The sequence below is a fragment of the Protopterus annectens genome, chromosome 1.part2, assembly GCF_019279795.1.
Source record: "Protopterus annectens isolate FY-2018-M chromosome 1.part2, PAN1.0, whole genome shotgun sequence".
Lineage (NCBI taxonomy): Eukaryota > Metazoa > Chordata > Ceratodontiformes > Protopteridae > Protopterus > Protopterus annectens.
Window position 1 is genome coordinate 401,563,474 of NC_056727.1, and position 144,179 is coordinate 401,707,652.

Genomic DNA, 144,179 nt, shown 5'->3' on the forward strand with positions numbered 1-144,179 from the left:
TATTCAGGTTGTTTATGATGGAGATAGTATTTCCAAGATTTATCTTTTTGTTGCATAATTTTCTTGGTTTCTTTAGTAAGCCAAGGGGCAATCTTGGCTTTGACTCTTTTAGTATGGATTGGAGCTAAGGAGTTTAGGACAGAAAGGAATTCAGAGTTGAAGAAATGAATGGCTTTGTCTAGGGGTAGGGTTTTTAGTGGGTTCCAGTTAGTGATTTTGAGGGAGTCAGAGAAGGTGGAGGGGTTAAAGTTGGTTAAATTGCGAGTGTGTAAGAGTTTGTGGGAGAAGGAGGAAGAGGGTGTTGTTCTATGGGTGAAGGCAGGGAGGTGGTCTCCTATAGGGTCTGGAATGACACCAGATGTTGTGGTTCTGTTTGGATGAGACACCAGGATCCAGTCTAGGATGGAGCCTGTGAGGTTGGTTTTGTTGGGCCTAGTGGTAGAGTTAATAAGTTGTGTGAAATTGAAAAGATTGATAGATAAGGATGGGATTTTGGTCACTGATTTTTTGCCAGTTAATATTTACATCTCACATAATGTAAGTTTCAGGTTTAATATTTGAGGAGGACCATGACAGGATGTATTCCAAGGTATTGGTGTTATTGCCAGGAGGAATGTAAAGGGAGATGATGCAGATACTTTTATGGTCATTTAATTTTAGAATTCCGGTTACTAGTTCAGCATTATGAAAGGAAGGGATAGGATTTGGGAATGGAGTGATGGATAAGTGATTAGCGTAGATTAGTGCTACACCACCACCTCTTCTGTTTATGCGGTCAGATCAGAGGGATTGAAAACCGGGGGGGAAGGAATTCAGTGTCGGTTATGTGTGGTTTTAACCAAGTTTCAGAGATGGCTACAATATCAGGTGAATTATGGTTTAGCCAAGCATGAAAGAGGGTGATTTTATTAGTTAAGCTTTGAGCATTGACGGTGAGAAATTTGAGGTCTTTACAATATGGTTTGTTGTTGAAATTATGGTTATTTGTTTGAGATATGTTTGGTCCAGGGTTGGGATGAATGTTGCCTGCTAAGCTGAGGAAAGAGAGGAGGTGAGTAAGTTTGTTGGGCTTTAGTTTGTTAGGGAAAGGATGGTAGGGGGTGGGTTTAGGTTTGTAGTATTTATTAGGGATTTGGAAGAGTTTTAATTTTAATAGAAAGGAGGAGTGAAATGGAATTAAGGAGGCAGAGATATTGTGGTAATGATTTGTAGGGTGTGGTGGTGGAGGTGGATATGGAGGGTTTAGGTGAAAGTTGGTATAAGAGGTGGAATGGTATAGAGGAAGAAGAGTGATTAGTAGGAGTAGTGCAGGGGCAGGGATTGTAGTAGGAATGGAAGGCATCATAGAATGAGAGTTTGATTAGAGGTGAAAAAGAAATTGTAGGTTAGATAGGAGTTAGGTATGGCAAGTGGGTGGAAAGGAGGGTAGTTTAAAAGATAAGGTTGGTGGAGGGGGAGGTAGTTTTGGGGAAAGTGGGCGGAGTAATCTTATGAGGGGATTGGGTGATGTAAGTGGGAGGGAGTATGGGATCACAAATAAATGTAGGACCACTGGGGACAGGTGGGAATTGGGGGCAGGGTAGGGGAGCGGAGTGAGCCCACAGGGTGAACGGAGCAGGATAGAGCAACAGGCCAGAAGAGTCCAGCTGAAAAAGTATCAGCCACTGCAGGTTGGAGCTGAGGTAAGTTGGTAGAAGTACAGAAAGAATGGGTGGAGGAAAGTGGGGTTTGAGCAACTCGGGGAAAGAGAAAAGTATAAAGGTGGGGAAAGTGGAGTAAAATAAGGGGAGGTTTGGCTTTTGAAGGGTTTAGAGAAGAAATTGGAGTAAAAGATTAGAATGGAGTAGGAGCAGGCAAATGTGGAATAGTGCTGCCACCTAGTGGAGAAAGGAGAAACAGGCAGGCAGAGAGTGATAGGGAGTAAAGAATAGAGCAAATGGACAAAGGCTTAAAGGTAGAGAGAAAACAAAAAGGGGCTAAAAGGTAAGTCTTCAGAGGGGTACAGAAGAGGGCTAGGGCACCGGAGGTCAGTAAGTACCACTGAGAGGGGAGTTTTTTGCGGTCTGCGGTAGGCTGCTGTGTCACACTCACAGAGGAACTGGCTAACTAATAAGAAAGCTTAGATAGGTATAAGGCTACATACATTTACTGAAAGATTCTTTAGGGATTCCACTCTGATGTTCCTTTTCAAAGGAGAGCCCAGTTTTGTAAGCAGAATAAGTCCAGATTGAGCTGACTGAGCTTTTGCAGGAGGTAGTCTGTTTATTCAGGAGGTAGAGCAGGACCTTCAGGGGTGGAGTACAAGGGGTGAGTGGAGCAGCAGCACTACCGCGCAGGCGACCCAGTTGAGGGAGGCAAGGTGGTGTATCCTAACCAGGGGATCAGGAAGAAAGAGAAGAAGGAACTTGTGCACACATACTCATTGCAATGTAGGCACACATACTCATTGCAATGTAGGCACACATACTCATTGCAATGTAGGCAATATTACAGTATCTACTGTACAAGCTGATATACACACATATTATCCTGTAACAATGCAACATTTGGTATTGCTGAAAATACCTCTCCCTCACATTTCCATAGGTATGTCAGGTGTGACCGGAGTTCAACATCCTGCACCCGTTGAGTGTGATATTGTTTTTTTATGGATCATATATACCCTAAGAATGTTAAGGGCTGCCATTTTGCTGTAGACACAACTGATATGCTTAGCCAGAGTGCAATACTTGTATGCTCGGTTTCGGAGGGGTTAACTGAAGTGCATTGAACCAGTAATCACAGTAGTGTATTTGCAGGAGCAGTAACATATTTGCACTTATTTTTGTGAATGCCTATGCAGTCTGCTATACAGGGGCAATAGTCTGCTCAAGATGCGTGCACTGTGTTTTAGGTGTAGGTCTATCACATACACTAACATATCGCTTATCTCACAGGTGTATAGTACTGGCAGCATTAACCGGACATAGCTGCAGTGCATGCTATAAAGCGTCTGTCGTATCTGTGTATGTTGCAGTTTGCTTGTGTGCTGTACATGGGGATCAGAAATAAGATGTGGTATGTATAATGCAGTTGTGGCTCCTCACCTCTATGTGTGTGTGTGGATTACCATACATAGTAGTGCAGGTAGTAATGTACTTTTTTGTCTTCCTCCTCACAGGAGACTGTGGGGGTTGGGGTATGTCCCCCTCACAACCTGATGTCAGTGTCTCATCAGACTCTGATGATGATGGTGGCCATAGTGAGGCACAGGTGGGGTTGTTAGTGGCTGAATCTGTCCCATGGGTTGACATCCCACTTCTTCCCCCATAGTTCCTACACACAGTCAGTATGCCCACACATACCCAGTCCCTTGCAGCCACAGATATCAGACAGAGTGTGGCAGCATCAAACAGGAGAGTGTGGCATCAATGGCATCAGTGAGTGTAGACACTAGCCATTGTCAGAGAGCTGGCAAGGTCCCACACAGGCAGATTGATAGGGGTGCTTGAAGGAGGACTGCTACCCATCCACCACTTGTTACAGGTGTCACATCACAGGTCAATCGACACATGTTTTGGTCCATCATGAAGGCACAGGCATGTTCCAAGTGCAACACCAGGTGGATGCTCAGGATCATGGATGCATCACTGTCTGACATCAATGACTCCCTCCACAACATTGGTGACACCATGCATCATTTCACTGATGTAGTGGACAGACTGTGGGGTGAGACATTGTTAGTCCTTGACCACACATTGTATGTGGTAGAACATGTGGTGGGAGTACGGCATTGAACATGTGGCCATAGATCAGCAACATCTGCTGAGAGTCCATGTGGCCATGCACACTCACGCTTCCGTAGTGGCAGTGCCACCAGCAGTATAGAAGGGAGGGTGCTGTCCACACCACCATGTGGCAGGTCATGGGCACATGGTTCTCGGTGGTCCTGTGAGGGACTCTGGCCCAGCAGACACCAGTCACCATCAACAACAATACTGCATCTGACCCTGGGCATGGTGGTACCAGTGCCACTAGTGGCAGAGCCAGTTCTCCATGTTCGTGGCCAGAGATGGTGATCTGTACATTCTGTCATGTATCGTCCACAACTGTTCAACATGCCCACATGCAGGGCTAGTACATGGCTTGACTGCGTCCGTACACACACTCAAACATCACTGTCACATGCAGGTCACCAACAGACACACACAGCAACTCTCCATGGCCCAACTGACCAGCACCCCTTCCTGACTCACAGACACAATGTCAACTGTTTGGCACAGCCTAGGCCTCTGGCACCCTCTACACCACAGCATGTGCATGTGATAATACCTGTGCCACATCCCTGCCATCCATACCATCGATGCAGGGACATGCAAATATGTGTCTGATGCACAGGGTGACTATATTACATTACATTACATGGCATTTTGTGGTGAGGTAGTGTTATGCAATGACAGGTGATGTATGCTGGCATGTGTCATGAGTACACATCAAAGTGTTTGTACCTTTCTTGCATGATGTTAGACTGGCGGTAGTGTTGCAGACTGACAGGTGTCTTTTAGAACTTTGTATGTTTCTGTTCAAGGGGTTTGAGTGGCTATGCTGTGGAGACTTGGCGGCAATAAAGAAGCTCAGGATGGCATGGCAGCAAAGCAGAAGTATGACATCAGCAATGTACGGCTGTATATGTGCATGGTTACCTAGGTGCATATGTGTAGAACAGTGTGTCAGGGAGAATAGGGGTGGACAGTGCAATCCTGCATATGTACCCTGTGACACTGCATGCTACCCTTGGTATGTGTCACCTGGGTGTTCTATATGGATAGCATTTATGCCTAGGTTGATGTGGGCTATTTAGGGCCAGCAGCTACTCACAGGACCTTAAAATGTATGTATTTCAGACCCTAAACAGAGGGCTACAAAGCCAAAGGAGGTGGAGTTTCAAGATTTAGCAAAGATATACACATCTCCAGGCTGGTCAAATGGCATGATGCTCAGAAGACACTCCAAGTGCAGTTAACTGTTGACAAAACACCTCTTCAAATCATAGCTAGCTACAGACCCCCAACCATGACTTAGGATGAACACTCCACCTATCTGGATTTGAATCCATCAAGAGTCCATCCTTTACCCTGATCCTGGGTGACTTTAACTACCCAACCATAGAGTGGAAGACCTATTCTAGCCCAAACATGAATGCCCAGAGATTCCTCAACTTCATCAATGCCAAAGCATTAGATCAGCTGGTTGACACCCCTACGAGAGGTGAGAATATCCTGGACCTTATCCAAGCCAACATATAATGTCATCCTCCTTGGTAAGATCCGACCATAAAGTGATCACTTTTGAAGTCACCATCTTCCCTGACCCCCACCCCTTGTCAGGTTCAAACAAAAAAACTTTTCCAAAGCTGACTACAATCTCCTCAGAGCAGGTATAAGCAGCTTCACAAACACCATCCCTTCAGTTGGAACTAGCACTAATGTCCAAGCCTACACCAAAAAGCTATATGAGCACCTACATAGCTGTATGGACTCAGCAATGTATGGACTCAGCAATATTTGACAGGACCAAATCATCTTCCTCAAGGAAGAGTAAACCTGTCTGGTGGACAGCAGTAATAAACAAAATAAGCAAACTCTATAATAAAAGGAAAAAAATTGCTGTCCAGGACCAAGAAGGAACAGGTGCCAAAATGGAAGCAATCACGCCTTTGTCTGAACAAACAAATAATGTCAATGATGAAATCCTCTAAGGCTAACTTCGAGTCCACATTGGCCACATCCACTAAGGACAATCACAAGACCTTCTTCACGTGTCCATGATCTCAAAGGTAACACTTAAATCAGCTCTGGAATGGTGGTCAATAACACCACATACACAAATACCATAGTTATAGCTAACCTGCTGGCAGACAGGTTCAGTTAAAACCTCACCCCCTTGTCTCTCCTATTAATAAACCAGGGCATCCCCACTACCTGTCCCCCTCCCCTCATCACCAGAGAGCAGGTCCTTAATGCCCTCTCAAAGGCAAAAACTACAGTCTCCATGGGACCCGATAACATCCCTGGCTGTATCCTACATGAACTCAGCCATGAGCTGTCAGCTCCATTAGACACCCTATTCAGCCAAAGCCTGAGCATCGGCTTCATCCCAGCTGAATGGTGGACAGCCACTGTCATTCCTCTACACAAAGGTGGAGTGTCCACTGACCCAGGCAATTATAGGCCCATCAGCCTAACTATCCTGATCTGCAAGGCCATAGAATGCATTATCATGGACCGTATAAACAAGGACATTGGCAACTGCCAAATGCTTGACCCCACACAGTTTGGTTTTGTGAAAGAGAGCTCATGCCTGTTAAACTTGGTTGACTTCTTCAAAACAGTCACCAAAGCCATGGATGAAGGGAAGATGAAGTACACCACCTTCGTTGACCTAGCCAAAGCCTTTGACACTATTCCCCACTCGGGCATAATAGATAAACTCTCCCAGCTAGGTTTCAATACATATGTTACCAGATGGATAGCTAACTGGCTCACTGATAGAACCCACTCAGTCAAAGTATGGGAAGCCATCTCTAGTAGTAGACCTGTAATGCGTGGTATACCCCAAGGATTGGCTTTGGGGCCTCTACTGTTTGGGATATACTTTTCTGAGGTGCACACAAAAAACAGTGGTCTTTGACTGACCAAGTTTGCAGATGACTGCAAGCTGGACACTGTCTTAAATTTCCCTAGTGATGTAAACATCCTCCAATAGGGCCTTACTCAAACTAATGACTTGTGTCAGATGCATGCCCTCAAACCGAATGCCAAGAAATGCATCATTATTCCCTTTGGGGAAAATGGCATCCCCACTAATTATCACATTAATAACAATGTGCTAAGCATGCAATCAGTTGTGAGAGAATTGAGCACCCAGGTTGACAGCAACCTCACTCTTTACCACCACTTTGCCTCCATTGTATGGACAGCTTTCTATATGGCCCACCTCATAAATAAGGGTATTTCATCCAGGAACAAGGAGGTCATAACATCTTTGTATGCCTCCCTTATCAGACCCATTATTGAGTACAATGCCTCCTTTGGTATGTACCTTGCCAAGCACATGCAGCAGTTGGAGAGACCACAGAGGTTCCTGATCAGGAAAATCCAGGGTCTCAAACATCTATCCTAAACAGATAGGTTAAAAGCCCTGTCCCTCTACTCAGTGTCATGCAGACTGCTCTGAGGTGACCTGTGTCTGGCATACAAGGCCATGATGGAGTTGTTGAATATCCGTAAGACAAACTCCACTTGACCAACCCACATGCAAGGCCTTAACCTGGTCTGTGACATTCTACTCAGAAACAAAAAAAAAGAAGGCAGGCAATGGTAGTTTTAATTGTTTATATAGAAAAAATAAGCACTTTCATCAAGTAACATATACTCAACTTCATTAAATAAAGGTTAAAATTATACAAACCATTTTATACAAAATTAAAACAATGTCACATGTTTAGTTCCCTCCCTTCTCCACCTATCAACTAATTACATCCAATTAATTATTTAAAGCTATATTTTCCATTAGGTTATGGAAGATAGGTTATGTTGATTACATTCATGACACAAAGTAACTTTGCATAAGCATTTGATATCTTTCAGCCAAAATTGATTATATTGTATATATTTTTATAAACTCATTAAAAACAGAAAATGGAAAGTAGGTAATGGTTTTGAAATTGAGAGGCCTTAAATGTTAACAACAAGTAGGGAATATGGTAACCATTACCTACTTTTCATTTTCTGGTTTTTATGAGTTTATAAAAACTTGCACACAGATAAGCAAAACAGGTACACTGCTGCCGAGGGATATATTTACGCAGACACACACACAGAATTGCCCTTTTTGAGATTAGAACCACTACCTGTCTAGTAGTACACACTACAGCACTATGTCCTTATTGCATGTGGCATGGAGCATATCTGTTTTGAGAGTTTCTGCCAGTGGTGTTAAGGTGAATGACATGAGATATATTTACATACACACACACACACACACACACACACACACACACACACACACACACACACACACACACACACACACACACACACAAAGAAAAAATTCTGCCTTATGTAGAAATATGAATACTGTAATCTTTAGGCAGAAATTGTTTTTATTTTTGGCTCTTCACTTGAAGAGCTGAGGGGATAGGGTGCTATATCAAGGACTGACACCAGGCATTAGATGAGCCTGATATGGATCTGTGCTCAAGGGATCTCACTCTCTTCTGCAAGATAAATAAAACATGTTGGAAGGACAGGTATGTTTCATGGCAAATTCTGTTTTTCTGGAACTGTCTTACCATACTGCACATAAAACAAAGCAGTTCTCTTATTCTATTCAACTGTAATTTGGATGAACAAATGGGTAACCAGAAATTCACTCCTTGCTTTGCACCCTTGTCCCTCATGGATGGGGCAACCTGTAAATGTCCCAACATTTCCTTGTTCTGCCCATCTCTGGGTTATTAATATACAAAATATAAGGCCTAAAAACTACCATGGGAATATAAGACTAGTCTTCCTTAGATCCTCACAGATCAATAGCTTAGTAAGTATCTCCAAACCTATGAACTATGTTTTCATGATGGGTGGGAGGTTGGCATAATGGTTTAGGTGTTTATCTTAAAGACACAAGGTACAGGGTTTGATTCTTTCATGGTGTAATTGACTAGGCTTAAAATAGCCCACAGACATCTATGCTGTCAGGGTTTAGGAGGCATCAATGACAGGAATCTTGTTTAGGTTTATAGAATTGAGCAGTGTCATATGTTTTAAATGGTACTCCTCTTTAGACAAATAAGGTCATGACAGATCTGGGAAATTATGTGAACATCTCTCTCCTTTTCTTATTTAATCATCTTGTTTCCACCAGTCAGAAAATCCTTCTGTCTCTCCCAGTTAATTTTCATAAGGATACCTGCAAGAGACAAAGACGTCATCCTACAACTTAGATGGCAGGACTCGTATCATTGAATACACTGCTCACTTTGGCATGTACAAATCAAAGCATATTACTCAGCACAAAAGACCCCAAAGATTTATAACCAACAACATTCAATTTTTTAATAAGAAACATATTTATTAAATTATCACTTATGACATAGACAATCATACATTTTTATAAATAGAAACAAACCATATTGACATAATCTCAGCTGTAAGCATTTTACATCACAAACCATATTGATATAATTTTAGCTGCAAACAATATACATCACTTATAATCTACCCAATCATTGTCAGTCAAACATTACATAACTCATTCAAATCCTGTGTTCTTTTAAACCTCATTCCTCCCTGTATGTGTTGTTCCCACAATTTTCATTTTTTCTATGTAGTTTGCTCCTACCCTTTTCTAAAGATCCCAGTTCCAGTTTTTATCTCTGTTACTACATTCACTACATCTAGTACAATTGGTTTAGATTTTGATTTCCATTTTTTAGTAATTGCTTTTTTGACAGCCACCATAATTATACTCAGCAAAGCCTTGCTATGCTATATCTAGGGAATTCTGATTCTGTATCATAGCTCAGAAAGAATAATTTCCCTAGTTAACATCAATTTGCTCACCCAGTATCTCTGACAGAGCAGTCTGCAAGGAATCTTTAAAGTCTGCCAAATCATTACACTCCCAGAAAATATGTTCCCAATTACTTCTTTCTTCCCCATCACACATCCAACATTTGCTGTCTACCTGAGGAAAAATTCTTTGGACTCTTCTTGGGGTATAAAAATATCTATGTAAACAGTACCAAGCAAAAATCCTAAATCTTCTAGATTTTGTACCATATTTGGGAGACATACATATATCCCCACTGTTTCTTTGTGAATTGTTTATCCAATTTCTCTTTCCAATCCTTTTTAACCTCCTGTGATTGATTCTTATAGTTATGTAATATTTTATATGCTTTACTAATTGCTCCTTTTTTACCGTCAGCTTCTGTTCTAGATTGTACTTAAAACTCTACCAGTGATTGTCTTTTGTTTAGGATCCCCATATTTCTTTCTTTTGGCCTATACTCCAATGTCAATCCTTGATAAATTGATAAATTCTTGGCATCTTCCCATTTTATTACATTCCTCTCTCTAGTTATTTGCTCCCAATACCTTGGTTTCTTTGCTAGTTTTCTCCAATAAATGACAGCTCCCTCTTGCATATTGTCTGTATCCCTAATTGTAGTCATCCCTATTAGAAGAATCTCCGTTCTTTATTCCCATGTTGGCTTAGTTCTTAGAGTATTTTCTGCTACTTTATGAATATAATATTCTGTATGATTATTATTATTCTCCTTAAAGGTCTGCATCCAAAATCCTAATCTTTCCTTGTTTCTTGAGCTTCCTCCCTATTTTATCATCATCAATTTCCACATTGAAGTATAGGTTTCTGCTTGTGCGATGTATAGGAGTCTTAACTGTGTAGCTCTGAAATGCCCCTTCAAATCGAGTAATCCAAATCCACCTTATTTTGGAAGAATCAGCTTATCCCACTTGACTCTTGCCATCTTCCCCTCCCAAATAAGATCCTTCAGCTCTTTATTAATTGCTGTCCACAACTTTTCCTCTGGTTGATAAAATATGCCTGACCTGTGTATAAGACTAAAGGGACTAAAACAGTTCAACTGCTTGCATGTTACTATACATATTCATATAACAAAGCTTCCAATTTCTCAGTTTTTGTATTACCTTTTGTTTAGTCTTTTCCCACATATCCCGAGCTACCACACTGGAATCATTTTTAATCCGTACTCCTAAATACTTCATTTTATCATGTCCCCATAAATATGGATATTACTGCATCAATTCTTGTGTGGGCACATCATTTATTGCTATTGTTTTTGTTTTAGCTTCATTAATTTTGTATCCCAAAAATATATGAAACTGTCTCAAAATGTTACACAGCACTGTATCGTCCTTTTCTGGTTTTATCAGGCATAAAATAATATTAACTGCAAATAGATCCAACTTTTCTTAACTACCATATCAATTATATCCTTGAATTTCTGTGTTCCTTATTTTCTTTGCCAATAGTTCTAAATATAATGCAAATAAGAAATGGAAAAGAGGACACACCTGCCTGGTTCCTCTGCTCATAGGTTCAGAGGTTGGTACTGAGCTATCTGTTCGAAGGCATATATTAGCCCAGCCACGTTGTGCAGTATTCACCACCCCTTTAGTTGTTCACTAGACCCTTGTACTAGCAGCTAGTATCCCTGGTCCCTATCTAGTAGTGCTGTTGGTGTGATCCCTGGTGTGAACTTTCTGTTAAATATAGAATGAAGTAACAGTCAAAAGTATTTATGTGTTTTTGACTGTGAACTTTCTGTTACCCATCCACTCATCAAGGTTCCTCTTGAAGAGTGATAGTGAGGGGCTCTGTCTTATGTATTTCTGCTCAAGCAGAAATTATCAGAGAGTAACCCAACCACTTTAATTTTCATGGCTCCCTCATATATCCTCCTAATCAACCTTATACCTTTTATCAGGGAAATGCAAATGATTCCATTGCCCTGCTCATAAAGTCCCAGCTTACTCTGTCAAATTTTTTCTGTGCATCAAGATCCACAAACAGCGGTATTTTCTTATATTCTGCTTCCCTCTGGGTCATCAATGCTGTATTAATGTTGGCAGATATTTGCCTCCCCTCCACAAAAGCACATTGATCCATAACTATCTATTTTGGCATCACTTTTGTTCTTTTAGCCATTATAGACATAAGCACTTTATAATCATGGTTTAATATTGATGTGGGCCTTTATGAAGCTGGATCTGATGGATCAAGAACATTCAAAATATTAAATCCTTTGACAATCCTAATAAATTAACACAGCTTTTCTTATGCTCTGGAGCTTACTCTCAGATGAGGTGACAAATGTGTATTTCAAGCCATAAAAAAATCCAGTCCTATCTGACCTTCTATTTCTTCCCAAAACAAGTGGCTCTACAAGTACCTGCATGACAGACATAAATATATACCAACAAATAAATAAGACACACTTGAGGGACAGGTTACTAGTTTAATTCATTTCCAGTCTATGGATTAAGTTACCATAACATGTCAAATGAAATGCCACTCTATCTTTAAATGTAGTCTCGATGACTGGATTGGTAGATACAAATTTACACCAAGGTTATCACATACACTCCTGCTTTCTTTGGGAAATAAGGACTAAAAAATGATTTGAAAAGGGTGGCAAGAACTTTTAACTGAGTCTACTTAAAGGTATGTAGGGCAAGGCATCTTATGGTCCCTGTGACCACCTGCTAAGTATTATTCTTATATTCCTTTTTTCATGTTGACATAAGAATGGTTTGGATTTGTCAGGTTGGCAGATGTAAGAGACTGACTTGCATAAAACATTTTCGCCAATATGTGGAAGCCCTGTGGGGAGTGGTGCAGACCATACCTAGAGAAGGAGGTCAGACTATCAACTATCTTACACCCAGCTGACATATGTTGGATCTCCTTGGAGTGACCTCAGCAAATGAGTCATTTGTTAAAGTCAGTTATCTTTTGTTTGTATTGTGGCATCATTCTTAATCATTGCAATACATTGCTTAAAACTAGTTTTCAGCCAGCATCAGTAGAATATTTAAAAGTGTTCAACCATCTCCCTCTTCATAGCACAGATAACTGCAATACAGATGTTTCACATCCAATGCCCATGGCATTTCCATATATTAGGAGATGGGAATTGAGTACTCCAGTGATATTGCAAGTTTTGACACCCAAGAAGCTGCTATCAACTTATACTTGATCAGCCTGGAAAGTGCTGTGCAGTATGCCTCATTATATAGTCACCTGTACTTAAGACATTGTTATTTGGAGTGTCAGCATCTGGTGGCTTAAAAAGGTTGGGCATACCAACTGAGTGACCCATATTTGTTGGGGCATTGTCATATGAAGTCTCTATTAGTTCAGCAAAAAATCAGTTAAGTGAACAGCATTTTCAGTGCACTTACTTCGAACATACCATTCATCGAACTGTTCATACTGACATCGCAATACAGTGAAGATCAGGAAATTTGCCCTTTCCCCACTGTAGTGTTTTCTCAAAGTTGGTATATATAATTAGCGGGGTGTGTGGGGAATTTGATGACTGGCATTTCCGATTAAATGCCATTCACTGAAATGATAGTTCGATGTAGTGATTTAGACCCTTCATATGTACTGTAGCTGCAGTATTTGTATGAGGTTGAATGTAGTAATACAGTGCTAAGGCGGTCCTTGAGGTTTTAGTAGGGAATATTTTTAGTACCTTAACATATGCAAGTATAATGCTAGTGCCGTGTTGCTGAGGTGCTGTGGGTGTGTGATGTCTGATACTTGTATGGTTGGAGAAGTTTTCCTCCACTTTAAGGAAGTATTTGTTCCTCTCACATACAGAATCAGTGCTTAACAACAATAGTGGGTTGTGACTGTGTATAACGCATTTCCTGCATTGCCTCAAGGAACCTAATGCTAATAGGCTGGTAGTTGATGAGGTGAGGGCTAACAGACACATGCAACTAGAATAGAATGGAGCAATAAGACTGATGGCTACTGGGTCAAAAGTATTTTGCACAATAATCAAGGACCGGTTTTGTTGAGCTGACTACTATCTTGCTCATTTTGGAAGGAAGAAACTATGAAAGTGCGGATCTAGAGTTTATTCACCTTTACTTGCAGGAAATCTTTACATGATGTTATGACAGTGAGGTTCTACAGTTCTGTCAGTTTCAGCTGTGGATTATTTACAGCTAAGCACACAGCAGTAATATCTGAGAAAGACTATTTGTAAAGCTTCAAAGGGCAAAATTTAACTAAGATGATCCTGGCTATTATCTAGTATGGGTTACAGAGGTTCTTTGTATATCCCAGAATGGTGTAGCTGAGCTCAGACAAGGGAAAAACCACACAATGCTGCAAAAAATATAGTCAAACATAAAAGAGCCACAATCAGTTGGAACACTCTTTGTTAGGAAACTGTAGCAAATGCATGAACAGGATCTCTCACAAGTTAAAAATGAAGATGTTCAGGAGGTCTATAAAATACAAATAAAATACTTTAGCAAGCAACACGTGCAACATTCAGTGCAAAAATAATGCCTTCCCTGCTGGAAGTGGGTTTAGTAGAAAAACAGCTGAGGCATGAAACAAGGAGCAGGTCCAGTCAGAAAAGGGCAAAGAAATACAATGTTACCAGCAATAAACTAAACAGAAAAGCAGCATAACTCTTCATACCACTCAGTGCTAGCAAGCTACAGCAAATAAATGGGCTTTTCCTGTGGTGCTTGTGGTTAGTACTGTGTTCTCTAGATTGTGAAACAAGATAGGTAGGAGGTTCAGATCTCACAGTTGTGAACTTGTGTGTGTGGCTTCAATGTCGGTTATGTATGACTTCCTGAACAGATGTGCTGTATCTACTCCATTCAGGGGAAGAATTTAACCTGGGAGAGGATTCTCACATCCCCTTATGGTGTCGGGGGTTGGTGTAATGGTTAAGGTGTTTACTTCATAGACAAGATATATAGGATTTGATTTTTGTTAAGAAAAATTGGCTAGGTTTAGAAATGGTTCACAAGGGTCACTTGCCTAGTACTTATCTACGAACAGAATACTGCATATTTCCCCTTTCAAAAGTTAAAATGCAGACTACTCAAGAGATAGTCAAAGCACAAACAAAATGCTTCAGTCAGCAACGCAGGTACCACAGTCAGTTCAAAAGTGCTCAGATATAACTAAGTCACTTCCCTAGTGGTAGCAAGTTCAGGGGTAGTCCAAATCAGCAATAAACATTTCAGTTATGCAACAAGGCAGAACTCTACCTGAAAAAGGGTAAAGGTATGTAACACTGCCAAAAATAAATCAAACACAAAATTGCCACAACAAAAAGGGACACAGTGTAAGCATCTAAATTAACTGAGCACATAATTTATCTTGTACCTCAGCACTTTAACTGGCTGGTGCTACCTAATATTTTAACCTACAATCATATTAGAACTGCTAACAACATCCTCTATTGCCCAGATAGATGCCCTGTCACCAGCCCGTTATTAATAAAGCAGTTCTGCCTTTGTACTAATCCCATCCTTATGCAATAAACTCAAACAAATGTTATGACTTTCTTGTTCTTAATATCCTTTGTGTAGGTCTTAAGTTAATATCTGTTTGGATAAAATACTCATATGGCCATGTGCTGTCTTTGTACTAAAATTACAATATGACTATATACATGCACTGTAAAATGATATTGAGTGTTTTCTAGATGTGTGTGACCTTAACATGCTGTAAGTACTACAAAGTATACTTAGCATGGTGATCACCTGTTAAAATATGTATGTACTATAGTGTTATGCAATATATTGTATTGGCAGGCATGCTAACTGACTGCAAATGTATGTAATGTGCAGCCTATCTCACCAGTCATTCACTGAAAAGGGACTTTGCTCAGTTGGACTTTCCTGGTAATCAAAGCCAAATAAATACAATTTAAGAAATGCACAAAGAGAACTCTGCAGATTCCATTTCTGCAATACGTTAAAATATAGACTATTTCACTGGATTGCCAACTGACTAACAGATACAATGTAGATAATTAAAACAGGGCAAGTTAACTCCACAAAGAGACCAGTCATCAGTGGAGTCCTCCAGGGTTCTGTGCTGGGACATCTGTCTGGCATCTACTTTTCTGAAACAAAAGCCTCTATTTCTATCTGAAAGTGTAAGCATGCCTATGCCAGGCCAGCATTCAACAAACATTTTGTCCTGTCAAAGATGCAGATAGAGGGTACTTCACAATCTTTGGCACTAGTTTAATGCTGACTTACAAATCCCTGCTAATAGCATCTCTTGCTTTTCTTTTAATAAATATCAGTACTATGGCTGTAGCCCATTCTCTCTGCATTACTTTACTTTAGACATCATCCCAACATTTTCCAGGTTCTATAATTCCATTTATGGCTTTGATCAAAGAGCAGAACCTGCCACACTGGCTACGTGAAATTGTGGGCTAGTAGTAGGGTCTAATACAGTTGTCTTTATTCCTTCAATGTTCTTGTTTCCTTACAAAATACTTGATTGGCAACTGTTAATAATATGACAACATTGTACCTAGTGCATGTATGTTATTGCCCTTGGCTGCCATCTATATTTTCTCGATATTGTCCTGATTCAATAATACTAATAATAATAAAATAATGACACTGATTCAAAACATATCACCCTTGTACTTTAGCATAAAACACTGTAAGGGAGTAAAAACTATAACTGTTAAAAATAAGTTTAAATAAAAAATAGCTCCCCAACATGTACAGGCACTTTGCCCTGAACATACACCTTTCAGATATTTTCACCAAAGAAACTTTAAGTTCATTAAGATTTAAAATCTGAAACTTTAAAATATACAAATTTACTTTTCACTCTTGGTTTAACATTCTTGCCCAGAATAATTAAATTATTTATCGGTCATTTTTTTAAATGATTCAGTGCTGAACAGATATTTATGTCATAAACCTACATTATTTCATTCACAAGGGATGAGAATATGGATTAAGAATAACCAATGTGTTATATAATTTGATCAGCCTGATATGTATAATAATAAAGGTATTTTCCCAAGTGGTGGCTGTTCCAGTTCCTGGTTTACATGTTTAATGCCTCAACCCTTGGATTCTGAACCATCAATTATGTGGCTGCACAGTATCCATCTCTTGCAGAGGTTGCACAACATGACACAAAGATAATTAACAATGTAGTAAGAGGTAATGAGTGTGACCGTGAGTACTAAGTTAAGGAAGAAACTGAAAAAAAATGACCTGACTGCCAAACTGCAGCATGCCACAATGATGTTCATGTGGCACATAAGTCTCAGTAGCATGCATGTAACATACTTGTGCCTAAATATGTCTGCACATATACAGGTGTGCTACTATGAGGACTGCTGAAAGCCATACTAAAAGCCTCAAAGCAAAGTGCCTACCAATCTTTTTCCTTATAAATGGTGAAGAAATAGGTGTATATGACTGTCAGAAAAGAGGAAAAACAACAGGATTACATAGGACACAGTGAAAGAAAGACTGAGTTGGTTGTGGGTGTGAAAATGTATTTATTTATTTATTTTTTGTGGAACAAGTGCCCATTTTTTAAGAAAGTTAGAGACTGAAAGGAAGAAAGGGAAGGGTGTGAGCAGGAAAGATGGCATAGGGATGGTAGCAAGCAGGCAAATACAGAACATGGACAATAACTAACAATGAGGTTCTGACACAAAGGGGGAAGCACAATGGAGAGACATGACAGAGGGAGGACATTAGGTGATTGGGAGGGAACTGAAACACTTGGAAAGGGAACACCATGGTGAGCGATAGGGTGCAGCTCTTCTTCACACTGCCCAGTGCTCACCCAGACAGAGGTCATTCCCCATCATGACTGCTGTCTCCACTGGGTCCTGCCTCTGTTGACATGCTAGGAAGGATCAGGCAGCAGTGTGACTCAGGCAGTTGCACAAGGGTGTTCTCAAGGTGGCCATTGTGGATGCCAGGCCAACGATCCACCATCACCATCACCACTTCCTGAAAATTCCATTTGGTAACATAGTGGGATCTGCTGGCAGTGTCCTCAGAAGGTGCGAAAACACTGTCCCATTACAGACCACCGGAGGCCACTATGGAACCCCCTGGGTCACCACCCATGGAATGACATATAGATGCAGCCCTAGAAATGGCTGAAAATCCATTAATTAAAAAAAAAAAGCAGTGCAAGTCAGTTTTGTGCTGACTGCTGACACACTACAGACATAGATGTGGCTGACACTGTGTAAAATAGTAACATAAATAGAGAAAAATAAAACAACAATTGTCAAATAAATATATAAAGGAAGGACAGCAAGAAAGAGAAACACAACAGAAAAAGACAGTAGTTATCAGGTCCTTTTATGAATTTCAAAGCTAAAAGTAGCTACAGAAATACAAAACTTTTGTTAGGTATACAGTTGTAAGTTGGAGGATATGTCTGACCAAGTGGACTGCCTAAGGTGCAGTTACAGGAAATGAGTCTTAAGGGCACTAGAGCCATGGATATTACTCATGCCTCCCTGTTTGTATGTGGGAATACAAGGTAGCTGACATGCTGGTGGACAGCATAAGCTTTGCTCTTGAAGTGAATTTCTTGACATCCATCTCTCGAGCACATGATAAGCTGGTTATGATCAGGGGACCAATCATAATCCTCTGTGTGGTATAGGGAGTGCCATGATTATGCTCCAAAACTGGGAAGAATGTAACTTTTCATGAAAGGTGATTAACAAAGTTTTGTTATGCATCTTTCAGTGCTGTTAAACTCTAGTTTTACACTAGACTGTAACAGCAGCCCCATAGAACATTAGCCAAAACTCTTATTCAATTTGCTGTCAAAATAAGTAAATAAAGGAATGACTGAATGAATTCATGTATAAAATTATGGCAGGGTAAAATATGCCTGCAGTGGATGAAGGCATGGAATGTAAGCGGTCCTGGGTTCAGTTCTCAGATAAGAGTTTTCCTTTCCTCTAGAGTTGTTAATACACTGCTTTGTACTGCACTGGATGCTTGTAGGTTTAAAGTCACCTTCATGGCGGTTTCCTAGTTGAAAGGAAAAAATGCTGTTGTACTACACCAGGTGCCTAACTGTCCAGAGACTCCCTGTTTGTCTTTTGTCATTGACAACCCCATGGAGTATGGGGTTTCATCCCCTGATAAGGGCTAGAGTTTTCCTTTGCTGTTCAGTTGTTAGTGCAATAGTAAGGTAATGGTTTATACTTCACTGTACTCTTAGTTCTTTCTTTTGTTATTCCTTACTGTTTTGTATTCAATTTCATCTATGTATAGAAGTTATAGATTTTATTCATACATGCTGGATGTCACAGACATCCGTAGTTAAGTGTCAGGCAACTGCTATTTTTCATGGATGTTCTATATAGCCAGGGTATGTGATGCACTTTAAACAGTACTGTTTTCACTTGTAACTATATCTCCTATGAGTCTGAAAATGAGTTACATTCTGGCCGGTACCCAGATTCATGTATCATCGACTTGTTTCAGAATCCTTTCTTTTCCTTATTTCATTCCTGATTGTAATCCGTGTTAAAACATCGTGTTAAACACAGCACTAAATAAAACATTCTCAAGATCTCCATTCTGTAGATCATTAAGCCTCCTACCACAAGCATCTTTATGTTGTTTATTTGCGGTACTTTAGCCTGTCAACCAAATCTGTATCACACCAGAATTTCAAGATAGGCATACATACTACTTATTATATTTTCCTTTCTTCAGTGTTTACAGCTTAAGTAGCCTTGTCTACCACCAAAACTGTTGGTGAGTTTCATACCTCTCACCTGTACAGATTTTCACAGAATGTCCAGATTTTCCCTCATGTTTTTGGTCTGTTTTTCATAAAATTGTGGTTTTCAGACAAATCACTGGCACATCATCAAGGAATGAAGTCCTACAATAATGACAGACATCTGAGTTTCAGACTTCATTCCTTTCAGAAAATTCATGTTAATGCAAAACATGTTACTCTGTCAACTTTCTAGGTTTGTAAGAGGATTATTTAAAAAGTATCCCTATTTTGGGCCTTTGTCCCCCCATTATTTATGGCTTTGTCCAAATTTCTTGCTCTAAGAAATTGAAAGGTATAGTGAGTTAACATTTTGGGTAAGGGTGCAGTGTGCGAAAAGCTTTTATGATTTTTGCTGATTACCACATCTTGGTAAGCACTGTAGTTCTCTTGATCTTCATGTGTCATTAATATATAAGGAAATGGACACCAAGATGCTGGAAGGAATACAAAAGAAAGTTATTAGAAAGATCCATGGGATATAGGGGAAGGTATATGAAGATAGGTTGGAGGAACTAGATCTTTTCTCACATAAGACCAGATAATTGTTGGAAGGTGGTGTTGCACAAGCTCATCTAAGTGAGATGTATGTTGGCCAAGCCGAACAGGAAGGACAGAGAGAGAGGAAGGATATAGGCAACTGATTTTAGGGATTAACTACTCCTTAGGTTTCAAAAAATATTTTTCTGCACAGAGAGTTGTATACCCATGGAATGGGCATGGGTGTTAGAGATGGAATCCATAGAGGCCATTATCGGTTGGGGGGGGTAAGGGGGCAGGGGAAGGTAGGGGTTGAGGGGTGGTAGAATGCTAAATGTACTTAAAAGGTCAGATTAACTAAGTTTATTGTCTCCTGCCTGCAATACAATGTTGTATAACATCTTTGGTGCCATGTCTCTGTTACCTTGTCATAATTCACTTTGAGATGATCTGGCTACAGTTCTTGGAAGTTTGGATGATCTAGTTTATAGTTCTAAAATCCTCTATTAATTCATACTATGTTTATCATATATTTCTGCAAATATGGCCTATTTGTTTTCTCCTTCTTTTAGAAAATAGATCAAGCAGTAAATATCCGATTCATAAGATGCTGTAGAAATGTTATATGATACTTCTGCTTGACCTGATGACTGTAGTCTATTGTACCTTATATTTCATTAAAGAATTAAACAGTAAATGGCTTCATTAAAGAATGAAACAGTAAATGGCTTTGTTATAAGTAAAGGTTTCATGATATTTGTTAGTGTTTCTTAAATGATTTAATAGCAAATTTTCTGGAGTGATGTATCATGTATGTTTTAACGACGTGATGCCATCAAACACAGCTATACCAGAAATGAGCAGTGTTGTATCAGAAATTCAGAACCTGACAGTATGAGTCCTAAAGTTATGAAACTTTAAATGTGATGCAAGGGATATAACAACAAATTTCAAATATCACTGTTACTTGTTAAAAGTGCTTTTCAGGATACAACTCCTCCAGCAACCCTATCTCTGCTGCTTTTATACAGTAACTACAGAATTGCCATACCTTGTAGAAAACTATATTCTCCAAGACTTAGCATGTATTTCTCTGTTATACCTCTCAACCTGTCAACACAAGAAATCTTGACATAGTCAAAAAAAATGGGGGGACAAAAGTACAAAAACAGGGACAGATTTTAAATATTGGGCTCGTATAAACTTAGAAAGCTGTTAGAATGACAACTTTTACATTATTGTATATTTTCTGAAGGATATGAAGTCTGAAACTCAAATGCCTGGTATTATTTAGTGACTTCAATCCTCAGTAATTTGCCAGAATGACACAAATTTTATGAGGCACAGACCAAAAATAAGCTGCAAAAATATACAAATTCTACAAAATCTGTACAGTTGAGAGGTATGTTCTCTATAATTTCACTAAAATTTTCTCAGTTCTGAGGACTGTACTTACGTTCTCAAACTTATGATGGGAACCTGAGGTTAGCTAGTATAATAAATTAAATCGCTGGGAATAATAATCGACCAACAGTTAATAGTCGGGAATGACATCCAATAGATAGTTCAAAACAGCTGTAAACTAGGACTTGTTTACAAGGCCAAACCTTTCCAAACAGACCAAGCATGTAACATCATAACTTTCCTTTCTTCTCCCAAATCTGTCTTGTACTTTATCAGTCTTCACTAACCTATAGTCTTGTAAGCTAGCTAAACTGGAGCAAAGTTCTAATAGAATTATAAAGTTTGCAAGTAACTATATCAGTGAAACACATTACTGTCTTGCACTAACCATGGGATTCATGACCATCATATCGTACAGAGATGTCAAAGTCTTCCACAAACTATATTATTCTGTGCTAACATTTAATACTGTGATTTACAGATGCCAGTCAAGGTCATGAATGCAGTACAAAAGACCATGTCAGTGAATTGCATACTGTGTTCTGCCATCCCTCCTCCACTTAATTGTCATTATCATTAAATACAAATTAACTAAAGCTTGAACACATTCCTATGTGGGGCAGACACTGATAGCGTGAAAGAGTTTTGTGAACATTTACCTCTGTTTTTTGCATACTCTTTGTTTCTGATATGCATTGTAACTTTTCACTATTTATGGACCAACTTACTGGGACTCCATACTGACTTACATTCTTAACAATTCCTCCCTTATTCACCTGTGCTGTTACCTTAGATCAGGTGACGTAGACATAAACATAATGAATGTGGAATAGAATCCAAAGTTGATATTTAGCAAACATGGACTATCAATGAGACTGCCAAAGACTTGGTGGGGATGGTACAAATGGACAGTCAAGAATGATTAATAAAAATGTTAGAATCATTGGCCATTCATGCATACCATGCCTCATTTGCATACCACTCATCATGATAGGATGTGGTATTTGCATTGCACCTAACAGCAGAAACACTGCCATTTCACAGTGTGAGAGGGTTAAGATGGGTAGTAGCAGGTTACAATGCACCACAAGAGGTTTAAGTAAACAATTTCTTTCAGTAAAATAAAATGTTTTCTTTGGTGGTTTCTTTACCCGTCACTGATGTTGTTGCCCACAAATGCAGTGCTAAGAAACATGAATGTCACTTGATGTATTATTACAGCAGCCAGGCATACTTGGTTCTTTCCATGCAAGTGATGTAGTTACAGCAATCTGGTACTCAGCTGCAGTAGGTTATTGGAATTGTAGACAATGTTTTGGGGGTTATTTGTGTTGGTATGCTATGCACGGCAATGTAATAAGATAACCCTATGTACAGGGACTCAACCCCTTGTGTTGCAGTACTCATGAACCACAAATAGCTTTAGTATGTTTTTTTTCTGTATTCTAGCCCTACTTCATGGCATGCAGTGTTTATAAATAGTGCTTTTAGCCCCTTAACTGGTTGGTGCTACCCGATCTATTGACCTAGTATCAAATTAAATCTGCCCACAGTACCCTCTGCAGTCTAGAAAAAGGCTTTACCAGCAGACAGTTGCTAAACAGGAACATGCCCCAAAGAGAAGTGTGTTTGTTATACTAACATATAACATTTATATTTAAAACTGAAAATTATAATGGCAAATGTCTACACACTGCATGCAGTGACAAACTTTGGAATTTTTAAGCAAATGTCAAAAAAAAAAAAAAAACTTTCTGCAACTTATTTTACTTAGTATTTGTTAACCAGGTTAATTCCACTGGGCTAGTAGCTTCTTTTCAGGGGGACCTGAGGTGGTATTCATACTTCTTGGAGAAATTTGGTTGTGGGATACCAGAGATGGTATTCATAATGTTGTGCCTTTCGACTTTTCATGGTTAGGGGTCGCCACAGCAGAAATCTGGTCCGCTAATGATTGGCAGTAGATTTTTATGTGCTGAGTTGCCGGCTCTGATGCACAACCTTCAATGAAGGTACACCCATTCACGCATGTCTCCACACAGAAGACGCTCTAGCTGAGAATCGAACAGGACAACGTCTTACTGTGAGGTGACAATGCTACCGCAGCACCACCACTGCAGTTAGAGATGGTATTCATAATAATAGGGGAAATTTAGTCTGGGTAGATTTAAGGTGGTGCTCATAATACCAAGAAATAATAGTCAGTGGAACTTTAATGAAAACTTGGCTAGGGCATTGGGGAGCTTCCCTTACTCATTACAGAATGGTATTCGCGGGTCTACTAGCCATGAACACGTGTGCACATCCTGTTCCTGGTGCAGTGGGGCTGTGAAGATGGTGCATAGCATGGAGAGAGAAAGATAGAAGGAGCACAGGTAAATGCCAGCTCGCAGGGAGATGCTTGCAGAGATTCACAGTTCTCTTTGAAGAGAATCTGTTTGCCAAATTGGAGAAGATAGCAAGGGAAGAGTGTGTTGTTAGAATCCTCCATTGGGGAGGGTTGTGGGATGATATATTACAAGATATGTTGAACTAGAGTGAACCAGAGAATGGAGGAGACATTTCCTATGGAGAACAGAAAAAAAAATGTAATATGAGACAGTTGGAAGCAGCACTGGGCAAAAAGAAAAAAAGATGATAGCATGTAAAAGAAGTTTGTGGTAAGCATATAAATTAAAATTACTAATGAATTGGACAGATATGAGGTTTGAGACACTATAATTCTACCTTTGAGCATGAACATCCAAGAGGTAAGAGCTTTCACTTTAATAAATAAAAAAACATTTTGTAGCATAAGTTTTAGACTGTTCATGGAATGGAAAAAAAATTATATGAGTATGGAAAGAGACAGAATGATAATTCTTGGAACAGTTGTCATAAAACCTTTTTTTTCCAAGAAACAATAACAAAAAAATACATATATAGTTTTGAACAGAAACAGAAAGAGAGACTTTGCAAAGACATTTAAAAGGTATTTGCAAAGAAGTGATGGACATTTCAAAGGATTATGGCAATATTGGCTTATGGACAGGGAGATGGGATTGCAATGTTGTTTTGAAAATGGAAATGGAAAAAAAATTGTGCACATTTCAAGTATTAAAGATCAGTTGACATAATGATTCAGGTCTTTGCCTCCAATGCACAAGGTACAAGGTTTCATCCTCACCTCTGGTCAATGCCTGTTTCAAGTTTGCATGTTCTCCCTCTGCCTCTGTGGGGTTATTCCCACTTCTGAAAAACATGCTGAGTGCTCTCATCTCAAGGTCATCAATGAATGGAGCTGTGGGCGCATCACAGACTATACATGTTGCCCTATAGGGAAGAGTTGTTCAGAACAGGATATGTGGACTGCCTGGATGACAAATGGCTTGACAGTAGCCAACACATGGTTCAGAAGGAGAGACAGTCACATGATCACATACAAAAACGGCCAACATGCAACTCAGATAGGCTTTTTCCTAATAAAGAAAAGGCACTGGCATAGAATCAGTGATTGCAAAGTCAACCCCATGAAATAGTTGGCCTGCAGCATAAACCACTGGTTGCCACAATCAGCTGCAAGTAATAGTCAGAGAAGGCTCTAAAGTCAAAAGAAATCAGGCTGAAGACCTGGAAGTTGAGTAGAGATAAAAATGTTCAAGGAATTAGTCAGGGCTCTATCACCACAAGAAGAGGATGAAATAGGTGGAGATGAGGAAGAATAGCAGCACCTCAAAACAGCATGTGCGAGGACTACAGAACAGATATCTGGCTGAACCAGATATGGAAATAAGGTATGTAAATGGTGGTGGAATGCAGAAGTCCAGGAAGTCATCAAAAGAAAGAAAGAGTACAGGAAAAAGTGTGAGATAGAAAACACAGACCAGGCTAGGAAGGAATGCTGGTTGTCTAACAAAGAAGCTAAGAAAGAAGTTGCAATAGCAATGAATAAGACACCAGAGGCACTCTACCAGCTTATGGAAAGGAATTTGGCAGATGGCACAAAGAAACTATGTCAGGTTATAAGGCAAAAACAGAAAGATAAACAAGATAGTTAGAAATCCTTCAAAAGGGATGCCAGCAACAACCTGCTCACTAGTCCACAAGACATTAAAGGCAGATGGAAGGGATATTTCCAGTGGCTCCTGAATGATGATAACCCCACAGAAGCTGTACTGCTCCAGAAAAAACCTACAATGAGAGAAGAAGAGGAGCTCACCATAGAAGAAGTAGGAATAGCACTTAAGAAAATGAAGTCAGGGAAAGCAGCAAGCTCAGATGAGGTCACAGCAGATATGATAAAGATGCTGGGTGAGATATGGGAGAAGTGGTTCCTGAGGATACTTATGGCAGTTTGGAGGGAAAGGCATATTCCAGAAGACTGGAGAATAAGCATTCTCATGCCAGTATACAAGAAGAAAGGAGAAATCCACAACTGTGGGCAGTACAGAGGTATCAAACTCCTGTCACCTTGCATGAAAGTTCTAGAGAGTGTGATTCATAAATGGATATGCAGAGTAGTAGAAAGTAAGATGGGGAAAGAGCAGTTCAGATTCAGATCAGGATGCAGCACAACTGACCCAATATTTGCAGTGAGACAGATAGTTAAGAAGAAGATACAGGTGAGGAAAGAGTCCAACTGGCATTCCTAGACTTGGAGAAAGCATAAGAGAAGGTCCTAAGAAAGCTGTTTTGGGAGATGGTTGAAAGTCCCAGAAACATTGGTAGAATTAGTGCAGGCTATGTACAAGGACCCAATGACTCAAGTAGGATCAGTGTTCAGTCTCACAGATGGGCTCCCAGGGGGAGTGGGTGTGCACCAGGCTGTGGCTTTGAGCCTACTGCTGTTTCATACTAGTGGTGGATTACATTAGTAAATAGGTCAGAAGGGACAGGTCAATATTGCTGCTGTATGCAGACAAAGTGTGATTATAGGCAGACTCTGAGCAAAAACTTCAGCAAGGGGTAGGGGAATGAAATGCAAAACTGAAAGCACATGGGATGAAACTAAGTACAGATAAGACAGTGGTAATGGCAGCCATTTGGGGAATATAGAAGAAGCTGAGAATTGAGGTAATAGGAAAGATAGTAAAACAGGTTAATAGCTTCAAGTATCTGGTAGGGGTGGTTGATGAGTAGGGAAGTCTGAATAAAGGGGTCAATGCTAGAATCAGAGGGGCTGCAGCCAACTGGCATGTAGTATCAGGTATAGTGTATGACAAAAGAATGCCAAAGAAGCTGAAACTTATGGTGTACAAAACAGTGGTGTGACCAGTACTACTGCATGGTACAGAAACCTGGGCAGTAAAGGCAGAGCAGATGAGAAAGCTAGAGGTGATGGAAATAAAGTGCCTGAGAAGGGTGGTAGGATGCACACTGTGGGACAGATGAAGAAATGAGGACATAAGAGCAGAAGCCAAAGTAGCTCCAATTGCAGAAAAAAATCAAAGAAAACAAATTACAGTGGTTTGGGAACATGTGCAGAAAAGCAGAAGACAATCTGGTGAAGATGATTTGGGGCAGACAGGAAGAAGGTAAGAGGAAATGAAGGCATCCAGCAAAGAGGTGGATGGATTGTGTGAGAGAAGACCTGCAACAGTCAGGCATGAGTGTTGAAGAAGGCAGGGTTGTAGCATTGAATTTAGAAAGATGGCGACAGTTAACTCAACACCCCAACCCCACGTAGAAAAATGGAAAAAAAGGAGTTGATGATGATGATGATGATGCTAAGTGTTATAAATATGGATGGCAATAGAAGTGTTGCAAAATACTGGGGACAGCCAAAAACATTCTTTTTTTTTTTTGCAGGAAAAAAGGCCATCTTCTGTACAATTGTGATAAAAAGAAATGCTATATATATGGGAAAACAGGATATGATGCAAAGAATTGTGAACTATATTGTTATAAATAACAAACTGGGCATTTATGGATGGACTATAAAAAAGAGCTTAATGATAGTGAAAAAAGGGGAGGATATAGAACAAAATGAAAAAGAACTAGAAACTGAAATTGAAGATAATTTAGAAAAAGAAAAGGATAAAAATAAATAAACAGATGCAGAGGAGATAGAGAAAGATTCAGAAACCAGTGATGAAAATATAAACTGGAATGTAGTGAAAGGAAAAAAGAATTCTATTGCAAAAGGAGTGAAAGGTAAGTAAAGGATGTTTAAAGGAATAAATTTAAAACAAAGAAGAAAGGACAAGGGTAATAGGTAATGTAACTTAGGAAGGGTGAATGATTTCCTTTAAATTAAGGAAAAGAGAAAGTAATAATTTAAGAATTATTTTGGTAAATGTAAAGAGTATAAAAATATTGTAAGAGGGACAGGAATTCTAGAATGGTGTAATAAATGTGATGTAGAAATAATTGTAGTAGAAGACATAAGATGCTAAACAAATGAAGAAAGATTGCAAATATAAAAAAATATGGGATGAAAATATAACATGGAACCAAAAAAAAAAAAAAAAAAAAAAAAAGCAGCAGGTCTGCAGAGACTCCAACCAGTCACAAACTCAGAAATGTGCATTCCAGATCAGAAAAGTAGCAATAGAAACTTGTAAAGATTAGTGTTTTCATTTATTCCATAACAAACTTCAACAGATAATGGAGAAACAAACTGACCCTGTTTAAGTGTCCTGGTTAAGATCACATCAACATTGTGATGTAACAGATGGTGCATTCAAAGTACATTTAAAGGGAATAGAAAAAATTGTTGTGTACCCCATTCTAAACACATATAAAACTTCAATACATTTGCGTAATGAATATACAGCTAAAAATCTGAATAAAATGCACAAAAGTATAAAAACATGAATTATATTTCTAAAATAATATTGTTTGTATGCATTTATATGTAAAATTTATGTACATTTTTTAAATCATTGTACAGAAAAAAATGTATGTCATACTACAAATATTTCTTGTAATTTTATAGTTATCTCTCTAATGCTTTTAAATCACAATGATCATGTGATCTTAACCAGGAAATTTAAATTGTGTCAGTTTGTTTCTCCATTATTTGATAAAGTTTGTGATGGAATAAAGAAAAGCTCTAATATTTACAAGTTTCTGTTGCTAATTTTCTGAATTGGAATACACATTTGTGAGTTTGTGACTAGTCAGAGTCTCTGCAGACCCGCTATTTTTTTTTTTTTTTTGGTTGTTTTTGTGAGAACTGTGTTTTTTTCCCAATATAATATGGAATTTGGTAAATGAGCATTGTTCAGGAATAGTGGTATTATATAGAAGAGCAGTGAAGATCTTGGATGTAACGCTAGTAAGGATGGGAAGATCAACTATTATTGATGTGAGATGGTAAGAAATATATAGAATTATAGCTTTATATGCTTATGTTATTTGTTAAAAAGGGAGAACTTATTTTGGCAACTGGATTATATAGCAGTAAATATGAATACTGTAATAACAAGGGATTTTTAACTGTGATTTAAGAAACAAAAAGAAAAAGAAAGGAAAAGAGATAAGAAAAATGGCAGAAGTTATGAAATGAGTTAAATTGGTTATATGGAATATAACATTTTGGATGTCTAAAAGAGGCATTCTTAAATTGGAAACAGATTATTTTATAATATCTGAAAGAATATGTATAGAAGAAGGAGAAGTAGTTGCAGTAGGATTTACAGATCATTTAGCAATATGGATGGAGATAAATAAAAATAAAGAACATATAAAATAGGAAAGGGAATAAAAAGATTAAATGAAAAATAATGGAATGAAAAAGGAAAAAAGGAAATCATAATTATGGAGAGATCATGTTACTTTACTATGGAGATATTTTGTTAATTGGTCGAAATGGTGGAATACATTTAAAAGTAAAAATAAAAACTTTTTTTTCTTAAAATGGCAGAAAGAAAACAGTAAGGTAGAAAAAGAAAGATATGTAGAAATGTAAAAAATGCTTTTGAAAACCCAGAAAAGAAAGAAAGAATATTATGACAATAAGAAAAAGAATGATATAAAAGAAATTATGAAAAGGATCAATAATTTGCTATATAAACAAAGATACTTATTACAAGGGAAAAAGGAAAAGTGTTAGCATATTTGAGTATGATTGTGAAAGAATATAGTAGTGTAATGACAGAAATGAAAAATAAGACAGGAAAGGTAGACAGAAAGCAAACACAGGTTATGGAAACTATAATTCGTTATATGGAAGATATTTTTAAAGAAAGAAAGAAAGGTTGTAAAAAATATGGAAAGTGAAAAAATTCCAGATCAAATAAATAAGGAAACTGAGAAAAAGATTACTTTGCACAAATTAAAGTGCATAGATAGGTAAATGTTGATTCAGTAGCAGTCCCAGATGGAATAGGATATGAAATGAATAAAAGTTTAATGGAATGGCAAAAAGCATACTTGTTACAAGTTTTCAATAAATTGTTAAATGAAGGTTTTTCTTATAAGAAATTGTGTAATAGAATATAAAAATTCATAGGGAAAACAGGTGAAAAAGAAGATATACAAAATTAGAAACCAATAGTACTAAATAAAAGAGTTTATAAGATTTTTATGAAGATAATTGAAAAAGATTGCAAAATAAGATGGAAAATATAATGGAAGAATATGTATATGGTATAAAAGCAAAAGGGATGTCAAACATTGCTAATGATAGTAACAGAAATTGTGAATGATACTTTAAATAAAAGAAATGATGTAAAAGTTATGGTTAGTGATATTAATAAAGCTTTTGATTCAAGACAGCATAAGATATTACAGAAATTAATGGAGACATAATTTTAGTGGTAAAATTTTAAAAAAGTGTGTGTGATAACATATAGCGATAATAAAATAAGATTTCTAATAGATATTTAGTTAAGTAAAGAAATAGGGATGAGTAATGGGATGAAACAAGTTTAGCCTATGAGTTGAGCCAATTCCATTACTAGATCCAATGAAAACAACTCCCAGGCTTCACTCTTGACTGGATCCTAGTCACCCACCCAAATAAAGTCTCAAAAACAGGCATCTTACCATACTGCATTAGTGACCACCTGCCAGCTTTCATCCATCGAGCTACCCCCTCTATTCCACACCTACAGCAATATAGTCACACACGAAACCTTACAAACTTTAACCCCACATCTTTCTCTAATTCTCTCAAACAAACTGGAACAATCTAAAAACTCTTCCTCTAGACAATGCAGTAGAATTCTTCAACTCAGCCTTCTAAAATACCCTGAACTCCCAAGCCCCACCAAGAACAAAAACAAAAAAAAAACAACTCCGCCCCATGGCTAATTAAAGATACTAAAAAATGTATGCAACAAAGAGACAAGACCTGGAAAAATTACCATCACAATAAGCAACCTGACACTCTTCTTAAATATAAACAACTCCGCAACCTAGCCAAAAAACAAATTATAAAAGGCAAAAAAATCATACTATATTAAACTCCAGTCTAACCACTCCAAAAATCCCAGACAGTTCTGGAACTCCACCAGTTCTCTTCTCAACTCAGGTACCAGAAACAATCCTTGCCCTGACACTAGTAAATCCAACCCAGAAATAGCCACTCTATTCAACTCCTTCTTTACCAGCTCTATAGCAGAACTCACCAAGACCTTCCCAAACTACATCCCCTCCCCTCAACTCAACCCCTCTTCCTTAGCTACTACCCAACCTTCCATCCCTAACCCTTCTCCCATATTTCATCTCAAACCCATCTCTACCTCATACATAAAAAACTTCTCCCTAAACTAAAGCCATGCTTCAATGCCCCTGACACTATCCCCTCACTCTTTCTAAAAATTGCAGCAGAAGGAATCACCATCCCCATTAGCATTCTCATCAATAGATCCATACAGGAATCTTACATCCCCAAACTGTGGTGTGCAGCCTTTATCCTACCCCTACATAAAGGAGGTAAAAATAATAACATCTCAAACTTCCGACCCATAGCCATTCTCTCCCCAATTTCAAAAATTCTTGAAAAATGCATCCACCTCCAGCTCATGCCTTTCCTTACCAATAACCAACTCATCACCCCAACACAACACGGTTTCCTTCCTGGCCATAGCACAATAGCTACTCTTCTCTCTTTCATAGCAAACCGCACCCGTGATTCGGGCGAAATTGTATCCGCAGTCCTTCTAGACCTCTCCAAGGTTTTTGACACAGTCTCCCATACCTATCTCCTGATCCACCTTTCTAAGCTTAATCTCTCTCAGAACACCCTATACTGGTTCAAAAGCTATCTGTCTGACAGATCTCAGGCTGTGAAATGGAGAAATGGCACCTCAACTTTCCTACCTACCCCCATTGGGGTACCCCAGGGATCCATACTTGGTCCAATGCTGTTTGATATATTTATCAATGACTTCCATGCAGCCATTCCTAACACTAAGATCATACAATATGCAGACCACTCAACTTTAGTCTGCCCCACCTTTAACCTCCCCGAGCTCCAAACAAAATCTCAAACTGCCTTCTCAACCACTGAGAACTGGATGCTTCAAAGCCACCTCTCTCTAAATGCCAACAAATCCAAAATTCTACTATGCTCTCCCTCAAAATCCCTCCCTCTCGACAAAAACTCTTTCCAAATTATCAGCCATGCCAACTCCACCATAGAAGTCATTCCTTTTGCTAAACTTCTAGGGGTCACTATAGATGAACGCCTAAAATTCGATACCCATATTCAGCAAAATATTAAGAAAACACATCAAAAACTTGGTATGCTGTACAGAAACTTCCACTTTCTCTCTTTCTATAAGACAAACCCCCGCTACTACCTACTTACTACAGTCACTATTGTATGGTGCTCCCCTACTAACCAACTTATCTTCCTCTATCTCTTCTAAACTGGAAATCTGTTATAACAAAATTTTTAAATTTGTCACCAAATCCAAATACTCCTCCCACCACAGTATTGCTCTCTGCCTGCTAAATTGGCTAGAACTCCCCAACTACCTTGACTACCTCCAGCTCACTACAGCCCACAAGCTAATATTTAAACCAGCTAAATGCCCAGCACTAACTAATATCTTACACCTCACACAGAACTCTAAGATGTGCCCACCAAAATCTAATCACTGTACACAAACCGAACCGTCCCACTGGTCAGCTTCTCCTATCCCTTGCCTTAGCCATAAAATGGAATTATCTCCCTCCTTCTCTAAGAACTTCTGAAAACTTTGAACACTTTAAAACTCAGCTCCATTCCTACCTCTCCTCTAATTGGAAATACAATTGCATTCTCCCTACATAATCTACTAGTAACTCTACTTCATATTGAATCCCTACCTAAATTATTAGTAACTCTACTCCATACTGATATCCTGAATAACTGCCTCATTCTGAATACAATGTAATCTAACATCAATATCATGAATGTTGTTGTTGTGTCTTTCGGCTTTTTCCAGTTAGGGGTCGCCACAGTGGAACTCCGGTCCCCTAATGATTGGCAGTAGATTTTTACGTGCCGGGTTGCCGGCCCTGACGCACAACCTTCAACGAAGGTACGCCCATTCATGCATCAATATCATGAATGTGTATATTGTAAATAGGTTACTTTCTGCCTTTTATTCTCCCCTTTCTGGGAATGATTCTCATTACTGCCATCAAACAGTTTTACATGCTATGTAACCAAAGAACAACTTGTCTCTAATTTGAAATGTAATGTATGTTCTCCAACTTTTTCTATTATACAACTGCATCTCTCTGAATACGGCAATATCATGAATGTATACATTGTAAATAATGTACTTTCCACCTTTTATTCTCCCCTTTCTGGGAAGAATTGTCTTTACTGCCATCATATAATTTTTAGATGCTATATATAACCAATGTACAACTTGTCTCTAATCTGATATGTAATGTATGTTCTTCAATTTTACTATTATATTTTGCTTAGTTTTACTATGTAATATGGAGCTTTTCTCCCCAGACCTCCACTGAAAACGGGCTTCTTGAGCCCAGTGGACCACCTCGGTCATCAAACTGAAAATAAACAAATAAATAAATTAAGCCGAGGTACATAATGTATCCTAAAGGTAATTATCAGTTAACTAGCAGGAATGTTGTCTCATCACCTAAGCTACAAATGCTTAAGAAATCTATCTGAGAAAATGACATACTCTGCCATGAGAGAGTGGTTCATGCAATTATGGCATGGAATGTCATGAAGACAAATAACAAAAAAGAAATATGCATGCACTTAAACACATGCGTGTGCTCAGTACTAAAACAGTAAATGAATAGCTGCAAGCCACAGTAAGTGGCTCCCATCAGTGTTTATACATAGTTTTATTGTTCTAAATGGGAAGGAAATAGAATGCGTTTATTGGGAAGTAGGAAAAGAAGGAATGACAAGCAGAGGAAGGGAAGGTAACAGTGTAGCGTGGAGGAAGGTTATATTTTTTTGAGAGACAAGCACCTATTTTCTTTTCTTTTAAGAAGGGTAGATATGGAAGGATATAAGGAAAGGCAGGGATGGAAAGAGAGTAGAGGTATGGAAACAGGGGCAAACAAACATAAAACCTAGACAAAGACCAAGAGGGAGATGCTAACACAAACAAAGTGGGTGTCATAATGAAATTATTGACATCCAGACAGGGGAGGACAATTGGTGATGGGGAGGACTGGACAACAAACAAGGTAGGTAGGTGACACACACGGAAGGGACCATCATGATGGGGAATAGCATGGGTATCCTACTCCTGTTACTACACTGCCTGGGCTAGACCCAGGAAGTGGTTAGTCACCACTGTGACTGCCTTCCTCACTGGGTTCTCTCTGGGCTGATGATGAAGGAGGTGTTAGGCAGCACTGCAACTCCTGAAGCTGAATGAACATCCTCTCCAGGCAGTTAATGTAGACATCAAGCTGCCAATCCACCAACTGCACCACCACCTTGCTAACTTCTGCAAAGTAATGAATTGGACTTCATGGCAGTGCCACTGGAGGAAACAATAGCGCTTACCTTTGGTAAGCAATTACCAGAGACTACTGGTGATGACCCCAAGTCATCCTGTAGTATAGGGCAGGTAATGTTGTTATTGTGCTGTAGGGGCGCTGTGGGGGATTAACAACATGTAGTGTTGGTTCTGTATTCTCTGGTCACTTGTTGGTTCCGGTGTACGTATGGCTATGGGGAAGATGTGAACATGTAACATGGGTGCGTACCTGGAGGTTCTTATTAAAGAAAGGCCTTACAACTCCAGAACCGTGTGGTCTCCTTATTTACCAGGATATAACATATTGGCGACGAGAGTGGGATGCCTCAGAGTCCGCTGAGAGTGAAAACGGCGGGGTGCAGTTAATGTCGGACGACGAAGAGACTGGGGCTGCCGGAGTTATGTCTGTTTCCATGTTAGGGTCGCTGGTTGCATACGACTGTCGGACACAGACCTGGGAGGAGTATTGTGAAGTGTTGGAACATTTTTTTGAAGCAAACCAGATAATGGACGTGGGCCGGAAGCGAGCCATATTGCTGAGCTCGGTGGGCAGCAAGACGTACAGTCTGATGAGGAACTTATTGAGTCCTGATAAACCGGGGGATAAATCGTTCACGGAGTTGACGAGCTTGCTTCAGTCACATTATAACCCGAAGCCGAGTGAGATAGTCCAAAGGTTCAAGTTAAATTCAAGGACTAGAATGGCCAATGAAACGGTAACGGAGTATGTTGCAGTGCTGAGGGAGCTGGCGCAACACTGTAATTATGGTGACAGACTGACAGAAATGCTACGTGATAGGCTCGTATGTGGCATTGCAGATGACCGCATACAACGCAGATTGTTAGCGGAGCCTGAGTTGTCATTTGAAAAGGCCTTGAAGCTGGCACAGGCCATCGAGACAGCAAATAAAGACATTCGTGATTTACAACCAAGAACAATCGAGGGGGTTGGGAGCAGGAGTGCTACCCCACTGCCAGTGCATAAAGTGGTAATGGAGCATAAACCACAAGGGAAGTCTGGTCAGTATGCCTGTTACAGGTGTGGCGGTGAACATCTGTCACGGAACTGTCGTTTCTTAAATGAAAATGTCATGCTTGCGGAAAAAAGGGCCATGTGAAGAAAATGTGCAGGTCAACGCCCTCTAGGGACCAGCAGAGAAAGGGGGAGGAAAAGAGCAGCATAACGGACAGAAAGGGAAACCGAAAATAAAACAGCAGTATGCACACCACATGCGTGAAGGTACAGATCAACAAACCAGGGAAGAAGAGGAAGTGTTTACTATGTTTAACATGAAAGAGGCAAGGATGGAAAGAGTCGATCCCATTACAACCCAGTTGGACTTAAATGGTAAAATGGTGCAGTTTGAAGTGGATACTGGATGTAGTGTGACAGTTCTGTCAAAGGCTGAGTATGGGAAGTTATGGCTAAAAGAAGCTCAGGAGCTGCAGGACTGTTCAGTGACTTTGAAAACATATACAGGTGAAACAGTTCCCACACTAGGGATGGCAAAAGTAACTGTAACACATAAAGACAAAGTCAAACAGTTGCCAGTCATGGTGGTGGCAGGTAATGGACCAAACCTGTTAGGCCAGGCGTGGCTAAAGGAGCTGGAAATGGGCTGTCTACAGCTCCATAAAGTAGAACAGCATGTGCTGACCTTGCAAGATGTGCTGGAGAACAACGAAGAAGTGTTCAAAGAGGAACTGGGTACCTGGAGGGATCCACCAGCAAAGATACACGTCAAAGAAAACGCAACGCCAAGATTTTACAAACCAAGACCCGTACCATACGCAATGAAGAAGAAAGTGGAGACTGAGTTGGAGCGACTCACCAAGCAAGGTATAATTGAACCAGTAAAGTTTTGAATGGGCGGCACCCATTGTTCCAGTATTAAAGCCAGATGATACTGTACGCATATGTGGTGACTACAAGCTAACAGTGAACCAAGTTTCGAAGCTGGAGCAGTATCCAATACCAAAGGTGGAGGATGTATTTGAAAAGCTGTCGGGAGGTGAAAAGTTTAGCAAACTGGACCTCAGTCATGCATATCAACAAGTCGTTCTGGAGGAAGGGTCAAAGTCATATGTCACCCTTAACACACACAAAGGTTTGTTCCAAGTAAATCGTTTACCCTTTGGTGTTTCCTCTAGTCCAGCTATTTTCCAGAGAATAATGGAAGGACTGGTGGCAGGAATTCCGAAGGTGGCTGTTTATTTGGACGACATCCTGTTGACGGGTAGGAACAACCGCGAGCATCTGGAGACTCTGAACGAGGTGCTGAGGCGACTGCGAGAGGCTGGTCTGCGGGTGAAGCGGAGTAAATGTGCTTTCATGGAAAAGGAAGCAGAGTTCCTGGGTTACAAGGTGGATGCATCGGGCCTACACCCCCTGCCAAACAAGGTAAAAGCCATCCAACAGGCACCTGCACCCACAAATGTTACAGAGCTGAAGGCCTACTTAGGCTTACTCAACTATTATAACAGGTTCCTACCAAATCTGTCAACGCTGTTAGCTCCTTTACATAAACTATTAAGGAAGGAGACCCTGTGGACGTGGCAGGAGGAACAGGACAGAGCGTTTGAGCAGTCCAAGGAACTAATGCAGTCCTCAGAGGTTTTGGTGCACTACGATAGTCACAAGGACTTAATTCTGTCATGTGATGCCTCACCTTATGGGTTAAGGGCCGTGTTGGCACACCGTATGCCAGATGGACAAGAAAGACCCATCGGGTTCATGTCACGAACCTTAACACCAGCGGAGTCAAACTATTCCCAGCTAGACAAAGAGGGTTTGGCTGTAATTTTTGGAATTAAGCGGTTCCACAAATACCTCTATGGCAGGAAGTTTACTGTTTGCACCGATCATAAGCCCTTGTTGTCACTGTTCGGCGAGATGAAAGCCATGCCTCAGATGGTTTCTTCCCGCATTCAGAGATGGGCTGTAACATTGAGAGCTTATGAATATGAGATTGTTTATAAGCCCGGGAAGCACCATAGCAATGCAGACGCGCTGAGCTGTCTGCCGCTACCGGGGTATCTCAAGGAAGAGGAACGGAGGACCGAGTTTTGATGATGGAGGACATCACGTTGGTGTCAGCGAGGGAACTGAGCGAATGGACACGAAAAGACCCGGTGCTGGCTCGAGTGTTTCAGTGGGTCCAGCAAGGCTGGACAACACAACAAACTGATCCAGTTTTTCGGCCCTATGAGGTGAGGAAAACAGAGCTGAGTGTGCAAGATGGATGCGTGTTGTGGGGGGCACGAGTGATAATTCCGCCCCCAGGAAGACGTGCACTTTTACAACAGCTGCACCAGGGTCATGTGGGCATCACCCGAATGAAGGCCTTAGCACGAAGTTATTTCTGGTGGCCCAAGTTGGACCACGACATTGAAGTCGCTGTGAAAGAGTGTAACACCTGTCAACAACATCGCAACTCACCTGTGGCGGCACCACTACACCCATGGGAGTGGCCGAGTAGACCTTGGCAGAGACTTCATATAGACTATGCAGGGCCTTTTATGGGGGCAATGTTTTTGATAATAATGGATGCTCATTCTAAATGGATGGATGCCTACCCAGTCAAAACAACCACTTCCACCACTACCATTGAATGCCTGAGGAAGAGTTTCAGTAGCCAAGGACTACCAGAGACTATTGTATCAGATAATGCTTCATGTTTCATGAGTGGAGAGTTCAAGGGTTTTCTGGAAAAAAATGGCATCGTACACGTCACATCAGCACCATACCATGCGGCTTCAAATGGCTGTGCTGAAAGGGCTGTCCAGACCTTTAAAGCAATGATGACAAAGGCCGGAGACGGAAGTATGGCAGCAAAAGTGTCAAGGGTGTTATTCAACTACCGCATTACACCCCAGTCTACGACCGGATTGTCACCTGCCGAGATGTTGCAAGGACGGAGATTAAGGTCAACATTGGATCTGGTGCATCCAAACATCCGAGCTAAGGTGGAGAGGACACAGTGGAGGCAAAAAGAACATCATGATCGACGACGGAGAGAGAGAAGTTTCCTTGCGGGAGATGCAGTGATGACTCGAAACTTCAGCTATGGACCTAAATGGATTCCAGGGTTCATTGTCAAGAGCACAGGTCCACTGTCGTACCAGGTGAGGTTGAATGGAGGTTTCTTGGTGAGGAGACATGTGGACCAGATTCTGCGGAGCGAACAGAAGAAGGACTTCATGGAACTGCAAGCCCCGGAAATACCATTAGTTTCGGGAGTAGGGCTCGCAGCGGCAGGAGGATCTCCGATCCTGGGGCCCGAGGAAGACCGCCGGGACTCGGAAGGAGAGGTTCCCAAGGACCCAACCTTTCCAGGGATGGACACACCTGTACCAGAGGTGGTAACTGTGACACCGGAGTCACCTAGTGTGGTACCATTGCACCATTCTAAGCGTGCACTGGTTAAACCTAGTTACTTGAAGGACTATCAGTGTTAAAAGTGCATGTATAGGTTAGAAGGACAACATAACTTGATTGCATGGTAACCGTTTAATAACTAGCCAGTTATTTAGAAATTAAGTGACTGGATGGATTGTTTTTTTTTACTTGCTCCCTCGTTTCTCTTATGTAAGGAGGCATATGTCACAGCTTAAGAGGGGAGGAATGTAGTATAGGGCAGGTAATGTTGTTATTGTGCTGTAGGGGCGCTGTGGGGGATTAACAACATGTAGTGTTGGTTCTGTATTCTCTGGTCACTTGTTGGTTCTGGTGTACGTATGGCTATGGGGAAGATGTGAACATGTAACATGGGTGCATACCTGGAGGTTCTTATTAAAGAAAGGCCTTACAACTCCAGAACCGTGTGGTCTCCTTATTTACCAGGATATAACAATCCTCAACAATATCCAGTAGAGAGGCAGGCCTGAGGCCAGATGGAGCACTTGCAGGACAAGGCCAGGACTGATGATGTGATGGGAACCTGTGCTTCACCAATGGCATAGACATAGCAGATTCTGCAGAAAAATGGTAACATAAATGGATAGAAATAAAAGAACAAACATAAAATAAAATCTAAAAATGGATAATGACAAATAGAGGGAGAGACAAAGCACCAACAATAACAGAATGACATTTTAGTGTTTCAGATAACCCATTAGGCTGCTACATACTGTTGTATTACACAGCCACTTGATATTCCACAAGATAAGCTCAGATAGTTCTGCCTAGGTATATAAACTTAATTGTCACTATTGTAGAATGTGTAGGCAAGTTTGCAGTACTCCTGTCCTCGTAGCTAGGGTTGATTTGGGTGGGTGGATGCTACAGTGGTAGAATGGTGAAGTTAGGTATAATATGCCCTGGGGAGGTTGGGGTAATGGCCCTGTGAACATGCTGTAATGGACATGTTCAATGACAAGCCATGTGTACTTGCAAAGTGGTAACACCTTTGCAATCTAACACCTTTAAGAGGGCATTGTGTTGTACCACTGGCAGAGAAGCAATCATGTCCAAAAAGACACAGCCATCAGCTGCTGCTTTGGAAGGACCGCAAGGTAATTTTCTATGCACCAGAGCATTCTGCGTGGCTGTAGCACAAGAGCTAGGGGTATTCCAGGCAAAGGTGTCATCAGCTTGGGCATTTGGTGGAGTGATGCATGGGTAATAGTCCATCAAGGGCCCCACTCTAACCCCCCACCACAGACACCAAACTAGCCCCTCCAAGGCCCCCATGGCCATCTAACATAGCCTGAACCCCAATGGACCCAAATCCAATAGCCTTCTATGAACCCTCAATTCAATATCGCCCACCATAGACCCCCACCCAAACAACTTCCAGCACAGATGCTTGACTCAATATCCCTCCTTCCACAGCTGCCCACGTCAGCACCACCCACAATGAACCTCCACACTGATAGCCCTTATGGTCCACTTATATCTGAACTGGGCCAATGTCCACAGTGGAGAGATGTGGCAACCATCCTGCATCTCAGATAGAGTGAGGCAGTGGGTATACAGTTCAGGGTGACAGAACTTCTCATCTGCCTACAAAGAACTACTGTGGGCATCTCATGAACATGTGGATTTTGTATGTGGGCGTGCAAAGCAGTTCATATTTATAGAGGCTATCCTACTGTGCAAATAACTGTGAAAGAGCTGTTTCAGGGATACCTATGCAAACTACAGCAGTGATACAGCTAAACTGAAGTAACATACCTAAATACTAAATAACAGCACATTAAGTCTCACTCACCCCTGTGCCTGTAGAATAGCTCCAATCTCCCCTGCTATAGGACATCATTCTCTAAGATCTCTTTCTGAGCCAAAAAATAATATCAACAAATACACTACAAAAGGGTCCATTTACCTATAAGGGAAGTAAAAGAGCAGTAATCATCCCTGCATACTTACAATACCTCTTAAGGTTGTCTCTGATCTCTTCTTCCCATTGTTCCAGAAGGTCAGGATGGTGTAAGGGAAGTAAAAGAGCAGTAATCATCCCTGCATACTTACAAAACCTCTTAAGGTTGTCTCTGATCTCTTCTTCCCATTGTTCCAGAAGGTCAGGATGGTGTCTTCTCAGATTACTCAAGTAGGGCTGGCACCGCTCACCAGAGTGAGTTGTGCCAGTAGCAGCAGTCATTCCCTGGCAAGACTGTTCTAGGGATCCAGTTTATACTGGGAACCGTCATAAGATTTCCCAGTCAGGAGCTTCATGACGTCCCTGTATAGTAAGTGAAGAAAGATCTTGCTTTCTTTAGGGCACTACTTGGGAACTTTTCTGCTATGAATACCACTGGAAGCCATGGCCATTCACCAGGTTACAATCCAGAGAAATATGGTAACTCTCTTGTGGTCATGTACATTGATGTTGATATTGTGACATGCATCTTCCAGCAGTTATGTAGAAGAATCAGTCGTGGTGCCCCTATTTCACTACATGAAATTACATGACATGGCATTATGGTGTTAAGGTGTGAACAATGGTATGAAAACATTGCACAAAGATCATAGTGCCACAGTGTCTATGATTGTTAATACTTTTTCTCTGTAGCACCTCTATAGGCCACACAACTGCAATATAATTCCCCTTGTCCCCGCCATGGTCAATGACCCACCCAGGCATGCTCACTATATTCTTCAGGTATTCATGCAAGTTAATGAAGCTAACAGAGCCTCTTAGCAAGCCATATATTAATTGCACAATGAGTTAAATGTGGCATTCAGGAAGTTTTATTTCAATGACACTCATTAGCATAAAGCTGCATTACAACCTTTGAAACTGGGTGAATAAAGCAGTTGTACTAACTGTGGACCTCGCTATATTACAGAAGATAGTAAACGGTAGAGCATTGATTTTACCTGGAGTACAGTGATTACTACAAACAAATAATTCTCAAAAAGATGTAAGTGAAAGAGGAGTGGTACTTATTTAATTTTTGTATGGTTACTACTGTTTTATTTGTGTGCTGTTTGATGACATCCATAACAGTACGATACTGCCATGGACATTCCTTCAGGGTGGTATTATTTCCATGCTATATCCATATACCCTTAACAACCCCACTCCCCACCATGTACTGCAGATGTAGAGGAGCATCTGCATTAGTATTAAGTGGTTGGAGGTGGAGATCTTACAGTACTAATGAGTCATTTCACTTGTAGGCTATGGATCCAATGGGTTTTTCAATGACCACGTTTGACTTGCCTTAGTCAGGAATTAGTGTGAGTTGTGTACTTCATTACCTGTGTAGCAGTTTGGGTTATTTCCATCCTACATCTGTGACAGGTTGTTCAAGATCTACTCTGTGCCACTTCTTTTGGTGTATTTGTGTGTGTGTGTGTGTGTGTGTGTGTGTGTGTGTGTGTGTGTGTGTGTGTGTGTGTGTGTGCAGGGGGACATTTCTGTACAGGCTGAGGTGATTGCATTCATTATCTTTTAGGTTGTCTTTTTGTAGGCTTATTTCCACCTGTGGGATGCACACACATGCTTTCCTGTCCTGTAAGTGGTGATTGTCTTGTGAGCCTGGATACAATGAACCTCAGACAAGTGATATACGTTAGTGACTGGAAAACTGCTAAACACTGGCACTCATGCCCTTTGCTGGGCCTGTCCAACATCCACAGTCAGAGAGTGTGGCAGGATGCAAGTGAAACATGTTGCAGTCTTCCAAATTAAAACTGGATCATTATGTTTGTATATGTAGCCTATGCACGCACAGATGTCCTGAGTTGTCTGATGTACACCATGTGCGCACCTGGTATCCTCCTCACAGCATAAGTATAGCAAGGGTGGCAACAAAAGGGGTGATTGTACTGAGTGCAAGGTGTTAGAGGGCATGATCATGATGGTGGGGTGGTTTTATAGTACCCACATTCAAAAATGTATGACAATTGCTGTAGGGGCTGAAATGCTTTGTGGGTGGTATTATAACCATAGCAGGTTGGTTGTTACATTTGTAGCAAGCAGTTTGCTACAGTTTTTACAGTTTGCAGCAAAAGACACTTTTTTATTATTTTTGGTCCTCAACTCTTAGAAGGAACCTTTTTTTAGGCCCTCAGCTTGAGGATCACAAAATTGCAACAGGCGCTAGATGAGTTAGATATAGCTCTGCCTCCTGGCACTTTGACATCTCTGCCACATGTTAATAAAATACAGAGAGAAACAACACACATAACACTTTCACATACATTCTGCACATTTATGTGGGTAGTCCCCCATACCTGTTGCAACAGAACATGGGTCTTGCCACCTGTGGCCTATTGCATGTGTAGCTATGTAACAGTATATCATGTCTGACCTTCCATCATTTCAGCAGCATATTTCTTTACAATTGCAGGTTACCATGTCCAAAGGTGAGAAATATTGCAAAAATACATTTTTATATACAGAGAATGGTATCCGGCTACAGGATCTCCATGAGCACGATTGGTGGATATTAAGTCATGAAAGATCTGAACAGTCTTCCATGCATGTGCCTGGTGGGATATTATAGATGACAACTATGCTGTCAGTACCAAAACTGAAACTGTAATCACACCCAAAGAAGAGCCACTGACATGATTGCTGCAGCACACAGTAAGGCAGCCTGCTAGGTACAGCAGCAAAGGACCATGGTGGTGGTGGTGGTGGGTTCTTCAACAGATTCACCTATGACAAACTGGCATCTCTATATTGGGATCCTGATGGTTATGATGCTAAGTGCCTCCATGGCTGCTAGTCAGTGTTTGTTCAGGGGTATAACACAAGGGCACGCAAAGATCAGAACAGTGGTAGCTTATAAGCTAGCTAATACTTGGTCTGCATGAAGATCTGTGGGAGTGCACAGGCCAGATGTGCAACATTATTGATATGTAGGAGTGGAAGGTTGCATGCAGCAAGTCCCCCTGTACAGCTGTACATCCCATTTGGTGCAACTCTGCCTCTAATGGGCAGGTCCACCTTAGGAAGGGGAGGACATGGTCTAAGACCCATAGTGCTACCAGATCCACACCCTCATCCAGTGTTGAGGCATTACAACATGTCATAGGCATATGTGTGTGTGGTGTGTTCATGCAGGGACTACCAGTAGCATGAGTACTTTGCCCTCTGTATGTACTGTGGATCATGCCTGTGACCTTTCCAAAACAGGGTGCCCCCATGGATGGGGATATGCATACATGGTAAGCACATAGGTTTCTTGTGGGTGGCCTGGACCCAGACCTCTCAACTTTCAGATGAGTAACTCAGGGGCCAAGGTCATTAAATTCAGGGACAATCAAGGGCAACTAATTAGCATAAACATGCATGTTCAAATTTGCATATTACTACTTCAAACAATTAACCCAAAACAGGAACAAAATCCGGAAGGGGATATATTTTTAATGCTGGTCTTATAAACTTAGAACACACACAGTATAGCCAGCCCATGCATGGTATAGCACAGCCTGGGTGTAGGTTTGCATGCATCATGTTTTATATTCCATGTATTGCTTATTCTATCCCATAGTTATGAATTGGTGCCAGTGTACTGTGTCCACCTCCATCTGGCATGGTCATCTCCTGCAGCTGGCTTCTCCACAGGTTCCTCATTAGGTACCTCCATCACTGATGATTATGAGGATTCTTACTCCTGAATGTCTCTACTATGCTGTAACCATTTGTGTACCAACACGCATGTTACTCATACACTACAAATAGTGTATTGCATGTTTCAAGTCATACAGCAGTGCACCATTAGAGACATCCAGATGACAGTAGTGGGCCTTTAGCAGACTAAACATATACTCAGCAGTGACATATCTGGGGTAGGGCATTATTTCAGCCATTCTCTTCCATAGTCTGTGGGTTTCTAATTGGTCTTATTAGCCTTAGTTCCAGGGCATATCCTGCATCACCAATAAGATGGTCCTGTGGAAAATCACCCTGCACAAACTGCTGACAGAAGTCATGTGTAATAGATGTGGGAGTTGTGGGTGCTGCTTGGGTGGCCTGTTGACACATTGTATATTATACCCTGTGCATTACAGATCACTTGGTATTTGATCAAATAGCACCCATTACAGATAATATATTACAGCCTCTGCTCCACAGGTGGGGCCTTTATTGCAATATGGATACAGTCTATGACCTAATATCTTGGGTAAATTGGATATGTCATAAAATGCCCACATGGTGTTGCCTCTGTCCTCTATGGTACATGGAAATCAAATAAGCTCCCACACATACTGTAGCACTTCATTGAGGAACTGGTATAATATCTTTGAGGCAGATGCCTGGTATACATCCACCATGCTGGGTGCTGTCATCAATTCCCCTAGTGATGTGGACATCTTCCAAGAGGGTCTCACTCAGACAAATGACTGGTGCCAGAAACATGACCTCAAGCTGAAGACAAAAAATGCATCATCACCTCCTGTGGGGAGAGTGGCATACCCACAAATTATCACATTAATAACAATGCCCTAAGCACTCAAATCAGTCATGAGGGATTTGGGCACCCAGGTTGACAGCAGCCTGAATTTTGACCACCATGTTGCTTCCATGGTACGGAAAGCCTTCTGCATGGCCCACCTCATAAGTAAGGGTATCTCATCCAGGGGCAAGGAGGTTATATCTTCCCTGTATTCTTCCCTTATAATGCCCATTATTGAGTACATCGCACCTTTCGGCATGTACCTCACAAAGCACATGCAGCAGCTGGAGAGACCACAGAGATTCCTCACTAGGAGAATCCAGGGGCTCAAACATCTACCATACACAAATAGGCTAAAAGCCCTATCCCTCTACTCAGTTTCATACAGACTCCTCAGAGGTGACATCTGTCTGGCATACAAGGCAATCGTGGACCCCATCTTGATAGGACTGCTGCATATTTACAAGTCAAGCTCCACTCGAGTAACCCAGATGCATGGCTTCAACCTGGTCTGTGACATTAACAAGACTTGGTGGGACAGATTTGTGTCCCAGACACTCCCCCATCTGTGGAATAGACTCCCTCTCCACATCAAGCAGAGTGCCTCTTTACCCTTTTTAAGTGCAACCTGGATGACTGGATGGGAAACATAAAATATACTCCTGGGATTCCACCCGTGTCCCTGCTGGATAGGGGCATTGGGCGTTGTTTTGTCAAAACATGGGCTAAACTCTTGGCTAGGCTTATAAGGGCCTCAGAGCAAATAGCTTAGTAACCTCCTATGATCATATGTAACCCATTAATTTCTGAAAGGCCTCTGTAGCTAGTAATCTGAAGCCATACATACCTCCGTGTCCACAAGGATAGCAACTCCTCACATTTTATTGGCCTGCATATGAGAGTGATGCATCTCAACCAGCTCCAGCATGGACTCTCTATTCACATGGTAGAGGGCCACAATCATGGTAAGTTAGGCATGGATGATATCTTTCTGACACCTAAGTCAATGATGCTCCCCTTTGTCACTACCAGCAGTGACAACAGCCACTTGAATATTCATGTTGACTGACATGGAAGCTACTCCATACATTTTTTATGGTCTGTCTCCTATAACTCCAATATATTGCTGCAGCTAACAACCCTGGCAATAGTGTCTCTCTGCATATAGGTTCATAGGTGTATGTTAGGATAATGGCCACCAAGGCCCTTATACGCTCAACCATGCAACCCAAATGTAACCCACAAATTTGATTCATATGGGGGTGATTTACTGACTACCTCTGTTCATTGGAGACATATGTACCAGACCAGGGGTGAATTGCCCATTACCCATCTATTTATCCAAATTACACTTAAACAGGGACAGGGAGGAACTCTGCTTCACATGGATGGGCAGCCTGTTCCAGGGAATGGGGATTCCCTGAGAAACATATCTGTCTCTCCAGCATGTCTTATTTATGTTGCAAGCAAAAATTTAAGTCAAAATACATATTTCTGTATTACTCTGTCATACTGATTACCCTCATATGACTCTACCATTGCCCTCATGTCATACTATTTCTCTTTTCTGTCATTAAACCACCATTTGCATATTATATAGGCTATGGGTTTTCTCAGCTTTCTGCCATTGCACTTAGTATTGTCTTTTAATTGCCTCCACCCAGAAGGCGGCTTCACACAAAATCACACACAATTCAATGAGCTCCTACCTCAAACTATTAAAAAACACACATAAAACTTGGATCAAGCTGTACCTCACAGACACTGATAGAAAATCAATTGCTGTGATGTACTATCTCCCACCTCACCTGTAAGAAGGCCCTATCATTATACATTTAAATAAAGCAGACAAAACAAAACTAGAGACCTGCTTCAGCAAAGTAGATAAGTTTGCTGCAAATGCTCCTAATAAAAAGCCATCACTGTGTGGACTTAAAAAAAGTTAAACTGGTTAGAAATACCCCACTACTTGACCTACTCTTAATTAGTAAAAGCCTACAAATGTCCACAAGCCAAATAAGTGCCTTTCAGCTCTACTCATGTGTCAGAGACTTGTGCTCAAATAGCAAATCCTTTGTCTTTACAAGAAAGTCTAACAACATTGCAGGGGACTCATTATAGTCTAATTATGTCTCAAAACCTAGGAACCCCACCGCTTTTCCACTTAAACTGATAGATAAAAAGTTTCAAAAGCCAGCTTAAATAGTAGGTAAATAATACCGGCCTCTATGCTATGTTTCACACCTGACTAGTATACTTATATAAATCACCTCAACTGGACTACTATATACTCTTCATTTCTGAAGTGACCTTCATATGTTGAAATACTCTTAACCTCTTCCTTTCTCATCTTCTCTCTTATATCTTCTGTTCCTTTTTCTCTTTCTCACTAATTTTCCGTCCCTTCTTTTTCGCCTTTCCCCTGTTTCTCTCCTTACCTTCACACGTTTGCACTCTCTTTCTTAATTTCTATACACTGGATTTTATACTTGATATTGTTAATACAGTTGCTTTCTGTTTCTTCTTGCTCCTTTTATCCATGGTTCAATCAAGGCTTTAACCTTCCAGTATTTTTCCAACATTTACTTCTTCTGTCTGTTTGCGTTCCCTGCTTTGCTCACTATTGTATTAAAGAGAAAATATCATTTTGCTACCAGCCATAGTCATATTGGTATATATGTATTTTTTAGTTATTATTTGATTCATTGTTTTTGGTCTCATTAATTTGTCACCATTGTATAAATATTATGTTGCTATTATCTGTAATCATATCTGTATTCATATGCTTTAAATGTACGTACAAAAAATGTAACTGTTTTTTCTCCTTGGGCCCATGCTGGAAATGGTCTTTTGCCCAGTTGGACTTTCAGGTTAATGAAAACAACAAATAAATAAATAAATGGCTGTCATGACAAGAAAACTGTCTCTGAATTCCAGCTCTACTGGAAATTTTACACTGAACATCTGCAGTACTACATAACTGTTTAGGAAAAAACATGCCGTGTTATTGCTGGGCAAGCTATTTTGTGCTGTTTCATTCCCATTGTTGTTATTCCTTTGTAACATCTCTGTTTAGGAGTATGCAACTCTTTTTTTTTTATATAACATTACGCATACAAATATGCTTCAGTAGTATTTGGACTTTTCTTCATCTTATTTATCTTTTCTATAAGATTACTGTCTAACGTGTCTACTGCCCCATGATATGTTTCACCGAGGTCATGTTCTTAGACTGTCTGAGGCTTGAGTCCAGTGACAGTAGCTCAGACAGCTAAGAATGTTAATGCACTGGGATTTACAACAACTAAGGAATTTAGTAAGCTGAGAACCATGTCTAGCAAATATGTAAGAATATGTCTTGTGTAACTATTGTGTAACCCCCCCCCCTCTCTCTGGAGATGCAAGTAGCTACTCCATTTTGAGACTCCACATATACTAGTATGTATCTAGTAAATCTGTTTACATAAGAAGTTTCTTCAGAGATCCAAATTCTAAGAAAAATAACCAGAAAAGAGTAAGCTGACTACTGGGACTGGGCTGGCCTCCATACCCCAGTGCAGGGTAATGGACATGTTCTTCCCTAAGAGCCAACCGAGCCACCCTCCTTCTCTAAGACAGATTATCTTATATTTAGGCACTTTCCCTGATTACCTTCCTGTTCATCCTGGCATGGTGAATCATATGCTCTACAAATACACCCACATCTAAAAGATAGAACAGTGCTACATATATAGCCTTATTAACTTCAGGCCTGCTGATTTCTGTATTGGGCCTTGCTGTATTTTTACATTTTCCTCTGGAAAACTTTGTCTATTCAAACACAGGTACCTACTTTTTAAAAACATTATTCTACTTTTTTTTTCTTTTTTTATAGAATATGAGCTTCTATACAATATATAGTCTTAAAGGCAAAAAAACACTTATTTTACAAATTCAGTAGGAAGCATAAAACATGCTTTCAATACCTAAACAACAAACAAAGAAAAAAAAATTTTACATTTTGAAATATATTGATATACTGACATCCGTTCTAATTCTGGTTTGCCTGTTAAAAATGCAGTGCTTTTTGGTCCCTTGGTTCCTCTGGTGCACTTGGAATAATAAATGCATCCTCGGGCTTGTTCATATGAAAATCCTTAGGATATGTAATAAAATCATTCTACTTAGTGGTTGGCTTAATCATTACAGGCCTACAATCTTAGCAATATCTGAAACACGGCTCCATCCATGTACAAAAGAGGTAGAAATAATTTCCTAATGCTATAGCATGCTAAGGCAAGACAGGCTGCACAAAAGTGTTGGTGGGAGGATTATAATAGACTGTACTGATGCTATGTCTTGGTTATTCTATCATACTTAAATATCGGTGCCTATACATGGAGACTGCCTTCTTGCATTTGTAAAAAAAATCAAGCAGTTTAAAAGCTATAGCTTGTCTGTATGTTCCACCTGATTCACCAAAGGTCAAAGCAGACAATTCATTATCCTGTTTACTGCAAATATGATAGCAGTATGAAAGTAACCTGACTGTCCTTGCCTTAGGTGATATGGCATAGTTTCATAGGTGTGTACTAGGCTATTGAATACTGGGCCTTTTTAAGCCTAGCCATGCATCCCAAATCTCTGACAAGTTCTGATATCCTTGATAAGTGTAAGCAGGGGCTTGTGAGATGAAACATTTACAAGCAGGGGCCTGGGAGATGAACGCTTAACAGGCTGCCTATATGTCCAGAGACATACAAGATAAACCAGGGATGAATTTCCTGTTCTCCACCAAATTGTCCAATGGGGAGCGTGTTTCAGAGAAGGGGTAGCCTCTGGGATACATACCTGTCTATCCAGCAGGTCCTATTTATATCATTGGCAAGGTTTATATCTTTAGAATGATAAATTCTGCTGTTTGGTTTGGGGATATGCAGGAAGTTCATCAGGCTTGGGTTGGACAATGCCTTGTATGCTATGTACAGATCTTCCCTCAAAGGCCTGTAGGAGAGAGAATATAGGGACGGGGCTTTGAGGTGGTCTGCATATGACATGCTACATATGCCCCGTTTTCTTTTACTGAAGAACCTCTGTGGACATTCTAATTGCTGAATCTGCCTAGTTAGGTATATACCAAAGGGGCATTGTACTCAGTGATAGATGTGATGAATGCTGAATACAGTGGAACAATGATTTCCTTGGACCTAGATTCCATACCTTTGCACAACATAGAATGATTTCAGCACTACTGTAGACAAGTGATGGTCAAAGGCTAGATTACTGTCTATGTGTGTCCCCATGTCCCTGACTACTGGCTGGACTCATATGGGTGCGCTGTCAATATGATAGTTACCTGGGGTGTATAACTTTCCAAAGGATACTAGTTTGCATTTATTGGCATTTAGTTGTAGTCCATGGCTCTGACACCAGTTATTTGTCTGTATCACCCCTTCCTGGAGAATATTAGTGTCATTGGGAGATTCTATGACTGCTCTTAATTTGCAATTGACTGCAAATTTGGTCAGCCCAAGGCCTTTGATATTGGCATTGACTTCATAGAAGTACATGCCAAAATGAGTGCTCCTAGGACTGATCCCTGAGGGACTCCGCTTGTGACTGGCCAATTTGTAGAGGTGGACTCCCCAATTCTAACTTCCTGGGCAATGTCTGTAAGCCAGCTAGCTATCCATGGGGTGACATAATGGTTTATACCTAATCTCCTGAGTTTCTCAACAAATCTGAGTGAGGTATTGTGTGAGATGTCTAAGCCAGGTCAAGGTAGGCAACGTGAATCATCTTGCCCTCATCCATTGCTTTAGTGACCTTCTCAAAGAAGTTCATCAGGTTGAGTGGGCATGGACTGCATTGGTTTCATCCAGTGCAGTTCATGACCACTCATCCTGGTGAGTGGACATGAACTGAACTGGATGAGTGGGCATGAACTGCACTGTATGAAACCAGACTGTCTGCAGATTTCCTATGTCATTATTAATCATTTCCATAATAATTCTTTCCATGGCTTTGCATATTAGAGTAGTGAGACTTATGGGTTTGCAGTTTCCAGGGTCTGTAGATGGTCTGCCTTTGTGCTGAGGGATGAAGGTTGTTCTCCATTTTTGAGGCACAGCTCCTGTTTGGAGGCTAAGTAGTGATTCCAGAGGACTTGCTAGGTCATGCTTCATGCTATTTAGAAGGCAGACTGTGCTATTGTCTAGGCCTATCAATGCAGTGTTCTTAGCCTTAGAGAGAGCTTTGATGACCTGTTCCCTAATGATGGAAGGGGGAGTTAAGGGAGTTATATTTGATGGCATTTCCAGACGGGGTGCTGGGGGTTGACAGAAGAGTAAAGTTAGAAGCAAATGTGTCTGCCAGTAGGTTTGCTATATCTTCTGCCTCAGTATAGGTGTTTCCACTTTCAATGAGTTCTGCACACAATTGTGTACTGCCTTTGAGATTACAGACATAGCTAAAGAATGCCTTGTAGCTGTCCTTGGCCTGGGAGGCCAAATTTACTTTAAATTTGGCTTTGATAGATTTTATTTGTCCTCTGAGCTGCTTGTTTAGCTTGATGAGATCACAATTAATCTGCTCCTGATTTTTCCCATTGTTTTTTTTCTTTTGTTATAAAGCTTATATTGGGAATTAACCTTATAAAGCCTGTTGATATTATGATTCCATCAGGGTGGTTTGTTTTTTGAGTTCGTTCTGTACTTATCCCTGTTGGGTAAAGGTGCTTCTGTGTAGCTATTAACATGCTTGTATAGAGTTTCTGTGAACAGTTACATGTAGTCAGACGTATTCTCAGGGTTTAGGGGCTTGACATTTTGGTAGGTTATCACTTAATAGTAGGAAGTTAGCCTTAGAGTAGCTCCTGAACATTCCACGGTTAGCTGGGGTTCCAGGTTTTATTTTTACTTCAAAGGAGACCTTACCAGAGAGGACATCATACTATGGGGTTTTGCTGTGCTCTGTCATATTAGTGAGGACCAGCTCAAGTATGTTTGTTCTCCTGGTTGGCATATTGACAATCTGGTTCAGGGAATTTCTGTCATATTAGTGAGGACCAGTACCAATATGTTTGTTCATCTGGTTGGCATATTGACAATCTGGTTCAGGGAATATGTGTTTACAAAATTCAGGAATCTCTGTACTTTCACATTTGGTGTCATATATGGTTCCCAGTTAGTAAAGGGATAATTAAAGTCACCCATGAATATGATATTGGGTTTGATGGTGACTGTTGCCAGTCAGCTAAAATCTGTGTTAAGGGTTTCCTGGATCATACAGGGGGGCCTATAGTTTGTAAGAAAATGGTTTGGGATTCTGTCTTTGGTGATTTGAATGTGGGGAAATTCAAGTGCATCATCCTGCTTGACCAGCCTTGAGGTATATTTAGTTTTTATGTCAATTGAGACACCTCCACCTTTATCTCTGCCTGTATAGTGGCTGGTCTATATGTGTGGATGGTATGACAACCTTGCACTGCTGGGGTGCACTTCACAGCTTTAAACCATGTCTCATTGAATGCACAGACATCAGCATTCTCTAGGGTGAGGAGAGCTTGCAAGGAGTGGAGTTTCTTGTTTAAACTCATTGTATTGAGCAGTAGCATTTTCATATTTTCTTGGTATTGATTTGCTATGTCAGGAGGATTTTCAGTTTGGCATTGGCTAAAAAAAGTCACTATGGGGACAGCATTGTTTTAGCTAATTTTCAAAAGCCTAGAGGGGAGAGTTGCATACCATTCCTGGCAAAGCAGCATGGTCTGTATGGTCTGTTGACCGTCGCTATCCATGCTAACAAATATTGCACTACCCTAGAATGATTCCAAACAGACCTCACAACCGTTCCGAATTATTCGTTTTTTACTGAGTTTTGGGGTCCAAATGAAGGGGTGCCACGATTCCCGAGTAGCACCCCTTTATTTCCAATTTTTCTTTTCTTTTTTAAAAGTTTCACGCTGTCGGAGCTGAAGTCATCACGTGCGCAATGACGTCAGCTCCGTCAGGCTACCAGCCAGTCGGAATTGAGCTCAAGGAGCTCACATCATCATTTCCGGCTGGCTGATTTATGTTGTAAAACGGCGGGAATTGCGCTGAAATGGCAAGCTGGGATTAATCAGCAGTTCACCTAGTGAAACAGGGAAGCAGATTAATGGCAGCATGGCAGCAACTGAACAGAAGCTGAAATGGTCGTGGAGGATTAATGGCAGGCGAGCCAGGATTAATCAGCAGTTCGCAGAGCGAAACAGGGGGATTAATGGCAGCAAGTAACTGAACAGAAGCTGGTACATTGCACATTATTTTAAACAATTTTGTATTCAGCGGGTATTATTATTATGTTGTACTACCGTTTTCTAGTAAAGTGTACTCTGCATCCTGACATACTGTATTTGCAGAACCATTGCAAGATTGCTTAGTTTTGCCGTCCAAGTAGTAAGCTGGCTGCTATTTCCTTAGTACTGGGGGAGGGGGTACTGAAAGATGAGCTTTCCTAATGACAGCCTAGCAGTTTTAGGTTTGCACAGAACTTGCAGGTAAATTATAGCATGGCTCCTTTCTAGCATGTCTTTACTCTGTTATGACGATATGCATCCATCTTGCTTACCCTATGATTCATTCTGAGAAAGCAGGTCGAGGGTTCAGTTGGTTGAAATAAACCGTTCGTAACATCAACCATAAAAAAGCAAAGAACTAAAAGCATTTTCGGCAGGGGTACAAGCCTCCTTATAATTCCCTTGTGAGAGACTTCACCGCCCCACACTTCCTTATTTACATAACTTCATAGTCATGCAACCAGAAAAAAAAAAAAAAAAATCCCCAGAATTTTAAATCACTTATTATAAAACTAAACCTGTACCGACAATGATTTGATTTCCGATATAGAGCCCAGCAGTCTAAAAGGTCCAAATCAATGTTTAACTTACTTAATTCAGCATCTTTCCACTCATTCATATGTTGGGCAGACAGTTTATGATTGTACTGTAACTTTGGGAGCATTTTCTCCCTGGGGCTCCATAATAGTCTTCGTTTTGTTATATGAGGTATGTGAGAACTCAGCATACCTGTGAATCTGGCATTCTCTTACAGCTGTTATGATGTTTAGTAGTGTTTTTCTCAAAAATTATTTTAGCTTTTTATTTCCCCTGTGTTTTCGAGTTCTATCTTTGGCTGCACATGCAGCACTGTCAATTAGATGCTTTTCAGATGTGAAATGTGCTATTTTCTACTTTACATATGTTCTTCAAGAAAGGACAGTTTTCAATTAGCAAACTGATATGGAGAACTTTTATAACAAAACAAGACTAAGTTGCAGGAGAAGATTGTGGACTCATCCTTTATCAAAGAGAACACTTTTATCTTGTACTCTGTTATGCCTGCTAGGGTTAACTCTGCAACCATGAATACCAAGAAGGAAACAGTTCTTATCCAATTAACATAGACACATTTTCTGGTCTCTTAGTTTTCTGTTAAACTTTTTGGATGAGGCACTTCATTTTTCTAGTAATAACACTTGCTCTGCAACAATCACTTTATGTAACTTCATGTTTATTTCAATATGTATGCATGTTGAGGCTGAATATTTTATAGCACCTTAGTGGGTAACAAGCAGGTTATATAACAAAACAAGCAACTGAATATTAATAATTCTAAAACAATTATACCAGAAATGCAATGTCAGTTTCAGTCCATAAATCAAAAATGTATGCTTTTTCCCTGAGTGTTTACCCGATGTACAATACAACATGCATACAGTTTATTTTAAAGTAAATTATTTGGAACATGGTCTTAAACATTTGCACAAAACTCCATTGAATTGAAGTCCAGATCAGGACACTAATCTGCATTTCAATTGTATCAGAGAGCACTGGGACATGAGACACAACAAGTTTCTATTTAGTCTATCTTGACAGAATTACCCCACTGGGACATTACATGGATATCTGCAACATTCCATGGATATCCGCAATATTCTAAACGGATTCTGCTCATTAAGATGACTATTTTCAAATGTAGCATTACATGAAGTGTCATTGTCAACGTTTCCCTTTATGCATAAAATATGACTGCAGGAAATTATAAAACATTATTTGTGTTTATCAGGATTTACCTCCACATGTAGCTGAAAAGAGAAAGTCTTCCCCAGGTCAGTGGCATAAAGGGATAAAGCCCTGACTATAACACAAACAAAGTGAGTTTTAATATGAGAGCAGAACAGTCTTGCATGACTGAAGAAAGATTGTCTATCCTTCAAGAAGGGTGAGTGTGCTATGCTTGCCTAATTCCCACCAAACAAGCAGAGACTAATGTAGTACTAAAAGCCAGCACCTGAGGTGTGAGCTTTATACTGTTATGTGTGACCGAATAACCTTTGTTAGTAAACATGTGGAAGCACGTGTGTGTCTTTATACTGTTATGTGTGACCGAATAACCTTTGTTAGTAAACATGTGGAAGCGTGTGTGCGTGTGTAGAAGTAGACTTTTATGATGGAAATGTTCTGAATTGGGCAGTTTTGTCATTACTGTTTCATGCATTTTGTTTCATTGCCTACTGAAAAAAATATTCAAACAATAAATTTAAAATGTGCTCTAACAAGTATGCTGTATTATACAAGGAATATATGTATTATACAAGGAGTATAATTTACTAAAGTCAGGAAGGTGTATCAAAGAACACATGTATGTTTCTTGTTTTGTGTGCAAGGGGCCAGTGATTTGAAAACAATCCAAAGGTAGTCTTTATCCACCACTGGCCAGATGCATTTTCTTTGGATGTGGTGTAGGTTTCAATGCTATTTTAATGAATGTGAGTTTCAAGGGCAGAGAAGTTTTAATGCCAAGTCTATTTTCATTGTGAGACAGTATTGCTTTGTTTAACAGATGTCTACTGGTGTTTGTTCATTGTGCTGTAAAGTGTAAAAATAAAATCCAAAGTCATTGTAGAAGCAGTATGCACACATTAGTGTTTATGGTAAATGGGGCAAAATAGCCAGGTAATGGGACATTGGAATGGCTGCAGGGGGACTTTGGTGCCATATTTTGGTTGTCTGTTCTTCAGTTTGCACGAATGTTGACATCCCACAATTCCACTGGAGTGGGTGGGGTCACATAATTATGTATGCAAATTTTAAGTTAAACAGTGTACAGATTTGTACCTATTTTTCATGGGCCTTGTCCAGATTTTTGATGTTTCAAGGTTGAGAGGTATGATTCCAGAAACTAAGCCAATTATTAAAGTCAGTCATCTTCTTTTCATATTGTGGCATCATTCTTAGTGAAAGTAGAATGCTGATCAATGCTAATCGTATACCAGCCTGGGACACATATTCCAAGAGCTCCATGATGTCTATCTTCATACAGTCTAGGGCAGTATATTTCAGGTCATTTACAAACAAATAGACTATGACTGAGTCATATTTGTACCTGAGTGCAAGCATAATATGGTGGATCCTGACCCATGATGAGCAAATTGACCATGATTTTCTCCTTACTCAGCCAGGTGAGAGGGACATCAGTGCCTGTCACAATACAGTCTTCAATGACTAGAATGTTAGGTTGTGTGGTGGCTTGCCTTATGGGCTTAGAAGCAAAGGCTCTGTGAGATGTGGCTGTATTATGTGGGTTGTTTTGAAAGAGTGTGTTTTGGGCTGCTGGGGGCATTTTTTATGTGTGTTTCATCTAGGAGGTATTTAGGGTTTAGGAAGTTTACATTTAAGTGCCTCAGCATATGTGGGTCTATGTGTCTACTTTGTACTTTGAGTGATGATTGCAGTATGTTTGCTACTGACAACCTGATTAACATTGGGAGTGCTTTTATGCAAGAGCTTTGCCTCCAGTGATATTGTGTAAATACATCTCTCCCATACCTTATCAATTTCTTTGAGAATTAGCTTGTTGTCAGCAAACAAGAGGCAATTGCTGCATTGCCTCAGGATGCCTATATCAGCAAGCTGGTAATGGAGATAGTGAGAAAGTTCATATCCATGGCAACAGACCTTTTTTATTTGATTAGATGGCTACAGTGAGAAATAAAGCAAAGTCAGGTGTATCTGGTTTGCAACTCTGGGAAAGTGCTTGCCACTGCAAACTAGTTGCTGTGTGTACAACTATGTAATAGTGAAATTTTCAAGGGTGTTTTTACAGGAATCATGTCAACTCAAGGTGCCTGTGTCTGTAAAAGGCACTGCCAAACACACAAATGTAAGCTACTACAGTAGGCCCTGGCGATTCATGGATGAAATATTTTGTAAGATATTCTGAAGTTATGTTAAACAGTAGTTAATCAAGCCTTACTTAATAAAAAGAAAAAAAAGAAAGAATTTTCTTTGTCAAGAATGCTAAATAGTGGGAATTCACCTAATTGGCTACTACCGGTGCTTGTCTCACCACAGCTTCATGCTGCTGCAAAACAATGCCCCTTTGTTTCATTTCTTACCAGAAGCAAAACAGTACCACTAATTCCATGCTGAGAAGCAGGCTACAGACTCTTTGATGATCGTCAGTCTTGTCCCAGATGTTGCAGGGGTTTGTAGGCTTGTAGATGCCTTGAATAGCTGCTGGACCAATCAGGAAGGTCTCACACAGATACTCATTACCCAGTCAGAGACAGTCAGGAATCAATGGCCTCTGCTCTTTCTCTCACCAGGAGGAAAACAGAAGCAGCAGTTCCAAGCTGGAACCTATGAAGCACTTTATCAGTTTTTTTGATGATCAGCAGTCTCCATGAAATAATGTCCCATGCTCCTTTTCTCACATGGAGTATAAACAGAAGCACTAACCCCAAGATGACTACTTGGGACCGGAAAATCTCACTCAGAATCTACCATATACTGCTGTAAGGGGAAAAGTAATTTGTTTTTCCTTATATTGTTTTCTTGTAATTTATATTACTTTATTGATTTATTCCATTTTGTATATCCTGGTATATTTTCATTACACTGTGTATTAATGGTATTCTGTTTCTACTGCATATTTAATCTGAGAAAGAAACCAGAGAAGTCTCACTTGTGAATCACACAGAAATTAGAACAGGTCACATAAGGTTAATTTCCTACGAACTGAGGGAGGAGCTAGGAACTAAACCTTGTATATAAGGTGGAAAAACATTTCAAGGCTTTACCGGAAAAGCTCACTCAGACTCTGTCATAGTCTGTTGTGAAGGAAAGGTTAGCTTGTTTTTCCTTATATTGCCTTTTTGTAATTTGTATTGCTTTATTGGTTTCTTCTATTTTCTATGTGTTGGTGTGTTTTCATTACACTGTGTTTTAATTGTATTCTGTTTTTATTGCATATTTTGACTAGGAAAGAAACCAGAGCTGTGACTCCTGTAAGTCACAAAGAAATTAAATTTTCCCCTTCCACCCACCATGGTGCTGTTGTGTTTTTAAACTCATTGTATCTCTAGATTCCCACCCCTTGTGTTAATTTGACCACATATTTCCTTCCATGTCCTATTTTAATTGGCTATTGTCAGCAAGCACAAAATTATAATTTTGTGAAGTTATTTCCCATTCAGTTATTTAAATTTATCTCTCCCTAGGGATACCACCTGTCCCACTTTTTCTGAGGGACAGCCTCTCTTTGGGCAGTTGTGTACTGCAAAAAATTGTAAAAATGGCAAATGTCCTGAGATATTAGGGCAAAATTATTTCCTATATTTTATGTAATAGCCCCATAAAACAGTTATCCTGTATCTGAAATACCTAAATGTTATATGCAACAGAATACGCAACTAAAATGCCACAAGAATAAGCTTTTATTTAGGCAAAATAGTGAAGTTCTGTCCTTTGTACTGGCCATAGGTATATTTTGGCCTGCAAAATCTGGTTTGTACCACAATTGTCCCACTTTGGGCATTTGAAAAGGTGGCAACTCTATCTCTCCCACTGTTTTCCATCGATCCAGAATACTAAGTGCTCACCCCCATCGAATCATTCTTGATTTTTAAAATTAGCACCTCTCCCCTTAGATTGCTAAAGCTGGATTTATGCCTTTTTTTATATCTAACTGTTAAGCGCGCACTGCAACTGTTAGGATATTAACACAGTTTTTCCATCTTAAAAATCTTCAACATCTGGTCCAAGACCACCAGTCACTGGAGAGCCTGCATTCTGCCTCTCAGTAGTTGTCTTTGGATTAATGTTTATGTTTTCAAAAAGAGCTCTGTTGTAAAGAGCCCCACAGTACAACTACCAGTATTCATTGCTGCTCCTCATTAACATCACACAGGACCCTTCGGTTCCCCCAGTTTTGGCTTTTCCAGCCCATCCAGATTACATTTTATTCCCTTTTTCTCATAGTTTATCTTTTTTTTTCGTTTTACCTGCATGCATTCATGCAAAACATCATAACCAGGAAAGATAAAAACTAGGGAAGAAATAACTGAATTAAAAAGGGGTTTGAGTGCTGCTAGTTCCTAAGAAGCTATGACGGTTCTAGATAATCTAAGCTGAATTTCAGAAATTTTTAAACAACCTTTTTGTCCAATGATAGCCCAAACAAAAATCATGATTAAGGGAAAAAAATCAGTCTTACTCTTTAACTTTGCTTTTTACTGCATTCTTTCAACACATCATAGGCAACCAGAACTCCACTGTAATAATTGTGGAGAAAATAATTGAATTAAGGTGGGGGTCAGGGGGTCATTAAGTCCCCGGAAACCATGGGGTCTGGATGCTCTGAGGTTTATTTTAGAGTTTTTTTCCTAACCATTTGATCTAATGATGGCTGAAATAAAAATCCCAAGCAAGGAAATAAATTTAGTCATATTTTTTTTTATTTAAAGGAAGAAGTGCGTTGCATCCAAAGGCTTAATGCTCAAAGCTGAAAAAATATCACTTCACTGTAAAGTGAGATGCTTGTGAAAATTTATAAACCATATCAGGGAAGACCACCTTCCTCCTTATCCCCCCAACAAAAGATAGTCACTTTTTATGAATCCCTTTGCGGTTAAATTGAGATAAAAGTGAAGACATAAATAATCACACTCATACATATTTCATGTTGCTATTGTTGTACTTACATACAACTTGCCAGCTCACACCTACCCCAAAAAGACAACCACCATTTATGTCCTAATCTAATTTAAGACTGGGATGAAAGTGACAAAATGCATAGACCCTAAAATATTTCAAACTGTTACTTTATAGATATATAAAAAACAGTATGCCTCCTTACCCTCCCCCAAAAGACAGTATGCATCTGAATTTTAATATATATATATATATATATATATATATATATATATATATATATATATATATATATATGGGTCTACTTCAAATCATCGAAACCCCTCATCAGTGAATCCCATATCATTGAGATGACAATATTGAATTTTCATTTAAGCAAACCATTAAACCAGTAAAAATGTTCACTGGGAAACTAACTACTTGGCCACCAGGACAATATACACACAATGAAGCAATTAAAGCCTATCAAAGTGGTGGGCTTCACCCCCACACTTCCCAATGTGGGGGTCTCACCCCCCACACCTTCCCCCAACTATATATAGCAACTCTGAGATTTCACTATAGTGGGGAAATAGGCAAATATCTCCAGGGTGGCCAAGTGGTTAGTTTCCTCGTGAAAGTTTTCGCTGGTTTAAGATTTCGCTTAACTTATAACATATGAATCGATATGATTGTCTTGATGGAATGGGATTCGCAGATGTGGTGTTTTGACAATCTGAAGGGGACCCATCTAAATATATATATGTAGTTCCCCTGCATTTTCTTCAATGACATTTCTTTGACAAACACAGGGTTTTATGTTGATGGTATGGATAGCTGAACAGTGGAAATTTCAATGGTGAGTAATGTCAAGAAAGTTAAATGGAGTTGGAGAGGTAAGACTGTGTGTGTTTGTGTGTATGTGAGTTAGGATTAAGGTCAGCGATGAGTGAAGGATAGGTGTTGTATGGTTGTGTGTGAGGTTATGTATTTTAGGGCTATAGTCAGGGTTAGGTAAGGGGTTAGATAAAGTGTTGTTTGTGTGTGTTTGCAAATGTTTGTGTGTCTTTGTGTGTCTTCTGCAGTGGCAGTGTTATAGGATGTTTTTTTTTAAGGTACATTGCATGGTTAGGGTTGAGGGAGGTGGCAGCATTGGGGTTAGGTTTAGCTTCCATTACTAAGGTGGTGCAATGCTAACCTTAACCCTAAAGCTGCCCCTTCCCTCAATCCTAACCCTACACCTTACCTTCATAAAAAACTTTCCATAACTCTGCCATTACCCAGACAAATTTGAAGCTAGTGTTATGGGGAGTAGTGTTAATACTAAGAGAGGAAATGGTTTTCCTTTCTCAATATTACTTCATTCAATATTCTTCATTTATATATATATAGCAGCACTTGTAATGTTTTATATATATATATATATATATATATATATATATATTTATTTATACAATTTGAAAGTCATTCATGACTAGGGTTGCCCTCAAAAAATAAGCATTTTCTGACTAACTTTACTAACTTCAATGCCTAAATCTTTTCTTTTGCCAAAGCTCATACATGCATCTTACCTGCTGACTAATCTGGATTTCCCTCAGCTTTTCTTTTATGAACCAGGCTAGCAGTATAGCATGGTTTGCTGCAGAGTATGCTTCTAGAACTCAGGGCCACTCTCCCAGGTCTCTTCTTTGACATGAATTCTGTAATTATCTAATCATGCTCCATTGAAGGTTAGCCCACTCCCATCTTACCTAAATATAACAAGTACCCAGAAATTATTTCAGTGTTTAAGTGCAATATGCCAACCCATGAAATCAGGCCCACAAATCTGTCACTTGCAACAATGCATTATCCAAACAATATTTTGGTAACTATGTGCATATCTGAGACTCCAAAAAGTTTGGAATAATCTTTGTTCTACTTTACATTAGACTCTACATAAAGTCTGTTTAAGGGTAGCTCACTCCTCTCATCTCTGTTCTAAATGGTTCTATTGATAGAGTTCCTAAACCACCTGCTGCCTTAGTAAATATCATCCTTCCTTAAATCATTATTACTTAAGGTTATTATGTATCCATCTTCATGTTTTCTCATCTTTCGTCTTGTCCTAACTTAGATTTATCACAAAGTCTCACATTTGTTTGTTTTACTTATATATCAATTGCCACATAACACCGCTTTTTCTGTGCTGCCTGTGGAATATTACACACAATGTTTATTGTCATTATTTTTCTAGTAGTGCTATTTTATGCTCAACGTCTGAGAGACTTGCTTGGCTGCAATCATCTGCATTAGAAGCTGAAGTTAAGTGAAACTTGCAGTAGTGTATTTTAGTTTTCTGTTAAGTACAAACATACAGATTTAAAAGTACTGTATTTCATTTTTTCTTCTTCCCAATTGTGTGCTTCATTGAATAGTGTGCTGTTTCTGCAGTTTTAAAAGTACTGTATTTCATTTTTTCTGTTTCCTAATTGTGTGTTTCATTGAATAGTGTGCTGTTTGTGTCTCTGCTATAAGAGTGGGTGGTCGTCTTCCCACTTCTTTATCTGATATTTAATAGCCTAGAGGGCTTCTTATGTACTTTAAGTGCTAGCCACAAAGTTTGAGAAATAATTTTATGTTCAAATTCTGAGAGACTTGCTTGGCTACAATCATCTGCATTAGAAGCTGAAGTTAAGTGAAACTTGCAGTAGTGTATTTTAGTCTTCTATTAAGTACAAACTTGCAGTTTTAAAAGTACTGTATTTCATTTTTTTTCTGTTTTCTAATTGTGTGTTTCATTGAATAGTGTGCTGTTTGTCTCTCTGCTATAAGAGGGGGTGGTGGTCTTCTCACTTCTTTGTTATCTGATATTTAATAGCCTAGAGGGCTTATTCTGTACTTTAAGTGTTGGCCACAAAGTTTGAGAAATCATTTTATGCTCAACTTCTGAGAGACTTGCTTGGCTACAATCATCTGCATTAGAAGCTGAAGTTAAGTGAAACTTGCAGTAGTGCATTTTAGTCTTCTGTTAAGTACAAACTTGCAGTTTTAAGAGTGCTGTATTTCATTTTTTCTGTTCCCTAATTGTGTGTTTCATTGAATAGTGTGCTGTTTGTCTCTCTGCAGTTAGTTCCACACCCACCCTCCCTGTTCTTGTGTTGGTGGCTCTGGAATTGCCCGCCCCTCCTTTAAGTCTGTATTAGAACACTCCTCCTGGGTCCATCTCATTTGCTCACTTAACCGAGTACAGTGATATCATATTCTGAGTCTCGTGTTCACTCTACTTAATATAGAGAGAAGATTTGATAAGGCCAACCCACTTAGGTTCTTCCTTCCTCTCTCCTTGCACTTAAAAAAATTGCACTTTATTCATCTGCTTTTACTGTGTTTCTGTTTCCTCCTACTTTATTTTGCTTTTCTTAAAAGTACTCAATTTTATTTATTCTGTTGTATTTATTACTGCTTGGTAGTAGCCTGATTAAATTGTAACTGTTATTCTAAGGCTTTTGGTTTAAGCACTTGGGCTTCATACAGGTTGTTTTACATTAAGAAGGTTTGTACTCTGCACTGTTGTGACAGGACAGGTAGCTTACATCCTTCTAAGCTGGGAATTGCTGATTTAAGGCCCAGTGTCTGCTATTCTAAAAGTGTATTAGTTCTGGCTTAAGCACTTGGGCTTCAGGCCAGTTATTCTATACTAAGAGGGCTTGTGGTCTGCACTCTTGTGGGAGGAAATACTGGATTCTGCTCTTCTGAGCTGGGAATTTCTGGTCACAGGCTTATTGTGCCTGCTTATTTGAACTGTTTCTTTCTGAAATTGGTGCACTTTGTTGCTGTAGCATAGACCAGATTCAGGCCTGCTGAATCTAGCTTTGTTTGTATAACTTGAGCACTGATCCAGGCCATCTTTTTTTTTGGAGAAGATTCCCCTGCACCCTAGTAGTAGGAGTTTGCAGTTAGAACTTGTCTGATTGAACACTGCTGGAACAGGGCTCAGTTTTGAGCTTTTTTTTCTGGTTAATTGGGTGACTTGTATAAATCAGTTTGTTCAATTTCTATTGTTTTATAAAAAAAATGCACTTCATTCATCTGCTTTTGCTGTATTTGTGTTTCTTCCTACTTTATTACTAGCGGCATTGACTACAACTATGATGTGTGAAATATAACAATAAGTATCTTTTTCTGTGCATTTAAAGTGTTTTTTTGATTACATCTGCTTTATTTTCTGAAAAAATATATACTTGTTTCCTGCCTTTCTAAGCTAGTATAGTCCAGTTTTCAGGTTAGTGCTGAATTCAGGGCTGTGTTACAAATCTCTGTGTTTGCCCATACCTTACTTGGATAGAAGGAAGTTTCTCTGTTCACCTGTGAGAAAGGGGAGCTTTGAGCAGCCTATCTGTCCCTGGGGAAGTGGTTTCAGCCCAGAAATGAGTAGTTTATTGGCCATTTTGGGCTAATTTCTATCTCTTTCATTTCCCTGCTATAAATGCCGCATTTGCCTGGTTTTGTGCACCAGGCAGCGCTGGTTAGCTAGGGTATAACTATTCCCGGCTCCACAAAGTCTCCTCTTCAATTTTTCCCTTGGAACTAGACAAACTTTCAACTTAAGCACTCAAACCATTCATTTCCTCAGCCCGGCACTTGCTCAAAACTCATAGCAAGCACTTATAAACTCTAGCAATAGACCCTCCTGTACTGTACAGAAGGACAAGGCTCTCTATTCAACCTTACCAGCCACCCAGTAAAACAGTTCTCTGTACCTATCCAGGCATGTCCAAAGGGCAGTTTGAGGTCTCCAGTCCAACTGGTGAATCTGGCCATTTTGAGGCAATGTTACAACTGCCTCATGTACAGAGACAACCCTCTCCTCCTTCCACCAAACACTAATACATGCGAGAGATGCAGTTATACAGCCAAACTGGAGGCTAAGCTCTCTCAGCCCAAGATTGGACCAGACAGTCAAGAGGAGAAGGGAAATACTTGCATCACACCACCAGTCTCACATAGACCCATTAAACCAGCACCAGCAAAAAACACATAAATACATGAAAACATACTCGGAGGCTCTTAAATAAAAATCTGCAAAAGCAACAGAGACCTCCAAAGCAAACATCCAAGCAACCTCCAACCCCCCAACACAAACCATGAAACACATACTTCAAAAAAACAGTGTGCCATGTAATCATAGCCCTTAAGGCAAAATAACATACCCAACATACTAGTAATAGGTGACTCTATAGTCAGGCACACTGACGTCCCACTCACTAGGCTGAATAAGGAGAAGGTTACTGTTAGCTGCCTGCCAGGTGCCAGGAGCTGCCACATAACACAAGCACTCAGGTCACTCCAGAAGAAGTACAAATATGAATCTGTCATTGTCCATGTTGGTGTGAATGACCTGAGCCATACCTCCCTGGACTACATGAAAAGAGACATGGAAAAGCTCTCTGATCACGTAGCCCAGGCTGGTATGACCCTGACTCTGAGTAGCATCCTACCCTCACCAAGAATGATACCACAGTATAAAGAAAAAATTCTCGATTTCAACAATTGGATACGTTTCTGGTGTCATTCAAAGGGGAACCAGTGTCTGTCCGCCTGGGATGACATGCTGGACAAGCCATGCTGCTTCACTAGAGATGGCTTGCACCTGTCACCCTTAGGCTTTCGAATACTGGCCAAGGCTCTTGCCACCCCCCCTAGTGCCTTTTTTAGGCAAGGCTCAAAAGACAAACCCACCGCTGTAAGTAGCACAAGTAACAAAAAACTGAGGGTAATGCTACTCAGTGCCAGAAGTCTAAACCTCAAGATGCACTCACTTGAGGCACTCCTCAGTATGCAGAAAATTTATATATGTGCAGTAACAGAAACCTGGTTTAAGGCTCCAGAGAGCACCCCAGCACTACCAGGCTACAACTCATACCATACATTTTGGCCACAGAACCCGAACTGAAATACCAAAGGTGGGGGTGTATACATATTCATCAAGGATACCCACATCTCCAGGTCAGTGGTACTGCACGATGCTTCAGAGATCAGCCATGTGCAACTAACAATGGTCAAAACTGCAATTCAAATAGTAGCTCGCTAAAGATCACCCACCATGTCCCAGGACCCTCATTCTGCATTTCTGGAAACACTAGGAAACATAAAGGTCCTACCAAGCACCCTAATATTGGGTGATTTCAATTACCCAAACATTAACTGGGAGAACTACTCAAGTATTAACTCCCTTGCCCAACTTTCCTAGAATTTATAAACTGAAATGCATTTGTTTAACTGGTCAACACTCCCACCAGAGGTGACAACATATTGGACCTGGTCATCACCAACATGGGCGACCGGTGTTCCACACCAGAGGTCAACCCCTTGCTGGTTAGATCTGACCATAAACAAATCCCTTTGGATATCCACATTCCGCCCCCACCCCCAGACAAGAAAACAACCGTGAAAAACTTTTCAAAAGCAAACTTCACGTTACTTAAGACAGAGGTGGAAAGTTTCAAAACCCCCATGCTAAAGGATAATGCTGTCCAAGCTGCAAAATCCTTTACTAATGCATTCTACTGGCACCTACAAGAATGCATGGATTGTGCTATCCCAAGCAAAACCAAGACTCACTCCTCCAAGAAAAGGAAACCAGTCTGGTGGACTCCTGCCATAAACAAGCTATACAATAGAAGGAGAAAACTAGTACAGAAAAGAGTAAAATCCCAAGAAGGGAAGATATCCCTGATCAGTATCAGCAAGAAACTATGATCCCTCATAAAATCATCCAAGGTAAGCTTTGAAAGAAAAATTGCCAAGGACTCCAAAGATAACCACAAGGCATTCTTTAGCTATGTCAAGAATCTAAGTGGGAATGCTTAGATCTGCCCGGAGTTAGTGCATAATGGCACAAAATACACTGAACCGACCGATATCGACAACATCCTGGCAGACAGGTTCAGCACAAACTTCATCCCCTTCTCACCCCCAAAAGGGCCCATAACCATACCAGAAGAATGTAGAGTGCCTGAAATCACAGACACTCAGGTTTAAACAGCCCTCTCCAAAGCCAAAAATGCAGCATCAGTGGGACCAGATGGTGTCCCAGGCTGCATCCTACATGAGTTCAAAGATGAACTAACCCCTCACCTAAACACACTGTTCAAACGCAGCCTCTCCACAGGCTGCATACCCATAGAGTGGCGCACAGCAACGGTTATTCCACTCCACAAAGATGGAGCCACAACAGACTCCGGGAACTATCGCCTATAAGCCTGACTAGCTTGATCTGCAAGGCTATGGAGTGCATCATCATGGAACTCATTAACAGAGATATTGGGAACATCCAAACACTGAACCCTACCCTGTTCAGCTTTGTTAAGGGCAGATCATGCCTCCTAAACCTGGTGTACATCTTTGAGACAGTTACCAAGGCTATAGATGAGAGAAAGATGGTACACACAGCCTACCTAGACCTCGCAAAGGCCTTCAACACCATTCCCCATTCTGATATTATAGACAAGCTCACCAGCCTGAACATAAACCCCTACGTCACATGATAGGTTGCCAACTGGCTCACAGACAGAACCCACATGGTGAGAGTTGCAGGAGCTAGGTCCAACTCTAAACCGGTTACAAGTGGCATTCCCTAGGGCTCAGTCCTAGGACCCCTCTTGCTCGGCATATATTTCTCAGAGGTACAGGCAAGCACAGGAGGACTATGGCTGACCAAGTTCACAGACGACTGAAAACTAGGGGTTGTAATTGACTCTCCGGCTGACACAGACATCCTCCAAAAGGGTCTCACTGAGACGGATACCTGGTGTCAAAATCATGGCCTCAAGCTAAATGCCAAAAAGTGCATAGTCATCCCCTTTGGAGAAAACAAAGTACCCACAAACTACCACACAGGTGGTAGTCCCCTAAATATGGAAGACATAATAAGGGATCTGGGGACCCAAGTAGATAGTAATCTCACCTTTGATAATCACATTGCCAAAGTGGTTAGAAAATCCTTCTACGCGGCCCACCTAATCACAAAAGGGTTCGCATCCAGATCAAGAGAGGTCATTGTGCCCCTCTACTCATCACTCATCAGACCCATCACAGAGTACAACGCCCCATTTGGGATGTACCTTACAAGACACCTGCAACAGCTGGAAACACCACAGAACTACCTCACCAAGAGGATCACTGGCCTCAAACAGATGCCCTATGCAGCTCGACTGAAGAAACTCCAGCTGTACTCGGTTGCATACCGCCTACTCAGAGGTGATCTCTGCCTGACATTCAAGGCCATGTCCAACCCAGAATTGATGGACATGCTCGACCTAAAGAAAACTTTATCCCCTCGAGCCACACGCTCTAGGAATCTAAACCTCACCACAACAATAAATAGGACATGCTGGAGAGAAAGATTCCTGTCCCAGAGACTTCCCATGCTTTGGAAATAGATTCCAGTCTACATTAGGCAGAGCTCCTCACTAACACTCTTCAAAAGAAACCTTGACGGGTGGATGGGAAACAGAAAGTTTACCCCTGGGATTACTTCAATGGCTCTGCTGGACAGAGGCACAGGGAACTAATCTAAGGGAGCAGCGAAAGCCAACATATTCTGGCTAGGCTTATAAATGCCTTCAGGCAGATAGCCTAGTACCTACCTTTGAACCTATGAACCTATCCACATCTTGTTGAATTTGTCACTTGAATAGTTTTCTTTTCTGTTTTGGATGAACCCAGCTACTGTACTGAAAATGGATGATGCCTTGGTGGAATTTCCTGGTCAAAACGATAGGCAGATAGAAAAATGGATAGATAGAAAGATCAATGATAGATAGCTAGATAGATAGATAAATAGATAGATAGATAGATAGATAGACAGATAGATAGATAGACAGATGATAGGTAAATAGATAAATAAGTAAACTAAATTAAATAAAATACTTTGTAGTAAATGTAAGAGTGGCACAATGAAAAACATTTTACAAAAAGGCTGGCAGATCCTTGAAAAAAAATGTAATGATACTGCTCTAGAGCAAGACTCTAATATGAGTTTCAAAACTTAGAACAACTGTATTGGATGGGAAAACAAGGAGCAGATTTGGGTATTTAGCTGCACATTTTGAATACCTTGATAGTCTACACCTTATTAACTAGAAAGTTAATATACTCTAATGTAAAATATATATTAATTAAACTGAATGTAATCTCTTTGATTTCGTCTTGCTGAGTTTGTGCTTCTGGTTTGTGCTTCTGGTCAATAGTATGATGACTAAATGCTTAAATGTATGTACTTATTTTTGCGTACAGATAACAAAACTCCTTGCATGGGGGTAGTGAAAAAGGATTACTCGCCTCAGAAAAAAAATATTCTCAAATAATATACTGATAAATTATGAAGTTGACTGCCTTTCTTAAGGATTGACTGCCAAAGTTCACTGAGTCTATTGTGTTTGTAGTATTGTACCATATCTAGCATTTTGTCATGTAATTCAACTGGAAGTGGCAGTAGACGTGGAACTTCTATGTGCTGCCACCACAAACATTCCTTGGAAATCAGCATTTGTACTTCAAAGTAAATGTAGATATCACATTTTACTTCACATTTTCTAGAATATTACCACTTTTCTTTCTGATCTGTAACTTCCTACCACTACAAGACAGTGTGCTAGCAGTCTCTTGTTCTCACTAAACCCTTAGCACACCTAGGAATGGAAGGAATTCATCTAATCAAACATGGACATATGGCAGTTCACTACCATTCTGGGAAGATTCATAGAATATAATTAACACATAACAGCAGTGTAATGATATATTCTGTTTAGGGAAGTGATGTGGTTGACTGCATTATTTATGTGGTGTTAGAGAAGAAAATGCCTGCAGCATGCTAATTTAATCAGTCAACCGATATTTTATAATTAGCCTTTATTAACATGGCATGGTTTCTGGGTATTCTGAATATAGGTCACTATGTGGTGTTTGGAGCAAATTGTTATGATATATATTTCTGTAAGTAAATACACACAAGCGCGTGCGCGCGCACACACACACACACACACACACACACACACACACACACACACACACACACACACACACACACACACACACACACACACACACATATATATATTTGTGTGTGTGTGTGTATGTGTGTATATATAGACACACATGCACACACACACACACACACACACACACACACACACACACACACACAGCATTTAACTACTTTTTCTGGGGCCCTCTGCTTCATTAATTAACAGACTCTGAGATTAGCACATATCAGAGAAAAGAAAATACTGAAGCTCTCTGGAAGAAATCAGTTATTTTCCTGTTTTAGAGTTGTGACCAACCCACTCTGAGTAAGCTGTGATGGTATTCGTGTTTTGATTAATTGTATTTATGCATGTTCCAAATTAAATAGCTCAATGGAACTGTCTACTTATGTTCCTTCTAGGTGGCACAACAGACAGTTATGATATGCTTCTTCCAGACTGAGTTCTAGTTCTGTGTTCTTCCAGACTGAGTTCTAGTTCTGGGTTCTTCCAGACTGAGTTCTAGTTCTGGGTTCTTCCAGCTTTGCTGCTGTGCCATAACCTGCTCTGGTTCCTTCTTTACAAACTCCGTATAGAATGTCAAAGTCATTGTGCTGTACTTTATTCTATAGGAAATTTTGTGCACCCATTTCTGTGATACTTGAAAGCTCCATTCAGCAAACATGATGGGTCTTGACTGGATATCACTTTTTACAAATGCATTTGTTTTACCTTTTTTTTTTTTTTTGGTACTTTTCCGTTAATGGGGCAACAATCTTCGCGAAACAGAACTGTTGTGGTTCGCGAAGATTGCTGCCACGTTAACTGAATTAATGGAAAAGTACCAAGGCATTTATGGAGCTGGCAGCACTATGCACAAATATAAACCAGTATAACTATAGTTTGCATTACATGGTGTTTTTTTCTATTTACTGAGGAATATGAAATCATGTGCATAGGATCGTACTGTGAGAAGTCATGGAACCATAGTGTTTAAGTAACTGAACAGGTCACAGCAGACATTCATTCCTTCTCTTTAAGAAATAAACAGCTTTGTCAGGAGACAGGGAAAAGGCCTATTCATGCAGCATCACTGCTTTCAAGGTTTGCCAGTTTCCATGCCATGCCTTTTCATTGGAAACATCTTCTGTCACTTTACAGAAGAAGTTGGTTGGTTCATGCCTGCTTGCTTTCCATTCATTATGTTTGGGATCTTACCTCATATTTCTTCCCTGTCCCATTTCTGGCACAACCACATGGTCCCCGAAAGTAAACATTGCCTCTTAGAAAGTGGAGCACACAACATGTGGAACGGTAATGTTTGCTAAGTAAAAAAACATTTTTGCTAATTTATATACGGATTTCATTAACAGTAAATAGTCATGAAACTGGATTTTTCCGTACACAGTCAGGGCCAATTGATAGTTATCTATGTAAGTTATCAGGGCAACACTTTCAACGCAATCATTCAGTTGTAATGTAGTACCTTAAGAAGTCTGTTAACCAGAAGTGTGTAAAATTTAACAAAATCTTGTTTTTTTTTATAATGTACTATGAAAACAAATACTTTTTATACATATGTGGTCAGCAGACATGTTAAACTTTATTACAGCTGAACAATTGCGTTGAAAGTGTAAAAGTACCTTTTTTTTCTGTGTGCATGTAGTGCTCTTTCCTTTGACTTCCTACATTTCACTTCTTATCTTTGGTACCTTGATTATTTAAAACATATCACTTTATATTTTAGAAAAAGAAAACAATGCAGTTTTGTACTATCTAGTTCAGAATATACTACAGCACATAAATTCTGGGCAGTAACCCATCATTTCAACCATGTGTCATGTTGCACACCTGGTGTATCTGTGAATAAGCTGTCTGTTTATAATTCTGAAAAAAGAACAGTAGGGTGGATTTATGCAAATATGTCATGCATTTCTGATTTTGCTGTTATCTGCTTAATCAATCATTCTGGTCCAGTTTATTGGAAAGTTAGAGAGATAGTGGGAAAAAAAACTGATGGCCATTAAGAAAAGTATTTGAACTAATCAAAAAGAGGATAGGCATTTGATGAGCATTGCATTAGTATGAATGGATATAAGAAAGTTTATAATATCCTCCATGTCTGACAAGCTGCCAGCCAGCCTTGGTTATTATCTCCTAACTCATACTTAGCCTTCTAGGGAACAGCAAATATTGCAAAAAGGACAAGTTTTAAAAACAGCAATACTTTCCTTATTATTTATTTTTCTTAAACAAAATGTAGAAATTACTTTCTCTCAGTAATAGGAACAAAAGGTCAATAGAATTTCTGAAGTATCATAGCATAGCAATAGCTTCTTCCTTGGCTGTTTATGACATTTAGTCTGAGTTTGAGAGAGTGCCTAACGAAAGAAATTGTCCCTAAGGGACTTCGTGTATGCAAATATCCAAACAATGTTCAACTGGGATCTATTTCCCACACAAGTTTGGTTAAAGTTTTTAACAGGTGTGGTTTAGATATTGTGAAACTTATAATTGAAGAAAATGAAAGAAAGCAGGAATGTTTGGGTAAAGAAATAGATGAGCTGGATGCTTGCATTAAGAAGGACCTAATACATGGTATTAGGGAAGAAAGGGACAAATACTATAAAATTAGACAAGACATTGATGTGAAATGTGAGGAGGTTATACAACGCAAAATGGGCAAATTAAATAGAGATATTTTAGAATATGAAACTGGAAACAACTATCCCAAACCATCTTTTTCTAAATGGGATTCTAATGTCAATAATAAAAAATGGAACAAACAGGATACTATTTCTTATGACTACAGGAAGAATAGTTATTATGAACAAGAATTCCCCCCACTAGAAAGAGAAATGGATGGAGGATTCATGCCTCAAAATAGAAGGGGAAATTTTCGTATGGGGGGGAAGGGGGAGGTATTAGTTAATAGCCCCTCCACCACTATTATAGATGCTGATGACATTAAGATTGATGATATTAAATATACTTATAAAGATTTTTCTATTTATAATTATAGTAATTTTCCACTTAACAAAGATCATTTTAATTTACTTAGTAAAGGGTTTAAATTTATACCCTGGAACAAGGGTGACACAGCCACCACATTATTAGATGTAAAATTATTTGTGAGAAAAATTAATTTAGGAATTTTAGCCTCTAGAAATGGTTTTAATAATGAAAGTAACAAAGCAGGTTTAAGAAGGAAATCAATTTATAATCCACCCTTACTACCGCAGATAAAGAATTTTGAAAAAACATTAGAAGATGAAATTAGAGGGACACAGGTCAAGAATAAGTGTAGATACATAAATAATTTAAAGAAGGGGGAGAACGATATGTTAATGGATTTAATGAATAATAAGTTCATAAGAGTAATGAAACCAGATAAGGGTGGGGGGGTAGCAATTATGGACAACATTACTTATGAAGGGAAAATGAACATGATTCTTAGGGATGAACATAAATGCGCAGTAGTTTCAAGAAATGAAGTTAATTTAGCATATCAACGCATAGATATAATGCTAAAAGATTACATGTTTGAAGGAATTATTGATGTTGATTTATTTAAATTTCTTACTGTTCACAAACCTAGAATAGCAACAATGTTCGGAATCCCCAAGGTCCATAAAAACTGGCTAGACCCCCCACTTAGACCTATAGTCACAGCTGAGGTGTCAAAAACCACCCCTTTAGTGAAATATGTTGACTCTAAAACAAAACACATTTGGGTCAACAATAAAACCATTTTAAAGGATTCCTGGGATTTTTTAAAACAACTTTCCCCTGATATTTTTAAGGAAGACTTATTGTTCATCACCATAGATATTGTGGACTTATTTTCTAGCATTCCACATGACAGATGGATGGAAATGTTTGAAGAAAGTATATTTTTGGACAATACTATGTACACAAAATGAGAAAATATTATCAGTGGCCCTCATGGACACTATCTTAAGACATAACATTCTATTATTTAATGGGGAGTATTTTCAACAGAAAGAAGGAGTTTCCATGGGGGCAGCGTGTGCACCCACATACGCCAACATAGTATTGTCCAAATGGGAAGAGAGTTTTGTGTTGAACTTTAATTATAATAAGGAATGGTTACTGTATCAAAGGTTCCTTGATGACATCGTTATTTTTTGGGTTGGGGGACATGACAAGTTCTTAGAGTTCATGCATTATATTAGTCATACTACTAATTTTTTAAAATTCACTTATAACATTAATTCCGAAGTGCTACAATATTTAGATATAGAAATATTTAAAAACAGAAATAAACAAAATTTTGAATCAAAAGTATTTAGAAAGGAGACTTATTGCAATTCTTATTTGCATTTTGACAGCGCTCATCCCCTGCACTGCAAAAGAAACATAGTAAAGGGACAATTTGTGAGGGGATCGAGAATGACCAGCTTAAATATTGATTTTGACATGGAATGTAACAAAACTGGAAAATATGTTTATAGAAAGGGGGTATCCCAGGATATTTGTGACTAATATAAGAAGGGAAGTAGAAGAGGGGAGGGGGGACAGATTCAAACCTATTATAGGAATGAATGACTTTATGACATTTCAAGAAGAACAAAGTAAATTAAAGGTCAAATAAGAATTATTTCAAATAAATTTGATAGTAGAGTATAATAGGTATAATTATAATTTGAGAGACACACTACAAATAGAATGGAATAAATTTGCAGCCCTTACTGACATAGAGGAAATCATTAACATCAAACCAAAGATTATATATAGAAATTCCAGAAGTATAAAGAATATGTTAGAGAAAAGGAAAAAGAACACCCCACATATAAGCAATAATAAAAAGTTTGGAACGTTTAGATGTGGTAGGTGTAATCAATGCTCCTTCATTAGTAATAAGAGTGAAATCTTTTTGGAAAGTAGAAATTTATTGATTAAAAGTAAGGGTTCTTTTAATTGCGATACTAAAGGTGTGGTGTATTTAGTTACTTGTGATAAATGTCCCTCCTACTACGTAGGAAAAACTGAAAGAGAGTTAAGGAAAAGAATGTATGAACATTCCTATGACATTTCAAGAGAAAAAGAGACTAACGCCCTCTTTAAACATAGTAGGAATTGTGTGGGGTGTAATTTTCAGTTTTTTGTCCTTCAAAAAGTCAAACAAGATGTCAGGGGTGGTATATGGGAAGAAATTCTAGAGAGTAGGGAACTGTGGTGGCAGGTACACCTAAAAGCAGGGAAAAAGCCTGGTTTAAATGACTTTTTAAGTATTGTTTCTTTATTAAAATTAAGAGCAAATAAAATATAAAAGCAGTACCAATTTTTAACATTAGAGGGCGTAGTCGCCATATTTTAAATATTCACATTTTAAATATACACACATATTAAATACATTTTATTACATTATTTATATCAAATCATATTATTTATTCATATTTATTAATATAATGGTTTATGAAATACACTTTTTATGTATAATATCAATTTTGACGTTGTCAAGATATTTATAATGTTTAGTAGTAACATGGTATCCAAAATGGTTTTAATTAATTAATATTCATGAGGCTCGGATAAGTTTGATTTGCACATTTAAAAGTTTTTTCGGAATCTAATTGGTCAGTGTTTAATGAATGATTGTATATAATAGGTAAATGAATTACTAACTGTTGTCTGATGAAGTCCATTTGTTTGGACGAAAACGCATGAGAGTATTGTGGATTTAAATGCGTTAATGTGTACGTTCTATTTGTGGCATTAAAACTTCTTGAAGAAGCATCGAGTGTTCTTTTTGGCTGATTGCACTCTGCTTACAGTTTTTTGGTTTTCTTGAGTGCTTTCCACTTTCTTTCTCCAAAGTTTATAATATCCTCCATGTCTGACAAGCTGCCAGCCAGCCTTGGTTATTATCTCCTAACTCATACTTAGCCTTCTAGGGAACAGCAAATATTGCAAAAAGGACAAGTTTTAAAAACAGCAATACTTTCCTTATTATTTATTTTTCTTAAACAAAATGTAGAAATTACTTTCTCTCAGTAATAGGAACAAAAGGTCAATAGAATTTCTGAAGTATCATAGCATAGCAATAGCTTCTTCCTTGGCTGTTTATGACATTTAGTCTGAGTTTGTTCTCTTCATAACTATGCAAAATACAGACTTTCATTTGTCTTTCATTCCATTTTTAATTCCATTACTCCTCTTTGTACTGTTTCAGTTACATACACAGATCTTCCCTGAACAGTTATCTCAAATAAAAAAAACTCAATGGTTTTCTTTTTTGTGAAGAGCTCATATCTTCTCACATTTGCTTTCTACAAACACACCGATTTGCTTTAGATTATTTTAGTTGTCTTCAGTCACTGTTCTTCACCCCCCCCATGAATACAATTACTCAGCTTTTCATAACCCTACCAGACACGCAGAATCAGATGTTATTCTTTTAATCTGCAGGCAGTCTGATCTGCATCTATATTAAAAGAATGAATGCTTAAAATGTTGAACACATCTTTGTCGACACGTTTTAAATGAACGCTCTTATAAGTGAAAGCTGACAAAGTTGAAACCGACATACTCAAAATATTTTAGTTGTCTAACACCAATCCCCCACTGCTGCTTTAAACATGAACTGCAAACACAGTAAATTTTACTTATAACGAACACCCTAAATATATGCTACAATCCTTCCTGTTTGTAAAGTAAATAAAGTAACCATACCAATTGGCAACAGTAAATCTCCAAAATGACACTTGATCAAAATGACACTTTCCCGAAACACAAACCAGTTAACACACATACACTAATTTTTCTCTAATTTTTGCTGCACCCCACACCCCCTGCTAATTATATATACCAACTCCGAGATCGTACTAAAATTAAGGTGAAAATGCATAATTCATAATGTACACATCTTTTCATCACTGCTACATTTGCATGTGTTGGCCAACTATGACATTTCAAACTTAATGTTTTAGATCTTTAGAGCTTTCACTTATAAGAGCGTTCACTTAAAATGTGTCGACAAACTAGTGCTCTACATTTTAAGCGTTCATTCTTATAACATAGACCCACCTAATCTAACTAAAAGTTCTAAACCTGGGCCAGAATAAGTTTTTTTTTTTTTAAAGGTTCAGATGAAACAAAGGGAGATGTTAGATCAAGGACACTAGAGACAGTGTTGCCATTTCCATGTGATGATCAAATCCTATGGGCAGCAATGCACAAAAGTGGCTGCAATGCCAAATGCCTCTGGTGATCCATGGGTTCGTATCCCTGTGCTGACTAAACCATTTTGAGGAAGCATGTTTAGTGATGGCTCAGAAGAGAAACAATAACTTACAAAGTCTTCCAGTGTTCATTTGATGCCCAAAAATTCCTATTCACTAAAGCAGCAGTACTTTGTTGCGTCAGACACTCCCTGCTTGGATGCAATACAACATTTTGTCAAACCCATTCATTGATGACATCAGTATCCACAATCCAACATCCATGGTGTCTGTCCTGAAAAGAAGTGGCTATTTAAAGCTGGGTGTAATGAGACATTAGTGTGCCACCAGTGCTTTCAACAAAGTGAAGCTGTAAACTACACTGTTAAGCTCCTCACTCCATCTCACCTGGTTAGGGCTTTGAGCCATTGTCAAGTCTATGTGAAAAAGTCAAAATAGTAAAATAGGGTATACAATGACCATAGTAATAACTGGCTATTCCAAAAAGGACACTTACTTGCATTTTAGTCATCTCGGATGGCCTTTTTCCTTTCTACTTCTGACTTCAACAGGCCCCTATGTTACAATGCTTCTTCCAGACTAGTGGCAAACTTTGACATACTGGCCATTAGCCCAGCCTTCCTAAGGGAATCTGAAAATGCCTGTGTGTTCAGAAGATGGTTAGTCCAAGCTTGACTGTTGGTTGGCCGAGCTGAGACTGAAACAGGCCCATTTGGATCAGAACTCAATCCCGGTTACCAAATTGAATAAATAAATAAATAAATGACTAAAATATATCTGCTGCATAATGATTATATTGGTATAGGGCCTTGTATGAGCTCTTTACAAAAATAAAAATATTGAGCGTTTGTAGATATGAATCTAATGCATAATAATTATGTGGGTATTAAACCTTGTATTTTAACAACTGAAAACTGTAGTGCTCCAGGCAACCAAAACTGGAGAACAATATACTGAAATAGTCCATCAATATAGAAAAAACACTTTTCTATACTCTTTCATTAGACCCAGGGTTGTGCGACACCTTAAGAAGACCCAACCTGTTAAGCAGTTTATTAGTCTGTAGCATGGAATAGGTATTAAACCGGCACATGGAATTCAGCTACCTGAATTCATGAATAAAATTTTGTACCCATTTGGTTTGTACCCTAAAACAATGGAGCTATTCCAGTTAAGTACCTCACAGTAAGCATCCCTTTTTATTTCATTAGCATTATTGTGCATTTACCACAGCAATCCTGTCTATCCAAAGTTTTCACCTATTCTATTACAATATAATGGCTTGCTTATTACACCGCTTTGGTTAGTTATGGATGAAAAAAAAATCTTTATTTTGCTGATAAACTGCTTTACTTCCTTTCTTTGGTTTGCATGCAGTATGTCTCCTTTTATTTCTCAGTCAGGGCTAGACTATACCAACTGCTCCATGTTGAATCTAATCATCATATTTCCACTAACACGCTGGGGTTTAGAACATAAGGGAGGAAGACAGTATAGTTAGTAAACCAAAGAAAGGGGCAAGCTACCACATTGTACCAAAAATCAAATGGTAGCAAGGCAGGATAGAGTAAACAGAGGAGACCGTTAAAATCCAGAACCTTTATTCAATAATTCCATTAAGCGCTTTCATCCTTTTCTTCTAGGACTTCATCAGAATGAAAAATATTTCGTACAACTTGAACTTAAATAATAGCCTCAGTTAACAATAAGTCAACCCTAAATAATTGTCCAACTCTGTTAAAGGGACAGAATACTCCTTTTTGAACAATTAATGTCATAAAAACAAGTAAGCATGTCAAATAAGACATAAAAAACAATATTAAAAATGCAATTTGTGAAATGTTTTTCTCTTCCAAGTCAATATTAATTAAGAGAAAACATGAATTAAAACATTCAAACATTAAAAATGGTTACTTAAGCCCACCAAATGTTTCCAATCAAAGTTATTTTCTATTCTCCAGGGGTTAAAAGATCCTCTAACAGTATAACTTTGATGCTCTTCTTTTCAGCACTGGTTCTATAGAAATATAGTCTTTCAATTCTGGATAAGTGAAGGCATTAAGCCTAAATTGCCACACCAGTTCTTTATAAAACAAATAGTTCTCCCAGCCTCCACCCCTGGGGTCTTTTTCAACTTTTTCCAAAATACAAAATAAAAACTCGTTATGGAAAACTTTAAGCTGTGAATGTTTAAATAAGGTGTTATTAGGGTTCTTTGGTTTTATACTATAGTTATGTTCATAAATTCTTTTATGAAGGGTTCTTTCAGTTTTTCTGGTGTAAAAACATTCACATTTTTTACAAATTGCTAAGTAAATAATCCCTTTACTATGACAGTTTCCTGTCTTTAACCAAACTTTACTCTTTAATATTTATCATAAATAAAACAACATTGGTTGCAATTCCTACATTTTAGTACCACCACAATTTCTACTAATTCTGTTATAGAAAGATCCTTCATAAATGCTTTTTAAATTACGACCCATCTTAAATACAAATTTAGGGTCTGTTCCTACAACTCCATCTAAGTCAGAGTTAAATCTAAGCATTTTCCAATTTTTTTCTAATAATGTTGTTAACACTTGGTGCAGCTTGGTTAAATTCAATCACCATAGCTTTACTATTTTTTTTTTCTACACAGGGGGTTCCAGATTTGGAAATTCCTTCTGATTTACCCACTATTGGCTTGTATTTATTTCCTCAACTCACAATCACTTCTTGACATATGTTAGCCACAAACTCTTTTGGATAACCCCTCTCAATAAATAGATATTAAATAAATCTAATCTCTCTTACTAAGTCATCATAATGAGAAGCCATTCTTGCTGCCCTTACACATTGTCCCTTTACTAAACTCTTTTTTTGTTTAAAAGGATGCACACTGGAAAAGGCAGGTATGAATTACTGAAAGTTGGTTTTCTGTAAATTTTAGTTCTAAACTTCCCTTCAAAAATGTCTATACTTGTGTGCAAATAATTGATTTTAGACTTGTGGAAATTGTGCCACACAATTTCAGCACAAACTATTTTTTATAGTGGTAGTATTCTTTAAGTTCTAGGTCTTAAACTGAATTTTATAAGTCACAGTAAAGTAACTGTTACATTTGTAATATTTTGTAAACAACTTACAGTATCTCAACGACCAAGTTACACACATACTGTCAGCAGCATTTTATTCATCAAGCTGAGAGCTTTCATGTGAGGCTAAGAAGTTCTGTATGTGTTCCTTGGTTGTTGAGATATTCAGGCAAAAGTGAAAGTTATAGCTATATAAATTAATATCACAAAACAGCAATGAATATCTATTTACCTGCAATAGACAGAGGCCAAATATGAATGCAGTTGAGTTTGCTACTGTGTAAGCTATAAGATAAAATATTTTAAAAACTTGTACATAGCATGGTTTTGGAATTACTGATACAAATATGAACAAGCAATATTTGATGCCTAGAGGCATCAGTAGGAGTTAACTGCAGATGTACCTGGAGGCGTCACTCGGATGTAATGAGTTAAATATTTCCTGTGGTTTTGAACTCTGATGTCACTGTGAATATATAGTGAGTATTTTCTTGCTCTTTTATTATTTATTATTAAATATATTTAAACCTTTCATTGTGGCAGATCTGTGTAGAGATATTTAGGTTTTGAGAGTACTTGCATATTTATTTGGTGACACTGTGTGGGCCACTCTTAATAGCCTTGTTCTAGGTCAAACTACCATTTGTATTAGTATTAATATTACACAGTAAGATTGGACACCGTTTGTTAAGGGCCTTAAGGTAACTGGCAGAAGGGTTCTGGTAGCAGAAAAAATTGCCTTATAGTCTGGGCAAAAGGAGCATAGCTAATAAACATGTGCCAGCCTTTTCCAGGTCTGTGTGTGTGTGTGTGTGTGTGTGTGTGTGTGTGTGTGTGTGTGTGTGTGTGTGTGTGTGTGTGTGTGTGTGTGTGTGTGTGAGCTACTTCGGCAGGGACACAAAGCACTGGTTAGACAGAGAGAGTTTTGGAAGACTTGGCTTGGAACCTTGGCTAAGGACTCAACTCTGTAGCTGTACCAGTGGGGAGTCTTATTGGGAATCTGCAGAAAGGTAGAGGAACCAGCCTCAGAGTGACTGTGGTCTCTGTGTGCTCTTAAGGGAAATTGCACTTGATGCAAAGAGCTGCATCTGGAAATACTGTGTGTGTATCTCTTATCCTCACAGTGAACATCCCCCACTGTTGCCAGTGGTGAGGATTGATACACCTTGATTACTGGTCCAGTGGTGGGTCATCACATTTTGCCAGTGGTGGGATCACCACATCACATATTGTGAATTGGTGGTGTGGATACTGAACTCTTGTAGCCTTTAAACAGTGGTCACTAAAGATGGTAATTGTACTCTCTAGCAGCCACACAGTGAACATTCACAGTTTCATATCACAATAGTTTTTTTTTTTTTTTATTAGCTTAGTTAGTCAGGAAGAGCAGTCAAGTATGTCAGCAGAGGATTAAAGCAAGCTGACAAGGAGCCAGTTGGCTGAGATGTGTCAAGCCAAAGGACTTGTGCATGCCAACCTGACTAAAGCAGCAATGATTGCAGCCTTAGTCACAGTTGCAACACAGGCCAGCAACCAGCAGGACAAGCAGACTGGCCTTGGGGATGTACAACTCTCAGAAAATGGACAGTTCAGCCTTGAATCAGAGGACTTAAAATTTTGCCTGGAGATAAAGAGTCTTGAACTGGAGGCCAAACAGTTGGAACTAGAATCAGCAGAGAGACTGCAGCATTTGGAGGCTGAAGAAAAGGAGGAACAGATGGCATTAGAATCAGCAGAGAGACTGAGAAGTCTGGAGGACGAAGAAAATGAGAGGCAGAGGCAACATGAAAAGGAAATGCTGACTCTTCACCAGGGTCATGGAGTTAATGGGGATAGGACTAACCGAACCCCAGAAGCAATAAAGGTCAGTAAATTTCTTCCACAATTTACAGAGGGTAATAATTTTGATGGTTTTAATCATATATTTGAAAGGATTTGTAAACAGTATTATGTTGATCAAGGGCTCTGGGTATGGTTCCTATTCCACTTACTCCATGGTAAAGCTGTAACTGTTGTTTCTAAATTGTCTGATACTGATTTAAATTATAATACAGTTAAAATTTGTTTATTAGAGTGTTTTAAGTTAACACCTGAAACTTATAGAAAAAAGTTTCATGAGCATAGATGCAAGGCAAATGAAAGTGTGTGTGATTATATTGCTGAGTTAAGCACTTATTTTCATAGGTGGGTGAGTGGGTGTCAGGTCACCAATTTTGAAGGGCTGGCAGACCTTTTTGGTGAGAGAACAGGCCCTTAGTACTTTGCTGAGGACATTAGAATCTGGTTACCAGATAGAGAATTCAATACTACAGACGGGTTGGGGAAAAAGGGAGACCTATACCTAGCAAGTAGGGCATCACTGCATAGGAAAGGGATACCTAGTGTTGCACATGGCTATAAGAGAATACATGGTGAGCAGACTAAACCACCCCAACAGAGTCCACCAGTAACAGGGGAAGCCACTAGTTCAGGTACATGGCCAGGATTAAGGGTTAAACATTTTAAATGTAACCACTGGGTTCATGTAGCCTATAGCTGTCCATGGAGGCAAGGTGGGGAACAAAAGGTGGGGGAATCAGCAAGTGGGAATGACAGAATGCCAGTGGTAAGTTGCCTGCAGACAAGAAGGGTACCAAACTACCACAAGAGGTTATATCCTATCTTAGTAGCTGGGAAAGAGGCCACTGCTAAGAGAGACACAGCTTCTGACCTAACCATTGTGAAGCCTGCAATAGTTAAAAAGGAGCACTACTTGCTTGGGCAGTCTACTCCAATCATAGCTTTTGGAGGGACCCCATTCCAAATCCCTTTGGAAAGGGTTCACCTTGACTGGGAGGGTGGACAAGGAAGCAAGCAAGCAAGTAGGCGTGTTTGAGGATACCCCTGCAGATGTCCTGATAGGGAATGATTTCTATAATGCAGTACCTTGTGTGCATGCAGTGACAGGCAGTCAGGCTTGGAGACAGGCATGTGAGTGTGGTAGCCTGGTGGTGGGAGCTAGACAGCCCACACAGTTGAAGCCAAGAATGGTGGGGTGGCTACTTCAGGGAGGGAGCTACCCTGTAGCAGTGAGACTGAAGGTGAGCCACAGCTGCTGGTGGGTACTGATGTTCCCTTGGACAGAGTGACTACAATGACAGAGGCGAGTAGTAGTACCCAAGATGACAGTGAGGCACCACTGTCAGAGGGCACCAGAAGTCCTGTAGAAGGGGAGCTGGGAAGGGTTACAAAGAGAGAGTTGAGACAGGCTCAGCTCTTAGACCCTACATTACAAGGCTGGAAGGAGGTAGCCAGGGAGGTGTTTTCTCAAAAGTTGGGAGGGTGGCCTAATGGTTGATGTATTTGCCTTACAAACACAAGGTGCAGGGTTTCAGTCTCACAAGGGATAATTATCTAGGCTTAAAATGGCTCGCAAGGGCAGTTAGCCTAATACTAATCTATGAATCTATGAATCTAAGGAAAGGAGGAATCTGTATACTGGGACAAAGGGCTACTGTATAGAGAGTGTACGCCCAAGGGAGGGCTAGAGGTTGAGGTAATACAGCAGTTGGTAGTGCTCAGACCCTACTGTCTGGCACTTCTAGTCATAGCCCATGACATTCCCTTTGCAGGTCATATGGGCATAAAGTGTACCAAGAGACGTATTATGCAGAACTTTTATTGGCCTGGGATTTCCAGGGATGTAACAGGGTGCTGCAGCACCTGTGAGCAGTGCCAAAAAGTAGACAAGGCAGGAAACAGGGTGAAAGCTCCCTTGATGCCTTTGCTTGTGACTCAGGAGCCATTTCAGAGTGTAGCTAGGGATACTGTGGGGCCTCTAAGTACTCCAAGTTCCACAGGAAAGAAGTATATCCTAGTGGTAGTAGATTATGCTACTAGGTACCCTGAGGCAGTGGCCTTGTCCTACATTGAGGCAGAAAAGGTGGCAAATCTTTTGTTAGAGATTTTTAGCAGAGTAGGTTTCCCTAAAGAAACACTGTCTGACAGAGACGCCAATTTCATGTCAGACCTGCTGGCTTGTCTGTGGGAGTGCTGTGGGGTAAAGCACCTGAAGACAACCCCCATCCACCCCCCCCAGACTAATAGTCTGGTGGAGAGTTTAAACTCTACACTAAAGACCATACTACAGGGATTTGCAGACCAGTTTAAAAGGGAGTGGGACACATATTTGCATCATCTGTTGTTTGCTTACAGAGAAGTGCCCCAGGAATCCACAGGTTTCTTATCTTTTGAGTTGCTGTATGAGCATAAGGTGAGGGAACCTCTAGATTTGATTTGTGTTGAGTGGGAGGGTGGCAGCAGATTATGGTTCTCATTTCTGTCAGGCACAGCAAGCTGCAGGCATGTTGGGAGGGACCCTAAAAGGTGGTAAGGAAGGTCAGTGATGTTAACTACATGGTAGAACTGCTAGGCAGGAGGCAGGGGCACAAACTGTACCATGTTAACATGATGAAACCTTACCATGATATGGAGGGCCTGGTGGTAAGTATTTGTAGCAGAAGGCAGGAGGAGTCTGATGGGGATCTATGGCTGCAGCAAGCCAGCCAGCAAAATCCCAGGTTACTGTGGTAGAGCCTAGGGTTGCAGGCATATGATATGACAGCGCAACACTGTAATGTTATGAGCAATACAAAGGCAGGTGGGATCTCAAGACATGGGGTGGGGTAAGGTATTCCCAGATAGGCTCATTCCTCTCAAGCAATGTTTCTCAAAGGCCACTTGAAAAACTAGCTTGAGTCTTCCAAGGGGGGAAGAAGTGTGATGAAGGGACATACTGCCAGCACAGCTAGCTGGAATTTTGAAAATAATTATATGGCATCGGTGAATATCAAAATGTTTTATACAAGATGCTTGTGTTACAAATATATTAGAACTGTATGTCATATGCTTATCAAACTGCTTGTACAGACATGTGTGTTGAAAAGTTATTTGTAGAATGATGTGTCTAAAATGTGACCACAGTGTGCCCTACTGAAAGAGAACAGAAATGTACATTCACTATTGTAACTGTTTAATTGTATACATTTTACCAGTGGAAACTGGAATACAGGAGGTTAAATTCAGTCTAGCAAACTTTAGAAAAAAATTCTGAAATTAAATCACTTTATGGGCTAGGCCATAAATATGGTATCTTTCAGTTCTCAATGCAGCCAGGGACACAAGGTCTGTACTAGGAAGCTTTCTATATTGTCTTGAGAGTGTTTTTTTTTTGTTATATGACTTCCAACAGCTGCACTGATCCAAGTAAAAGCCTTGTCTGGGTATTTTTACAGGTAGATGCTAAATACTGCCAACTTCAGGAATGGAGGCTTGCATGACAACTAGAAGTCAGATGATCAGAAATGATGTCACTCTGCAAGCTATCCCAGCAGTAATATTTTAGATATTATTTTGAGAAGTCTCTTAGTGAGACAGGGCATTATGCATTCTGTCTTGGATCTGACAACAGCTAGAAGATCCATTTACCACATCTGCCTTGCTCTGTTAGTAAGTTCTTAGGTTATAGTATAATTCTCATAGATTCTGTCAGGAATATAGTGAAGCTTAGTTTAGATATTTTTCTTTATTTATTTGAGACTGTCCTGTAATGTTGTTTTAAATATTTCCTGTGGTTTTGAACTCTGATATCACTGTGGATATATAGTATTTTCTTGTTCTTTTATTATTTATTATTAAATATATTTAAACCTTTCATTGTGGCTGATCTGTGTAGAGATATTTAAGTTTTGAGAGTACTTGCATATTTATTCGGTGACACTGTGTGGGCCACTCCTAATAACCTCGCTCTTGTCAAACTACCATTTGTATTAGTATTAATATTACACAGTAAGATTGGACACCCTTTGGTAAAGGCCTTAAGGTAGCTGGCAGAAGGGTTCTGGTGGCAATGAAAACTACCTTATAGTTTGGGCAAAAAGGGGCATAGGTAGCAAACCTGTGCCAGCCTTTCCCAGGTGTGTGTGTGTGTATGTGTGTTTTGTGTGTGTGTGTGTGTGTGTGTGTGTGTGTGTGTGTGTGTGTGTGTGTGTGTGTGTGTGTGTGTCTGTGTGTGTGTCTGTGTGTGTGCAAATCAAAATTCTCAAAGAGTGTGTGTGTGTGTCAGCTACTTGGGCAGGGGCACGAAGCACTGGTTGGACAGACAGTATTGGATCACTTGGCTTCGAACCCTGGCTAAGGATTCAACTCTATAGATGTTGCCAGTCGTGAGTCTTATTGGGGATCTGGAGAAAGAGAGAGGAACCAGTCTCAGACTGACTGTGGTCTCTGTGTGTTTTTAGGGGAAATTGCACTTGATGCAGAGAGCTGCATCTGGAAATACTGTGTGTGTACTTGTCATCCTTGCAGTGAATGTCCCCCACTGTTACCTATGGTGAGGATTGAGGCTAGTTGATTACTGGTCCAGTGGAGGGTCGTCATAAACTAAATGAAGCTTTATAAAAGTTGAATGCAGAGTTAGTTGTATGAAGTGATGGCACAGAATAACAAAATAAAGAAGAACAACAGCATTATATGTGTTAAATGGTTGGTATAATAAGACAATCACTACATCAGAAGAGCTGACATCAGTAATTAAATTTATGTGGGAAAAGAGTGATGGAAGGTGTTTGGAACTGGAGACAATAGCTCTATGTCAAAATTATTATAGATTATTAATGAGAGGGTAATGTGATGAAATATATCAGAGAAAAATAATATGGAATGAAGTATAACAACACAATAGAATTATTGCATATAATAATAGAAACACTAGACTTTATGCAAAAAGGAAACATATAAAGTAATACCCAGAAGGCATTCAATAATATTAGACCTGAAGAATTAAGGCACATATTTGGGTAAATATGGCTTTTGGGAAAAGTTTAATGTTATTTTTTCTTGCAAAATGTATATAGAAATATCAGAATAATACCAATAGTGAGCAATTAGTTTGGTGCTGAAATAAGGATGGACTGCACTTTTGAACACAGATGCTGTTTGAGAAGACCATTGGTTGCTTTAACAATAAATGAACTTTTGATGGATGCAAAAAAAGGGAATGGAAAAGAAAATATGGCAGTTGATAATGAGATAGAGATACCAGTCCTGTACTATTATGAGGATGATACCATTTTACTTAGAAATAGCTAAGATTGGATGCAGGATGCTACAAGATGAACTGAACAAGACAGGTTTATGGTTGAATAAATAAAAAAGTAAATGTAATGAAATAAGAGAAATGCATGTTTCAAAAATGAAACTTAAATTTACCAATACATTTTGAGATCTTTGAAGGAAGGGATGGAATGAAAGGATGGAAAAAGCCCAAAAAAAAAAAAAAAAAAAAAAAGTAAATAAATAAATAAATAAATATATATATATATATATATATATATATATATATATATATACATATATATATATTATATATATATACATATATATATATATATATATATATATATATATATATATATCTATATGGGATCACTACAAAATACCGAACGCTCAAAATCCCGACGCTAAAAACACTGAGACCAGATGACCGAAACCCCGCATTACTGAAAGACCAGAAGCGCAAAATACAAAATCCTACTGTTAAGTGATTTTGCATTAGCACTTCTGGTGTTGCGGTTCAGGTAAGTATGCATGTGTAAGTGTGTTTGTGAGGGGTGTAGTGTCTGTAAGTGTGTGTTGTGACTGTGGTGTGTGTGTGTGTGAGGGACTTTAATGTGTGGGTGTTTGTTTGCCTTGTGTGTCTGTTTGTGCAATCTCGGAGTTAGAATAATAAAGTAGGGGTGTGTGGGGGGAGGGGGATTGCCCCCCCTGCCTATGTCTAGTGTAGGATGCATTGTTTGGTTGTGGGGGGAAGGTGTGTGTGTGCTGTTTTGTTGTGTAACTTTCGTGATTTTGAATTTCGTGGTTTTACATATTCGGTATTGTGGGGTTTCGGGCATGTGGTCTCGGTGTTTTAAGCGTTGGGATTATGGGCGTTTGGTATTTAGTAGTAATTATATATATATATATATGAGTTCCCTGCAGAAGGTCAAATGTGTGTTTGGTTAAGAACTGTTTACTCAACCATATATTATTGACTAAGCAGCTGATTGATAGGTGCCTGAGATCATACAATTTCCAGGGTTGGGGAATATGTTTTCATTTCTTTTAAATTTTGCATGCAATGGGGCTGCTTTTGATGGTATGGTATTGTTCTTTTGATAGTCAACATAGCTGTGTTTTACCTTTAGTACTGTGTGTGTTTGTATGTGTGTGTGTGTGTGTGTGTGTGTGTGTGTGTGTGTGTGTGTGTGTGTGTGTGTGTGTTTGTGTGTGTAAATATGGAAGGCATTTGATGCTTTATTTGAAAATAATTCATTAAATAACAGCAGTATTTCTAAGTTTTTATTATTTTGTGGGTATACTCAGTCTTTTATTAGAATAAGAAAAAGGTATATTAGTGATATTTGTTCCTTTTTATGGGGTCAAAAAAAATCAAGTAAAAAGAGATGTAGTTTGCAATTAGTGTAAGGCAGGTGTGCTGATGTTAATAAACCATGTGGTCTTCTTCACCAGTTTGCACTTATTTTATGCATTAAAAGAAATAAAAATGAATCAGATTTCTTTGTTCAGTAATATTTCACAGATCAAATAATGCTGGGAAGCAATGGAAACCAAAAAGAAGAAACTATGTGCAAAATGTACTTATTTTTATTAACATGGAAGGATAATACTTAAATGGAAGGTAAGTGGATAATTTCAACATAGATCAAAATATCATACAGACATAGTGGCACAAAATGATTCTGTTGCTGCTTAGCGAACATTAGAATACAGCAAAAAAAGTATATTTGATATGCAAAACAGACTTATAAATATTGATGACTGGAAGTATTTTCTGTAGAGATTATTGTTGGCAAAATGTACAGTAAAGTAAATGAAACACAGAAACAAGAAAGAGTTTGTACTTTCCCTGGATGCTAAGTAGAAGAAAACTTAGAACACATATTTATATACTGTAAAAAGATAGCAGGTTTTGGTTCAGCAACAGCAAAACTATCCTAGGAAATTAGATAGAGATAAATATAGATATTATATGCATGGTGTGTATAAAAAAAACAGAAAAAAAGACTGATGAACTAGGCAAAGTGATTAATAATTGTTTGTGAATAATATGGGTAAGAAGATTTAGAGAAATGTAAGTATTTGGTTTTAGAACAAAAGGAGTGTGAGGATGAAGACAATGTATGCTATTTTGTTTATTTTCTTTTTAAGCAATGTAAACAGTATATAAACATCATTTGCTTTCTTTGTTTGATGAGTATATACAGCAAATATTGATTTGCTATATGAAATAAATTTCAAAGCATTAACATTTATGTGACACAACTGTTAAACGTTCGAGATGTATTTGCTCTGTATATTAGATTATATAATTACCATGGCTACATGATAGTACTGTACTTAGAATTTTACTACTAAGAAAAACTTCCTTCTTAAATTTATTTATTGTTTGCCTAAACTATTACTGCTATAGAGAAATGCAGCATACTAGAAAGAAAACAAAAGGAACTCAGAGGAAGAATATTTTTTTCTGAAATAAAATACATTTATTTGTCTTTTTTATTTTTGAATCAATAGGTCTGAAGAAATGGAGTGTAATGCCCAAATCTAGGGTTCATTCTGCCAGAGATTAAGCATCTACAGAAGAGGGTGAAGCAAGCAATTCTGCTGCCAGCTATGAAGTGAGCACAAAAGGGTCACATTTGCTATAAAAGAAAACTGAAACTTCAGTGCAAGTATTAAACCAGAAGATTTAAATGCTAGTGAATAAGATACTGTGCATAATATATACTCAAGAATGTACAGAGGAGTCTTCTACTGAAAAGCTGAATAAAGCAACTTCAGCTTGGATGTGCCTGATAAGAATGGAAGTTAAGAAGGGCTAATCTCCTGGGTTGTCATCATACTGAATTGTGAGATGATTAAATAAATCTGACTGACTCCCAATATATGCGGAATCCTTTCCAAAATGGGTTAATGTATGGTATGCTCATGTTTTAAAGACTAATATAAATCCTAAATCCATACCATTTATAGATGGATCTAACCTAAAAGATATGAAACTTCATGCCTCCATTAAACACAAAATCAAAACCTTTCAATCGCTTCTGTCAGACCTACAACGAAAAAGTGCTTTAACCCTATTACAGCCAATACACTTGAACCCAAATTTAAAAATAGGAAATGAAATGATCAACCTAGATCAATATCCACAAATCAATGATCTTACAGTCTGGGATCTATATAGACTTAAAAACAGGTCATTAAAAGATATCAAACATCATCTCAACCTTAATAACAAATACACAATAATATTGAGACAATTGGTGGAAAAGATATCTATCTTCAGAGACATCCCACAAGAAATAGAAAATGTAATAACAAACACACAGGCCTTAGTCAAGGTCTTAAAACTTCCAAAAAAATGCTGTCAGCTGCATACAAATTAAGGACCTCTATGAAATACCAGTCCACCTTTACATCTGCTCAATACTGGAAAGGCAAGAATCCAGAAATAACTAATGCTCAGCTCTCACAAGCATGGTTTAATACAAACAAATTCTCTACATGAAATTGACTTACACCCAGTTAATAGTCAACAATAATGCCTATTACACACCAGAACGACTAAATAATTTTTTCCCCGAATAACTCACCTTTCTGCCCCTTCTGTCCATCAAAAATAGCAGACTTATTACATATCCTCTGGTACTGCAAATTTGCACATAACCTCTGGGACTCATTAAGAATTAAATTCGACAAAACGGGTTATGGGAAATCTACATTATCCTGGGAATTTGTGATTCTACATGTTAACTCACTTCACGTACCCACATCAGATTTAAGAATTCTGATCCCCATATTTGAACTAGTCAAATTATATATTACTCAAAACTGGGTAGACAGATCTAAATTAAACTGAGGAGAATTTACGAGTATGGCCCACACTTGCATAATCTCACACAAACTCATGATTAATGATAAAAAGAAATGTATAATTCCTAAAAATATGGACAAATATCTTAGACCACATATTAGAATAATAAATATCTATGTTATAATTATGTAATTACCCACATTATTTGGTATGGAAGACCCTCTCTCTATTAACTTTGAAATAAAATCTCTAAGCAGCATAATTCATTGTAAAATAACATATGATTAGTAAAAGTTTATCTCTCAACTATTAGTGGCACTATTTGGAGTTCAAATGTTTAATTTACTTCTTATATTATCTACTGGTCACCTTTTGTTTCCTAATATTATGTCTATATTACCTCAGTTTATTTAGATAAATGTCTTATTGTGTTGGCTAATGTCATTTACTATACAGTAGATAACCAGTTCTTTTTTCTTCTGTCATGACAGGATGATATAGGCGATTTATGTTAAATGTCTGTATAATGTTTTTCATTTTCTTTCATTGTATACTGTTTTTTTTTGTCATTGTTGTTAACATTTAAATCTGAAAATGCAATAAAATATAAGTTGAAAAAAAATAAATCTAACTGAGAAGTGACAGTGGAATTCAAGATGGACATTTCATAGAACAGTGACAGTGGAATCCAAACATGATGTCCCATTAAATGCACAGAATTTTATTTGTGCATATTTCTTGGCTACTTTCATAATAGTATAAACACTTTTTTGTATATTGCTAAATGTAGACATACCAGTGTCTGTGGATGTAGACTGACATACAGAGGGATACATACATTCACAGACATACACAAATACACACATACAGGTGTATGTATGTACATATATGCTTGTGTTTCACTATGATATAAAAAAGCAACATAACTTTGCATACACTTATTGCTGGCATGCATTTTTTTTTCTTTTGGTGATGTACCCTACAGGATCCTCCTATTTAACATATTTTATGATTTCATTTTCACCTGCTCATGATGTCTGCAACTTATTCTCCTGTAATATGTTTACCAGGTCTAATCAGCTTCCTGTAGAAGATTATGTAGCTCCCAAGGTCTGTCTTGTATTACAGGGATATAGTATCATTTTTAAACCTGGTGTGGTCCTCTGGTATGTCAAGTAAAAACACATTTTTCTTGATTAACAGTAAGTAACATTTCTAAAACAATGACAAGTAACAGACAAAATCCACTAACTTATTCTAAAAATATTAGAAATAACATGAAAATTACTGAGGCCATAATGCTAACTCTAATACCGGTACTCTCCCTGATGTCCTAAGTCACCATTTACCAGCCTATACACTTAGAACCCATACTCAAATACCCAAACCCCACACATATAAATTAGCTAGAAATCTAACTAACTTCGACCAAATAACTTTAAATAACTCCCTAAAAGCTCAGAATTGGACCCCCACTAAAAACATTACCATTAGAAGAAGTGATATTCTATTTTAATAAGATCTTCCTTGACAGAATAAATACTTTAGCTCCTATCAGGATCAGAAGAATAAAACTCAAGCATGCTCCTTGGCTCACAAAACCTACAAAACAAATTCTTCTCTCCAGAGACTGGGCCTGGAAACAATGGCGTAAAAACAAAAAACAAGCAAATTAAATCTATTTCAAACAACTGCACAATAAAGCTAAAGCATTAGTAAAAAAATGACAAACTAAATTATTTTTCACAACAACTATCTAATCAGAAAAACAACCCCCAAAAAATTTTTGGAATTAAGTCAACTCTCTCCTTAATCCTGGAACTACACAAAACCCATCACCATATCCTGACAAAGACCCAGAACAAATAACCCACATTTTTAATACCCACTTTATAGACACCATTCTCAAACTTGTCAACAGACCCTCACCAATAGCAAGCAATCCCCCTAACAATCTGACAAGTAATTCAAGTTCTGTTGGTGAGAACTCCAACTTACATTCCTCACTTCACAAAGAAAGCACTAGCAATACTCAAGAAATTCCAAAGTTCTCCTTAAAACAGATACTTACCTCTCTAATATTTAAACTGTTGTATAAACTTAGGCCATGCTCCCTATCTGCCGATAACCTCCTCTCTGAATACCTGAAGCTTGGTGGAAATGCGTTAGCCTATCCCATCATTATTCTAATTAATAGATCCATCTCTGAATCCACAGTCCCTCAAATTTGAAAGAAATCTATCATAACCCCATTGCATAAGGGTGGAAATACTAATGATTTAAACAACTACTGAACCAATTCCATTCTCTCACCATTATATAAAATACTAGAAAAGTGTATACATACACAACTATTAAAACATCTCACAGACAACAATCTCTTAGCCCAAACCCAACATGGTTTCTGCCCGGCACATAGTATTATTACAGCCTTACTTTCTTTCACCGATATCCTGAACAAAGTTTTGGACTCTGATCTACTGATGTCAGTAGTTTTATTAGGTCTATCCAAAGCCTTTGACACTGTATCACATATCAAACTAGTCCAACAATTATAAACATTAGGATATACTGAACATACCATTACATGGTTTACTAGCTACCTAAAAGATAGATAATTTGTCAGATGGCAAAACCATCAATCTGGTTATTTGGTGAATCCAGTAGGCATCCCCCAGGGCTCTATTCTTGGACCGTTCCTTTTTAATGTATTTATAAATAATCTCCATATGGTCTCCCTATATACTTCCCTCATTCAGTATGCTGATGATTCTAGCATTATATCCTCGGCCAGCAACTTTCCAGATTTCCTCAAAATAAAACAAAACACTTTGTCAAACACAGAAACATGGCTAAACAAAGCTCAATTACTACTCATTCCCAAAAATCCAAACTAATAATATTCTCTTCCAAACCACCCCTACAAGAATTCAAAATCTACTCCCTAAATAATGTGGAAACTGAAGTAGTAAAAACAGCTAAACTTCTGGGCATCACTATAGATGATAAACTATCATTCGAACAACATATTCTTAACACAATCAAAAAACACACTCAAAACTAGCTAAACTATATAGACATAAACTGTATATGGATAAGCCCACAAGAATAAAATTGGCACATTCTCTCCTACTTCCTTTACTCCTCTATGGTTCCCCCATTTTTACCAACCTTCATGCATCCTTAAGCAACAAACTACAATCACGTTATTATAAAATTGCCAAATTTGCTTCTGGACTGCAAAACCGCACTCACCACTGTCACACCATTAAAGAATTAAAATGATTGGAATTCCCATATTACCTCCAATACACTCAGCTAACTCTTGCTCATAAATTAATATATAGTCCAAATAACTACCCATCACTACCTTCTATGTTACAATCCTACATCCCAACCTGAAATCTTCATTCTACTAATAAACAGCTCCTTACCATATACAAACCTAATAAGAGAGCTGGACAAAGCTTATACTCTTACTCCATAGCAAAGCTATGGAATGCCCTACCCCCTCCATAACACAGACTGAGTCTATGAAAACCTTCAAAGTCACCCTAAAAAATCACTTTCTTAATAATCACATCTGTCCCTTTGATCAGAACTTCATACCACCATAAACCAACTCCAATGAGTTTACTGACTAGAATGCCCCATTTTTTGGATCAACTGAAATACTAGTAAACTAACTGTACTGATGTGACTTTCTTTTAAACAAAGTATACTAATCAATATTTAATCCTTAAGAAACTTCCACAAGGCAAAAGTATAATCTCTTTCATATTGTACAGAATATACTGTGTGTCATGATTGTTTATATTGAATGTCCTCAACGAGTTAGCCATTTATATACTGTGCAAGTTCTACTATCATTTATTTTCATTGCATAAGGACATTGCACTCTGCATATTTCTATCACTAAGAAATGCTATTTATATCTGTATGGTTTCTTCTTACTGTAAATCATATCCTGTTGTATAATAATTTTTGTTTAGTTGTTTGCTGTTGTAGTTTTTAATTTGTTACTGGAGCTTTTCTCCCTGGGCCTCCACTGAAAATGGGTTATTCTGACCCAGTAGACTTTCCCAGTCAACAAATGATAATAAATAAATAAATACATGAAAACAATTACTTCTTGACTGACATAATTTTTCACCAGATGTGTCTCAATGCAATTCTTTGTGCAACATATGACATCTGTGCTTCATAATTTCCACTTATTAACATTTTCCTTTCCTTCTGTGTCAAGTAAAAACACATATTTCTTGTGTAACAGTAAGTAACATTTCCAAAACAATGACAAGTAACAGACAAAATCCACTAACTTATTCTACAAACTTTAGAAACAACATGAAAATTATGCTGGCCATAATGCTAAGATGAGAATGCCCTTCAAGGAGTTTATAACTAAGACTGCTTTTTTAATGAAACAAAAATGTTTGGAATATCAGATTCTGTCTTCTGAGGCAGTACATTATCTTAATTGTAAGATGTGTAGGGATAATCAGGCTTGCAATATCCCTTCAGTTGAGTACACATTCATAGAAAAATATGTTATTCAAATTTAAATTCAGTTTTATAATTGCTTGTTGGATAGAATTTATAGACAACTGTTGCTTGCCTGCACAGCACTCAGTAATAAGGAGCACCCTATAACATGAATACATAGCCCACAGCTGCTCAGACACGCATCAACGCTGACTTAGCACTAGTACTCTGAGAAAAGGTGTGGATAGCAAATTAGTTAGAGGAACCATGTTACAGGGACATGTATCACTAGGCAGGATTGGAGAAGAGTTGCACTAGCAAGGTGTGTGTGATCAAAGTACGTGACATCAGTGGAAAGGTAGGCAAGTGTGTCTGTTTATGCTGGGTAGAAATAAGGGTGGGATGGATAAAGAGAATATTATTTGCGGGAAATGTTCACATTTTGTGCATTAGAATATGAAGGGCAGTTGTTGTAGATAGTGAAGAATGGTTGTGGGAGGGAAAGAGGTAAAACAGAAGATTGCAGGGGCAGACAAACATATGTAAAACACAGCAGACATACAGGGGTTTTGCTGATACAAAATATGGGGACAATAAGGGTGGACACAAACAGGCAAAGGGTGCATATTTTATGATGGTGGAATGGACAACAAAAAAAAGGTATGAATATTGACATATGAGGCAGGAGAATAAATGGATGTGGAATAGGACAGGTCACACAGTGGATGCCAGCTAATCCAAAAGCCAACTCACGCAAAGATTGGTTGCCTCTGTGGCTGATGTCTCACGCAGGCTGTGCCTTTGGTGGCCCAGTGTTCAGATTCTTAGTGACATGACTCAACCAGCTATGTTCCAAGAGGTGTTCAACAGTCATTAAGACAGCTATCCAGCTGTCAGTGCATCTTAGAGGACACCAGCTTATACAACTGTTGTCTGGAGGTCTATAGGAAGATGTGCCTCCATTCCCCTCCTAAATAGTGGCCACAAAGGCAACTAGTGAGCTATGTATGTATATATATATATATATATATATATATATATATATATATATATATATATATATATAGTTCACCTGGATGATCTTTCTCTTCCTCCTGACAGACAGGCCTGGAGAACACTGATGACTATATTTCTCAACTTATTTGCACAAAGCAAAAAATAATGGGGGGGGGGGAGGCAATAATGAAAAAGGAGTAAAATCAAGGACAGATTTTAAATGTTCTTCTTATAAACTTAGTAAGTTGCTAGAATAGCAGGTTTTACATTAGCATGCCTTTCTGAAAGATATAAACTCTGAAAGTCAAATGTCTTGTCATTGTTTAGTGACTGCAATCCACAATAATTTGCCAGAAAACCACAACTTTTATAAGAAACAGTCCCAAAATATTAGTCAAAAATCTGGACCCTCAATGAAATTCTGGACAGTCAAGAGGTATGCTGGTGACTCCAAATCAGAGGTGTCAGCAACTCAGGCTAAAGTTGAGTGTTGCTGCACCTTTGCCAACCCAGCAATTGGACTTGCAGAGGAAGAACAAACAAAAAGAGAACATATTAATATACACATATGTTATGTTTAATATTAAAGTTGCACAGTGTAATACTAATGCTGAGCGACCCAGATTAACAGTGACCCATATTGTAAGCACTCATATGAGCAACTATGTAATCAAGACTGCTTTAGTAAAACATATATCTGGAAGGAAGGCAAGAAGCCTGATAATGTACCCCTGCACTATAGTGAATACCCATACAGGATGGCAACAACAGGAACATATAGAAATTGATGTATCTGGGTATGGAAGCACATCTCAATGACATGACACTTTCATGTCCAGCTTTGTGTGAGGGGGCACACTAGGGTGGCAATGTTTACAAAGGGAAGGACATGTCAAACATGATACAATGCCCCCAATACCTTGGATAAGGCATGACAATGCATATTGTTGGAGTGGAGAAGGTGTGTAGAGTATTGCAAGGGTTCCATATACTGATAACATGCTCACAGCTGCAGTTTGTATAGGAAAGGGAGGATGTGTCTCATTACAAGAGGGGTTGTGGGCAGCATAACATCATATGGAACATCTACACATACACAGCCATGTAAAATACACACACTCTGACTGACATGTATAATCCACAGGTATACTCATCTTGTAATAGACCAGCAAAAAAGGCAACATTTGGAAAACATCACAACTCTGGAGGTTGAGATGTTACTGCAGATCGTCAGCACACATGGCATGTACTTCTTGAACAAAATGTAATGTGGGGAAGACCTTTCTGAAGCAAGTGTGGAAGTGAGGGATGCAGGATGTCATCGCTGTGGGTAGCCAATAATAACAATAACAATAATAATAATAATAATAATAATAATAATAATAATAATAATAATAATAACCAGGTAGCCCACTGAACATACAGTCTATTTTCAGGGGTGAACTAGGGGCAATGTCTGATTAAGTGACTTGCTCAAGATCACACAATAGACAAATGAAGGCTGAGGGAACCACAGGAATTACAGCTCACAGCCTTAACTTCCTCTTGGCTCAGGGTGCCTCAGGTGACTGAGACAGCCTGACTGAAAGTGCAAGAACAAGGAGGGAAGTAACATGCAAGGCGTGATGGCCTTTCTTTACCCAGGGTCAGCAATCAAGGAGCCTCAATCCTCACCACTGATACTGGTGAGAAATGGTACTAAAAACAGGAATGAGTTTACACAGTATTTTCAAATGCAGAGTAATTTCTTCCAAGAGCACACAGGGAACACCCTCCACTGGGACTGGACTCTCTGTCTCTCCAGATACCAAACAAGACACACTCTGGAGCACTGTGTCCCAGTTCCAAGTAGCTGACACACCCACACCTGGGTATTTGATTTTCACACACATGCACACTCCTCAGAAAGGTTGTTACAGATTTACTAGCTGTACTCCTTCTGCCCATACTATAAGGTAACCTTGCCGCCACCAGTCAACCACTGTGAGGCTCTTACATGGGTATCCAATTATGCTGAGTAAAATCAATACTAACATAAATGGTAGAGTATAACCAAAGCAACCAGGCTTTTTGGAGTGGCCAAGGCATCACTAAAATAAGTGCAAGTACTCTCAAGATATTAAAAGTATTCTGTAAAAAAACAGCCACAATGAATAAAAATATTTAATAATAAATAATAAAATAGAAAACATTAGAATACTAAATATCAAAGTACAATAAACATCAGAATTTCAATCACAGGAGAAATAAAAATAACATAGTTGGACAGGTTCAAACAGATGCAGAAAAACACTACTAAAATCTCACGGTATTTCCTGACTGTCTGAAGAATAACTGTTCCCTAGCTAATTAAATTAATACAACAAGGCAAGATAGGATGCTGAGATGCTTACTTCCACAAGGCAAGGTAATAAGCTTCCAACTAACTAACTGAACTGAACTCATCTAACTGAAAAGAAAACAAAACAAAACAAGCTGCTGTATGAGTTCCATCCTCTCAGTGCTGGTTATGGAATGACATCACATTTGATCACCTGACTCCGGTACAATACACATTCAGAGCTTTGCTTAGCTCTGTTGCAGTATCTTAAAATGATAGAATTTCAAAAACTTCTACTCTTCCCTTTCAGAATTCCTTGTTTAAACATTAACATTTAATCAGTTATAATAACACTGTTGATACATTTTTTTAACACAAGCATCTGTATAAGTCAGTGTGATAGTCAAATGACTCAAAATTACTTATAAAACTCCAGCTAACTATGCTGACATATGTTACACATGCACTGCCCTATTCTCCCTGGCACAAATGGCAGTACCTCACACTATCACACAAAGAATGAATGTAAAATATTTTTTATTAGTTAAAATATAGATTTTTTATACAGGCACTCTGCTTGCTACTGCCAGCAACATGTAGGAAGATAAGTGCCTAATTTAAGTGTGTTTATGTGTGTGTGTGTGTGTGTGTGTGTGTGTGTGTGTGTGTGTGTGTGTGTGTCTGTGTGTCTGTTTGTCTTTGTTTGTGTGTGTGTGTCTGTGTGTATGCATGCATGTTGGGGTGAGACTGCAGATGCTAACAACTGTCATTAATTCTGCAGAATGTCTTTGATTTTTGCCTGATATTTTAGCGTGCTTTTCTTAAATTTTATAGATTTTCTGTCAAATTAATGAAAACTGTAATCACTTAATAATGATGGCATACATGCAGTTTCAGATTTATTTTAACAGCATTCAGAAAAACATACTAGTGGAAATATGCTCTGCTAGCAAGTTTCCAAATATATAAACATGATAGCCCATATCTAATTTTGATCCATTGTTCAATATTTTAGCTTTCTCTTTAAATCACGGGTTAATAGGTTGAGAGCTATGGGACTGGTACTTTGAGCTGCACACTATAATCTGACAGCAGCATTTATGCATGTGATCATTCATTTGACTGCAATCAAAGATGTGAGGTATACATTCATGCAAGTTGCTTTAATTGATAGCAGTGTGTGTGTGTGTGTGTGTGTGTGTGTGTGCGTGCGTGCGTGCGTGCGTGCGTGCATGCGTGTGTGTGTGTGTGTGTGTGTGTGTGTGTGTGTGTGTGTGTGCATGTGTGTGTGTCTGTGTGAGGGTGTTGGTGGTGGTTTTGGTTGAGTAAATGCTCTCAACTGTTCCTGACTTTGCAGAAGGTCTCTGAATGCCTCGTATCTTGATTTGCTTCTTGTAAAGTTTGTGGATTTTCTGACAAATCAGTGAAAGTTGGATTTACTAAATAATGATGTCATACATTTCAGTTTCTGATTTAACAGCATTCACTAAAACATGCTAATGCAAATTATGTTATGCCTGTAAATTTGTAGTCATATAAAGGCTGCAGCTGTCCCTGATTTTGGTCCATTGTCCACTATTATTTTAGCTTTCCCTTGATTCATGAACTCAGAGGCTAAGGGGTATTGGGATACAATGGTTTGCATACCTAACTGCATTGAGCTGAGAGGATAAGTTCCTGAATGACAGTTATGTATTCATTCATTTGATGCAATCAAACATATGAAGTATATAGTCAAATCATACAAGTAGCTGGAACTGATGGTTATGTGTGTGTGTGTGTGTGTGTGTGTGTGTGTGTGTGTGTGTGTGTGTGTGTGGATGTGTGTCTATGTGTGTGTGTGTACATGCGTGTGTGTGTAAGCGTGTGCATGCGTGTGTGTGTATGTGTGTGCATGTGTGCGTGTGTGTGTGTGTGTGTGTGTGTGTGTGTGTGTATGTGTGTGTGTGTGTGTGTGTGTGTGTGTGTGTGTGTGTGTGTATACATGCATGTATGTATGTATGTGTGGGGAGGCTTGGATACTGTAAAATTTTCCTGATTTTGCAGAATGTTCTGGGTTTTTTTGTGTTATATTTTGGACTGCTCCTCATAAAATTTGTCTTTTTTTCCTGTCTAATCAATAAGGACTGCAGTCACTATACATTGATGACAGACAACCTGATATTCTAAAAAGGCAACAGCCATCACTGATTTTGGTCCTTGTCTGCCAGTATTTTTTTAGATTTTCCCTGAGTGATAAGAAATTGAGATGCATCTGGTGGTGGAGCTTGCAGTAGATTGCATTGTATTCTGACAGCACTGAAATGTGAAGATATTTTTCTGTGTGGCAGTTATCTATGGATGTATTCATTTATTAATTTTATTGTTGTCAAAAACATATGAGGTGCATACAAGTTCCTGTAATTGATGTTCATATCTGTGTGTGTGTGTGTGTGTGTGTGTGTGTGTGTGTGTGTGTGTGTGTGTGTGTGTGTGTGTGTGTGGACAGTTGTTATTTTTGTCATCTTTTAATATCTGAGGTGAATATGTTCAATACAGTTAGCTTTAATTGCTGCATACATGGTTTGTCTGTGGATGAAAGCAAGTTATTGCTATTGTCATTTATTCAAAATAAGCCAGTATTATTCTCATTTTTCAGAAAATGTGTCCATATTTTTTCACTCAGTCAAACATCAGCATTGTACTCAATAAGTGGCTATCTGTGGTGGTCTAAGCAGGATGTGCATGATAGTAACTGACCACTGACAGTGTCACATCAAGTAGCATTGTCATCTAACGTCACTTGGTTCTCCTATTGAGTTTCTGGCTGTTCAATGCTTCTGTGTGTAGTCTGCATGTACTTTTTGTCTCTATTTAGATTTTATGCACGTGTTTTTGTTTCTTCTCCCATTCCCTCAGTGGTATAATCTATGCCTCTGGGCATTTGTTCTTTTACTTTTCATCTCAGTCTAACACCAAAGTGGTACACAGGAGATAACCAAGTCTTTTTGGAGGAGTAGAAGGCAGATAACATTTTCAGGTAGAATTTATGTATCCTTGCACTTATCATCTCAATTTATTTGGAACTACTATTTTCTTAGTTTTGAACATTAAGCTTTAGACACAACTTATTTTTCCTTCAGAGAAAAAAAATAAGACAAGAGTATATTTCCTTACTCGTGTTTTTATTTTATTTTATTTTTTGTTCAGGCCATCATTAAATAAAATGTTTGCACCTCAGCTCAGAAAAGGTATAACTCTATGACTTCTGGAGGCCTAGCAGCCCCAAGATCCTCAGCTTAATTCAGTTACTACCTTCAAACTTAATAATTAGAGAGTCTTGGCTAGTTACTGAGTGTTAAAACCATGGTGGGAGCTAAAAAATAACACAAAGTATGAAAATAGAAGAAAGAATTAATCTCTGTGGATGGTGTGGAGACCAGGATGAGGTGAAAATGGGAAGATACTGGCAACTGTAGGGAATACTACTGGGCAACTGGTGGTCCATGGAGTCCTTTGTCTAGGCCTCCATTTTCCCTAAGGCTGGCCTTGCTGATTGCAGCAGACATCTAAGGTGTATATAAGCAGTGAAGTGACTATAATGAGAGGAAGTCTGAGGATGAAAGTGAATGACCCCATCTATTGTTTGATCACAGCTAACAATTATTGACATGGTATAATAGAGCCCCAATTGTATTTGGTCCCTCATATGTAAGTTATTGTCCAAAACCTGGATCTAAAAACCTTTTAATCCACCACGAAACACAAAAAAAAGAGAAACTATTCCTGTTGCACTAATCAATAACCACAATCGGATAGTGTTTTTGTGGGGATTATTTTGTGTTTCGTGGTAGATTAAAAGTTTTTTTGGATCCAGTTTTTGCTGTTTTGCAGTTTCCAGTCCCTGGGCACTATTTAATGGCCTCGGAAATTTCAAGTCAAGATACTCTCTTGGACTTGTCTGTCTACCCGGTTCCAGAAAGTGGTGGGGGTGTCTCTCAAACTTTTAACCTAAAGGAAGATTTGGTCAACATGATTAGTAAGATCATAAAAGAAACTTTGGATCAACATGCCAAGAGGCAGCTATACAAGCTTGATAGCGATAGTGTGAGATTTACGTGTTGTAACGTCTTACAACATCACGCAGAAGTGGAGAAGTCAAATACGAACATCAACGGACAAGGCGTTTCTAATGGGCGATCCGCTTCAGTACAAGGAAACGTTTGGAATTACATATGCAAACAGAACAATAATTCCTTTTCTGCAGTTGCAGATGTGACAACTAATGATAATGTAAGTAATAATCACAATGATATTACTTATTTGAATACCATTCATTGCAAAAAGTGATTTTTGAGATGTTGAAACAGATGTATAAATATGTGACTTTAGATTTAGAAACACAATATTTGGAGGAATATATAGCATGAAAAGTAGTGCCTCAGGGGTTACGAACAGCAAAGTTTCCGAATTGTGTAGTGCCTGGGGATGAATTAAGTAAGACCTTTATAATGAGACTAGTTTAAACATGATGTGCATTCTTGTAGTACATTATGGCAAGGAGATAAATAGAATAAAAGAAAACATTAAAACCATGGATGAAAACATAAAAAGTTATGGCTGTTTTAAAGACTTTTTGGAGCTCTACAACAGTCTAGAAGCGAAGATTGATAGACAGAGGGCTACAATTATTTTTAGGAAACAGTCAAAACTTAAAAGAGACATTTTTGCCTACAAGTCAAACCAGGCCTATATTATTTTTGACAACAAACAAGCCACAATTGAAACCAACAATTGTATCCCTGGGAATAGTCAAGTGGACATTCAATCCACCAATATTAATGGAATTGAAGTAACAAAGGCAATACCTGACAAAAACACAAAGACTTTACTAACAATAACAATGACGGTTCTGTACAAAGTGAAGTTTCATCAATGGATCACAACAAGGGCAATAATTAAAACAGAGCGAGTTATGCACAGGCTGTTATTACGGACAGTAACAACACTGGGTTTAAAAATAGCCCTTTTCTGATGGACAGAACCAAAAAAAAGCGGACTACCAAGTGGTACAATACCACATAAAACAAAGGGAAGGGGAGGGGGAAAAACAGGAGAAAGTGGAAAATTACAAAAATACACAAAAGTATGGTCTGGACATTTTGAATTTATCAGACATTACATTGTCAGTGGAATTAGAAAATGTTTTGAGAAGAGGTTTTTCTTTTATTTCTGCAGCAAAAATGAATATAGGCAAACTTTTCATAGATTTTAGACTATATTTAAGAAAATTAAATCTCAGTTATATTATGCAGGATATATTGAAGTAAACAAAAGAGACAGGCTTAGATGATAAGCTGAGTAAGCCTAGTACTTTTAACTCTCCCCTACAAACTACTTTACACACTTTTCAATCTTTGTGTGAAAGTGAATTTGGAAAAATTAATCATGATAATGTCAAAGACAATCTCACAGAAAAAGAGCATTAAGCATTAAATACATTAAGTAAAAATAAAAAGGTTAGAACAATGAGAGCAGACAAGGGCGGAAAAATAGTAATCACGAATACAAAGGACTATGAAAGTACATTGGAAGCCATGTTAGATGACAATAATGTTTACAAGCGTGTCAGTTGAGGAGAAATAACTGAGTTACAACAAATTGGATGTGACACTATTTGACATGTTTAGTTACGGAGAAATTGACAACGAGAACTATAACTTTGTACAGGTAGAACATCCAAAGATAGCTACATTTTTTTTGGTATTCCAAAAATACAAACAGACCAAAAGAATCCTCCTTTTAGACCGATTATTTTGGCTAAAAATTCAAAAACTGAAAACATTTCAGTTCGGTTAGATTATATTTTAAATCCAGTTGTTCAGAAATCAAGATACTACCTCAGGGACTCATGGCATTTATTAAAAATCTTGAGAGATTACAACATAGGAAATGAAGAAATTTATTTTGGGACTTTAGATGTTAGGTCCCTATACACCTCAATAGAACAAGAGGTGGGTATTGAATATCTAAGAGAATATCTGACCAACCACACCAATTTTACAGGAGAAAAAGTTAACACTGTTTGTAGTATGATGGATTTGGTTCTAAACAACATTTTTTTTAAATGTAACGGTACTTTTTACAAACAAGTATCTGGTGTAGCTATGGGGGCAAGGGTGGCACCAGCCTTTGCAAATCATGTTATGGCAAACTGAGAATTGAAGTTCTTACAACAACATCCTAGTTTTAATAAGGTACAAATTTATTACAGATACATAGACGATTTGTTTTTCATCTGGAAAGGAAGCTATGAGGAATATGTGGACTTGGTTAAAGACCTCAATGCTACTACAGATTTTTTGGTGTTTAAGATCAGTGGATTTGGGGATTCTATAGATTATTTGGATTTACACATCAGTATTGACAAAGAGAAAAAAAAGCTTTGTGAGTAGAATTTATAGAAAACCAGTATTTGCAAATCAATATCTGCATAAAGACAGTCTACATCCGCAGCACATGAAGAGGGGAGTCATTAAAGGACAGATTATTAGATTGAGTAGATTAACATCAGATGACGACACTTACAAGGAAGAAGATCAGTTCCTTAGAGGACTTTTTGTTTCCAGAGGTTATAATTTAGATTGGATAAAAAAGATAGAAAAAGAACTTTTGTCATTAAGAAGAGGGGTGGCATCACCCATTTTACATTCTACAGATATTTTAGTGGGTCCAGTGAAACATAATACACCAGGGGAGATTAAAAATGAAACACAAAATAAAACACAGTTATATGAGTGCATTTCCACTTCCAATGGTGAACAAAATGTGGCACATTAAGAATATCATAGAAAACAACTGGAGAGTCATTCTAGGGAACAAAGAATTAGTGGCGACATTAGGATTGGTACCCAGATTTACATATAAGAAAATAACTAACATCAAAACTATGGTAGAATCTGGAAACAACACAACCACTAGTTTAACTAGGGTAGGATGCAATAAGAAGGGCACCTTTGCATGTCAAAATTGCAAACAATGTAGGTTTGTAACAAATTTTTCATTTGTGACTCTCGGTCATTCTAACACAACTTTTTGGGCTAGAAATTACTACAATTGCAATAGTGAACATGTAGTATATATTGCCACATGTATGTCCTGCGAAAGTTATTACACTGGGAAAACAATTAGAAACTTAAAATGCAGGATTTATGAGCACAATCTAGCTATAAAAAAAGGACAAAACCAATTCTTTAGCCAGACATGCATTATTATGTACTGATTTCATAAAGTTTGTATTTTTTGTGTTAGAAATAATGGAAAAGGTTCCATTTGATGGAGATGTTAACAACACATCAGAGTGTAAGGAAGCTTTTTGGCAGCTATATCTAGGTGCAGATAATGCACCTGGACTGAATGAAACTATACATTTAAAATGTTTTTTTTAAAATACAGATGACAACATATCGGTTAACATTTTATAGAAATGTATTATATTATCTTGTATTATTATTTCATATATATTTTTTTACATTTATATTTATGGTATTCACAATAGCATAATATGTGCATTCTTTTTTATATATACATATATTCTTTTTCATTTTATTTGAATCATTATTATGTCATTTCCTGTATCTAATTGACAACAAGTTATATAAAAAAGGAAGTTTGGGTAGGGCAATCTTTTTCTAAAGCAGTTCACAAATAAAAAGTGGATGAAAGTGCTAACTTACTGTCCGATTGTGGTTATTGATTAGTGCAACAGGACTGGTTTCTCTTTTTTTATTGTCTAAAACCTTCCATTACATCATTTTCTGGATGTGGTTATGTAGAAAATCCAAGTAAAGAGTGAAACTAAACATCAAATAGCACAGTAGGATCATCTTTTTTCAAAACCACTTGGGGAGTATTGCAGGAAATTCAATTAATAGTAAAACAAAGATGCTTCCAAATAAGGCAAATACAGTATAACCAGCATATCCAGATTTTTTGGAAAATTTTATTATTGAGCAATTTAACTACACTTACGATTCAATAACAGTGCAAAAACATATAAACAAGTTCAAAAACATACAAGAAAAAATAGATACATCCCTTAGCAGCCCATTAGGAGTGTGGTACTTAGACAAATCCAGAAAATATAGCTGCTGCAAAGTTTTCTTTATACTTCTCTCAATTATTCCCTTACTTATCTATAGAGGTAGTTCATTAATTGCCTGCCTTCACATTACAGATAAAAACTGCAAGTTCTTTATGGTTAGGTTCTCAGAAATTTTTCATCTTGGAGGTATGATAGACCACATCTTTGCTGAAACTGGGAGCAACATAATTCTATCCCTTTCTTCTAGGTTTTTGCTGCATGGAGTTGAGACCATTTGAACAGAGACCTGCTAAAAATATAAGTGCTATCACCAAGCTAGTTACAAACAATGTGAATATATCCTCCCAAAGAGGTACCATGTTGGAACAGATCCAGAATTTGTGCAGCATGTAGGTATTAGTTTCTTCCACATCCTGAGCAAATGATTGAGTGGTAATCCCCCCACGTCTGTGTTGTCTGTAGGAGCCCAGTATCCCTTTTAAATTAACCAAATAATACTTTCAAGGTAAAGTGTTATCTCTTGTGCTTCAAGAGGAGTTATGTTAAACTCATAATGCTGTCATCTGTGGCTCTGCTATCCATGTCTTTTATAAAGGATCCCAACCTAAGCTGCACTTCTTTAACATAATTGCTAGTGAAGAGTGTGTGCAAGAAAAATGACTGAAATGCATTTATCTGGAGATTATCTCTGCACCCTTTAATGAGCCAGGAGTGTAAAGGAAAATGTGAGGCATCAGTCTGTCTTCTGACAAAGATAATACAATTGTATATCTTACCTTTGGATACTGCCAAAAGGAAGGTTTGTTTAAACTCCAAAGATCACTAACATAACTGTAAAGAGGTGAACACCATTCTCCCGTCTATTTCCCATATGGGATCTGGCAGCCACAGAATGCCCTTATTTTCCCATTCATCCTGCAATAGGAACCAGTCTGCTTTCATCCATGGACAGTCTTATAAGTAAATTGTTGACTGCCACAAACTCCTGGGAGTTACCACCTTGTACAGATCTTTGATAGCCATATCGATGACCACAGCAGTCATCGATCATTTCAAATGAGGTGGAAAAGAGCTTCTGTACCATCTTAATGCTTCAGAACATGGAAGAGTTAGGACGTTTTGCATCTACCTTGATCCATGCTGGCACACTCTTGGGATGACAATTAAATAACTGGCTTAGAGTGAAAGCCTTTGCATATACTCCCCACTGTAGCACCCCCATCACACCATGTGACTTGAGAACTGAAGCAGCATGCATAAGTACTGCTTACTTCTGACTTTACATGATACAGAGATTGATTAGTTAAAAATATTTCCTTAATTATCTTTTGAATAGTAGTGTTGGGATATACTGAAACATATAAAACAGTGGTACAATAAATATTTTCACTGCATCCACCCTTCCCATTGGTGATAACCTTAATCTCCTCCCTTTGTTCACCCAAAAGAATACCTTCTTCCATAGGAGGTCGAGGTTTAGCTCAGTCTTTCCTGGGGATTAGGATAATGATGATAGTTGCTAGATACATGGAGAGTACTTACTCTTAGTGTATGAAATCACCAATCCCTCTTCCTTCAAAGTCTGTTAACTCTCATTGATTGGGGAACAATTAAGTTTTGAATTACTGACTTAAAGACTTCCAGCAATTTCTATATGATTGATATATTGCAGTGTGCTCATCAAAACGAGGCAAATATCTGTAAACAACAATGCCCTTATCTCCTCCTCATATAGACACAGCTGGTTAGATATCTGGGACTATGTAGTGGGGAAACGTGGCTATGGCACAGATCAGTTCCATGGAATCATGCTGCTTACATGGTGTTGCCATTGGTGCCAAAGGGAAGCAGATGAGCTCATCTGCCTTTCCACAAATGGCTCCCAGAAACTGTGCTGCTGGAATGTCCCAGAGAACAGTATATCAAGATTCAAACACACCTTTGTTTCTACTGGGATGGGGTTACCCCGCAGACTGTGTGATCTCATGTATGGTTCAGACAACCCACACAGAGCCTGCAACAGCTCTGTCTTGTCTATATCTTTCTAGTTATCTTTTTCAGAGACTTGGCTTAACTGCAGCCTGTCCTGCCACCATGATGGCTGTCTGCAGGTGTTAGGACGCACTTGCAGATCAGTCTCCAACATCACCTGTAGAAACCCAGTTTGCTGTAGTGCATTTTCCACATAATTCATACTTGCAGCATCTCCTGTGGAATTCATGGTTAAATATTGCAGTATCTTAGGATATTTGAATGTTTTTTTAAGAAGCAAATGTATCCCCATTGAATATTTGCCATAACCTAATGGTGTATTCTACCAATATTAGTTTACTTTTTATGGCTATCGGGTGCACAATTTGTGTATTGGAATCATGTCTGCCTTTAGTTCACTGAAGTACTACCTTGACACACTGCACTGGGTGCAACTTTCTTTTGGAATATGGTCCTGGTTCTGACTGGTAAGCTAAATCTTATAAAGCTTAATTGGCAAGACATCCTTTGCTTATGTTATTTATTGTCTTTGTTTTGTCAAGACAATCATACACAACAAGTGATTATTTGTCCAACATGATTTGATCGCTATTTGCATGACTATTTTTCAGAGTAGTGGAGCATATACATACTCTCTAACCAGAAAATGTGATCAGTGTTGTTTTTTTTATTGGACCTCCTGCAAAAAGAAAAAAAAATCATCTCTTCCTCAACGATAAAAAAAATATAATAATAAATTCTGAACATGACATTATGATGTCTGACTCCATTCAAAGTTTTAATTCAGTGGATTAATGTCAACTCAGTTGAATGCAATTATAGTGAAAGTCACTTTGGCGAACAAACTATGCTTAAGCAACGTTTACCGAACCTCAGAGATTACTTTTTTTTTTTTTTTGCAGGAGGGCAAGCCCCCCACACCCACCCATAAGGAGGACATCACCACCCCCTTAACTTATATATACCTTCTCTGATATTGCACAACTGCAGAGTAAAGGAAAAACTCTGTCTTTGGTGAAGTCTATTTTGGCATAACGTTTTTCACCAAACTGACTTTTGCTCTAAGTATGTTTGCTTTCTTGATTGGTTCTCAACCAGAAAAGTTTTCCCAAGCTAGTTTTGCAAAACTTATATAGTAAATTTGCAATACTGTTTTAAATGATCCACAGGAGGGTGAAAGTATAGCAAAGAGACTCACAGCTTTAACAGCAAAGTATGAGGTATTTTGTCCCCAGTTGCAGCTTAAAGTATAAAGCAATAGTGATTGTTTACACAAGCTTCTGACAGCATTACATAAGCCAAAAAATAAAATTTGTGAATCATTACAATTATCAATTTCTGAGCCTAAAGCAAATTGTAAGAACAATTTTGTAAAACAGAAAACCAGAAGGCATATTACAGATACAGTAGAGAGTTGATTGTCCGAACATCAAATATCTGAAATGTCAATTATCCGAATGCAGCCTTCCAAAGTTTTCTGGTAGGAAAAATCATAAAGTCGGAATGTGCAAGAGTTAAACGTATTCACTTGCGCATGTTTTTTGAACTTGTACTACAATAATATACTGTGCTGTTTTGTACGTACAGTAAATGTGTTTTATTTTTCTTGTTTAATGTTCATCAAAAACATTTTTAGAAGTTATTTATCCGGTTCAATTATATTTGATTATCCAGTTTGATTATCCAAACTACCCCAGGTCCCAGTTAGTTCAGATAATTGACACTCTACTGTATGCTAATAATCACTAGAGAGAGAATCAGCTCATAGGTCCTTTAAGGGTGAACAATGATTATGCATATAAACTAGAAAAATGGCTGTAATATTTAAAAACTGCTATATTTCTCTAAGATCATTAAGTTATACATCATTCCAAATTTCAACTAATGATCACAATGTACAAGTAAAATGTCCTTATTTTGTAGTGGTTGAAATAAGAGACAGCAGTAAAAGTCAAAGCACAATGGGACCAGACTCTAATGTACCCTTTATAAAATCTTCATGAAATGCTTTGGAACAGCTCTTATATTATGTATTTAACAGCTTACTAAAGACATACTGTGTACCATTTGTATGAAAGACATCGACTATGGCTCAAAAAATGGGTGACACGTGTTTGGTGTATAACTACAGACCCATTAGTTTGACATGTATTTTGGGGAGTGTTTTGAAAGACATCTCTTAAGAACATTTATTTAGCACAAAATATATAACAGAGAACCGCAGACCTTTTCTCCCATCATACCTCATAACTATGCAGATTTTCACAGAACATCCAGATTTTTTCTTCATATTTTTGTCTGCTTCCCATAAAATGTATGTTTTTCTGGGAAATCATTGAAGATGGAAGTCACAAAATAATGACAGACATTTAAGTTTCAGACTTCTTATCTTTCAGAAAATGCACGCTACTGCAAAACCTGCTATTCCATAACTTTTTAAGTTTATAAGGGCAATATTTAAAAAATGTCCCTGTTTTTTGGACTTTGTCCTCCCATTATTTTGGGCTTTACCCAGAATAATTATGCTAAGAGGTTGAGAGGTATTTCTCATGTGGATTTATAAAAGCATGCTCAACTCTAACTAACTGTATAGAGTTTTATGATCATGTATGGCCAGTGATCTGGGGCTGCCAGTTATTGCAATGCATTTCGAGCTTGCCAAAACATTTAATATGCTACCATATGAGAGTATTCTATTTACTCTAAAGTCTTTCAACACTGTTACATTATTGGTTGGATTTATAACTGGTTGTCAAGTTGTACACAAAGCATCAAAATTTTAGGCTATATCAAGGAAGAGGAATGCTGAAACATGTAAGGGCTGGGACCAGCTTTATTTAACCTAAGCATCACCATTTTAGGCTCTGTATCTAGTGATAGGAATATTAAAACAAGTTAGTGTTGGGACCAGCTTTGTTTAACTTGGTCTTCTCTACATTCCCTTCAGTCACGTTATGCTCGGTTATCTAAATATACAGATGATCATAAAACTGGCATAGTCTTTTCATCAGACACTTATATTATCGATTTAAAGCAATATGTAGCAAGCGCAAAGGAATGGGGAAACAGAGGGGGTGTTCAGTCCAGCACATCTAAATACAAAGATATGTTTTTTTTTGGAAAATGTTCTCCTCATTATAATATCAGAATATTTGATATGTTATTAGAGCAAGTTAACATCTTTAAGGACCTGGATGTACTGATGGTCAGCAGGCGAAATATTATGACTTAAGAGCTCATGCAACAAAACCTGTGAGGTCTTTATTCAGAAGCAAAGCATCTTTAGATCCTACACATCATACCTCATTTTATGCATCTTATATTTAACTATTTTGAAGTATAAGTCTGCTTTTTCTGTTTACAATTTACATAAAATATCTTTACTTGAATCTGTTCAATGTAGATTCGCCAAATTAATATCAAGTTTTAGGAATTTCTCATATACTAAAATATTACAGAAACAAAATTTCTATAATATTGCATATAGATAGATTATTTATTTATTTATTATTTATTTATTTTATTTTACATTTGTTGACCGGGATAGTCCGACTGGATTCATGTCCATTTTCAGCAGAGGCCCGGGGAGAAAAGCTCCAAAAATGTATGAAATAGTTATTTACAGTCAAGTAAAATATAAAAAGTTATTTACAAGAAAGTAAAGTATAAAAAGTTTAGCAGACAAAAAAACTGATACACAATTCAGAGATCTATAATTAAATGTATACAGTTTTGCATATCACACAATATATACATATTATTGATATGAAAGCTATGCCTGGCTTTTAAGGCCTACAAATCTGAACATCTGCAGGTCATGACAGACTGGAACATTGGTTATTACTAAAAATGGTGGGAGATCCACAAAAAAGGGCACATCTAAATATTGATACAAGTAAAAATTGAGATATGTAATTACCTCAGTATATGCCTAGACTATAGAATAAACTTCCACAAGAAGTAAAAGAAGCCCAAAGCCTTGCTGAATTTAGATCTAGCGTTGGAAGTTAATATGTTTAGCTATAATTCTGTCAAGCCAGTGCTCCTTGATGACCTTTGGGTCTGGGCACTGGTTTGATGAACTTAAAAACTTATGAATCTTGATTTAGATAATATGCATTCTAATGGGTGAGTGCATACGGAGGGGTACTTCTTCCACTCACTTGTACTTAACTATGAATAACACAAAGGCCTTTCTATCACTAAATCAGGGCTTAATGTTATTCTGTCACCCTTTCCTGGCTTGCCTTATATCAGAATCGCAATCCTTCTACCCACATCAAGTCATATATATAGCTTGTCTAGTAATTTCCTTGAGAATAGGATGTTTGAATATAAATTAAGTAGTCACTTTATTCCTGGCCCACTTTACTTTCACTTACTTTCTGTATAATTGCTCTCAGTGGCACCTTATAACAATCTTTAAAATAAAATTAAAAAGAGGCTACAATATAATATTAAAAATGATAAAACAGCTATTTAAGACATGCAGGAAGCAGTATACAACAGCACACATTAATATTCAAGATAGTTAGAAGCAACTTCTGAAGATTAAAAAAAAATATGTCCTATAGTTATAAACAGATTTTATACTTAATTATTAAAAGTACTACAGTGTTAGAAACTGTCCTCGTTTCTCCAGTTTCTGTAACTAAAAGAGACAGGATTTCCCATCACATATGCAAACTGAATGCTAAAAAATGCAGGACCTGAATGTTAAAAAATGTACAGGACCAGATAATATTATAGACATGTACATTCTAAACTTAACTTTACAGTTAATTGATTATTTATATAGTACAGTCTGCAGGCCAGATTTCAAAATAAAGTTGTGGACAATGTAGTGCTCAGAAGGAAGACATAAGACCATCAGTGGTGAATGCTATTCTATAATGCATGTTAAACAAGACCAAGTAATTATCTAGTCTGCATGACTGCCGATTCCAAAACAAAACAGGCACATCCATCCCAATGTAAATGTGACAAAGTACTTTCCCTAGAACTTTATGAAAGCATTTAGTAGAGGCCATATATGTTTTAGCTTAGCACCACTATACTCCACAGATTCATATGGAATCCTATGGAATCCACAACCATACATAAAAAAATGCAACTGACATTTAATGCACTACAGCAGGTTGGGGTATTGCAAGCCGTACTAGAGGACGATTTGCAAATGTGTCCTAGAAGGAAGCCAGCTGGGTGCTGAGCCAGGCTACAGTTAAGTTTAGTCTCTGACCAGGAAATAATAGATAGATAATACAGATTAGACAGAGAGCAGGTGCAGGTTGTGTGTAGGATGTGTGCACCCCAAAGGTATGCTCTCAGTCTGTGACATAACCTAATACCAATAGAAACAAAAGGTTTGTTCTGAGTCTAGGTATAGTGGCCTCTGGGACATTTCAGTGGCATATGAGAGCTGCTGTAGGAGTGTCCCAGACAGCTGCCAGTTGCATCCTCTCACAATTCCTGGTAGCAATGTGCACCAAGGTGGATGACTACATTCACTTACCAGCAACAGTCATGGATTAAAGAACTGCCATGGAACATTTCTATACCATAGCCAACTTCCCCCATGTCCTCAGTGCAATAGATTGCACCCATATCCCAGTTAAAATCCCAGGTGTACCTGACTGATGATATCAACAGAAAGGGGTGGCCATCACTCACTTGTTAGGTACTGCACTCATCAGATGGCCTTATTACCAGTATCATGGCAACACACCCCAGTAATGTGCATGATGCTGCAATATGGAGGGAAAGTGTCTGCGGGCCACATTCCAACATGGGGAAATACCTGTGGGACCACTACTCAGTAAGTATGGGACACAGCTATGATGTAAGCAGAATCTACACTTGTCAACATTATGTATTATCTCCTTCCAACAAACAGGTGACTGTAGTTATCCACTGAAGCCTTGGCTAATGACACCATATAGAGACCCATCAAGCCCTGTTGAGGATACATACAACAGAGCACCCGCCATGGCATAAAACAAGTGTGTATTGGCATGTTGAAATCAAGATTAAGATGTCTGGATACATCCAGGGGTGCACTGTAATATACACCAGAAAAGGCATCACAGATGGTTACAGTGTGTGCTATTCTACATAACATGATAATAGCAAAACATGCAGACTGCCAGGCGCAGGTGTTGGTGACCTAGCCCCAAGAACACCAGATGTCTGATGTTGACAAATTAGAGTTGTCACAGTTTGATCAGGAGGGCACCCCATCATCTGACACAGACCTTTGAGTCATGACAAGCCACGGGTACAAATGTACACAGACTAAGCAGTAATGTTCATTTGTTGCCCCACAACAGCAGTACATATCACAACTAATGGAAAGAAACCATTGTTTGTCCACAGTGAACATCATACATGACATAAGCATAGGGTTTACCAGTAAGAACATATAGACAACACTCAGAGGAAACATCAACACAGGCAGATTATCTGCAAGTACATCACCAAAGAGAACTCCACAGGCAAATATGTTGGACACAGGAGGTGTGCACAATGGCAGGTGTCACTGGACAGGTAGAATATTACCATACACATAAATAGCATGGAATTTTACCAGTTAAACAGCCACTATCACAAGAAATCTAGTTCCATGACATGTACAAGAATGTGTCTGCAAAAATATACCCAAAACAGGGGCTGTACTCTAATGTTAATGCATCACACAGCAGTGTGTGATATGAAAGAGTGTGTTACTGCACAGTAAAACTCTTACAGCAGAATGAGTAGTTACAAACATCCCAAGGACTCGCCACAAAAATGTAAGCACAAACAAGCATCACATCCCATGGCAGATATGAAATATCACAAAGAAGGCAGCACTTCAATGCTCAGATTATTGCTGCAACATGACACATTTTCAGGTAATAATATATGCAAACATGCAGATCATCAGTGACAGCGATTACACAACATACATGGAACATGCATCAACAATGGGAATACAGCAACATAGGTATAAAGATATGTGTGGGGAATACAGCAACATAGGTATAAAGATATGTGTGCAGAATCAGTCACTCATTAGAAGGGAAACATAGGAAGTACATGTCAGCATGGTGACTGAAAATGGAAACAGGTACACAGAAATGCAGTGAGTGCTGAGGGTGAGGTATGAGCAGTACCATATTAAATTTCTATAACAGACATATTTATGCATACAGAGGCATGTGAGAATGGCAGAAAAGAAGGACATGTGTAATGTAGTAATCCATGCTGGATGACAAAGATGACATTCTGTAATCATGTAAATATCTGCTGTATGTCCACTAGCAAGTGAAAGCATGATGTCACATATAGCATTACTGCCATCAATATCTGTACTAATATACAACAGTGACAAAGACATACTACATATCACAAAATAAAACTAGTCACCTTGGTCAGATAAATGATCAGAAAAACCCTGTGGCATTAGACATTTAAAAAAAAATCACATGCAGATTAATTACTCAGTCGTCAGCACAGTGGTTATTATTGCCACAGGATCAGAATGACACAACAGGATGCATTATTAGTCTAATGCAGTCTAGGGCGCACATGCTAATGGCTTACATCACCATTCTGGCTGCCCCTGCTATGTCCGAAAACACTTGGCCCACTGTGACCCACTGAGGAGTTGGGTATGGTGACATTAGAATGCTGGGATAAAGTGTTGGTAGGAGCATGACTGCGATATCACAGTCTAGACATTATTGCTGGGCTCACAGCTGAGTGACCTACAGCAGCTGTACATGCACATTGCAGCACAGGCATTGATGTCTGAGGACCATGCGTTGGTCTAATGAAGGAGAAATCTGCTAAGTACAGTTTGGGCATGTAACATCTGGCTAGTACTATGGCACTGCTCTAGCACTGCCATAACAAGGCTTCCAAAAGACCATGCAACAGATAACACACTGTAATGCTGTGCAGCCAATAGTGCCATGACCTCTCCATGTCTGAACTCCTGATCTTCATGTGACACTCACTGGTCTGCTACATGACTGGTGGCATGGGCAAGTGGACACAGATCAGATCGATGATATTGCTGTGAATGTTCATTTGCCTGTAATAGGAGGTAGACATCCTCTGCCACATGTCCATGCACTTCAGCTACACTCTAATGTGTGGTCTGATGGGCAGCATTGGTCCATCATGGGGAAGAGTCACTATCCTTACCAGACACTACATGGGAGAGTAGATCACAATCATCATAATGTCTGCCATCTGATGTCCCCACATCATCAGAGTGTCTGGTTAGAGTATCCTCCATATATGAGGCTATGTCAGGATCCACATGGCTGTCCCTCTCCAGGACAGGCAATAAAACCAGTTGAGTGGCTTGTGCGCAATGGACCATGCTATCATAATGCACATCACATCCCACCTCAGGATCAGTGGACAGGTTACTGGAGGAGGCAGACAGTGGACATGCTACAAGAAGAGACAGATGACACGTCACATACCATCACATAAAACAAATGATGCAGCTTAGTAATGAAATATGGGACAACTATATGACTACAATGTTAATGATGATATGGATTTAACAGGACATCATGCGTGGTGCAGTGACCATAAACAACAGACAGATGGCATGTATATTACATACTGAACATATATGACAAGTGAGACTAAGAACACTGTTAAAACAAACTCACATGTCCTCTAGTGACTCCACCACTAGAAGTGAGGGTTAAAATGCAACCGTCTTGTGAAAAAATAGGCATAAAATGTCATCATTAAGCATATACCAGGCATCATGTAGCATTCCAACAGAGGTATAACACAGAGGAGATAATATAGACACACACACTGGATGGGTGTGAATGATGTGCAGACTGCAGGAGTCCTAGGCAGGTGAACAAGAACACAGTACTCAAGAGGGACATAAATGTGATTTCAACAGTGAAATGTAGGAAACAAATACAAAGCCTTACCAGGTACATCCTCCCTGTTGGTGAGTGTATTATCTGTAGTAATGTGGATCCTGTAGTATAATAGTGCACAAAAACCATCATGTGAGCATGCTCCACTGTCATGACTGGAAGCAGAGGGAAAGAACAAATATCACTCACACTAACAGGATATGGAGACACATATGTGACAAATGGTGCACATGTCTTCCAGTTGTACCTGTGTATGGAACAATGCAACATGAATACCCCAGAAAACAGGTGTACTAAAAAGTACTACAGCATATCAACAAGATTGGACAACCATACCTTGTCTGTCTGTAGATGAAGCTTCTTGGCCATTGTCTTGAGATGACATATCTGTAGGTTAAAATGGCACATAAACATCAACATGTGAGTATACTCCACAATCATGACAGGAGGCAGAGCCACAGAAAACTATGTATCACACTAGCAGTATATGGATTGATGTTTTGCTGCTGTGCAGATGTTGAGTGACCCATGCAACTGGAAAAAAATAACAGGCATTGTGGAGTGTGTTATGTATGTACTTTGTAAGATAACAGGCTGTAACACTTATATTGTGCATCCACATCAGGTGTGTTTCCAGTTTCGTAGTGTACTTCTGCTGCTGAAACACAAATACAACAATATGGTAAAAGTGTGCAATTGTTGTTTGTCTTTTCCCGGTTAGGGGTCACCACAGCGGAACTCCGGTCCACTAATGATTGGCAGTAGATTTTTATGGTGCCGAGTTGCCAGCCCGACGCCCAACCTTCAGCAAAGGCACGCCCATTCACACATGTCTTTCGGAGGCCACTCGACCATGGGGAGGACATGCAGACTCCACACAGAAGGCACTCCAGCTGAGAATCAAACAGGAGAACCTCTTGCTGTGAGGAAACAACACCACCGCTGTACCACCGTGGCTTATATGGTAAAAGTGTGCAATAAAGTTCCTTAATGATAAATGGTATATGCTGCAGTGTTTTGAATTTAGGACATAGCTGTGCATACTAGAACACCTGCTACTATACCTCCCCTGGATATCCAATGACCCCAACTGATGGTATGATGTGTGGTCAGTTACACTGTTATCTCAGTCAAGAGAGGAAAGGGTGGTCCACCTCCAGTGGCAATCCTTGCCCTCTTACAGTGGTGAAGTCTGTTAGATGCACAGAGAATTATTTCAGAGAAATGTCACTGACATAGTTCCCTGGATCTGTTGTGACCACTCACAGTATTTATCATGTTTGTAAGGTCCCTCCACAGTTGATTCCTCCAGACAGAATTGCCCGTCCATCCAAGAAGGCTGCTGCAATGCTAAACACAGCCTTGATAATAATTTCATTCTCACTGTATGAGAAATTGTCTCCCTAGTTCTGATTGACATATGGAAGACAGGGTGATGCGCACATGTTATGCTTTCTATAGGGGCTCATAGCATGACATGATAATAGCTTATGTCAATTGAATTGCTAGCCTCTTATTTACAATACAAAGCTATGTAAAACAATCAATGTTATGCATGTCACTGTTAAGTATAAATAATCAGACTGAAAATGAAAAATATATATAAATATGTAATCCATAAGGAGTAACGCCATCATCACATCTATCAATTCATTAAAACATTTTTGTACATGTCATATGTGGGATATGAACCCTGTCAGTACATATCACAATAAAGAAGGCACAGACACATAACAAATGTACCACAAGCCCAGTATTATAGCAATGGTGCTGTCACGATTACAATCACATCCAGACAGAATGAGTATGTATACCCAAAGAATGTTGGATGCCTATTATATACAAACGCAGTTACTGACAAACATCATAACAAAAGATACTGTCATTATATGGTACACAATACACATAACATAAGTTATACAGGCACACTGAAGGAAAAAGTCAGCATATTAGAATGAACTACTTTGCACAGATGGCTACATATTAACACAATTACCAGGGAACATTTAATGCTATCGTTATTTTGTCTGTTTCAGATTGAATGTACTAACAACTATGACTATCTGTAAATTAGTTAGTGAACGTGCAACTTAAAGAAATCCTCAGAAGGTATCATTTTCCATAAATATACCACAGACATTACAAGCTAGTCAGAAAGAAGTATGGATATGTTTTCATTCTGTTCATATCTATAGTTCACTGGGCTGTTTCCTTTTTATCCATACAACTGCATATGGGAAAATCTCCTTGTCACTGATGGACATTTACCTGTAGGTATAGATATTGTGGAATTCTACCCCCTCCTTTATGTCACAAGCAGATTGTAATGCGGACAGTTTAACAATGACTGACGACATGTATAAGATGATTTATACAGATTAATGATAACATAGGTATATGATAATTATCAGTTTGTTTCACCACATCAATGCCAGCAGGTGACAGCTTACCTTTAAAGCTAGCTGTTCATCAGCTATACCTTACAGTGGCTCCAAAATGTGTTGGATAGATTAGACAGGAAAACAAGAAAGATGCTTCATGCTCACCAAATGATTTATAAAAATCAGTGCATGCCAAGATTATATATTCCCCATTCCAAAGGAAGTATGGGCCTCCTTGAAATTCATTACATGTATAGATCTGCAATCGTGGGACTGCACACATATCAGCTGACCTCACAGGACCCAAACATAGTGAAAGTTTTGAAACATGAGGAGAAAGACTCTAAGATGACTTTCCTGCTTAGTCTAGCAGAAGCATATTGACGTCAAGCAGGAATGGAAATCAAACCAGAAGGAAATAAAAATCAGGCGGCAACTGAATGTGCCAAAAAACAAAAGAAAGAATATAAGGCAAAGGATCAGATGAGAAGGCAAGGAATGTGTAAAATGCATACTATAGTTGCAAGTATAGAAAACTTCTGGAAGAACCTCATGTTGATCAGGATCGAATGCAGGAATGGCTAAGGAGAGGCGAATTCAAACCAAAAGATGAAAGGTTAATATTGGCGGCCCAAGATAGTGGGCTATGCACACATTGATTTACAAAGTCCATTGAACATGTGGGAAAAAAGACAAATGTAGGCTTTGTAAAATAGAATTGAAAACAATTGCACACTTTGTTGCTGGTTGTGAAATACAAATGGCAGAAGGACTGTATACTTGAATACATAATAATGTGGTAAGACTGTTGCACTGGGGATTGTGTAAACATTATGGTACTGAAGTAGCCGAAAAACAATGAAAACATAAAACACAAAGCATCACAGAAAATGATGGTCTACATCACATGAGCTCACCCATTATCAACAGTTCAAAAGAGAAATGTGTGAAAACCAGATCTAATGGTCCACGAAAAGAATACAAAGGTAGCATTGATCAGTGAAATTGCTACACCCAGTGACTACAGTGTCTTGTGTACAAAGAGACACAAAATCATAAAATATCAGGATTTGCAGGCAGAAATGAGCAATGTGGAAGAAAGACACCTAGAGAGTTCCAATAGTAGTAGGAGCAATGGGTCTTATAAAAAGAATATACAGTCGTATTTAGATATGTTACTAATACATGTAACTCCATAAGAATTGCAGAAGGAGTCATTACTGGGCATATTATGGGTGCTGCAAAGAGCACGTATGGCTGACACCAAAGATTGAAACAATACTAATTTCATGAATTTTAATTGTACTTTGACTTAGGAATGGGGTCCATTCCCGTCATGGTAATAGAAACCCAAAAGACTTGGAGAAATAAAAAAAATTAGTTTAGCTATGTGCACACAGCTTTTAAGTGCCATTTGTGTCATACATAATTAATGAGGTTGATTAACATTCAGTATTTTGGAATCCCATTTGCAAACATCCACAAGGTTCTCAAAATCTGGTGCATTACCCAATAGCTCGTCATAACTTTTGCTCAGCACAACAACCCAATAGGTATCACTAAGTGGGAATTCCTGTAATACATGCCTGAAGTTCTCCAATAGTCTGCTACCATCCTCTATGCACCAACTTTAAAATGTAATATTGATACTTTTACTGTTCATACTATTGCTACCTGCAAAATGAAGGGGACCTCAGTTAGCATTTTTGCTCAAAGCGTTTTTGTATAAGTGTCAACAGAAGTATTGTCGATGTTGACTAATAGGAGGCTTCGGCATGTCCACGCACCAAAATGGACTGAGAAGGAGACAACCCAGATGCTCACTGTCTATGGTGGACATAAGCAGAGGATGCCAGCATACCTCAAGAACTCTGCGATGATTGATATATGGCATCGGATTGCATGGGAGCAATGCAGATGGATTGGGATCTATGGGACTGGTGTGTAGGTCTGCCACCACTATGATGACCTACAATGGAGGGGTATAGAGGAGCTTCACCTGACAGAAGCAGAGATCTAATGCCAGCCAGAAGATGCCCACAGTACATAAATGTATTTGGTAAGTATATCTGTTTCTGAGACCTTTAAGTGTATTGTATGGGTATCTATAGCGATAATAGTAATGCAAATGTAGGAATTTAATTTCCACTCATTAAAGTTACCATTCATGTTTCAATGCACATGGAGATTATCCACAACTATACTGGGCCAGTATACACATTTGGATGGATTTTTGATTATGACTGTACATTCATATATGTGCTTCACAAATATCTGACTTTCCTTTTCTATTATTTCTCTTCTGTATGTCCCTCTTCTTCATCCTTACCCCACATCTGCTTTTCTATCTCCCTATTTCCTTGTATGTATGCATTAATTGTGTTCCTCACACATGTCCCACATCCACTGCTAGCTACTATTAGCTATGGCGAAAGTGACGATGATTGCCCTTCACCTTACTTAATTTTCTTATTAGAAATTTTGCAGATTCTGTCAGATTCTACAAATTATGATGAGCGTATTGATGCATGTCCTTCCATGAATTACTGCAATATTCTGTAATTGTTTGTGGATATTTGCCACTTTCTGGATGTCTAATGCAAGTAATTTTCAGTAAATTGTGTAGAACTTGCATAATTCCTGCACATGTATGTTGGTAATGCACATATATATCTTATTTTATGTATAATTTTTCTTGGCATACTGATTTGATGTGACTGTTTGAGGTTGCACAGACATTGCTTGTTATGTCTGCTTTGCAATGACTTATTGTCTGTACACTGAGCATATTTGCATATTACTTGGTTATCCACAATTTTTGCACATGACTCAATACATTTCACTGGATTGCATAAACTTTATGGAATCGGACCCAGTGTATCTATACATATGAGGAAAAATGACTTGAAGCCAATACTCTTTTATTGCCTGATGAGGGTCTTGAATAATGTTGCAAAGATAATAGAGAGTGCATATTGGAATCATTAGAAGATAATTTTCAGTATTTAAATATTATAGCTCATAACCGGCATGTAATCTTTAACAGGAAATCCATTATTCTAGATGCCCTTTTTTCTGTAAGTTAATGATTGACTCTTGAACAAAAATGATCAGTTGATATGGTTTATATAAGAATGTCAAAAACTTGTGATGTGTTAAACCATCAGAGTTCAATGAACAAGATTCTACCTTCATTTATATCTCATTAACTTTATAAAGAACTAGCTTAAAAATTGCCCAGGAAGTAATTAAATACAGTAACAGTATTAGCAAGTATTATATAACATATAATTATATATTAATATTATATATTAATATTAATATATTAATGTAATAAATAATAATAATAATAATAATATATAATTATTAATATTATATAATTAGATACACTGCAGCTTCCGCTGTAGGAGTATAAGATTCAGGAACAGCTTGTATCATATAGCTGTGAGACTTATTAATACGAACATCAACCATAATGCCTGGTACATTGAAGCCACTTTTTTCATTTAATCCTGATGCTCTGAGCAATTACCGCCAGCATTACTATTATGCAATATGATGGCTATACTGAGTCACGTCTAAGTCAAGTGCAGTATGGTAACTAAACAGCTGCTATGCACTAGTCTCTATTTATTCTCTATCTTAACAGTGTAGGGGTTTGGTGGTGGGTATTTATTATTTATCACTGGATAATGGGTATTGAATGTGATTATGTCATGTGAACTACCACTTGCATGTCATATGTGTTATTTTCTTTCTTATGTTATTGTTTGATACCGCTGTATCTACGTTATTTGCACTGCATTTCTCTTGTGAGCTGACATTTGTAATTTCATTTAGGTTGTACTTGTGTGGTCCTAAATGGCAATAAAGTTTCTCTGAATCTTTGAAATCTTTGAATAACATCCAGGGCACCACTAGGTAGACTCGGGACAAATATTTAATACTTGTTTATTTGGTTTCCAGTTCTCTTAGAAGTATGACATAGTATATATGTACTGGTCCTGGTAAGGAAGATGTCTCACTAGTACTTGCCAGAAGCAGTGAGAGTAGATAGAGGTGATATGCATGTCACCTGGTTGCATCTTAAATAAATTGTGGGAGGCCTTATTGATAGGTGGCTGGATTTGTGGATCGGCGAACTAGAGACCCTTCTCCTGCAAGTTGTATCCCTGGCTCACACTGGCATTAACAACACTGCCTGGGCCCAGTAGTGAAGGAGTCCAGACTGGGGAAAAGCTCCCACTGGGTCAAGGCTGACAGGGGGAGGAGTTGTGCATCCCATCCTATCCCCATCCCAGTATTCTACTCCTTTCTGTGTCAATGTACACTCCAGTTTATTTTGTCTAGTCCTCTACATTATGTTGTCTTTCCTCTGTGTGTCTAGTGCCTTTCTCATCAGTCTTGTTGGTGTCCTGTTTATTTATGTGCAACTACCTACCCTAAACCTGTTTCATCAACTTTCACTCTCATCATATATATGTATATGAAATGTGCACCTGACCATTAAAAATTCCCTCTCTTCCCACCTCCATCCTGTTAAGTCTGTAATTGTTTACTTTGTTTTACCCCCTGCTTGCTTCCCTATTTTCACCACTTATCTATCTTCCAATTTCTAATCTTTAATTTGGTCAAAATATAGATGTGAACACATGCTTCATGGACCTTTAAGGCTGCCACTTAATTCTTCTATCTTGCCACTGCTGCACATGTGGGACTGTGCAAATCACCACTGAAGCACAAGCATGACTAATGAGCCCTACTGGTGCTTGTGCTTCTGTGCTTCCCGCAGCCACACTATACTACTACCCACTATTCCCACAATCCCTGCTGCAGCCACGAATGGCATATTTAATGCATTATTGTTCTTGAACTTTTGTTTCAGTTTCATACTGTAATTTAAATTCTCGGCCTTTCATTAATGTAGAATGTTTTATTTGTGTTATTTGTAATTTTCTATGCTGTCCTTTTTTGAGGTTGTATCTTGAAACAGAGCATCTTTAGATCCTACACATCTTACCATCTTATACGTATTATATTTGACTATTTTGGAGTATAAATCCATTGTCTGTGTTTACAATTTACATAAAATATCTTTACTTGAATCTGTTCAGTGTAGATTCACCAAATTAATATCAAGTTCAAGGAATTTCTCATATACTGAAACATTACAGAAATTACATTTCTGTAATATTACATATAGATTGCTAAGATGCAAACTATGCCTGGCTTTGAAGGCTTACACATCTGAACATCTGCCAGTCATGGCAAACTAGAACACTGGTCATTACCAAAAATGGTGAGAGGTCCCTGAAAAAGGGCACAGCTAAACAGTGAAAAAAGAAAAAAAGATATGTAGGTAACTCAGTGTATGTCTAGATTATAGAATAAACTGCCACATGAAATAAAGCAAACCCAAAGCCTTGCTGAAGTTAAATGTAGGGAGTTAATACATTTAAATATAATATTGCAGAACCAGTGCTCCTTGATGACTTAGGTTCATAGGTTCATACTAGGCTATCTACCCTGGGGCAATTATAAGCCTAGCCCGATTCTGTATGGCTTACGCCACCCCTTGATTTGACTATACTGTGCCCTTTTTAAGGTTTAGTTTACTGTGCCTCTGTCTAATAGTGACACGGGAGTAATCCCTGGGACAAACCTACAATGCCCCATCCACCTGTCGAGATTCTTCTTGAAGAGATTCAGTGAGGTGCTCTGCCTCACATGAACTGGAATTCTATTCCAGAGCGAAGGGAGCCTCTGGGTTATGAACCTGTCCCTCCAGCAAGTTCTATTTATTTCTGTGCTGAGGTTCAAGTCCCTCGAGCATGTGGCTCTAAGGGATTTAGATTTACTGAGGTGGAGCATGTCCATTAATTCTGGATTTGACATAGCTTTGTATGTCAGGCATAGATCACCTCGAAGTAGGCGGTATGCAACTGAGTAGAGCTGGAGTTTTTTTAACCGAGCAGCATATGGCATCTGTTTGAGACCCTTGATCCTCTTGGTGAGATACTTTTGGGGTCTTTCTAATTGCTGCAGGTGTCGGGTAAGGTACATCCCAAAAGGGGCATTGTATTCTATGATGGGCCTGATGAGGGATGAATAAAGGGCACGATTACCTCTCTTGATCTAGATGTGAAACCCTTCGTGATGAGGTGGGCTATGTAGAAGGTCTTTCTAACCACTTTGGCAATGTGGTTTCAAAGAAGAGATTGCTATCAACTTGGGTCCCCAGGTCCCTAATAACTTTCTCTGTACTTAATGGGTTTCCGCCTATGTGGTAATTTGTGGGCACATTGTTTTAGCCAAAGGGTATGACTATACATTTTTTGGCATTTAGCTTTAAACCATGTCGCTGGCACCAGTTATCTGTCTCTGTGAGACCTTTTTGAAGGATGTTTGTGTCAGCTGGAGAGTTGATTATGGCGCCCAGTTTGCAGTCGTCTGCGAACTTGGTGAGCCATAGTCCTCCCACGTTGCCTGTACCTCGGAAAAGTATATACCGAACAAGAGTGGTCCCAGGACAGAACCCTGTGGGATGCCACTTGTGACCAGTTTCGAGTCTGACATGGCTCCAGCAACTCTCACTCTGTGGGTTCTGTCTTTGAGCCAGTTTGCGACCCATCTTGTGACATAGGGGTTTATATTTAAGCTGGATAGCTTATCTATGATGCCAGTGGGGTATTGTGTCAAATGCCTTTGCAAGGTCCAGATAGGCTGTGTGGACTACCTTCCCTTCATCTATGGCTTTGGTGACTGTTTCGAAGAAGTCAACCAGGTTCAAAAGGCAGGATCTGCCCTTGACAAAGCCGAACTGGGTAGGATCTAGTGTGTGTAGGTCCCCAATGTCTTTGTTTATGAGCTCCATGATGATCCTCTCCATAGCCTTGCAGACTAAGCTAGTCAGGCTTATGGGGCGATAGTTTCCAGGGTCCGTAGAGGCTCTACCTTTGTGGAGTGGGACCACTGTTGCTGTACGACATTCTGTGGGCACATATCCTGTTGTGAGGCTGAGATTGTATAGCTGTTTTATTTGAGGGATTAGTTCCTCTTGGAGTTCATGTAGGATGCAACCTGGGACGCCATCTGGTCCCATGGAAGCAGTGTTTTTTGCTTTGGAGAGGGCAGCCTTCACCTGAGCATCAGAGATGTTTGGGAGGCAGCCCTCTGCTGGGATAGATACTTGCTCTTAAGTTTGCACTGAACCTGTCTGCCAGGATACTGGCGATGTCTGTGGGTTCAGTGTATTTTTTGTCATTTAGAATCAACTCAGAACAAGTCTGGGAGTTGCATCCCAGGTTTCTAACATAACTGAAAAAAGACTTATGATTGTCTTTGGTGTCCTGTGCAATTTTTCTCTCGAAGCTGGCCTTGGAGGATTTTATGAGGGATCAAAATTTTTTGCTAGTACTGATCAGAGATGCCTTCCCTATTAGGGATTTTGCTCTATCATGTAGTAGCTTCCTCCTTCTGTTGTACAGTTTATTTATAGCAGGGGTCCACCAGACCAGACGCCTGCCTTTGGATGATTGGGTCTTGCTTTTGTTTGGGATAGCATGATCCATGCATTCCTGGAGATGTCCATAGAATGCATTTATATAGGATTCTGCAGTTTGGGCTGTAGTTTCCACTGGCCCTGGGGCCTTGAAGGATTCCACTTTGGTTTTGAGAAGTGAGAAGTTCACTTTTGAGAAGTTTTTCACTGTGGTTTTCTGGGCTGGGGGTGGGGTCGGGATGTGGACATCCAGTGAAATTAATTTATGGTCTGATCTTACCAATGAGGGATATACTTCTGGTGTGGAGCATAGAGTCCCCATGTTGGTAATGATCAGGTCTAGTATGTTGTCCCTCTTGTGGGAGTGGTGACTAGTTGTTCCATAGCATTTGAGTTTATAATTTCCAGGAACCTTTGGGCTAAGGTGCTGGGGCTTGAGTAGTGCTCCCAGTCAATGTTTGGGTAGTTGAAGTCACCCAATATAATGATGTTCGGAGAGATCTTCATGTTCTCCAATGTTTTCAGGAAAGCCGAGTGGGATTCCTGACTTTGAGAGGGTGGTCTGTAGGATGCTATAAACTGAAAAGCAGTCTTGTCCACTGTTAGTTGCACATGGATGGTCTCTGATACTTTGTGCAATGCCACTAACCTGGAGGTGTGGATATCCTTGATAAGTATGGAAACTCCCCCTCCTTTTGTGGTTCGTTCCGGGTTTTGGGGCCGAAAAGCATGATATGAGGTATAGCCTGGTAGTGCTGGGGTGCCCTCTGGAGCCTTGAACCAGGTTTCTGTCACTGCACAGATATTGATGTTCTCCATACTGAGGAGAGCTTCGAGTGCATGCATCTTGAGGTTAAGACTTCTGGCGTTTAGCAGCATTACCCTTAGTTTCTTGTTCCTTGTGCTGTCTATGGGGGTGAGTTTGACTTTTGAGCCTTGCCTGAAAAAGGCACTATGGGGGTGGCAAGAGCCTTTGCCAATATCCGATAGCCCAGTGGTGACAGGTGCAAGCCGTCCCTAGCGAAGCAACATGGCTTGTCGAGCATGTCATCCCAGGCTGACAGGCACTGGATCCCCTTTGAATGACACCAAAATTTTAGCCAATTGTTAAAATCGATAATTTTGTCTTTGTACTGTGGCATCATTCTAGGTGAGGGTAAGATGCTGCTCAAGGTCAGGGTCATACCAGCCTGGGCTACATGATCAGAGAGCTCCTCTATGTCTCTTTTCATGTAGTCCAGGGAGGTACGTCTCAGGTCATTCACACCAGCATGTACAATGACTGAGTCATATTTGTATTTGCTTTGGAGTGACCTGAGTGCTTGCGTTATGTGGCAGATCCTGGCACCCGAAAGGCAGCTCACCGTGACCTTCTCTTTATTCAGCCTGGTGAGCGGGACGTCAGTGTGTCTGACAATAGAGTCACCTATTACAAGAGTATCAGGTGTGTTATTTAGCCTTAAGGGCTGTGGCTGCTTGGCACACTGACTTTGTGGGCTATGTGTTGTGCGTGTTTTGTTTTGAGGTAGCGTTTGCTTGGATGTCTGCTTTGGAGGTCTCTGTTGCTTAGGTAGATTTTTATTTAGAGCCTCCGAGTATGTTTTTGTGCATTTATCTGTTTGGTTCACTGATGTGGTGGGACTATGTGATACTGGAATTGTGTTGTGGGAGGTTACCTTCTCCTCCTGACTGGTTACACCAGTTTTGAGATGAGAGAGCTCAGCCTCCAGTTTGGCTAAATAGTTGCATCTCTCACATATATTTGAACCTGTTTGGAGGAGGAGAGGGTTGTCCGTGTACATGAGACAGTTGTAACATTGCCTCAAAATTCCCAGATTCACCAGCTGGACTGGAGAGGAAACCATTGACTGACCTTTGGGCATGCTAGAGTAATATAGGTAAACTGAATTTAAGACGGACCAATAGAGGACAGGGTAATCGTAGAGAGTATAAGAGTAAGTAGTGCTTATGGTTTAATAGTGCTAACTTGTAGGATTACTTAATTGGACCAGTGAAGGGCCTTAGAATGAGAATATGGTGTTTAAATTGAGAGATAGAGCAGTTCTAAGGGAAAAAGTGAAGAGCAGACTTTGTGGAGCCAGGAATAGTTTAAACCCAATTAGGCGGCGCTGCCCGCTGTTGCGCTATGCACAAAATGCGCAAAACCATGCAAAAGAGGGTTTTAAGAGAGGAAGATGAAGGAGTTTTGGAATTGACCCAAAATGGCCAATAAAACTACAGTTTCAAGTCAGTAACCACTCCCACAGGGGCAGGCAGGCTGCTCAATGTTTTTCACTGCCACTGATCAACAGAGAGACTTCCCTTTAGCCCAAGCAAAAAATGGCCTCACAGAAGCTTACAAACAGTTCAAGAACAGCAAGCCTGTAACTAAACTTTCTTAAATCTCAGAAAAGTGGGAAAAAAGCAAGATTTTTTTTGTTTTTTTGTTTTTTTCAGAGATAGCAGAGGTTCACAAGTATCAACAAGTTATAAAAGTGCTGCAAATGACCCCACACAAGAGTGCTAGGCCAAAGACAGATAAAATGCAAGTTTTGAGAAAAAAACGATTTTAAAAATAAGTGCAAACAGGAAATTCAGTAAACTTTTTGGTCTGGCACTGGTTTGATGAACTTATGAACCTTGATTTACCTATAAAACATTCTAATAGATGAGTGCATGTGTTGGTGCACTTCTTCCACCCACCTCTGTGTAATTATAAATAACATGAAGGCCCTTCTATCATTAAATCAGGGGTTAATATTATTATGTCATCCTTTCCTGACATGCTTTATATCAGAATGGCAATCCTAGTAGCCACATTAAGACATACAAATAAGTTTTCTAGTAATTCTCCTGAGATGAGAGTGTTTGAATGTAAATTAAGTAGTTACTTTATTCCCGACCCATTTTACTTCATCAAAAGAAAACTTTGCCCATAAGAAAATGAAACTTCTGCATCTAAAGAATAACAGTTTCTGTATAATTTTTCCCAGTGGCATCTTAATAAAATCTGAAAAATAAAATTTAAAAGATGCAGTACGTCTTGGTATATAATTTTAAAAATGACAAAACACAGCTATTTAAGACATGCAAGGAGTAGTAGAGAACAGCACACATTAATATTCAAGATAGTCAGAAGTAACTTCTGAAGATAAAAATGTCTTAACAGTTATAAGCAGTTTTTATACTTAATTATTACTGCAACATTAGAAACTGTCCACTTTTCTCCAGTCTCTGTGATTAAAAAAAAGACAGGATTGCCTATCACATATACCAAATGAATGTAAAAATGTACAGGAAATGAATGTTATAAAATGTACATATTTTTTAAAATATAAATTCTTTCTTTTAAATACAAATTTTGTTAAATGTGATGTCATTTTAAAAGTTAATTGTTAGTTCATGATGTTAGGCTGGCTGTAACATGTGATCTTATTTGGCTCCCTATTTAAATAATGAAAAGTTTGTATGTTTTTATGTACTGATGAAGGGTGGTTAACCCGAAGGCTGTGCATTAAATTCTGGCGTGATTTATTTGTGTTTGGATCTATTTTGCGCAGTACAGCCTGTGGTTTTTTGATAAAATGTACAGGACCAGACATTATTATAGATACCTGCATTTTAAACTTAGCTTTACAGTTAACTGATTATTTACATAGTACAGTTAGTGGGCCAGATTCCAAAAGAAAGTTGCAGGCAGAGCAGCATTTAAAAGGAAGATGTTAGGACATCAGCGGTGAATGTGATTCTATAAGTTATGCTAAACAAGACAAAGTACTTATCTGCTTAATCTAGGATAATTATGGACTGCACACACACCTGCTAGATTCCAAAATACAACAGATATGCCCAACACAACTTAAATGTGACAAACTACTTTGTCGACAGCTTTATGAAAGCACTCAGTAGAGGCTACATGTGCTTTATCTTAACACCACTATATTCCACAGATTCATATGGAATCCTCTGAAATCTGCAACCATATATAAAAAATGCGACTGGCATTTAATGCACTACAGCAGGTCAGGGTACTGCAAGCCATACGAGAGGATAATCTGCAAATGTGTCCTAGAAGTAAGCCAGCTGGGTGCTGAGCCAGGCTACAGTTAAGCTAGCTCTCTGACCCGGAAATAATAGATAGATACAGATTAGACAGAAAGAAGGTGCAGGCTGTGTGTAGGATCTGTGCAATCCACAGTTATGCTCAGTCTGCACACAAGCTAATACCAATAGCAAAAAATAGTTATGCACTCACCATAACGTTCCATCTGTGTTGTCCATTATCATTTTTTCCTCACATATAGGTTCTGATCCGAACCCTCGGATCCACCCGGGCTGTTGCAACAGCTTGTAGTAACCAAAAAGTTCTTGAGCACCCCACCCTAACCAAAATGCTTCTCTCCCAATCACCTCAGATCTTGTTTGCTTATAATCATAGAAAATGAGAGAATAGGAAATTACCTCAAATAAGAGTAAGACCATTTCTGGTTTTCACAATAGCCAATAAACACATTTAGGTAAATTTGCTCATCCCAAAACCAAAAAAAAAAAAAAAGGGGGACAGGATGATGGTGGGTGGGATTGTGAGGAAACAATGAAAATGGATAACACCGATGGAATGTTATGGTCAGATTATTTTATGGGATGCTGTCAGTTTTCATTTTATCCTTACATATGGGAGAGAGTCCCCAGCTACCTTTTTCCTGGGTGGCCTTATGGAAGGATATTCTTCAGAACCATTGAACTAAAGGAGACCCTACCCCTAGAGATCAAATCTAGCTTGTAATGAGCAATGATCGTATGAGGAGTAGCCCTTGTTGCTGCTGCACAAATCTCATCCATGGACACTCTAGACTGAAAAACTGAAGAAGTGGCCACTGCTCTAGTGGAGTGAGCTCGAACACATTTTGGCAGCTCTAAACCTTGACTCTCATAAATATAAGACATGCAATCCATAATGCATTTAACTAGAGTCACGTTGGTCACTGGAGGGCTCAATCTATTTTCTGAGAAGGAGACAAATAATTGATTTTGTTTTCTTATGTCCTTTGTTGTATGAAAGTAAAACTGTAGTTGTCTAGGAACATCTAGCAATGTAACGTATATTCACTTTTATTGATGAAATTTGGGAAGAAAACTGGCAGATTAATGGATTAGTTGATCATATTCTCTGAAACTACCTTTGATAAGAATGAAGGATTAGTATGACCTGTCCTTGTGAAAGATCAGACATGGTGGTTGGGATGATAAGGTCTGAATCTCAGAAATTCTTCTTGCAGGCATGATGGCCACCAAGAATATGGTTTTCCAAGAGAGAAACTTAAGTTGACAGGTAGATGCTGGTTCAAAGGGAGGCTTTATAATTTTCTGTAACATCACATTTAAGTCCCAATGTGGTGGCGGATCTTTATAAGGTGGCTTGAGCAAAAGAGTTCCTCTCAAGAAAGCTTTGCATAGCTTATGAGAAGTGAGGAACTAACCATCAAATTCAATGTAAAAGTTAGAAATTGCAGCTAGCTGTACTTTTATTGTAGAATAATCTGCCATCTTGCTAAACAGCTGCACTAAAAACTCTAGAATAATATGGATAGGAGATGAAAAAGGATGCACATCATTTTGTTGAGACCAATGCACAAATCTCCTCCATTTACTGTTATACAACTTGCAAGAAAATAACAGAGCGACTGAGATATTAATTTATATATGCATTCACCAAATACAGGCTATTGTAGTCCTTAACAGTATTCCGCTGAGCAAAGTTGCACTCAGTTTATGTAAGGGGGCAATACAGCACATAATTTCAGTACAGAAAGTAAAATCTGCTTTGAATATATTCACAGTGAGCTTACAGGTCCACAGAAAAAAAAATAATTTAAAGTCTATAAAAGTGATATTTTCAGACATTGTAAACATGGCAGCACCTGGGTGCCTACACTAATTTACATTTAAATCAAGAATTTGAGTCTTGAAGTTGTGAAAATGCCAACTCTCATGTCTGTTTCTACAATATTCAGTGATTTTGCAGGCACTTTATTTAAAACTAGGGAAGGGGGTACAACCCCGGCAGTAAAATACTTTAAAAACTGACATTTATAAAACTTCAGGCATTCACGTAAGCTGCTAGCACTTCCATAATTTAAAATCTACAGTGACATACATGATATGAATCTCAGTGTGAGTTTGAACCTTTATAGCTTTAAAATCACAAACTAGATCCATTATATAGTTGAGTTAAATGACATTTTTGTAGTTACTGGAAGAGTCAGAGGAGCTAGACCAAATGCAGAATGGAGAAGCTTGTCAAAGGTTTCAATACTAGCTAAATATTTACCAGTCTATGTCACATTAAGATACCCCTGTACATTATCAGCACTTATACAAAGACTGGCCATTAATATTCACAAAGTAACATGCTGAATGGTCAGCCCAAACAGCATGCCCATTGTAAATCCGAGCATATGCCAACCGAAAAAGGTCTGGTCACCTGGATTTGTTTCCACTAATATATGCCATAAAAATTTCACTTTCTTTCCCTTAAAAAATATAAAATAAAATAAACATGTAAAACCGGACACTTGAAACCAATGAGAGAGACGGACCAGACAAAAATAAAAAAATAATACCTGATTATCCTTTTATTGTCTATGTCCCATTTCTCCCATACCTTCAAAGTGTCTCGGTGTCTTAAAAACAAAAAACAACAGAGATGTTCCTTTCTCCACTGCTTCCTATATACAGCACCCCGTCACACAGCAATGATGTACTGCATAAGCATGGCAATAAAAGTCCCATACACATGTGCAGTACATCAAAAAAAGCAGCAGGATGTCCTGTGAAAGAGGAAGAATACTACAGAGCCATCCTACAATTACATTATTTAACAAAAGTAAGTTGTTTTTTTCTTCAATAATAGGTTCATAGGTTCATACTAGGCTATCTGCCCAAGGGCATTTATAAGCCTAGCCCAGAGTTTTGTGGCTTTTACCACCCCTTTAGTTTGAAGGAAACTATGCCCATTATTTTGCTGTGCCTCTGTCAAGCAGTGACACTGAGGTAATCCCTGGGGTATATCTGCGATCTCCCATCCATTGGTCAAGATTTCTTTTGAACAAGGCCAGCGAGGTGCTCTGCCTCACATGTACCGGGATTTTGTTCCACAGCATAGGAAGTCTCTGGGTGATGAATCTGTCCCTCCAGCATGTCCTATTAATAACCGTGTCAAGGTTTAAGTCTCCCGCCCTTGTAGTTCTGAGGGATCTAGATTTTTTGAGGTGAAGCATGTTCATCAAATCTGGGTTTGACATGGCCTTGTATGTCAGGCACAGGTCACCTCTGAGTAAGCGGTAAGTGACTGAATAGAGCTGGAGTTCTTTCAGTCGGGCAGCATAAGACATATTTTTGAGACCCTTTATCCTTTTGGTGAGGAACTTTTGGGGCCTTTCCAGCTGCTGCAGGTGTCGGGTCAGATACATTCCGAATGGGGCATTGTACTCAATCATTGGTCTGATGAGTGATGAGTACAGGGGGACGATGACCTCCCTTGATCTAGATGTGAATCCCTTCATGATCAGGTGGGCAATGTAGAAGGTCTTCCTAACTACTTTAGCAACGTGAGTGTCAAACGAAAGGTTACTGTCAACCTGGGTCCCCAGATCCCTGATAACCTCTTCTGTGCTCAGTGGATTGTCACCTATATGGTAGCTAGGGGTAACCTTGTTTTTCCCGAAGGGTATGACTATGCATTTCTTGGTGTTTAACTTTAGGCCATGGCTCTGGCACCAGTTATCCGTTTCTGTGAGACCCTTCTGAAGGATATCTGTGTCAGATGTGTTCTCGACTATGGCGCCCAGTTTGCAGTCATCTGCAAACTTTGTCAGCCATAACCCTCCTGTGTTTGCTTGTACTTCTGAAAAGTAGATTCCAAACAAGAGTGGGCCCAGGACTGAGCCCTGTGGGACACCACTTGTGACAGGCTTTGAGTCTGACATGGCGCCAGCAACTCTGACCCTGTGGGTTCTGTCGCTTAGCCAGTTTGCAACCCATCTTGTGATGTATGGGTTTACATTTAAGCTGATGAGTTTTTCAATGATACCTGAGTGGGGTATTGTGTTGAAAGCCTTTGCCAGGTCGAGGTAGGCTGTATGGACTGCCTTTCCCTCATCAATGGCCTTGGTGACTGTTTCGAAAAAGTCAACCAAGTTTAAAAGGCATGATCTGCCTTTGACAAAGCCAAACTGGGTTGGATCCAAAGTCTGCAAGTTCCCTATGTCTTTATTTATGAGTTCCATTATGATCCTCTCCATAGCTTTGCAGATCAGGCTTGTCAAGCTGATGGGACGGTAATTTCCAGGGTCGGTGGAGGCACCGCCTTTGTGAAGTGGGACCACAGTTGCCATGCGCCACTGCTTGGGTACGTATCCTGAGGTGAGGCTAAGATTAAACAGCTGTTCTAACTGCGGATTTAATTCCTCATTGAGTTCGTGAAGCACACAGCCGGGGACACCATCCGGTCCCATGGATGCTGTGTTTTTCGCCTTGGAGAGAGCAGTTCTCACCTGGGCGTTAGAGATGTTTGGGGGGCTACAATCCTCTGGTATAGATATCTCTCCTTTGGGGGGGGGGGCAGTTTGCACTGAACCTGTCAGCCAGTATGTTGGCAATGTCTGTAGGTTCAGTAATTTTCACATCATTTTGAGCTAATTCTGAGCATATCTGGGAGTTTCCTCCCAGGTTTCTAACATAGCTAAAGAAGGCCTTATGATTGTCTTTTGAGTCCTTAGCGATTTTTCTCTCAAAATTTGCCTTGGATGATTTTATGAGGGCTCTTAGTTTTTTACTTATAATGATCAAAGGTGTCTTACCTTTTAAGGATTTTGCTCTATCCTGTAGTAGCTTCCTCCTTTTGTTGTAGAGCTTGTTTATGGCTGGGGTCCACCAGACTGGACGCTTGCCTTTGGTACAAAGAGTCTTTGTTTTGTTTGGGATTGCCTGATCCATGCAGTCCTGTAGGTGCTGGTAGAAGGCATTTGTTAGTGATTCAGCGGCTTGAGTAATGTTTTCCGGCTCGGGGGCCTTAAAGGAGACCACACTAGTCTTTAGAAGTGTGAAGTCGGCTTTTGAGAAGTTCTTCACTGTGGTCTTTTTTATCTCAGGTGGGGGGGGATGAGGACCTCCAGTGAGATTAGTTTATGATCTGATCTCACCAGTGAGGGGTATACTTCCGGTGTTGAACATTGTGATCCCATGTTCGTGATGATGAGATCAAGTATGTTTTCACCTCTTGTGGGATGGTGACTAGTTGTTCCATGGCATTTGAGTTTATGAACTCCAGGAACCTTTGGGCTAGAGTGTTTGGGCTTGAGTAATGATCCCAGTCTATATTAGGGTAGTTGAAGTCACCTAGTATGATGGTGTTTGGAGATACATTTATCCCCTCCAGTGTTTTCAGGAAAGCTATGTGAGGTTCCTGAGTTTGAGAGGGTGGCCTGTAACATGCTACAAATTGCAGAGCAGTCTTGCCTATGGTTAATTGCACCTGGATGGTCTCCGATGCATCGTGCATTGCCACCAACCTTGAGGTGTGGGTGTCCTTGATGAATATGGACACCCCCCCTCCTTTCTTGGTGTTGTCCGGATTTTGGGGCCGGAACGCATGATATGAGGTAAAACCTGATAGTGCTGGGGTGCTCTCAGGAGCCTTGAACCAGGTTTCAGTCACAGCACAGACATCGATGTTCTCCATACTGAGAAGGGCCTCGAGTGCGTGCATCTTGAGGTTGAGACTTCTGGCATTGAGCAGCACTACCCTTAGTTTTTTTCCTTTTTTGTGTTCTAGGGTGGTAGGTTTAGAATTTGAGCCTTGCCTAAAAAGGCACTATAGGGGTGGCAAGAGCCTTTGCCAATATCCGGAAGCCCAGGGGTGACAGGTGCAAGCCGTCCCTTGCGAAGCAGCGTGGCTTGTCCAGCATGTCATCCCAGGCAGACAGACATTGGATCCCCTTTGAATGACACCAGAGTTTAAGCCAATTATTAAAGCTGATCATCTTATCTCTGTATTGTGGCATCATTCTTGGTGAAGGTAGGATACTGCTCAAGGTCAGGGTCATACCTGCCTGGGCTACATAATCAGAGAGCTCCTCAATGTCTCTTTTCATGTAGTCCAAGAGACATTGAGGAGCTCTCTGTTTCATTGTATAATAGTAATAACCAAGTCTGTGGTGTGATATATTGAAGATTTACCCATGGGTGTCTTTGTTAAATCACCCTTGTGATTAAACTACACCAACCATGGGTAAATCTTCAATATACCACACCCATGTCATCGGTTATTGCTTAAGTAACATGGCCCTTTTCTGTTAATAATAGTTATTCATTAAACTCACTGCCTTTTGTTTGCTGATTGACTCTGAATATGAAAAATGGGTGCATTTGAAAAAGAAAGTCTTACATGGATATTAAAAGAAAAACAGAGTGTGAGACTCCTTCCCATTGGCACAGTGAACTCATATTTATATAGTTTTAGTTTATTCAACTATCAAATCCATTTATAAATTAGAAATGGGCATTTCAGGTCATCTTAAAGTAAGAAGACAGAAATAGGACCAGCTAGATTTTAGTTAGTAGTTTTCTGAAGACAACTATCTGTTGAATAATTTTGTATTTGAATTTATGTGTACAATGGTGTGCATTCTTTGCATATTTAGTTGGCTGTGTGCTTTGCATAATTTTAAGTGTTTTATTATGCAACTAGAAAAGTTTGTACCTGATTGATTACATACGGGCAGTTGCACAGAACTGTTGAAATATAAATGTTAGTAGCTATTCTTTGAAATGAGACTGCTTTTGATATGACTACAGCAAGTAATATGATATGATTAGTGTATTTTAGGAATATTCAGTAATGGTGATCTTGGAGCACCACACTGGTCTGGATAGTGGCAGCATGGTGCTTTAAGATCAGGAAGGGTGAGGGCACTGAAGTGATAATATTAGTCTCATGTGGGATTGAATACATCAGTGTGAAATGGTATAGGCTAAGATTAAAATCCTAGAAAGCTAATGGTCATAACTTTGCTCTGCAGTTGAAGAGGCTGAAGCTTATCTGCATATTGCAGTTACTGGTAATAACTGTAGGTGGCAGTACACATTTCCTTTATGCACGTAAAGCCATCTAACACATCCTAAACTGATATTGTGCAAGTATAAATCTCAAATTGAGGATTTTCTTTTTTTGAAAATAATTACTTATCATTACTTTAACATCTAAATATCTGCCTTTGCAGTCAATATAGCACAGGTGTCATGCTCCTTTTTTATTTGCCATGTGGAATATCATAGCCTTAAGTCTAGTGACTCCCTTATTACATTTATTGCATTTACTTAGATCTCAAAATATTATACCCAACTGTGCTATTTTAAATCTATCACAATCTGCTCAGTATCAAAATCCAGTGCTGGCAAGGCTTGTTACTAAGGTGATATTTCCATACTATTGTTTAATTAACTTTTTAGTTTTGAAATACATTTGTCTGTCAGCAGCTTTCCTGGTGACTATAAGCATCTAAGTAAGGGAGTCTTTTGTTTGGTTTGTGATATAAAACTATTGTAATTTGATACATTTCAGACTTACACCAGTCAAAGGCCTGAAATATTTACTAAGCAGCTCTTTTTGTCTAGGCACCTCAACTTGCTCAACCAAACTTAAAAACTTTGTAAATAAATTTTAATACGGCTTTTAAAATCTCCAAATCCATTTAAGATACCACAGTTTTCTTCTCTGGGGGAGCTTACTAGTTTTCACTTTCCATGTAGCATCCTTCTGCAGTATACTGGCTTACCTTGTAGCTATGTTCCATTGTAGCGTACTGAGACAAGGGAGAAAATGAGATGCTACACAAAGCACTGAATAAAATACAGTCCAAAATCTGAATTTAGAATTCTCAGTGCTAGACCTGTATCAAGCTATACAGAACCCTATTTTAAATACAGTGAAGGTTTAACATATAAAGCCAGACAACATTTCAGGGTTGTCGCTTTGGATTTCTGCAGCTGTTCACAATAGCTGAAGCTGATTATAATGCTTACACCTCTGCACAGAAGGTTTAACTATGAGTCAAAGGTGGTTGGATAAAATTAGAGCATCACAGTTGGTATGATAGTGTGTTTATAACGTTTAAGTGGAAAGCAGGAACAGAGATCATTTAGTGCTGGGTAAGTTGGTCTCTTCTTTTTTGTAAGCACTGAGGTAGCTGAGAGAAGTGATGTTTTAAATGCATTGGGCAGCTGTCTTGCTGTGTAATATGGGATTACAGATTGCAACAAGTAGTGACATTTGTTTATTTTGCAGTTTTCTGCTTGCAGTAGTGCTAAGTTCTTTTTTGAATTCCTTAAAATGATTTAGCTGTTTTTCCATTTGTTTGCATCACTGGATTTTATTGCGTCATTTTGAGTCTTTTGTATACATTACTCTCTTCTATCTTGTATATAATGTATGGTCAACTTTATTGCTTGCCTTTATATTTTGCTTATTTTTCTTTTATTGTATTTCATATATTGTACTACTTTGTTATTGTCTTAATATTTGTAACCATTGTTCAGTATCTTAATTCTGTTTAATGTGTACTGTGGAACTTTATTCCTCGGGCCTCCACTGAAAATGGGCTCATATCCAGTCGGACTTTCCCGGTAAACAAATGTCAAATAGATAAATAAAAGTATGCAGCTATACAGCTGTGGAAAATGGTGACAATCAATATGCAGTCTTGGAATTTCATGAATAGTCCATGTTCTGCTGTATGACATCAATGCATTTCCCACGTTTTGGTTAGATTAGTCATTGGGATGCATCTATTAATTACTGAGAACATTCCTGAACTGAAGAGCTGAATGGCATGGTTTTAATCATTAGTTTCTTCTACAGTTTCCCAGTTGATTTCTCAGATATCAGGTGCTTAATAGGTGTATGATTTTCTGTGAGACATTGGATGTTTGCTAAGTGATCGTTGAATGAAGGTGTGGTGATATTTGCATGATTTTATCCAGTGTTTTAGTCATTATGCGATATTTTAATTAATTCCTGTAGGCAGACTGGATATTTCATCTGTTACTAGTTGTTGTAGGTTTCTGATGATGAAAAAAATGGTATACTCCTGCTTTTTGGGGTACTAAATTTAAGGTAACATTTCCTAGTTTTACAGCCTTCCTTTTATTAGTTAGTAATAGTAATAATAACACAATTTAAATTTGTTTAAACTTAAGCTTGGTTTTTTTTTTTTTTTTTAGTTTTAAAATTCTAGGTTACAGCAGGATGGTAAAGATTTATTTTTCATTCCCTCACTGAAAGGGATTAAATCTAGCTCTGTGGGAGGAGCTGAAAAGTAGCATTTTTTATAAAATAAACAGATTAGTACTTGGGAGCTGATACTGCTCTGTGTTTGCTGCTCCTACAGATGTGACGAGTTTTGATTTTTTCTACCAACTCACACAGTCCTTGTTGTATTTTTAAAGTCAGGGGGCCTTGGGTTGCACCCCCACTGTGATTCAGACTTTGGAAGCTCCGTTTTATTTTATCTAATATCATCATCTCACTCTAATGAGCACTAGAAGAGCAGTCTGGGAAGGCCTTCCCCTTAGATTGTTAAAGCTTGAGTTACCTTCTCTTTCGTTTCTTCTCATATGCTAAGTGCAGACTGCAATGCTAAGAATAGTAACTCATTTTTCCACCCTACTTTTAAAATCTGTAACATCTGGAATAAGACTGCATATCACTGAAGAGCCTGCAAACTGCTTCTCAGCAACCAGTTTAGGACTAGTGCTTCTGTTTTGCTGCTGGAGAGACAAGGAGCTGAAAGACATAGTTTTCTAGCATTCTAGCATTACCAGAGACTACTGATCGCTGGAAAGCCCGAAAACTGCCTCTTAGGAGCCAATTTGGGATTAGTGCTACTTTTTACTCTTAGTGAGAGAAGAAACAAAGAGCTATTGATGTCTAGCTGTATGTAGCTGCAGTGACACCAACATCAATATTAACCAGAGAACAGTAAATAGGTGAATCACCACTACTCATTTTTGACAAACCTTACTTAACACCTCTTATATTTCTTGCGGTATGTAGTGCACTGCTACTAGGTGTACAACCAAGCAATGGGTTAAACTGCAATTTAGCTGTAATCTTACTAGTGTACAATGTGTTGTCTTTTAAGGACTTGTGCCTAGAAATTGCTCTGCTGGCCATGCTCCACTCTACTTTTCAGCAATATTGCTTAGTGGCTGCTCTGCTTTTACAAGCTGTAGCGATTTATGCCAGTGGTCAATGACTGCTCTGTGGAGTGTGCAAGTATCTTGAGTTGTGCAGATACCTGTGACTCAAAAACAGCCATATAGTCAACAATTCTGTCTTAAGGATTTGTGATCATTCTGTGGTAAATATCCATATCCATTGTGTTTAGCATCCAGTATCACTGACCTTAAAATTTAGCTTTATAGTATTAGCAGTTCAGTATTAGTGTTTAGTGCTTATACTGTGCTATAAACTGAGGGTACAGTGTTAAGTGCCTAAAATCTGCAATGTGTGCACATACATTGTGTAGTACTAGTGAGAAATGGACTGTAAATATAGTACTAGGAATTATAACTCTACAAAGTAGTTTTGCAAAATTATCATTATTTCATAATACAGCTCAATTCTGTATTTTTGCTAGATTAGTTACCATCTACCCTGACTTCACTATATGATCCAAATACTTCATACATATATCCTCAAGGTCTACTATAGTAGCCTCCCTCCATCCCCTGAGTACAATGACCAGCCATGGCTCAATAGTCTGTGGCTAGTCTGATCACACCTTAGATGCTCTAAGGCAATTTAACAACTATTTATTTATTTAATTTTATTTTACATTTGTTAACTGGGGATGTCTGACTGAGACAAAAAGGTCCTTTTTCATCAGAGGCCTGGGGAGGAAACCTCCACAGATACATTTAGATATTTAGACATGATCAGTATACACACAAATTACAATAGACATGTTTTTACAGTGGTATGCAGCACTTCAACAGTTACAGTGGAGACAACAAACAAGAAAATATTAATTTAAAAATAAAGGTAATTAATAGATTTGTGGTGTACAACTGAAATTTGGAACATAGTTAGAATACATACATAGTACACAAGTACAGTACATGCACTGTACATTAGCCAGTGTTTGTGAGTAAGCTTGAAAACTATTATCAAATACTCTAGGTTTAGTATGTGTACCTTATCTGCTTCCACTAGTCTGGGGAGCAGTCATGGCACTGCCAACTTTGCTTGAGATGTTGCCTAATGAGGTTTATAAATGAGGCTTTGGATGATGTGTTTTGTATGCTAGTGGGGAGAGAGTTCCATTTTTTTAGCCACTGAACTACTATATAGTCTCCAAAGCTATTGTAGTTGTTGGTGACTTCTAGTAGTAGTTTGTTTGATGACCTAAGAGGCCTTTTGGCTGAGTGATGTTGTACTAGGTTTTTGAGGGCAGAATGCTTATTGGGGAGGTAATAGATAGAATGACAGAGGCAGCGCTGGTTGTAGGTTAGGGGGTGGGGCAGTTCAAGCCAGTGGAGCTGTCTCAAAGCAGTACAGTGATGAGTTCCGTATGAGCAATTTGCAGCAAAGCTGGCAATTCTGTTATAGCAGGCTTCCATTTTGCTTAGTTCAGTTTTGTTGGAGATTAGTCAGAATGGGAGATGCATAAAGTAGGGAGGATAGAAGTTGGGAGCGAGCAATGGCTGATCTTGTGTTGTTGGCACGAAATGGTTTGATACGGTAGCGTGATCCCAGTTTGGCATGTACTTTTATAATAGTTAAGTTGAGGTGACTATCAAATTTCAGATAGGAGTCTATAGTTATTCCCAATAGCTTAGCCTGTGCCACTGGAGCGATTGGAGTAGCATTTGTGGAGTAGATAATGAATTGATTGTTATCAGTGTTTTTGTTACAACTGGTTATAATCAAAAGCTGAGTTTTCTTTGGATTGAGGATAAGTTGGGCTTTGATAAGGTGGTTTTCAACATCAGATAATGCTAGTTGAGTTGTTTGCAGGAGGGTGGGAATGTTTTGTGCAGCACAGTTTAAGGCAGCATCATCTGCATACTGAATGATAGATGCATGCTGTGTGGAGGTATGGAGGTCATTTGTGAAAATTGTGAACAGTAGTGGTCCTAAGACAGAACCCTGTGAGACTTCTATAGTTATGGGCAGCTGAGGAGAGTGAGACATTTCCCATTTCACAGCTTGGTACCTGTCAGTTAAGTAGCTCTAGAACCAGATAAGAGTGGAATTTGATAAGTGATATTGGTTTAGTTTGTTTAGCAGGATTTGGTGTGAGACTGTGT